This window comes from Lissotriton helveticus, chromosome 4_1 (genome assembly GCF_964261635.1).
Source record: "Lissotriton helveticus chromosome 4_1, aLisHel1.1, whole genome shotgun sequence".
Lineage (NCBI taxonomy): Eukaryota > Metazoa > Chordata > Amphibia > Caudata > Salamandridae > Lissotriton > Lissotriton helveticus.
The window spans coordinates 2031351767-2031495945 of record NC_136063.1 but is presented as its reverse complement, the minus strand read 5'-3'; positions in this window follow the sequence as shown (position 1 = coordinate 2031495945).

The following is a 144179-nucleotide window of genomic DNA, read 5'->3' as shown; positions in this document are numbered from 1 at the left end:
TGGTACATTGACTGTAAATATCATACCCAATAATAATTCAGGTGTATTTAGCCATGAGGATAGCTTTTACTTCTTTCTTAAAAAGTATGGTGGAGGAGATGAGCCTGGTTTCGGGGGGGAGTGAGTTCCAGATCCTGGGTACCATTCCTGAGAAGGAGCGTTTATAGGTTTTTTCCTTGCGAAATCTTTGGGGCTTTAGCAAGAGATTGTTAGTGCCTCTGGTGTTCCTGGAACCTCCAGAAATCATCAGCTTCTGAGCGAGGTATCCAGGTGAGCTCAGGTGGACAGCCTTGTGCGTCATGCAGGCGATTTTCAGATGTATTCTGGCTTCAAAAGGCAGCCAGTTCAGGGATTTCAGATCAGGGGAGATGTGTGAATGTTTTTTTGATCCAGTGATGAGTCTCGCTGCGGCGTTTAGAGAAGCTCTTATGGGTGCCGTAGTAGTTAGGGGGAGACCGCAGAGGGCGATGCTGCCGTAGTCTATTCGAGGGATGACTAGTGCTTGTACCGCAGTATGGAAATCTTTGGCTGGGAGGAAGGGTTTGAGTTTCCTTAAGGTATTGATCTGGTAGTTCACACCCTTAGTTGCTTTGTTGATGTGTTCCTGCATGTTGAGGTTGGTGTCGAGTGTTATGCCTAAAGATTTTGCTGAGTCCACGATGGTAGGATGAACATTGAGTGCCATTAGGTGTTTAAGCCAAATTTGAGCGGTAGTGATTTTCGCGGGAGGTGAGATCAGGAGGAACTCTGTTTTAAGGGCATTGAGTTTGAGATGATTAGCGGCCAGCCATGATTGGGTGCTTCTGATCGTTGAAATTCAAGAGCATAATGTCTTTGGGTGATTGTAGTTTGAGATAAAGTTGGGTGTCATCGGCGTACATGTGGAAGTGAACATTGGATGCTTGTAGCAAGGTGGTGAGCGGCTCCATAACTAGGTTAAACAAAGTAGGGGATAGTGAGGATCCTTGTGGGATGCCTAGCGATACAGGTATTGGCGAAGACATCAGGTTGTTACTCTTGAATTTCTGCAATCTGTTGTGTAGAAAGGACGTGAACCACTTGAGCACAGTTCCAGATAGACCCATTCTTGTGTTTAATAGATCGAGTAGATTCTCATGTTTGACGGTGTCGAATGCAGAAGAGAGATCAAGAAGGATGAGGAGGCAGGTATCGTTTTGATCTAGGATTTGGAGGGCGTCGTCAATTATGTGAGTCATAGCAGTTTCTGTACTGTGGTCTGCTCTAAAGCCTGATTGATGAGGGTTGAGTAGATCAAACTGATTGATGTGTTTAGTCAATTGTATTTGTGCGCATTTTTCCAACAGTTTGGCAAGAGTCGGAATATTGGTAATGGGACGGTAATTATTTAGATCAGAGGGGTCGGCTGAAAGTTTCTTTAGTAGAGGTGTGACTTGTCCAACTTTGAGGGAGTCGGGGATGGTCCCTTGTTGGAGTGAACTGTTGATGATTTTAGTCCAGAGTGGGAGGAGCGACGGGATAAGGTCTTTGACAGCGTTGGCAGGAAGGGGGTCCGAGAGGTGATTGGCTGGTTTCACAGTGCTGAGCAGTCTACCAATTTCTTCTTCCGAATAGGTGACAAAGGATGACCATGTAGCATTGTTTTTTGGTTCAGTGGGAGCTGTGCAGTGGAGTTTGGGGTAAAGACTTACGTCAATGAGGAGATCGTTCTTTATGTTGTTGGTTTTTTGAGTAAAGAAAGAGGCGAAGTCTTCACAGGTGGGTGCTTCGCCCAAAGTGCTGATTTCGTGGAGGGCCTTGTGAGCGTGGGTTAGCATCTTGAAGGTGACTCTAGCTTTGATGGGGAGCCAGTGGAGTGTGTGCAGGTGCTGGCAGATGTGGCAGTGTCTTGGCAGGATGAGGACCAGTCTTGCAGCGGCGTTTTGGATGTTCTGTAGCTTGCGGGTGAGGTTTTTGTTTATTCCAGCACTGATTGCATTGCCGCAGTCGAGCTTGCCGGTGACCAGGGCATGAGTGACGGTCCTTCTGTGTTCAAGGGGGATCCATTTGAAGGTCTTACGTAGGAGGCAGAGGGTGTGGAAGCAGGAGGACGAGACAGTGTAGATCTGGTGGTCCATTTTAAGGCTCTGAGTCCAGTATAATTCCCAGGTTGGTCCTTGGAGTGTGCGAGCTTCAGAGGGCAAGGGGCCACCAGGTGTCGTTCCAGGCATCTGGGCCCATGATGAGTACTTTCGTTTTGTTGGTGTTTAGTTGTAGGCAGCTGTTTTTCAACCATTTGGCGATGCAGTGCACACTACGAAATTCGTTTTATGAATTAAATTGTTTACTTACCTGCAATTATCCATATGCCGGTTTTTAGCACCCTCCACCCTGCCCCTCCCTGCCCCACCGTAACTCCCTCCACGGGCCGTGGCTGCCCAGGAGCATCCTCCTCGTACCCATCCTGAAACACTGGGGGTTACGTCAATGCCGTCCTGCTTTCCTGGCTCTCCAATGTCTGGAGAATGAGCATAGTGTTTTTCAGAATAACAATTGTCTTGAAAAATGTTTTGAGCTTAGGGAAACAAAGGTGCACTTAATTGTTTTAATCACTTACTGATTTTTTAAACACATTGTATGAAGGCAGTGTAAATGTAATATCTTTTTAACCTTATGCATATAATTAATAATGAAATTATGTTTGTATGAATTGTAAGAATGTTTTTAACTTTGAGCTTTTATGATTGTTGGTTTATTCAATCTAATAAAGACTTCTTTGACTTGACTACGCTTCTTTGATTCTCAATTTTCAGTTATGTTATCGTATTGTTTCTGTCCTGGAACTCGAAGATAACCAAAACAATATTTTAAGATTAACTAAATGATTTTTTTGCAAATTCATTTCATATTTAGTAATGCTATTTTGCTTTACAAAATGTGCAGTTACTTTGGTGAAGATAATTTTTTCTTTTCCCTGCTAGAGGAACAGACTTCTGTCTTCCTTGGTAGGAGTGCCGAAACATTGAATGTTTTCCCACTTGCTCCACTTATAACTTGTGCTACTTTTTAAATTGTTACTACTTCTTTCCTATTGGGTAGCCCGTGGTACTTAGGACCACATTTCCATAGGAAATAGATTTTTTTAGTTTCCTAATAACTTTGGGGCCATTTGATGAATACTCCCAATCCTCCCCCACCCTCAAAAAAACTGATCATCCTCTTAGGCCCCTTCCTGGAAAGTTTCAGGGTTAACCGTCAAGTGGGGCCTGAGAAGTGGGTGAGGGGAGGATCCCAAAGCACGTTTTCTCCATGAAATTTTTGAATAGGAAAAATAAACAACAATACAGAAAAAATTGATTAATCTTAATCTTTTTGAGAAATTAGGGTTCAAAATGTATGCATATATAGAGACCCAGGGGATCTGTGGACCTAACAGATCTAAAGATAAGATCTGATTGGCTGCCACAACATCAACAAAGAAGTTATGGCAGCCATTTTATGACTCTGGGACTCGATCCCCTGTCTTCAAACAATAATGTAAAAAAAACATATGGGAGAGCTCTCTCCCCATTACCACAGTCCATCAACCCTGAACGGAGCCCCTCCTTAGCCCCCCAAGGATTTACTACCTTGCTCTGTGACACCCCCGGACACTACCATCAACCTTGCGGAGCCCACTAACTCATACTGCAGACTAATGCCCTCAAGAATGACTTCTCATGTCCCCATCTATCCAGCAATCTCATCATTACAAACACAGTCGATACTCACACCAAACCTATGGAAGTGGTCCCCATCCTTAGTCCTTCAGATCTTGCTGCAGTTGCTCCCCTTCCTTCTAATGAGAATCTGTAGGAGAGTAGGGTCTGCTATCCTATGGTCACCCCAAATTTTTGCTTTTTGCTTCACTGGTTTTCGACTACTGAGGCTGTGGGCCTGCTGATCAGACCCCCAGCCTGCTGTTCTCTCACTAAATTAATGACACATGTGCTATAGGCACATACCAATTGGAAATGGACTCCTTGTCAGCCCCTGTAGAATGCACTATAGGTGCACAGGGCACAGGAGCCACTAAGGCCTACCAGGGGCTGCAGCATATCTTTTGCCACCCCTGGCTGGTTCTTAAATTGACACAACTGGCTGATCACTCAGCTGGGGTAAGGTGGTGTACACACCCCTTGCTTAGATATAGTATACCTATGTCTAAACCTATATCTGGACACATGTAAACCTGTGAGCCACTCCTATAGTCAGGCCTCACCAATCCTGGAGGCTGGGTGCATGGTTTTATGTGAGATGGAGCTCTAGCATGAGCTGAGCCTGTCTGCAGCCGTCGGGAACAAATCCCTAAGCTGTTTCAGGATAATGCCATACCATATACTATTAAGTGCCTTATAATCCTCGCGGTTATTTAGCAACTCTGGTTTGGCTTTATCAAAACATGTCGTGTAAGGTGTCATACGCTTTGGAATACCATCCCCTCGCCAGTTCTGGCGACGGGGATGGCATTCCACCCCTCTAGAGGGGTAAGACATGTTACTTCACTTTAATGCGGTTGATTTCTCCAAAGGCCTTAAGATCCACAAAATGGATGCCTCTGCCACAGACAAATGTCTGGACCCCTGGAGCTGACCGAAACTCAGTCAAGGGGGTCCTGGACAAAGGGTTTCCTGTCACAGGAGGGTGTCACCGCCCTCCAGACAGGAGATAGTGTATTGTAGCAGGGAGGTTTGAAAGAAACCAGACACTGCCTGGGGCGCACAAGGCTGCCCCTTGCATAATCCGGCCAAACCGGTTCTGGGGCACTCCAGCCCTCGTGCCAGGGCGGCCTGGATCAAAGGAAGGGGGTGTATCCACCCACTTCCTGGGTCCCACCCATAGGAGGGGACCTAGCAGGTAATCACGCCCACCAGATTCGAATAAGAGTGGGAGCAGTGCCAATGCACATCAGATTTTCCTGGAAGAAACATTTGAAACGATATTCTGGACCCTTCGCCCTCCATCTCAATGTGGAAGCCCGAAGAATCTCCCTTGTGGTCAAGGAGTGACCACCCTGCAGCAGCAGGCACCATCCAGCCCTCGACGTCTACTTAGTTGCAGTTCCCGCCGGAACTCGAGCGACTGAGATCGACGAGATCAAGCCTGCCCAGCTTCTAACAGCCCGATCCACAGTCCCTGCAAAGCTGAGACCCGTGGAGGCGACCGGAAGCGTGGGGCACGCCATCTTGAAGTGACCACGAGACGCTGACCGTGCAGCCCACGAGTGACCCTCGAAGCTGTACACCGGGGTTTGAGAAGCCCCCACCCTGAGCTACTCCTGAGCCGAAGTTCAGCCCTCCACACTCGACGAGTGCTGCGTGGGGCCCTTTGGCACGATTTGGCTCAACGCGTTGGCCCGGTCACTTGCCAGCTGGCTTGTGGTCCCTGTGCCGACGAACTACCTAAAAAGACTTGTGATTCTGGTTGCTCCAGATCCACACCAGCTCCCCTGAAAAGGAGCCCCAACTCTGACCTTCCTGGTCCGAGTGAGAAGCAATCTTCCGATCCTGCGTGGATTGCTCTTACCAAGGCTTGTTTGCTCCAAACTTGAAGCCGACTGCACCGACGGTGAGAGCCTGCGTGGGACAGATCGTGACCTGCTCCTGGACGTCGCAGATGCCCCAGAGCCCACGTGACAGCGGAGAGAAGCTCCTCGACGACCACCTGATTGCGCCCGACATTGCCTGGTTCCGTCCTGGTTCCACCCTGGTCACTGCTGAGTGACCCAGACTCTGTCCCCTCTGCTTTCAGGTACTCTACAACTTGAGTCCACCCTTGGACTCCACCGGACACTTCGTCTTCACCCTGCCTGCAGCCCTTTCAGCTCCAAGCACCAAGAGCCTGCGTGTCAAAACCCGACGCCACTTCGACCCTGTGCACCCACTTCCTGTGGGTGAGGTAACTTTGCTCCGCCGGTGTTCCCACACTGGTGCACACCTCTAGGGTCTGTGTGTTAAGTTTTGTTCCTCTAGGTTCAGCGGAAGTGTCCTTAAACTTTAACTCTCTGACTTTTACGCACCATTGGTTAACATTGGTGCATGCGTGCGCTTTCCGCACATCTCCCGAATCCCGAGGGCCATTCCCGACTTCAGCATTGCTTGTCCTGACTGCTCCCAGCGATTCCCTAGGCCCTAGGCCTAACCACTGCTCGAGTGGCCTTTCTTATACCACTTGTTTAGTATATGGTTCGAGTGGCCACCCGCCCTCATCCATAATTGTGCAACTTGTATGTTTAAACAGTGCTTTTTGATTTAACGCTTGTGCCCCTTTATTCATAAAGAATACTGGGGATTGTTTTTAGTAATAAACACATATATTTTTATAATATATACTTGTGTGGTGTCCTTTCATTTGGTATTACAGGATTGTATGTGGTAAAACAGCTCGCTTAACACGACCTCTTAAGTTAAGCCTTTAGGCTGATTAGTCCATGCTACCCCTAGGATAGCTTGTCTAATAAGGTTGACTTACAACCAGACACCATAAGGGGATTGTTTGGTCAGGTAGTAGGTGGTTCCAGAATTGGAAACATCCCCTACCAGGCCAACTTCTCACATTGGTGAGCAGCGGTGCGGATTTGAGCTTGCTGTTGTTTTACCATTGCAATCTTTATATCAAATTGAAAGATCACATCAAGTACCTCTAGGTACATATAAAATCAAAAGCTTAGCATATTAAGTTCTACTGAACTTAGTAGTTGTAGGTTGAAGGGAGTAGCACACCCCTGACTACAACTCACTAGCAAGGTCCAGTAGGAAAACACTTAGTGTAGGTAAGTGCACCACTTACACCTCACTAGTAACCATGTCTGACACAGGAAAGGCCTCAGGGTCTAGTCCTGTGACAGTTGACCCTACCCAGGCAACTTTTGGATATGACAAACTAACCCGCAGAGACTTGATTGCCTTGTGCAAAGCAAGAGGGTTAAAAAGGGGCAGAAGCCCCACCTGCCTAATCCTGGTAGAAATCCTAGAACAGGATGACTTAGAGAAGGCAAAAGCAGCTTCCCTAGATACAGGAACTGGAGGGAACCCCCCTGCAGTTGATCCCCTTGAAGAGGAGGATGATGATGACTTGGATGAGGACTCAGATGTTGAGGACTTAGGAGTACAGGATCAGGGTAGCCAGGTTCCAGTTGGTAGGCTTAGCCAGGCCAACTTGGACCTACTGGGGAATGGAGAGGGCCAGCACCTCCCCAGAACCCAACATATGATTCCCCCAGGCAACAGAAGAGTGAGATCTCCCTCAGGGGACTCTCATCTTTCTAGTGCCTCCAGAGAATCACAGAGAGGCATGAATGCTTCTCAAAAGTTAGAGCATAGGGCCAGAATGAGGGCTGTCAAACTCCAGATAGAGAGGGAGGAGGTAGCCTTGGCTCAAGCTAGACTTGCCTTGGCAAGAGAGCAGAAATTAAGTGGCTTAGATGTCACTGGTGGCAGCAATTTTCCAAGAGAAAAAGACAGGGCCTATGATAATAGAAACCTGACCAAAATTGTGCCCCCCTTTAAAGAAGGGGATGACATCCACAAATGGATGACTGCTCTTGAGAGAGCCTGCATGGTACAGCAGGTTCCTGAGAATCAGTGGGCTGCAATTTTGTGGTACTCCTTTTCTGAGAAAGGGAGGGACAGGCTCCTCACAGTTAGACCTGAGGATGCCAAAAACTACTCTGTTTTGAAGAGTGCTCTCATTGAAGGGTATGGCCTAACCACTGAGCAATACAGGTTGTTGTTCAGAGACACCCAGAAAGCACAGACTCAAGACTGGACTGATTTTGTGGAGTGTGCCACTAAGGCTTTGGAGGGTTGGTTGCAGGGAAGTAAAGTTTCAGACTATACAGGATTATACAATCTTATGATGAGAGAACAGATCCTTAATAACTGTACAAACCAGCTGTTGCATCAATACCTTATTGACTCTGATCTGACCTCTCCCCAAGAATTGGGAAAGAAGGCAGACAAATGGGTCAGAACAAGGATTAAGCAGAAACCCCAGAACCAAGGTGGTGACCAGAAGAAAACAGACCAGAAGGGTGGTAATCAGAATCAGAAAGATAAAGAAAAAGACCAGAAGTCTTCAGGCCCCCAAACTAATAGTAAGGAGGGTGGTTCCCAAACTGGTAACAAGAAGAAGAAGAACAAAGGTCCAAAGACACCTTGGTGTAATACACCTGCAAATCAGTTTCACACTGGGGCAGTGAGTGCACCAAGGCAAATCCAGTTCCCACCACTACAGCTCCTAAAGCAACTGCAACCCCAAGTACAGTAAGCAGTGGTGGAACACAGTCCAAGGGTGTAGCTGGGTTGACCCTGGGTATTGAAGTAGGATCTGGCCTAGTCAGAGTCCCTACACAGGCAGTTCTCCTGTATGATGTGGACATTGAGTTGCCCACTGCAGTAAGCCCCACTAACCTGGGCAAATACAGGCAGACTCCCTTAATTAATGAGAAACTGGCTCAAGCATACAGGGACACATGTGCCAGTGTCACCATGGTGACACCTGACTTTGTGGACCCTGGACAGATTGTACTAGGAGAGAGCTACCTAGTAACCAACGCCAGCAACTCCACTACCTCCCATAGTGTGGCAGTTGTGAACTTCTCCTGGGGAGGGGTTGATGGCCTAAAGAAAGTTGTGGTGAGTGCAGACCTACCAGTAGACTGTCTGTTAGGCAATGACCTTGAAAGCTCAGCATGGTCAGAAGTGGAGTACAGGACTCATGCAGAAATGCTAGGGATTTCAGAGCATGTCCTTGCCATGACAAGGGCTCAGGCTAAGAAGTGCCTTCCTGAACCAGTGGTGGATCTTGAGACAATAGACCAGCCACAACCCAAGAGAAGGAGCAAGAGAGGAAAGGCCCAGCCTTCCACCTTGCCCCAGGTTGAGGATCAAGTTTCAGAGGAAACTGATTCTGCAGTCCAAGAGGAGACTGTCTCAGAGGAGCTTGAACCTGACCAGGTTGAGTTTCTGGGGACAGGGGGACCCTCAAGGGCAGACCTGAGGCAGGCTCAATTAGATTGCCCTTCCCTTGAACCCCTCAGACAGCAGGCTGCTGCTGAGGCTGCTGGGGATGCTAAAGGTACCCATACTGTGTATTGGGATGAGGGACTCCTTTACTCAGAGGCTAGAGACCCCAAGCCTGGCATGACCAGGAGGTTGGTCATACCTCTGCAGTTTAGGGGGTTCCTTCTTACCTTGGCCCATGATATTCCCCTTGCAGGACACTTAGGCCAGAACAAGACGTGGGACAGGCTTGTTCCACACTTTCACTGGCCTCACATGTCAGAGGATGTCAAGGAGTTTTGTCGCTCCTGTGTCACTTGCCAAGCCAGTGGTAAGTCAGGTGGCACAACAAAGGCCCCCCTAATACCACTACCTGTGGTGGGGGTCCCCTTTGAGAGAGTTGGAATTGATATTGTGGGTCCAATGGACCCCCAAACAGCATCTGGGAACAGATTCATACTGGTGGTAGTGGATCATGCCACCAGGTACCCAGAGGCTATTCCCCTAAGGACCACCACAGCACCTGTGGTGGCAAAAGCCCTCATTGCAGTTTTCTCAAGAGTGGGCTTTCCTAAGGAGGTACTATCAGATAGAGGGACAAATTTTATGTCCAGCTATCTAAAAGCAATGTGGAAGGAATGTGGAGTAAACTATAAGTTTACCACCCCATATCATCCACAATGCAATGGGCTTGTGGAGAGATTTAACAAGACCCTTAAAGGCATGATAAAAGGATTACCAGAGAAGCTCAGGCGGAAATGGGACATTCTTTTACCCTGCCTGCTCTTTGCTTACAGAGAGGTCCCACAGAAGGGGGTTGGCTACAGCCCTTTTGAACTTTTGTTTGGCCACCCTGTGAGAGGTCCATTGTGTTTGGTGAAGGAAGGATGGGAGTTACCTCTCAAAAAGCCCAAACTAGACATAGTGGACTATGTACTTGGTCTCCGCTCCAGGATGGCTGAGTACATGGAAAGAGCATCCAAAAACCTGGAGGCCAGCCAAGAATTGCAGAAAGCTTGGCATGACCAAAAGGCTGTGCTGGTAGAGTTCCAACCAGGACAGAAGGTATGGGTACTGGAGCCAGTGGCTCCAGCAGCACTCCAAGACAAATGGAGTGGACCCTATCCTATTATTGAGAAGAAAGGGGAAGTCACCTACTTGGTAGACTTTGGAACACCCAGGAGCCCTCACAGGGTAATCCATGTGAACCGCTTGAAAGCATTTGTAGACAGGGAGGACATGAGCTTGCTCATGGCCACAGATGGGGAACAGGAGGAAGAGAGTGACCCTCTCCCAGACCTGCTTTCTCAGAACCCTGATGATGGTTCAGTTGATGGAGTAGCCTTGGCAGGCAGCCTCACTGACCAGCAACAGAGGGACTGCAGACAAGTTTTGCAGGCTCACAGGCAAATGTTTTCACTCACACCCAGCCAAACTGACTGGTGTACCCATGTTGTGGACACTGGTGACAGTCTGCCTGTCAAGAATAAGATCTACAGGCAACCTGATCATGTCAGGGATTGCATCAAGGCTGAGGTGCAAAAGATGTTGGAGCTTGGAGTGATTGAGCCATCAGAGAGCCCATGGGCCAGCCCAGTAGTCCTGGTGCTAAAACCTCATACCCAAGATGGTAAGAGAGAAATGAGGTTTTGCGTGGATTACAGGGGTCTCAATGCTGTCACTAGGACAGATGCTCACCCCATTCCAAGAGCAGATGAGCTCATTGACAGATTGGCTTCTGCCAAGTTTCTGAGCACATTTGATCTGACAGCTGGCTACTGGCAAATCAGACTAGCTGAGGAGTCAAAAGCCAAAACAGCATTCTCTACCCCTAGTGGACATTATCAGTTTGTGGTAATGCCCTTTGGTTTGAAGAATGCACCTGCCACTTTCCAAAGGTTGGTGAACCAAGTCCTTACTGGGTTGGATGACATTTGTGCAGCTTATCTAGATGATATTGCTGTCTTTAGCTCCACCTGGGAGGATCACCTGATCCACCTGAAGAAAGTTTTGGAGGCCCTGCAAAAGGCAGGCCTAACTATCAAGGCCACAAAGTGCCAGATAGGGCAGAGTAAGGTTGTATACCTGGGCCACCTAGTAGGTGGAGGCCAGGTTCAGCCACTGGAAAGCAAAATCCAGGCCATACAGGACTGGGCTCCTCCAGTTACCCAGACACAAGTCAGAGCCTTCTTGGGCCTGACTGGGTATTACAGAAAGTTTGTGAAAAACTATGGGTCTATAGTGACACCATTAAATGACTTGACATCCAAGAAGATGCCAAAAAAGGTTCAGTGGACAGTTAGCTGTCAGAAGGCATTTGAAGACCTGAAGAAGGCCATGTGCTCTGCACCTATCCTAAAGAGTCCTGACTACTCCAAACAGTTCATTGTTCAGACAGATGCTTCTGAGTTGGGGGTGGGAGCTGTACTCTCACCACTTAATCAAGATGGTCAAGACCAGCCAATTGCTTTCATTAGCAGGAGGCTAACCCCAAGAGAAAAACGTTGGTCAGCCATTGAGAGGGAGGCCTTTGCTGTGGTTTGGGCATTAAAGAAGTTGAGGTCCTACTTGTTTGGAACTCACTTCCTGGTGCAAACAGACCATAAGCCCCTCTTATGGCTTAATCAGATGAAGGGTGAAAATCCCAAACTGCTCAGGTGGTCCATTTCCCTACAGGGGATGGACTTTACAGTGGAGCACCGCCCAGGGACTGACCATGGTAATGCAGATGGTCTCTCCAGGTACTTCCACTTAGAACATGAAGACTTATCTGGTCAAGGTTAGTTTAATGTCCCTGCGTTTGGGGGGGGGTTGTGTAGGAGAGTAGGGTCTGCTATCCTATGGTCACCCCAAATTTTTGCTTTTTGCTTCACTGGTTTTCGACTACTGAGGCTGTGGGCCTGCTGATCAGACCCCCAGCCTGCTGTTCTCTCACTAAATTAATGACACATGTGCTATAGGCACATACCAATTGGAAATGGACTCCTTGTCAGCCCCTGTAGAATGCACTATAGGTGCACAGGGCACAGGAGCCACTAAGGCCTACCAGGGGCTGCAGCATATCTTTTGCCACCCCTGGCTGGTTCTTAAATTGACACAACTGGCTGATCACTCAGCTGGGGTAAGGTGGTGTACACACCCCTTGCTTAGATATAGTATACCTATGTCTAAACCTATATCTGGACACATGTAAACCTGTGAGCCACTCCTATAGTCAGGCCTCACCAATCCTGGAGGCTGGGTGCATGGTTTTATGTGAGATGGAGCTCTAGCATGAGCTGAGCCTGTCTGCAGCCGTCGGGAACAAATCCCTAAGCTGTTTCAGGATAATGCCATACCATATACTATTAAGTGCCTTATAATCCTCGCGGTTATTTAGCAACTCTGGTTTGGCTTTATCAAAACATGTCGTGTAAGGTGTCATACGCTTTGGAATACCATCCCCTCGCCAGTTCTGGCGACGGGGATGGCATTCCACCCCTCTAGAGGGGTAAGACATGTTACTTCACTTTAATGCGGTTGATTTCTCCAAAGGCCTTAAGATCCACAAAATGGATGCCTCTGCCACAGACAAATGTCTGGACCCCTGGAGCTGACCGAAACTCAGTCAAGGGGGTCCTGGACAAAGGGTTTCCTGTCACAGGAGGGTGTCACCGCCCTCCAGACAGGAGATAGTGTATTGTAGCAGGGAGGTTTGAAAGAAACCAGACACTGCCTGGGGCGCACAAGGCTGCCCCTTGCATAATCCGGCCAAACCGGTTCTGGGGCACTCCAGCCCTCGTGCCAGGGCGGCCTGGATCAAAGGAAGGGGGTGTATCCACCCACTTCCTGGGTCCCACCCATAGGAGGGGACCTAGCAGGTAATCACGCCCACCAGATTCGAATAAGAGTGGGAGCAGTGCCAATGCACATCAGATTTTCCTGGAAGAAACATTTGAAACGATATTCTGGACCCTTCGCCCTCCATCTCAACGTGGAAGCCCGAAGAATCTCCCTTGTGGTCAAGGAGTGACCACCCTGCAGCAGCAGGCACCATCCAGCCCTCGACGTCTACTTAGTTGCAGTTCCCGCCGGAACTCGAGCGACTGAGATCGACGAGATCAAGCCTGCCCAGCTTCTAACAGCCCGATCCACAGTCCCTGCAAAGCTGAGACCCGTGGAGGCGACCGGAAGCGTGGGGCACGCCATCTTGAAGTGACCACGAGACGCTGACCGTGCAGCCCACGAGTGACCCTCGAAGCTGTACACCGGGGTTTGAGAAGCCCCCACCCTGAGCTACTCCTGAGCCGAAGTTCAGCCCTCCACACTCGACGAGTGCTGCGTGGGGCCCTTTGGCACGATTTGGCTCAACGCGTTGGCCCGGTCACTTGCCAGCTGGCTTGTGGTCCCTGTGCCAACGAACTACCTAAAAAGACTTGTGATTCTGGTTGCTCCAGATCCACACCAGCTCCCCTGAAAAGGAGCCCCGACTCTGACCTTCCTGGTCCGAGTGAGAAGCAATCTTCCGATCCTGCGTGGATTGCTCTTACCAAGGCTTGTTTGCTCCAAACTTGAAGCCGACTGCACCGACGGTGAGAGCCTGCGTGGGACAGATCGTGACCTGCTCCTGGACGTCGCAGATGCCCCAGAGCCCACGTGACAGCGGAGAGAAGCTCCTCGACGACCACCTGATTGCGCCCGACATTGCCTGGTTCCGTCCTGGTTCCACCCTGGTCACTGCTGAGTGACCCAGACTCTGTCCCCTCTGCTTTCAGGTACTCTACAACTTGAGTCCACCCTTGGACTCCACCGGACACTTCGTCTTCACCCTGCCTGCAGCCCTTTCAGCTCCAAGCACCAAGAGCCTGCGTGTCAAAACCCGACGCCACTTCGACCCTGTGCACCCACTTCCTGTGGGTGAGGTAACTTTGCTCCGCCGGTGTTCCCACACTGGTGCACACCTCTAGGGTCTGTGTGTTAAGTTTTGTTCCTCTAGGTTCAGCGGAAGTGTCCTTAAACTTTAACTCTCTGACTTTTACGCACCATTGGTTAACATTGGTGCATGCGTGCGCTTTCCGCACATCTCCCGAATCCCGAGGGCCATTCCCGACTTCAGCATTGCTTGTCCTGACTGCTCCCAGCGATTCCCTAGGCCCTAGGCCTAACCACTGCTCGAGTGGCCTTTCTTATACCACTTGTTTAGTATATGGTTCGAGTGGCCACCCGCCCTCATCCATAATTGTGCAACTTGTATGTTTAAACAGTGCTTTTTGATTTAACGCTTGTGCCCCTTTATTCATAAAGAATACTGGGGATTGTTTTTAGTAATAAACACATATATTTTTATAATATATACTTGTGTGGTGTCCTTTCATTTGGTATTACAGGATTGTATGTGGTAAAACAGCTCGCTTAACACGACCTCTTAAGTTAAGCCTTTAGGCTGCTTAGTCCATGCTACCCCTAGGATAGCTTGTCTAATAAGGTTGACTTACAACCAGACACCATAAGGGGATTGTTTGGTCAGGTAGTAGGTGGTTCCAGAATTGGAAACATCCCCTACCAGGCCAACTTCTCACAGAATCCTACTCTGCTTACACAGACAATCGAGTATTCTAGGGCCAGTGACACAGACCACCTCTATAGCTTAGAGCTCTCTGCTCCCCTATACACAGGACTGGCCACGTATCCTCCCACTCTAAATGTATCCAAATCTGGGATACCCCGGGCCTCAACCAGCAACCTTGATACCCCTCCAACACTCATCGCAAACAATTGCCCACCAGAAGGTCCTCACCTGCTCCCAACCTTACCTACAAGCTCATTGTAACAAATCCAGTTAATGTCCACTGCAAGACTAGTAATGCGGGCCCCAATCTTAGATCATCATCGACTAATTTCTCAACTGACACACCCTTCTGGACCAAGGCAGACCATACACATCCCACCCAGACTGTCTATAATCCTTGACCCAATGGCACAGTTCACCCCATAGCATTGCAATCTCTTTTTCCGCATATGCAGGACTTGCTGTGTTTTCTCCCACCCTCAATGCGGGATGCACCAATAGCACACTCACTCAGATTCTGAACCGAATGGAGCATAAAGTCAGCTCTCTTGCAACTGATTTAGTGCATAGACAGGATCTCTCAAACCAGGCCATCCTTGCCTGGTCTCACACTTACAAGTGTATGAAATTGCCTCCACACACAGGTTTGCCGACGACTTACAATGCATCCCCGGGCCCTCCACTCCCCTGCGCCTGCTGGCCCACAGGCCCCATCATTCTCACTGACCCTTATCCACACTGGAACAAGATGCTTTCAGTGAATCGTACCTCGCCAAGACCCAGATCATGTTTCACAATCCTCCCTCCACAATCCCAGTAATAGTGGGGACAAATAGAACCACTGTAATTGCAGACTAACCCAGACCTCCTGCTCGAGTCACCACCATTCCAACTCTACAATCTGCTAAAGACAATCCCTTCCCTCTATCTTGCATGCTCATCAACTATATATCAACAGACAAGACCCAGACCATGGTTCACAATTCTCCTTTCACAATCCCAGTAATAGTGGGCATAAACAGAACCTCTGTAATTGCAGACTCGCCCAGGCCTCCTCCTCAGTTCACCACAATTCAGACTCTAAAATATGCTAATGACAATCACTGCCCTCTATCTCGCATGCTCATCAAGTGTAGATTGGCAGCTCAACATGCTACAGATATCGCTAAAACCTTACACAGTGAGTGAATTGATATTGCTTTCCTCATGGAATCTTGGCTCAATGACCACTCTACTGTCATACTTGACCTGCTCACGCCTCCTGGCTACTCCATCATTAGAGATGACAGACTTGAAAGAATAGGTGTAGGTCTAGCCATAATCCACAAAGTTGAAATTCATATTTCCATATTAAATAACGCAGAATACTCGACTTTAGTATAGCTCAGCATTGAACTTAAAGGTATAGGCTCCCCGCCTATCAAACTTCACACTATCTACCGCCCTCCTGGTGATCGCACCTTCTTTGCAGAAGAGTTATCTGACCTAACTGACACGAAGAACGTGTTCTTGGGAGACTTTCACATTCATTGGAACAATGCAGAAGACTCCACAGTTGGGCGCCTCATGAACCTTCTGGAATTAAACTACCTAAAACAACTCTGCAATGAACCAACCCAGGATATATGACGTTAAAACGCATATTTTTACAACGCATACCGTTACAACGGGACTTTTACAACGCCAATACTATTACCACGCATGTATTTACAACGCATTTTTTTACAACGCAGGTACCTTTACAACGCATACCATTACAACGTAAGTATTGGTAAGTATATATATTTTTTTTAATTGTATATTATTTAAAATTAATATAATGTAATGTAATTGTATTTAATTTAATTTAATTTCATTTCATTTAATTAATTTAATTTAAATTTAATTTTATTTTATTTTTACCCTGTACCCCTTTACCCAAAAACCCAAAACTGACCCTGAACCCTAAAAATACCCCTTTACCCAAAAACCCAAAACTGACCCTGAACCCTAAAAATACCCCTTTACCCAAAAACCCAAAACTGACCCTAAACCCTAAAAATACCCCTTTACCCAAAAACTGAAAACTGACCCTAAACCCTAAAAATACCCCTTTACCCAAAAACTGAAAACTGACCCTGAACCCTAAAAATACCCCTTTACCCAAAAACTGAAAACTGACCCTGAACCCTAAAAATACCCCTTTACCCAAAAACTGAAAACTGACCCTGAACCCTAAAAATACCCCTTTACCCAAAAACCCAAAACTGACCCTGAACCCTAAAAATACCCCTTTACCCAAAAACCCAAAACTGACCCTGAACCCTAAAAATACCCCTTCACCCAAAAACCCAAAACTGACCCTAAACCCTAAAAATACCCCTTTACCCAAAAACTGAAAACTTACCCTGAACCCTAAAAATACCCCTTTACCAAAAAACTGAAAACTGACCCTGAACCCTAAAAATACCCCTTTACCCAAAAACTGAAAACTGACCCTGAACCCTAAAAATACCCCTTTACCCAAAAACTGAAAACTGACCCTGAACCCTAAAAATACCCCTTTACCCAAAAACCCAAAACTGACCCTGAACCCTAAAAATACCCCTTTACCCAAAAACCCAAAACTGACCCTGAACCCTAAAAATACCCCTTTACCCAAAAACCTAAAACTGACCCTGAACCCTAAAAATACCCCTTTACCCAAAAACCCAAAACTGACCCTAAACCCTAAAAATACCCCTTTAAAAAAAACCTAACATATAACATTTTAAATATAATTATATACTTACCAATACTTACGTTGTAATTGTATGCGTTGTAAAAGTACCTGCGTTGTAAAAACATGCGTTGTAAATAAATGCGTTGTAATGGTATTTGCGTTGTAAAAGTTCCGTTGTAATGGTAGTGCGTTGTAAAAAATGCGTTGTAATGTGTGTTTACCACCAACCCACATCAAAGGTGCTACTCTAGATGCAATTATCACTAATAATGAACTGGTCTCCCTCGGTGCAATCTTACCCATTGGTCAGACAACCATCTCATACTGTTCAAGATCGATACCATCGTCAAACCTCACTCAGACTTAAAAAATAAACCCAGAAACCTCAAACAAGTCCCGATTATGGATCTAGAAGCAAAGATTATTGAACAACTACAACGCCACCCTCCCACTCATAATGTAAATGATCTCACTACCTACTTCAACACCGCTATAATGTAAGTTCTCGTCCAAGTCGCACCACTAAGATCAATCCAATCAAAATCTTGGTTAAACTCGGATCTCAATAACAAAAGAAGACAGCTCAGACAAGCTGAAAGGACATGGAAACAAAACCCCTTATCATTACATCTAACTCTACTCAGAACTGCAAGGTTGACATACAAGAAGCACATCTTCAGAGATAAAGCCTCCATCTTCCGCATCCAACTTGATCTTGTAGAGGATTGGTGCAGGGAGCTCTTTAACCCTATCAGTGCTGCCGTCGGCCGCTGAACGTTCAGAGCACTACCTGGCTGGTGCTGCGAACGTTCAATGGACGACGCGGACCTGCCCACTCTATAGAACGCCCGCACTTCGCAGAAAAAACAGCCACAGTAAACGGGTTAACTTGTCAAACGACAAACCATATCTTCCTCCCACACCAAACAATAGCCTCTAATGAATGATGTGAATAAATTGCCAGCTTCTTAAAGGACAAAATCGCTAAAACTGAGCAATCTTTCCTTCAAGTCACAACCCTACCCCCAAAACAGCAACCTGTTAAACACCCAATTGAAAAACAACGCCAATTGATCGGACTTTAAACCCATGACAGAACTTGAAGTCTTCAAAATTATTGCGAAATTATAACCTACTTCTCCGACCAAACATCCCCTCCCTGCTAAAATAATACATAACCTAAACCACATCATCGCCCGTCTATGACAAAAATCATCAATACTTCTTTGGCCTTGGGTTGAGTACCGGATTCCCTCTAACAAGGTCAAATCACACCCATTCTCAAAAATCCCAGGGCAGACCCAAATGATCTCAACAACCTCAGACCTATCTTCAACGTCCTGTTCCTAGTAAAACTCCCTTAAGATCAGTACTAAACATGGCAGCCTGGCTCCTAATAGATATTAAATGTTATGAACCCATCACTCCTGCAATAAAAAGACCCTTAACTGGCTTTCCATCGAAGGAAGATACACATACAAGACTCCGTGTATCACCCACAAAGCCATACACTCAAATCAAATCAAATTCAGCTTTATTTGGTTTAAAAAATATAACCATAAAAGAATTCTAAAAACAATTATCATGTGTAGAAGTCAAATAGTCAATTCCATTACACATATACATACACATATATATGAAAGAAGGTTATCTTACAAAGCTATTCATAATTTGATTAGCATAATATTTAATTATACAATACACACTATAAATTACAGTCCAATATCTCATTGGAGTCTTGAAGAAGATCAGTGAGAATTACTAAGATGATTTGCAAATGTTAGTATATAACCAGTTGTTCAAATAATTGTGATTAGCCTGTCGATAATTTATTATAGAGTGCATCGGTCTCTACTAAAACCTATATTTTTTCGTACACTAAAGCCTCAAGGTGTGAATTATCGTTTCTTCTTTTAATCGGCATTTGTATAAAAACAACTAATGCATTGCAAACTTTTTCATTTTCTAGACTACCGATGTAATTAAAAGCAGGTTTATAAAAATACAATTTACTGTCAATAAATAAAGATCGTAAAACACACTTTCTAATAGCTCTATAAAAATTACAAAAGAGAATAAAGTGCAATGTCGACTGTGGTGACTTACCGTCACAAGGGCAATTTGAAAACGTTCGGTTCCATTTGCCCATAGTAGGAAATGCAATCAGATAATGAAAGATACCCAAACGCAACCTTGTGAGATAAAACCTTTGTTGTAAGTTTGTTACCTGCAGTAAGTATTGTTGTTTACCCAACACAAAAGGTCCTTCACAATATGACCTAATCACCTGTTTTGAGTTTTCTGCTATATCTCTTAGGGATTCTCCTGTTTCTGCAAGCCCCAATTTTAGGTCCCTTTTACTATAGTGTTGGATGTTCATAGGGTCTTTAAAATCAACATTCACCTCGCACTCATTTAAACGTTCATGGATATACTGCAACCAAGGGATTTTTTTACAATGATAAAGGACAAGGCAGTCTATTTTGATTTCCTGGGTAAATTTAGTACCATCCTTGCTCCAGATCCTGGGTCTGTTGTACTGAATGATTTGCCATCCCCCAAAGTGCTACACCGTAGCAAGTACCTATAAGGCACTTACTCTTACACAGGGTCAGAATTTCCCTAATTGGTTTGCTCCCCATTTTGTTAGAGAATCTGAAGATGGCTTCAATTAACTGTATACATTTCAATTTGCAAAGATCAATATGTGCTTCCCAGTGTCCTTCCGATGTAAAAAGAAGGCCAACGTACGAAAAAGAAAGTGTTTTGGCAATTGAAACACCTTCAACATGGTGATTTCTGTTTTTTGGTTTACCTTTTCCACATGTCATCGTAAAGGTTTTTTTAAGATTACGTTTTAAAACCTTTTCGTTCATAAATTGAGCAAAATTTTCTATTAGATATTGGAGCCCATTTGCTGTTCTGGATTTCAGGACTGCAAAATCCGCATACAAACGGACTGGGGTGACGTGATTACCAACTCTAGGGGCATCATCTTTCAGCTTTTGCAAGCTTTTACTAACATCATTAATATAAAGAGAGAATAATAATGGTGCAAGGACTCAGTCTTGCCTTGTGCCACGGGTAACTCTAAAACAGCCTTCACCTTTAGAATCATAACAAACTCTCGAAGTTAATAAAGCATACATTTTGGCTTGGTTGATAATTTTATCATTTGGGGCACCCATCCCAATTAGGGTCTGATATACCTTTGCATGATTAACTAAATCAAATGCGTTTGTTAAGTCTACAAAACAGAGGTATAGCTGGCCAGCTTTAGAACATGTATATTTCCCAATCAACAATTCGAGGTTGACGCACTGCTCGATGGTCCCTATAACCCTTCTGAATCCATATTGGGTCTGTGAGAACTTTATTGTCCTTACCCAAGTTTCTAGTTTCTCTAGGAGGATTCTTCCCATCAGTTTTGATGTTGAATCAAGTAGGGATATAGGGCGGTAGCATTTTGCGTCCTCTCTATCTCACTTTTTGAATATTGGGACTATATATATATATATATCTCCATCCAGGTTGTAGGCAGTACTCCTCCTACCGTTGCATTGCAGACTCTTAATTAGATTGGAGACCAGAAATTTGATTCAGCCTTAAAGGTGTCAATGGGTACCCATTGGGACCGGGCACCTTCCCATTCGCACTTCTATCTAGGGCAGTTTTAATTTAATCTGGGAAATTGGGCCCAAATTGGGAGTATCAATGACTATGCAATTTCTGTTATCAGAGATTGGTGGTTCCTCCTTGTTAGGTCTACAAATCAGAGGTATAGCTGGCCAGCTTTAGAACGTGTATATTTCCCAATCAACAATTCGAGGTTGAGGCACTGCTCGATGGTCCCTATATCCCCTTTGAATCCATATTGGGTTTCTGTGAGGACTTTATTGTCCTTACCCATTTTTCTAGGCTCTCTAGGAGGATTCTTCCCATCAGTTTTGATGTTGAATCAAGTAGGGATATAGGGCGGTAGCATTTTAAGTCCCCTCTATCTCCCTTTTTGAATATTGGGACTAAATATATATATATAAATATATATATATCTCCATCCAGGTTGTAGGTAGTACTCCTCCTACCGTTGCATTGCAGACTCTTAATAATATTGGAGACCAGAAATCTGATTTGGCAATAAAGATGTTAATGGGTACCCCATTGGAACTGGGCGCCTTCCCGTTCGCACTTCTATCTAGGGAAGTTTTAATTTAATCTAGGGAAATTGGGCCCAAATTGGGAGTATCAATCACTATAAAATTTCTGTTATCAGAGATTGGGGGTTCCTCTTTGTTAGGGTTAAAAATTTCTTCAAAATGTATTAGCCGATCTGAGGGCTGTACTAAGGTGTCAATCTTACAGAAGACTGTTCCTTAAAAAAGGGATAATTTAATGTCTTCCAAAATAAAGTTGTATCCTGTGTGTCAACCGCCTGGACCAACTTTTACCATGCTACTTCCTGTATTTTTGCTTTCCTTTTTTAAATGTTTGCTTGTAGGATTTCCGTAGGATTATCACCCTTTCCCTATCTCTAGGTGTGGCTTTTAGTGCTTCCTTTAAGGCCTAATTTAATTTGGAACATTGTTGATTGAACCATCTGGGTTTTTGGTGTACATACTTCTTGTTTTTGATTTTGAAATATCCTGAAACAGCAGACGCAAAATTACAGAATGCCATAATGATATGTAAGTTTGAGGAAGCTCCCTCCAAGAAAATGTTAATATCTTCTTGTCCGTTTTGTACTATATTTTCTATACGAATAGGGAGGGGTTAACACCTAACCATTTTATGGAAATTTCCTGTTCTTCATGTGTTTTTATGTCAGCAGTTGGTACATCGAACTTAGTCTCAGTGTCAGGGATAGCGGATAGTGGTCACTAAAGGGGCTTACATTTACTTCAAAGTTTTCACTTAAGCCACTACCAGATCCTAATATTAAAACATGATCAATGGTCGAGGAGTATCCAGCTCCTTCATACGTTTGTACAATCGCTTGACCTTCTTTTTCTGTTTGCTCTATAAATTCAAGGTTATGTTTATACATTACACTGTTGAGTGTGTCGCCCTATAAATTATGAGGAAATGGGACTAATGGGACTAAGGATCACCGTATTCATCCCCATGACCACAGTTTTCCCTTTCAAAACTTTACATTTCTCACTATTGAAGTCGCCGGCCCAGATAAGAAGATAGTCTCCCCTTGTGTCCTTCACAAATGTATCTAGTTTCTCCTCCAAGGACATAATTACCCTATGTCTAGAATTATCGAATATATTGTAATAACAGTTAATCATTAATATACATTGTTTTCCTGTAGTGCAGAAATATAAAAACTAGAATAACTGTGAGTTGGTGTAGGCCTTCTTTAAAATCGTGTTATGGGGAGCGCTGCAATCGCGCTCCACTCCCAGCTGCACTGCTACGTGGGGTACTCAACCCATGTCCATTTACCATTTCGAGGTATGTGAATGCAAAAAAAGCTTATTTCCATTTTAAACAAAATTTTTTCTTTTCTTTTTCTTTCCTTTGTTTAATCCTGTTCGTCTCATTCCAAGTCCACATATTGCACAAGTTGCATTCTTATCAAACTTCTCATTCTCACGTGTGCCCATCCGAGCCTCTTTGCCGGAAAACGATAATAAAGAAGCAAATAATAGTTCCAAGGAGCAGTTCTTTTATTCAGACCCAATGCATTTCGGGCAAGACATTAGCCCTTCGTCAGGGGAAACTGCGAATCAATAAATTACAAAACATCCATTAACCTTACATAAAACTCTGATTTATACATGCTTAATACATTTCTGAATAACGGTAAATTTATCATGTGCACTAAATGAAAAAGTCAAAATCTCGAAGTAAACCCTCTATGTTACAACTCGCTTTTGTTAAACAAAACCAAAATACTTCATGCCCCATAAATCACCACAAACCATTTAGTAACCCCCTTCATTCTGCCTCTCTCAGCTGACTATCTCGCTCGTTAAATAAATGGTTGGGCATTTTCTCAACGTTCGCCTTGGGTCGGGTGTGCTCAGTAATGAACTCAGGATCCTTCTTGTATCCGGCTATTTCCCAATAACGCTTCCGTTTTTTAACATTTACTCCCCTCCCAATTGCTTACTCAAATTCATATTACTATCTTTGCTCTGCCCGAGCCAGCTTACTAATGCATCGCTAAGCCTCTTAATTTCCCGTACCTGCTCTCCGCCGATTCTGCCATCACTCTCACTGCGCAGTGCGCACCGGAAACAGTTGTTAAACTCACGTCAGCCGCTTACGGGTTTTAAATGATTGTGCTCCGCCCCCTGCTGTATGCATAAATTAATCACCTAGCTGCCTCCAACTCCCTACAACTACAGCTCCCATAGTGCTCTTGTAACTCATTAAACGTGCATAGAGACACATCAAAAAATCAAGGAAAAATTCTTATAGCTATACAATTGCATCAATATTATCAACTTTACATAAATCCATGTTTATCACAACTTAAATTCACAGTATGTCCGCTTCTGCTGCTAGGAACTTGATGTTCTCGGTATGTGGGTACTTAGATATTTCAAAAGTTATACATTTTCATCAATTAAATTGGGTGCAAAAACCAACGTGGGGCGAATTTAAATTTAAACATGAAAGAGGGTGGTCTGCACACCATATTAGTCCCAATATAATCCATTTTACACTTCAGAAAGTTGCGTGCGAGACTGGGATTGTGCATCGCCCTAACTGCAACGTAATAACAACGTGTTATGGGGAGCGCTGCAATCGCGCTCCACTCCCAGCTGCACTGCTACGTGGGGTACTCAACCCATGTCCATTTACCATTTCGAGGTATGTGAATGCAAAAAAAGCTTATTTCCATTTTAAACAACATTTTTTCTTTTCTTTTTCTTTCCTTTGTTTAATCCTGTTCGTCTCATTCCAAGTCCACATATTGCACAAGTTGCATTCTTATCAAACTTCTCATTCTCACGTGTGCCCATCCGAGCCTCTTTGCCGGAAAACGATAATAAAGAAGCAAATAATAGTTCCAAGGAGCAGTTCTTTTATTCAGACCCAATGCATTTCGGGCAAGACATTAGCCCTTCGTCAGGGGAAACTGCGAATCAATAAATTACAAAACATCCATTAACCTTACATAAAACTCTGATTTATACATGCTTAATACATTTCTGAATAACGGTAAATTTATCATGTGCACTAAATGAAAAAGTCAAAATCTCGAAGTAAACCCTCTATGTTACAACTCGCTTTTGTTAAACAAAACCAAAATACTTCATGCCCCATAAATCACCACAAACCATTTAGTAACCCCCTTCATTCTGCCTCTCTCAGCTGACTATCTCGCTCGTTAAATAAATGGTTGGGCATTTTCTCAACGTTCGCCTTGGGTCGGGTGTGCTCAGTAATGAACTCAGGATCCTTCTTGTATCCGGCTATTTCCCAATAACGCTTCCGTTTTTTAACATTTACTCCCCTCCCAATTGCTTACTCAAATTCATATTACTATCTTTGCTCTGCCCGAGCCAGCTTACTAATGCATCGCTAAGCCTCTTAATTTCCCGTACCTGCTCTCCGCCGATTCTGCCATCACTCTCACTGCGCAGTGCGCACCGGAAACAGTTGTTAAACTCACGTCAGCCGCTTACGGGTTTTAAATGATTGTGCTCCGCCCCCTGCTGTATGCATAAATTAATCACCTAGCTGCCTCCAACTCCCTACAACTACAGCTCCCATAGTGCTCTTGTAACTCATTAAACGTGCATAGAGACACATCAAAAAATCAAGGAAAAATTCTTATAGCTATACAATTGCATCAATATTATCAACTTTACATAAATCCATGTTTATCACAACTTAAATTCACAGTATGTCCGCTTCTGCTGCTAGGAACTTGATGTTCTCGGTATGTGGGTACTTAGATATTTCAAAAGTTATAAATTTTCATCAATTAAATTGGGTGCAAAAACCAACGTGGGGCGAATTTAAATTTAAACATGAAAGAGGGTGGTCTGCACACCATATTAGTCCCAATATAATCCATTTTACACTTCAGAAAGTTGCGTGCGAGACTGGGATTGTGCATCGCCCTAACTGCAACGTAATAACAACGTGTTATGGGGAGCGCTGCAATCGCGCTCCACTCCCAGCTGCACTGCTACGTGGGGTACTCAACCCATGTCCATTTACCATTTCGAGGTATGTGAATGCAAAAAAAGCTTATTTCCATTTTAAACAACATTTTTTCTTTTCTTTTTCTTTCCTTTGTTTAATCCTGTTCGTCTCATTCCAAGTCCACATATTGCACAAGTTGCATTCTTATCAAACTTCTCATTCTCACGTGTGCCCATCCGAGCCTCTTTGCCGGAAAACGATAATAAAGAAGCAAATAATAGTTCCAAGGAGCAGTTCTTTTATTCAGACCCAATGCATTTCGGGCAAGACATTAGCCCTTCGTCAGGGGAAACTGCGAATCAATAAATTACAAAACATCCATTAACCTTACATAAAACTCTGATTTATACATGCTTAATACATTTCTGAATAACGGTAAATTTATCATGTGCACTAAATGAAAAAGTCAAAATCTCGAAGTAAACCCTCTATGTTACAACTCGCTTTTGTTAAACAAAACCAAAATACTTCATGCCCCATAAATCACCACAAACCATTTAGTAACCCCCTTCATTCTGCCTCTCTCAGCTGACTATCTCGCTCGTTAAATAAATGGTTGGGCATTTTCTCAACGTTCGCCTTGGGTCGGGTGTGCTCAGTAATGAACTCAGGATCCTTCTTGTATCCGGCTATTTCCCAATAACGCTTCCGTTTTTTAACATTTACTCCCCTCCCAATTGCTTACTCAAATTCATATTACTATCTTTGCTCTGCCCGAGCCAGCTTACTAATGCATCGCTAAGCCTCTTAATTTCCCGTACCTGCTCTCCGCCGATTCTGCCATCACTCTCACTGCGCAGTGCGCACCGGAAACAGTTGTTAAACTCACGTCAGCCGCTTACGGGTTTTAAATGATTGTGCTCCGCCCCCTGCTGTATGCATAAATTAATCACCTAGCTGCCTCCAACTCCCTACAACTACAGCTCCCATAGTGCTCTTGTAACTCATTAAACGTGCATAGAGACACATCAAAAAATCAAGGAAAAATTCTTATAGCTATACAATTGCATCAATATTATCAACTTTACATAAATCCATGTTTATCACAACTTAAATTCACAGTATGTCCGCTTCTGCTGCTAGGAACTTGATGTTCTCGGTATGTGGGTACTTAGATATTTCAAAAGTTATAAATTTTCATCAATTAAATTGGGTGCAAAAACCAACGTGGGGCGAATTTAAATTTAAACATGAAAGAGGGTGGTCTGCACACCATATTAGTCCCAATATAATCCATTTTACACTTCAGAAAGTTGCGTGCGAGACTGGGATTGTGCATCGCCCTAACTGCAACGTAATAACAACGTGTTATGGGGAGCGCTGCAATCGCGCTCCACTCCCAGCTGCACTGCTACGTGGGGTACTCAACCCATGTCCATTTACCATTTCGAGGTATGTGAATGCAAAAAAAGCTTATTTCCATTTTAAACAACATTTTTTCTTTTCTTTTTCTTTCCTTTGTTTAATCCTGTTCGTCTCATTCCAAGTCCACATATTGCACAAGTTGCATTCTTATCAAACTTCTCATTCTCACGTGTGCCCATCCGAGCCTCTTTGCCGGAAAACGATAATAAAGAAGCAAATAATAGTTCCAAGGAGCAGTTCTTTTATTCAGACCCAATGCATTTCGGGCAAGACATTAGCCCTTCGTCAGGGGAAACTGCGAATCAATAAATTACAAAACATCCATTAACCTTACATAAAACTCTGATTTATACATGCTTAATACATTTCTGAATAACGGTAAATTTATCATGTGCACTAAATGAAAAAGTCAAAATCTCGAAGTAAACCCTCTATGTTACAACTCGCTTTTGTTAAACAAAACCAAAATACTTCATGCCCCATAAATCACCACAAACCATTTAGTAACCCCCTTCATTCTGCCTCTCTCAGCTGACTATCTCGCTCGTTAAATAAATGGTTGGGCATTTTCTCAACGTTCGCCTTGGGTCGGGTGTGCTCAGTAATGAACTCAGGATCCTTCTTGTATCCGGCTATTTCCCAATAACGCTTCCGTTTTTTAACATTTACTCCCCTCCCAATTGCTTACTCAAATTCATATTACTATCTTTGCTCTGCCCGAGCCAGCTTACTAATGCATCGCTAAGCCTCTTAATTTCCCGTACCTGCTCTCCGCCGATTCTGCCATCACTCTCACTGCGCAGTGCGCACCGGAAACAGTTGTTAAACTCACGTCAGCCGCTTACGGGTTTTAAATGATTGTGCTCCGCCCCCTGCTGTATGCATAAATTAATCACCTAGCTGCCTCCAACTCCCTACAACTACAGCTCCCATAGTGCTCTTGTAACTCATTAAACGTGCATAGAGACACATCAAAAAATCAAGGAAAAATTCTTATAGCTATACAATTGCATCAATATTATCAACTTTACATAAATCCATGTTTATCACAACTTAAATTCACAGTATGTCCGCTTCTGCTGCTAGGAACTTGATGTTCTCGGTATGTGGGTACTTAGATATTTCAAAAGTTATAAATTTTCATCAATTAAATTGGGTGCAAAAACCAACGTGGGGCGAATTTAAATTTAAACATGAAAGAGGGTGGTCTGCACACCATATTAGTCCCAATATAATCCATTTTACACTTCAGAAAGTTGCGTGCGAGACTGGGATTGTGCATCGCCCTAACTGCAACGTAATAACAACGTGTTATGGGGAGCGCTGCAATCGCGCTCCACTCCCAGCTGCACTGCTACGTGGGGTACTCAACCCATGTCCATTTACCATTTCGAGGTATGTGAATGCAAAAAAAGCTTATTTCCATTTTAAACAACATTTTTTCTTTTCTTTTTCTTTCCTTTGTTTAATCCTGTTCGTCTCATTCCAAGTCCACATATTGCACAAGTTGCATTCTTATCAAACTTCTCATTCTCACGTGTGCCCATCCGAGCCTCTTTGCCGGAAAACGATAATAAAGAAGCAAATAATAGTTCCAAGGAGCAGTTCTTTTATTCAGACCCAATGCATTTCGGGCAAGACATTAGCCCTTCGTCAGGGGAAACTGCGAATCAATAAATTACAAAACATCCATTAACCTTACATAAAACTCTGATTTATACATGCTTAATACATTTCTGAATAACGGTAAATTTATCATGTGCATGAAATGAAAGTTGCGTGCGAGAAGCAAATAATAGTTCCAAGGAGCAGTTCTTTTATTCAGACCCAATGCATTTAACGAGCGAGATAGTCAGCTGAGAGAGGCAGAATGAAGGGGGTTACTAAATGGTTTGTGGTGATTTATGGGGCATGAAGTATTTTGGTTTTGTTTAACAAAAGCGAGTTGTAACATAGAGGGTTTACTTCGAGATTTTGACTTTTTCATTTAGTGCACATGATAAATTTACCGTTATTCAGAAATGTATTAAGCATGTATAAATCAGAGTTTTATGTAAGGTTAATGGATGTTTTGTAATTTATTGATTCGCAGTTTCCCCTGACGAAGGGCTAATGTCTTGCCCGAAATGCATTGGGTCTGAATAAAAGAACTGCTCCTTGGAACTATTATTTGCTTCTTTATTATCGTTTTCCGGCAAAGAGGCTCGGATGGGCACACGTGAGAATGAGAAGTTTGATAAGAATGCAACTTGTGCAATATGTGGACTTGGAATGAGACGAACAGGATTAAACAAAGGAAAGAAAAAGAAAAGAAAAAATGTTGTTTAAAATGGAAATAAGCTTTTTTTGCATTCACATACCTCGAAATGGTAAATGGACATGGGTTGAGTACCCCACGTAGCAGTGCAGCTGGGAGTGGAGCGCGATTGCAGCGCTCCCCATAACACGTTGTTATTACGTTGCAGTTAGGGCGATGCACAATCCCAGTCTCGCACGCAACTTTCTGAAGTGTAAAATGGATTATATTGGGACTAATATGGTGTGCAGACCACCCTCTTTCATCTTCTTTAAAATCAGCTATTTAGTAACTGAGACCAGTGCGACCAGGCCTCTTTTGGCTCTCCCTGTCTGGGAGGGGAAAACTAAGGTAGAGATCGTTTTAAAAATATCAATATAAAAAGGTTCAGTATGCCAGGTTTCTTGTAACAGAATTAATGAACAGTTTCTAATTGAGTTAAGCCATTCTTTGTCATTGAGCTTATTTCTTACCTCGGTCCCATTCCATGATGTGATAGTCAAGATTTCATATGACAAGGGTCGACTTGGGTTACAATTGTAAGCAATTGGCTTGCTGGAAGATAGAGTACCTTGGTTAGTACCAGCTGATTGCTCTACACCCTCTGGCAATCAGTCAAGCTCACTACAACTTCTTAGGGGAAGGAATCTGTTAGTCAAGGGTAGAGTTGTTCACCAATTAGTGCCCTTGCCACCTCAGGACAACGGAAGGTTACAACAATACAATCCCCTTGACAACACTTTGTCATGTGACCAACCCAGTTTACATGTCTCATCATAATTATATTTTGGAAGAGAAAAATAGTACTACAATTGGTGGTTTTAGTGAACCAGTGTACAACCTTATTCTTCAAGACCCCTCAGGACTCTGTAGCGTTGTCTGCCAACTTCGGAACATTTTTTAAGACAATTTTATAGGGAGTAACCAGAGGAGGCTGATGTAAAGAGTCCTTGCAGATCATTGTTGGACTGCGATTTGTAATAAGTTCAGACCCACGGTTCTTGCCATTGGTTGTCATTCCAACTGTATCCATATTAGGCAGATATGGGTGACTGGGTTGTGTGGCAGGATCCTCTTCCGCATGATATAGAATCGTTGATTGGATGTTGTTAGTTGTCACCCGTGAACAATACCCTGCAGTGATCTTGCTGGCCGGGTCTTTACTAGGGGTTACACTGTGAATTTGTTCAGAAGGCGATAAGTCTGTAATCAATTTTACTAGCTGAGTCACAACACATTTAACTGATTTAGTTTTGGTCATTAGTTTCCTTTCGACTGTGTCAATTTTTCCACGTAATTTTTTAAAAAGTGTTTCAAGGTTTTGTGTATAGTTCATTGTTGGTGCCTCCCCTGCCCCAGAAGAAAGTTTTTTCTGTTTTGTTTGCTTCGTTTTAGATAGCTGTGCACAAAATATAACTGCTGTTGTTATGACCTGTTGCTTACTCTTCTTTGCAGGGGAGATACCAATTAATTACTGTTTGACAAAACGCATATCTCCAGTGGTAGAGTCGAGACACATGGGCCTTTTTTAGTAAGTGGTCTACTCAGGCCGGCCTCTATGGACAATAGATCCATCCTAGATCTTTTAATGCTGCGTTTAGTAAGTTTGAAACTCAATGGGCTGTTCCCTCTTCTCTTGTCAATGACTGATCTACTCAGGCCGGCCTCTATGGACAATAGATCCATCCTAGATCTTTTAATGCTACGTTTAATGCTGTTTTGGTAGCGGCAAGACGCTCCTCTGCATGGGCAATTTCATTGTTAAATAAGCCCATTGCATTTTTCAAATAATTTACGTTGGACTTGGATATTTAGTTAGGGTAATCATCTGAACCTTTTGCCTTCCAACTGTGCTGATCATTGCTAAAGTGTATATGCTCTCCCTATGGTAAATTGATGTATGGATTAATGATTCCATGATTGGCTGGTTTGGTTTACTTGTCAGACCCTAGTACAGTGCACTGAGCGTGCCCAGGGCTTGTAAACCAAATGCTGCTGGTGGGCTTGCAGCACTGGTTGTGCTACCCACAGAAGCAGCCTGAAAAATGTGTCTCAAGTCGCCCATTGCAGAGACTATGTGCAGTCTGGTACTGCCATGTTGACTGGGCAGGTGCACCCACTTGTCAGTCCCTAAACCTTCCCCTTTCTGCATATACGTCACCCCTATGGTAGGCCCAAGGGCAGGGTGCATTGCAGGGGTAAAAGGTAGGACATGCCCTGGAGTGTGTGGCACTTATCTCATAATCCTAACTTACTCAGGGAATTAGGTAGAAATTCGAGTTTAGTATGCCTGAACTCAGAAGGATAAAAAACATCTTTTAGTGAAGTTGGTTTTAACATTCTGTGTTTGAAAATACAACTTTTAGAAAGTAGGTCTTTTCTTACCTAACTGTCCAAGCCTGCCTCTGCTAGGATGTGAATTCCCTATCTGGAGTTTGAGTGACAGGGGCTGTGGGATTCCTGGAGACAGGGTGAGTCAGAACAGGGCTGAATAGAGCTATCTGCATATAGATGGGTGGGCGGAGTTGCACCTGGGACCTGAATGGGGCTGTGCCTGCCTTCCACAACGTTGGCTCCAGCTCCTGGTGTGTGTTTGATGTCCCTGGCACACACTGTAAAAGGAAAGAAGACATTTTGTCAACAAAGTGTTCCAGGACTGCACAGAACTGGTTTGGACAGAGTACAGGACCTGTTGCCTTCAGAGGACAAAGAATTGGTTAGAGACCCAGACCCCAGAACTTTATATCACTTTACGAAAACAAGAAGAACCTCTGCTGAGGAGACGAACCAGAGAAACTGAGGAGGAGACTAACCCTACGCTGAGTGCTGTTTGGGGGATTGGCCTGCAGTAGTTGCCTGACTGCCAAAGAAAGGAGAAAGGACTTTGGGCTACTTTCAAATCAACTTGTAATGGATCTCCAAGGGCTTGAGATAGAGCTTGCCTCCTGCTGAAGTCTCAGGGACAACAGACTTCACCAACCAGCTCTCCTGCCTTCCCTTGCTGGGAATTAAAGTGCCTGCTGTTGAGCTGGGTCTTCTGAGACACTGCGTGTCGCTGGGAGCTGGAAGCGTGACTCAAGACAAAGAAGCGTGTCGCCGCCGCAGCTGTTGTTGTCGCATCACCGGAGAAGCGTGCCGCCGCTGTCTCCAGAGCATCACCCGAAGCACCTCGCATCACCCGAAGTGCCTCGCATCACCGGAGAAGAGTGTTGCTGTTGCAGCAGATGCCGTCGCAACATCGGAGAAGCGTGTCACAGGGCCTGCCATGGCTCAGAAGAATTGTTGAGTCGCCACACAGCCATCTTGCGTGCAACCATTGTTGTCGCATCAAGAAGAAGACGCCATTTTTTTCTTCATCGCATCACGGCGCTGCTGGTCGCATCGCCACGGAAGTGCAGTAAGAAACCGACGCATCACCTCCCCACGTGGAGAAGAACCGACGCATCCCCTACGCAGCAGTAGGGACTGGGCACATCACTGTTCTTGCGTGTAAGGAACCAACGCATCACCTTCCCTGCAACACTTTAATGTTACGCATCCAAAGGTACATTGAACTTAAAGTGTCGCTGTTAGATCTGGGGGTCTCTAGTTGGCAATGGTTAGCACCTTTGTCCAAATAGGGACCCTTACTTCTAAGTCAGGATAAGGGGATTACATTCCTTAATAACCCCTGCTCACCCCCTTGGTAGCTTGGCACGAGCAGACAGGCTTTTTTTAGAGGCAGTGTGTTAAGCATTTGTGAATATACACAGTAATACAGTGAAAACACTAAAGATGGACACAACACAGGTTTTATAAAAATAAGTATATAGACTTAAACACAAGACCACAAATGACAAAAATCCACAATACTACACTTAAGATTACTTAAAAGATGATCAAAGTCTCTTAGTTCAAGTTGATGGTAAATGCGACAAAGTTCTCAACAAAGTACCTGGATGTGTACCGCAAAGTGAACAAAAGGTTCGCAAAAGGGGAGATGCGTCGGTTCCATGAACCGGGGGAACGGTTGCGTCCTTCCTCAATGCTTGCGCAGAGTAGGGGACTTGTTGTGAGCCTTACCGGTGCGGAGGTGATGCTTAGATTCTCGGCCTGCGGGCCTGTTGCGGTGCGCAAGATGACGCCTTGATGTGATGCGATGATCAAGTTGCGATGCGAGAAGATGGCGCCCTTGATGTAGCAATGCAATGACAATGCGATGACGCCCTGGCAGCCTTGCAACGACTCTGTACTTTGGAGCCACGACAGGTCCTGCGACACGCTTCTCCGGTGATGCAATGCCAACTCTCTAGATGTTGTCACGCTTCTCCGGTGATGCGACAGCAGGCAGCTTCGAAGAACACAGGCTCCCAAGGAGATGTGACGAAGGCTCGCTTCTCTGGCGATGCGATGATTTGAGATGCGGCTGCGACACGCTTCTCGATGCGTCGCGCTTCCAGCTCCCAGCGGCACACAAGTGACTGGAGCCAGAATTCCCAGCAAGGAAATTCAGGAGGGAGCTGGAGGTGAAGTCCTTTGGCCCTAGGACTTCAGCAGGAGGCGAGCACAGTTCAAACCCTTGGAGAATATTCTGTAGATAAAAGTCCTTACAAAGTTCCTTCTCCTTTCCCTTGGCAATGAAGCAACCATTCCAGGCCAACCCAGCAAACAGCACACTGGCAGAGGGGCAGTACAACTCTTGCAGCTTCCTTGGTTCTTCTCCTTGGCAGAAAGGTTTCTTGTTCCAGAAGTGATCTAATTTCTTGGGATCAGGGTCCCAATATTTATACCCCAAAATCCTTTGTTCTCTGAAGGCAGAGAGGCCTCTGCCTAGTTCAAACCAGTTCCTGAGCACTTTGTTTACATGACTCTCTTCTTCCTTTCACTGTGCAGGGCAGAGATATCTGCTGCCCCACGGGAGGTGGAGCCCGCACAGGGGAGGGAAGATACAGCTCTGGAGGACTCTGTTGAGGTGATTCCTCCTCTCCTTTCACAGTACAGGGCAGAAACATCAGACAAGCCACAGGGGGTGGAGCCAGCATTGTAGAGGGAAGGCCCAGCCCTATTCAGGTCCCAGGTGCAACTCCTCCCTCCCATCTAGATTCAGATCTCTCTATTCACCACTGGGCTGCCCCAGCCTGTCTCCTGGGATCCCCAGCCCTGTCACTCACAAACCCAGACAAGGAATACACAACCCAGCAGAGGCAGGCTCAAATGGTTAGGCAAGCAAATACCTACTTTCTAAAAGTGGTATTTGCAAACACAGAATATTAAAACAAACTTTACTAAAAGAGGTCTTTTATTATTCAGGCATACTAAATTCGAATTTCTACCATGTTCCCTCAGTCAGTTAGGATTATAAGAATGTAATAATTTAACTGCCCATTCTGGCCAATGAGAACAGGTAGCCTTCCATAGTGAAAAACGAAAATGGATGTAATTCACTATTAGAACATGCTACACACATCAAAGCATGTCCTACATTATACTTACAACGCACTCTGCCCTTGGGCCTACCATAGGGGTGTCTAATATAAAGCATAGGGAAGGGTTAGGGACTGGCAAGTGGGTGCACTTGGCCAAGTCGACATGGCAGTGCTAGACTGCACACATGCCTTGCAATGGCAGACAGGAGACACACTTTACAAGCTGCTTCTGTGGGTGACACAACCAGTGCTGCAAGCCCACCAGCTGCATTTGATTTACAAGCCCTGGGCACACATGGTGCACTGTATTAGGGGCTGGCAGATAAATCAAATAACCCAATCATGGAATAACCAATTAGTACATTACTTTAACATAGGGAGCACTTGCACTGTTGCACTGATTAGCAGGGGCACAGTGCCCAAAGCATTAATCCAGCAACAACATATCAAAACAGAGGAGGCAATCCGTCAAAATGGAAGGGAGACTCACGCCAATGATGCCAGGTCTAACAGTCGCATTTTACATCTAAAGAGAACTAAGCTATTTCTACCATTTTAAGTACAGTATTGTGGATTTTTGTTGTTTATGTTCTTGTGTTAAGTCTATATAAAAATACTTATTTTTATACTACTACTTGTGTGGTGTCCATCTATAGTGTTGTCACTGCGTTACTGTATGTGTTCACAAATGCTTTACACACTGCCTCTGAGATAAGCCTGTCTGCTCGTGCCAAGCTACCTATGGGGTGAGCAGGGGTGATTTTGGGAGTGTACCCCCTTACCCTGACTAGACTCAAGGGTCCCTATTTGGTCAAAGGTCGCTATCTCTGTCAACTAGAGACCCCCAAATCTAACATTGGTGGTCAGCGGTGAGGATTTTGGACTTGCATTTGTGTCTCATATAAAGTGATAGGTGAGCACCACTAGTGAGTGCAGACCAAACACAACCACATACATTTTGGTAGATTGTTTTTCCTAGGATTTTCTATTTTTCCAAGAACTGCCAAGTTTAACCACCATGGATAAAGCAGCATCCATCGCATCGGTTGATTTTGATTGTGAAGAGGAGAAACTAGAATGTTACAATGTGAAACACCTGAAGCACTTCTGTAGGAGATTTAAAGTTGCTATGACCGGTCTCTCCAAGAAGGAGTAGTTTCAAAACGCGCTGAGGGCCTGGGTCGAAGCAAGGACCACCCCTGAGAATGAGGCGGGAGCTGACAATACAGAGGAGCAGCTGGAAGGGCCATTGGGTCCAGAACCTTCCCCAGCAGGTAGCAGTGTTTCTGCCAACGGCCTGTCCCCAGAAGAGCTGGAGGACAGGGAGAAGAGTAGGATGCATGAGATGGAGCTGACCAAACTCAAGTTGAGTGGGCAGTTAGAATTGGAGTTACAAACTAGGACAATTTCCCTTGAGGAAAAGAGGATGCAGTTTGAGCATGACTTGAAAATGAGGGAGCTTAGTTTGGAGCTCGAGAGGCTTGAGGCCATGAGTGTCTCAGCCCAAAAAAAAGAACTGTGTGTAGCTCAGGTAGTGAGCTTTGCTGAGTTGGAGGTGGAATCCAGCTCAGATGGTGGCAGCAACATTGAATTCTCTAGTGCTGAGGAAGTAGTACACATACCCAGAGATTTGGTGCCTGACTTGAAGGAGGGTCTTTTTTAATTGTATTTATTTATTTATTTATAAAGGGCTACACTCATCCCGAGGGATATCAAGGAGCTAGTAGTGAATATCCTGGTGAGGCTGCGAGAGTGTGTATTTGTACTTGGGAAACAGATGTGTTTTTAGTTTTTTACGGAACGGTACCTAGTTGGATGTCAGCCGAAGGTCCAGAGGTAGCTCATTCCACTTCCTAGCTACCAGATAAGAGAATGATCGCCCTCCGGTCCTCGCTTTCTTAATGCGCTTTGTTTTGGCCAAAGCTAGATGTAGTGACTGCAGGCTCCTTGCAGGGACATAAAACTCGATTTTCTCCTGGAGTATTATAGGGCCAATTCGGTACATTGCCTTATGTGGGTGACTAAGTAGCTTAAATGCTGCTCTTTGGCGCATGGGTAGCAAGTGCAAGTTCTTCATGCAAGTTGAGGCCAAACTTAGCTTGCCCTTGTTGCAGACAAGTTTGGTGGCAGCGTTCTGAAGCACCTGTCGTCGCGTGAACAGGAGCTTGTTCATGCCTACAAATAGTGCGTTCCCATAATGCATTTTACTAATCAGCAATGCTTGCGTGACAGATCTTCTGCAGTCCATTGGTATCCAGGGGAAGAGCCTGGCCAAGAGTTTCAGGGTAGCAAAACCTTTGCCACAAAGGGACCGTACATGGTCCTTCATGGACAAGGAGTCATCAATAATGATTCCCAGGTTTTTTGCGCAATGTTTTGGAATTGGGGCGGCGCCAAGTGTGTGTGGCCTCCATATGGCATCCCAAACTAATTTGGCACCCCCGAAAAGTAAGATCTCGGATTTCCCTGCGTTTAACTTTAAACAGTGCTCTTGTATCCATTGAGCCATCTCCGTAAGGCAGTTATATAGCTTTGATTTAGTGAACTCTGGCCTTTCATCCAGGGCCACCATCAGCTGTGTGTCATCTGCATAGGAGCATATACCGATGTCCCACTTCCTGCTGATTAACATACACCAGGAGGTTCCAGTAGTGCGCAGTGTCCCTGACGAAAATGGGAAAACTGATGCAGGGGTTCATGGTCCTACTGATGGGATGGACACTCTACTGACTCTACATGAGAGGTGCAAGGAGAGGGGTTCCCCCAAGGTTGAAGTCCTGGTGTGTGAGTGTGGAGACCGCCCAGAAGAGTGTGGGTTGAGTGACAGAGACAGTCAGATACTGTCTTGCCAATCTCTGGAGAGTGGTGTGGAGTATGTGTGCCAGGCACTGGATGGAGAGGTGAAGGATAATTTGGTTCACCCTTGTAGTCTCTGACTCCAGGGAGCTCACATTGGAGGCAGACCTTTTGGTGGATTCCAAAGGGTCTGGAGAGGCATTAGGAAGTGACCCTGAGGGGAGTGGCTCAGGTATCTTGCAACCCAGAATGGTGGAAGAGGTTCAGAGTAGCCCAGCTAGGTCCTGGTGTAGTGGGAGGGGTGTAGGGGCTCACGTTCTGTCTCAGTGGAGATGGAGTGAGTGTCAGGCTGCGTGTCCCAAGGTGCCCCAAACCCAGTCTCAGGGCCTGAATGGATCTTTAAGGGAACACCAGGTGGGCAGCCTAGTCTGTCCTAATGGGCCGCCCGTTTAGGAGGATCCCCTAGTGTCTGGTGAACTGGGAGTGTCTGTAAGCAGTCCTCCATCAGTTCTGGTGTCTGGAAGTGCCACTCCTAAGTGGAGGGTGCAGAAGTCTGGATTGAGGGGCGAGAGGGGGAGAAAGTCCCCAGTGGAAGAACTAGTGGGCCAGGGGCCAGCCAGAAGGGCTGAGTCACCAGTGAATGACCATGGTGACCCCACTTCTGTCCTGGGCAGTGGTTGAAGTGGGCGGATCGGCAGGGCACGGCGTGCCCCTACTTCTTTTATTCTATAGATCCCATTCCCCAACTTTTCTATTTTGAACATGCGTCCTTGGACATCAGAAATATCTAAGGCCTGCAGAGAAGACTCTGCATTAGTGGCTGTTCAAGGACGGGTGGGGAAAAGGTCTCTGTCTCTTGCTTCCTGCCCAGACAAGACAAGAACAGTGCCTGCTTCTACTCTGCCACTGGCAGCTGCCCCCCTCTCTTTCTTACTCTGATTCCCTCTCTTTATGTCTAGTTCCTTCTCACTTACCGAAAACCATGACTCAAGAAATGGTTCTCACCCTCTCTTTCTTCCTGTCATTCATTTGTTCCCCTGTGAAATGGATGCAAAAAAGAAAAACACTTTTTCTGGAAATGCAGTTTTTGAAATTTTTCTATTCCAGCATGCAGCCTCGGTAATAAAAGGTTCAAAATATGAAAAATAAATAACTAAATAAAGCAAGACAGAGTGTTCTTAAAGTGTCCAGATTTGTTTTATTCAAATCCAAACACATTTATTTATTTATGTATTTATATAGTGCACATCTATCCGAGGGCGTCAATGGCGCTTGAAGAATCAGCATATAGTGTACGCTGAATGTTACATTTCCAGTCCTACGCGGGGTTACAGAGTAAAGAGTCATGTCTTTAGGCCCTTCCTAATGGATAGCACATCAGGGGTAAGTCTTAAATAAAATGGTAGTTTATTCCTCTATCTTGTAGTAAGGCTGAAGAAACATTTACCACCCCATCTCTGAAGATGGAACGTGGGCTCGGCAATTAACTTCAGTGAGGTTGACTGAAGTGTTCGTCCAGGGATATGCCATTTAAAGCACTTTATCAGATAGCTAGGACCTGAATTTTGTAATGCTTTAAAGGCAATGCATAAGGCTTAAACCTTATGCACTTCTCCATAGGTAGCCAGTGAAGAGTGTTGAGGGCATGTTTGGCTGATGTATATTTGGCTAATCCAAAGAGCAGTCTTGCGACGGAGTTCTGAAATACCTGTAACTTAGCTACAACCAATTTGTTTACTCCGACCAAAAGCCCATTACAATAATCGAGTTTTCATAACACCAAACTTGACACCACGGTTTTCTGCAGGTTTGTTAAAATAAAAGGGAGCACTTTCCTTAGGATTTTCAAGGTGTAGTAAATAGATGTGATAAGCATTTTTACAAGCTGGGAAAAGGAGAGGGCAGGGTCCATAATAACTCCAAGATTTTTTGCCTTGGCGGTTGGGATGGGGACAGCTCCCAATTCTAAGGGCCACCAGTCTGAGAACCAGAATGTTGTACCCTTGCCAAAAAGAAAAACCTCTGTTTTATTTGAGTTTAGCTTAAGACAATTTTCGGCCATCCATTCGCTAACAATTCTCATGCAGTCCTTGAACTTTATTGCAATATCCTGTTTTTTGCTTGAGATTGATATAATAATCTGCGTATCGTCTGCGCATGATACCAGTTCAAAACCATAAGTTTTAGTCATACGAGCCAGGGGAGCAACATAAATGTTGAAAAGGCTGAAGGATGAACCCTGGGGAATCCCACATGGGAGCCTAAAGCATTTTGATTTAAGATCTCCTGTTTCAACAAATTGTTCCCTCCCATGCAGAAATGTGTAAGAGCTGAGCCACCAACTCCCGCCTCATGAATACTATCAATTAAAATGCTGTGGTGTACCGTGTCAAAGATAGCTGACAGATCAAGCAGTATCAAAGCTGTTGCTCCTCCTTTGTCAACTGCCAGTCTGATTTTCTCGATGGCGGTAAGCAAGGAAAGTTCAGTACTATGTTAGCTTCTAAAACCATACTGGGTAGTATCTAGGACTTGATTTTTCTCAATAAAGGCACCTAAGTTCCAGATTCATATGTTTTTCAAGAATCTTAGCCGGTAGAGGTAGGCGGGAGATGTGATGATAGTCTCCTACATCGGTTTTATCCAATTTTGACTTTTTTAATAGAGGTAAGATAGATGTCTTTTTCCACAGCAAGGGGAAAGTTGCAGTTTTAATGACGGTATTTACAACCTCCATGAGAGGGCAGTCGAGTGTCTCAACTAACATGTGGCTTATTTCGGTGGGAATCCTGACCTAGTTGCTACCAGAATCTTTGCGGATTGTTCTTGAGACATTAGTGTAAAATTTAAAAGACAGAGTGAAGTGCGATCAGGGGCCGAGGTGGACATGCCTAAAGATGAATTTTCAATATCAGTTTGTGGGGCCTGAACAGGTACTGTGTTGACCGTATGGGCTGTAAATGTGTTATAAATAGTAGAGACTTTATCATAAAAATATGAGGCTAAATTGTCATAGAACGCTTGATCTGCTGCGCTTTGACTAGTCTCCTGCATATGGCTAAGTTTCAAAACTGTAGCGAATAGCTCCTTAGAATTGTTCTGTACCCTTTCTATTTTTTCTAAGCAATATCTAATTTTAGTGTTTTTAATCAATTCTTTATATTGTGCCAACCTAGACTTGTATTTTTCCCTAAGATCATAATGTTTGCGCCAGCATCTTTCCTGGCTACGGCAGAGTCTCCTTAATGATTTTAGTTCTTCAGAGAACCATAGTTCAGTAGGTGCAGTCCTGCTAGATTTTCCAGCTCTCTGTGGGATAGTTATGTAAGCGTCACTTTACAGAGTTTGCCAGTGAAGCGCTACTTGTCTTCTTGTCTTTTTTTTGAATAGCATTATTTTCCCCCGGTGGGGAAGTGCGCCAAACCTGGAGGTACTGCAATAACTGGTTGATGGGTGGATTGGAAATCAACATGTGTACGGCAGCTTTGTGATCATGAATGTGGTCTTTTTTAAACCATACTGTTTAGGTTTTGTAAGTATATAAGCAGTAGAAATTGAAATGGGTAATTTCTGGGCCCTGTAGTTATGTCCTTAACTTTTCAGGCAAAAATACTCTTTGATTTCTGAATAATGACTGTAAAACCGTTAATTCACCATGTAGTTCCTGCTTACATTTCACATGCTTTATTCAATCTTTCATTCCCTGTGAGTGTTTGGTTTTTCCAGGATGTTGTTACTTTTTCTGTCAGGCAGCATATTGCTCTTGCCTAGTGCGTAATTACAATTAAGTTGCATCCAGTTGTTTAAAGCAGGTCAAATTGGATTGTAGTTGAAGGCAGTGTGAATTTCTCTTAGTAGGGGCAGTATGGTGTTCAGTGAGGGAGCAGATGTAGGACTGTGGTCAGAGCTGCCGAATTTAGAACTGGGGAACCAGGTTCAGCCCTCATGACCAGTCCCCCAGACCACTCTCCTGATGGAGCACATTCCCATGCTAGATCTTAGAATGCCCGCAAAACCGAAGAAGCACAGGTGCCTTAACACCAGCTGGTGGACCCTAGCAGTGGCAAGTGTGGGTTCACCTTGAAGGCTTGCCTACCACAATCTGTACTGAAGTTCACCTCCAGTCTTGCGGGCAGGCCTACCAAGTAGCAGACCCTACAGCAGCAGTGACTCTGTCACTGAGGTCACAGGGCACCTGAGAAGAGCTGGCTCTAGGGTGGTGCGGCCGGTGTGACCGCAAGGGGCGCTGACTTTGAGTGGGGGCGTCATATAATATGGTTTTAAAAGCACTTGCTTCCTCCTTCCTGGCTTCCAGCAATTTTCGACAATAATAAAAATGTCTTTATAACTCCGGTGCATAAACTTCTTCCTAGAGCGAAATCAGAGTTTTGTCTAGTGAAAGTTTTGACTCATGGAAAGATAGCGCAGAGGGTTAATGTGCCGGCTACACAGAAAATGTACTATGCCCATCACAAAGTGCTCATAATGTAAATAGGTCAGTGGGTTACCTCTTTTGTCAGTGAGATCCTTTTGTTACTTGCAGTTTATAAGTTAAAATCCTAGCAAAGGACAGTGAGCTATCAACTTTCATCTAAGAGCTGCATACAAACTGCAAGGTATAAACTAGAGCCTTATGTGCTTTTTCCTAAGCCTTTGATTATCCTAATGTTGAATAAAGTGGTAATTTGGATAGAAATCAATTATGATTATTAAAGAGAACCCCCAATCATGGTATTAACTTTTAAATTCTGAGTTTGTGTTTCTCCAGATCAATCACTATTAAACTATACTGCCTACTAGTTTGGTTGTCATGTGACTCCTACACCTTGAAGTCCTTTGTCTTATGTCACATTTCCTATAAAGTGATTTACACACGTAAAATTGATTGTCTCTGTGTATATTGCTGACAACAGACCATCCATGGCTCGGAAACAAATGGCTTGTGCTTCCACTTTTAAGCATATTTGGGACATTCTGTGATTGGAAACATATCCCACTTTGTGAATTTATTTTAATGTTAATAATTCATATTAATCTTTATATAATCAAGTGTATCCATTGGTTGAATTAAATAACATAATAAGCTGTAACTGGTCAGTGAAATGCCAAACAAATACTAAAGGTTGGGATGTGTTGCGCATCCTGGCCACACCTCTAACTCCACCCACTGATTCTCTGCCCACAGTTCCCCTACTTTTTTCCCAATTCGACCACTGGTCCTGGGGGATCTTCACGCGCTGTCAGATGGACAGGGGTCGGGAGATCTGCGCCAGGTAGACTGTCACACAACACATGAGTTATGTGTTACCCTCGAGGACATATGTGCTCCCAATGAAGTCCTGGTGCGCTGGGTAAGTGTTTAACCGCAGGGGTTGGTCCCTGGGTAATGAAGCCAGGTTCAGGTGTTGCCTGACCTGGAGGGTAGGTCAACTGTATACAGTATCCTGACCGGTTGGTCTTCTAGGGGTATCACCCGGGATGGGAGGGTGTAGTCCTTTTGAAGGGGGTACAGAGGGTGCGACCCTTGACCCCACCAGGTAGGTCGCTCCCCCTCCGCACAGCACCGCCTGTGTCTCCCTGTCCCAGCTGCCGCTGCTGAGGAAGTTCGAGGCCCTCCACTACCACCTGCGCCTCATCCTGGAGTGTAGTTCCCATCTGCCCATTGGAATAATTTATCCTATAGATTAGACGTAGGACTGAGGTCGACTAGGTCTCTATTGAATATACTAAACTTAATAGTGAGTGCCAGCTAGCTCAGAGGTCACGAGAAACTTTCTTGAATTCACAAGAAGGGATTAGTTTCTGACAACCGCCTACACATGCCAAATTTGTTTCCCAAGAATAAGAAATATATCTCTAGAGTCGATGAAACAATAGATAAGTATTTCACTCAGTCAATCATGCATGCTTCGTTTCAACAGAGTTGCAGAGAAATAGAGAGACAGGCGTTTTCAATAAAAAGGTCTTCTTTCTCATGTAAGAGAAGTGAACTGCTACAATCATTAAGCAGACTGCAAAGTATAATGCGTACAGCGAGAAAGTAGTATAAAATAATACTGTAAAAGCATTGTATGGTTTCTAAGCGATATAAAAATCCATACATAAATAACATTGACTAAAATACTCAACTGGTGCTTCTAAATACGCCTACCCTAATGTACCTAACCTAAGTCTAGTACTCGGGAAGAAGTAAGTATTGTGTAGCATAGGTTTAGTTGTTTTTGCCAAGAATCTACCAAAGGTTTCTCTAGGTTCTAATCAGCTACATACCTTGGTTTAGAATGAAGGAGGTCTGGTATCTCTGCCCCGGGACTCGATTTCCCAACACCCTGCAAGGGGAGCTTAGAAACACTGGAGCTGAGAGAAAGGCAGTCTCTTGATCACTGCGTCAACTGGAGGTTCGACTTCCTTCGGCACTTGCTGTAGTGAGCTGCGTCAGGCAAGTAGATAGTCAAACTACTCCGAGCCACCGTAGTTTGCCATAGCAAGTGAAGGTATATTTATACCTTGAAGGTGTTTAGGAATGCCATAGATTGACGTAAAGTCAGGCATAATAACGTCGGGAAAGAAAGCCTAGGGAATAGTTATTCTTTGCAAAGTACATGAGTTCTTGGACAAATCAATATTCAAGCAAGAGAAGTTCCCTAACTGCTTAAGCCGATTTTCCAAGAAATCGTTGTGACGTTTGGTATGGGTAGAAGTGACCATGCCTGTATTTGGTCTGCATGGGCTATGTCTAAATAAGGGATTGATTTCTATGCCAATATAAGGGAAATGTGAATTTTACCTATAGAAGGGCATGAATTGGGAGAATTCACTCGGAGCCTAAAATGCCACACAACACCCACTCCACTTTATTATGTACGACATTACTAAGTTATAAACACATTAAACATATCTAAACGATGTGTTAAAACCCACCCAAAATACATAAAGATGTTTCATTCAAAGCATATAGATTTTCATTTGAAAATGCTATCTGAATGAATCATGAAAATTTTATGAAATGGCTCTTAATTACAGAAGAAAAAGTTGAGACCATTCCATGGCAGATTATATAAACTGGTTAAATGTAGACAAGGCCAAATATTGTCTCTTGGAAGTTTTTCAAAGAATTCTAGTTCTCTATGAATAGTTCTACTATGAGCAGATTACTTTGTGCCATGAAGGTCGAATTCAGAGTCTCTCAGAACACTGTGTGCCAATTCAAAAGTGAGTGTTATTGTTTGGAGAAAACATAAAATCTTCTAAGTCTGAAAATAATTTGGCTACCATTGTAGGTGAAAGTTGGATTACCTTGTTAGGAAGATTAATTGCACAAAGATGCGAAGCTTCGCCGTCAGCGTTGGTCGCGTTAGCAAGGTTCGAATTGGATGGTACCTGTGTGCTGCTTTCCTCTCGTACCTTACCGTCAGCATTTTGCGCCTGTGAGATCTCAATGAATGCCGTCATCAGAATTGGTAGCCGCTCGGGACAACACTGCGCATGGGCCTTTACCTGGTCCAGCAAAGCATCAACATCCGTTGGCATGACTGATGGAAGTGTGGGACAGATGTCTAACACGCATTCTTCTCCACATAGCAGGCATCATAGAACAGGTAAGATGCAATTCTGACAGATTGGTCTGAATGACATAAACCATGTGGTATTTCATTCTCTTAAACAAGTTAATCCCAAAATTTGGACTATGCGCTCACAACACTTCATCGCCAGAAGAGTGTTCTCCATGGTGAACTGGGTATCGCTTGTGATTTGGCTTGCCGTATCGGAGCAAAAGGAGCAAAAAGAGTATCCCTGCTGCGAGTCCCAAAACGAAAGGCAGTCCGCCAAACAGAGTGCACGAAGTTTGGAAAAATTCCTAGGACTGCTTCAAAAGGTGCTAACAGTCCCGAAAAAATCGTGTTAAATACATGTACAATACCACTCGTATCAGACATGTTTAAGATACGATCTAACATTTCTGAGAAATGTATAGGGCAGTTTGTAGTTAATAGGGTGTGTATCTCTGCAGAAGTCCTTGCGACTTGCAGATCTTAGGTTTCTTTGGCCGAAGTCAATGTCACAGTTTTTTGTAAAAGAATGGCTTTCATTCTGCTCAAAGTATCAATTTGATGTTCAGTGAAGGCCATAACGGCAACTCCCAGTCTGTCTTGAATTTTGGAAACAATACTTGCATACAGCAAGTGTCCCTGGCTGACACAGTTACGAGATAGGCTAAACCTGGCAACATTCCACAGCAGCTGTGATCATTCAACATGATGTCACTTCCATTAGAAAGTTGCCTAAAAATGTGATCAATCACTGCAGCTGGTGAACCTTGCAGGTGGCAGGATAAATTGTTAGAGGAACCATAGCAGGCCCCGTGTAAGTTTATACCCTGACATAGGAGAGAACCGCTTAGTGCGTTTTCACAATTATTGCCACTAAGAAACACTTCTTTCCCCCCACTCCAACATCTGTGTAAGGTAATTCCCATTAAGTCCTGATGTATTCTTTACCCAATCTTTCATATAGGTCTGCTGGTATACGTTTTAAGCAATACTGAAAATGGAAAATTGTAACAGGCAGAGTAATTGTACCGTGTATTATCCATTCAATGGCTGGTTTTTTAGCAACAGTAAATGGCAATCTTTCCAGTTTTTCAATGCTCAGCACTGTATAGTCTGCTCCCCTCTGTGCCAATTTGATTTGTTTATTTGTGAGATTAAATTCAGAAAACAGTGATGTTGTGTTGATTAAATGCCAAGGCACATAGCCTGAACAAAGGTTTTGTAATGTCCAGCCTAATAGCATGATAGAACGTAATTGCGACTGACCATGTTGCAACATGACCAGGTCCTGTTTCATTATGTCTATTGCAGAGGATACTATGCTGTCCAAAGAATATATCCTGGATGACAGAGTCGTTAACCCATTGTCAACTACAGAGAGAGATTTCCCAAAATTAATACGATCAGTTTCTCGTATTCGTTCTGCAGTCTCTGCTTGCGTAATCTTCCATGCTTCATTATACATGGCATAGATACCGGCGTATATAAAACGTTTATGATGCGTTTTTTTAGGTCCATGTAAGAAGGTCCTCAGGTCAGCGCCATCTTTATGTAAAGATAAGTGTTGTTTTACTTCTTTAGAGTAGACTTGTGTAGCCACTCAAGGAGTTTCCCTACACTGTATGCTTTCTTTGAACATATCCCTGGATGCTGTCTTTGAACATATCTTGGATCTGGCCTAGTGTATGTGAACCCTTGTGTCTTATTCAGGAATCTATCTTGACAGTTGTTTGTGTCTGTGGGCCAGATTAACCATTTTTTCCAATCAGGATCTGTTCTGCTGTGAAGCAAAATAGTATGTATGTTGACCTCTCCCTCTGAAGTGTTACTGCTATCAGATGTTGGTGTAGGTATGAACGGTTTGTTTAAATCTTTTATCTTGGCTAACCCAAGACAAGATGTCTGCTGAACAGTGTCATTCAAAAACATTATTTGCTCTGGGATGATGCAGGCTCTAAATAAAGCTTCTAATCCCTGCATTTGCCAGTATTTTGTGCCCCATACAGTTTTTGTCTCAATGGTGTCTCTCCAAAAGTCGAAACCTAATGTGGACAGCTGAGCATAAAAGGCCACAGAATAAATTTGCTTTGTATTTGTCAACATACTTTTCATTCCTGTCATATTAAAATTTTTAAAGTAAAATGATTCCGGATTTGAAACATTATACTCTGAAAAGTATGGAAATTTGCCCAAAAATGCTTTTGAGCTACCCTTTGGTGGCGTAGGACAATGTTCCCATTGGTTATAAGTAAATACATTTCTAGGATTTGCAGATTTGTGCAAGAAATGATGACCATAGTGATTATAACAATACATTTGTTCATAATCCGATGTACCTTCTAAGTATTCATGATTTGTAAACTTTGCAGACATTTCTAAGTCTGACATCATATTATTAACCTTCTCAAAGTCCCAATCATCAGAAAAGGTAATGGATGAAACAAAGTCACTCAAGGAAATCTTGAATTGGTGTGGAATCTTCAACAGCTCCGACCAAGAATGTCATATTCAGTTCTGTCCCAAAGTATACTACCAGGAATAGGAACGGCTGTGATGTTCACTGATGACAAGTCTCTTTGTTCACGATGAGATGATTTGTGTGGCTTGAGGAGTAAGTTGATGTTCTGTTAGCATTCCCAAAATAAATACAAGAGTCAACCAAAGTAGAAGAAAAAATACACCCAACACAATCCAAAGTTCAATCCATGGTGAAACCAGATAAGTCTTTTCCAGTTGATGAAAAAGTTCTATTGCTTGTTCTTTGAAAGTTCTTTTTACTGGCATTGTTTCAGGTTCACTTGGATCCTCGGAAAACGTATCAAAGTTAATGAAATAGCCAGAGGCAGTTTTGTCAATTGTAGGGATTGCTTCAGGATTCATTTGAATCTCTGGAACCACTTGATCACTTGTTACATTTGTATAGTCAGATGCTATTTCATTGAAGACAGGCGTTTCTTGACAAACTGTTATTTGGGTATCAAGAGGTACAAGTTACATGGCTTTGTTGCATAGTCCTTCTTTTCGCATTGCAGATTCTTCAAAGGTGATGAGTCTCTCAGTTTGAACCTCTTGGATAATAGCCAGATTCGGGCATCTGCTAGGTCTTTGGAGTCCACTTGGCCTACTACTTATGATCAGCCACATGATGTGGTTTGACCAGGTCAATGGACACAAACTGTTCTTCTTTTTACCAGCAAGGGGCAGCAGTAATACTGTTGTTGATCCGTGTATGGCTAGGACGGGTACTGGTTGTCTGTAAGAAGGCCCAAATTCCTTCTTGTCCGCGATCTTTCCTCTGACTAGATCCCCAATCTTTGGAATCCAGAATGGTCTTGCTGGGACGGATGGTTTCTCTTCAGTGGTTGTTGGCATCAGTAGTACGCTACTTTGTCTGGATCTTATTTCATTTAAGTCCTGCAAAACATCCAAACGATCTTTGATATCAAAGGGATTTTGTTCTACCACTGAATTGTGACAATCGAGGTCCTGCACAATCATTCTAGTTCCAAAAAGGATTTCATATAGAGTGATACCCCCTATAGAACTTCTTGGCAGATTGTTAATACTGCGTTGGACACTTATTAAATGTTTGACCCACCCGTCACCCGAGCCTAGTACCCTAGCTGTTATAGAATGCTTTATGTCCCGTTTTTTTCTCTCCACTACCAAATTTCCCTTTGGACTAGAATACCGCAATGCAACGCCCATATTGGCCATGGCTTCTTTGTAAGCTCGAGAGCTAAACGCAGGACCCTGGTCAGAATGTAGCGTGCCGACTGCGTATGTGCCGATAAAGACTCACAAATCTTTTGTAACAGTTCGAGCATCAGCCGAGCGCTGAGGCCACATCCAAATGAATCTTGTCTTAATATTTATGGGATGGCATCTGTCGATAGGGACGTCTGCGTGTAGACAGTCGAATACTGTCTAACAATGGTGTCTGTACTGGGCTGGCTACACTGTAGTCAGGTATCTGGCGGCGTTCTCTGCTGCGATCTCTGTTGCAGTTATGGCAGTTTATTGGAAATGTGTGAATGTGACCATTCATCCCTGGCCACCAGTACGTCTCTTTTAATTCAAATATAGATTTAGAGATCCCCTGATGTATCAGACCCTCTCCCTAATATACTTTGTGTATCAAAGCTATTCTACGTTTCCTGTTTGGAATCACTCTATCCCCCACTCTAGGAATTCGAGCGAAAGGAACAGAGTTTGCGCCAATTATGTATGAGTATTTGAGTGGATAGTTTTGAGGTAACGCTGCACCGCTGCCTTTGCTTGCGGCATTGACAGCTAGCATTATTTCGCCGTCTATTTTTGTTTTTGAACGGGTGATTGCAGCTACGGAAGCCGTTTTCACAGCCGTCTTCGCGGCTTCATCAGCCAATGAATTCCCTGCAACGTGAACGCCATCACGTTGATGACTTACAGGCAGATGCATCAAAGAAAATACCGGGAGCAAACGGCCAGATTCTGAGAATCTGGCCGTTTGCTCCCGGTATTTTTGCATTTGGGATGCATCATCCCAAATGCAGAAATCTCAATTTAAGGAATCTCTAAATAGCGATGCCTTAAATTGCTCTTGCATTTAAGGAATCCCAAAATGAGATTCCTTAAATGCAATGCATGAAACCCAAAAAAATAGCGAATTCGCTAATAGGGGGAGCAAATTACCATGAAGTTGAACTTCGTGGTAATTTGCTAAAACTTTGAAAAATGCCCTTTTGTGCATTTTTCAAAGTTACATGTTGCGCACGCACATGCCCTTAGGGCATGCGTGTGTGTAACATTTGTGCACAGGTCCATTTCAGGGGTGCAACAGGGTGTCCTTTGGATACCCTGGCACCCTTGAAATAGCGGAACATTAGCGATTCGGTAATAGCTAATCGCTAATAAGGAATGGCATTCCCATTCATTCCTATGGGGCCCAAATAAGGAATTTTTAGGAATCGCTAATAACATTGCAATTCCTACATGCATACCGTTTTGCGAGTCTTTAATAGCGATTCCTTAAAATTCGCTATTAAGGACTCGCAAAACATAACTTTGATGCATCTGCCAGTTAGTGTGTGTATCATGTGAGCCTTTTGTAGTTCTTGTCGTAACTGAACTACTTGTTCCCAAAGCAACTTATGCTTGATTGTGCTACCTTTTACATCTTGGAACCCGTTGCAATCCAGTTCTGCAAGTATTCATTGTAAGATTAAACACAGTAATACGAATCGCACACTATGAGTGTGGGGAATTCGCGATCAGTATTTTCAAGCGCCATCTTGAATGCTTGTTGTTCAGCTCGCTGAGCTGTACAATCTCCTAGAGATTGAGTTTTAGTGACCATTGGTCGTAATTTGCCATCTCGCCAGCGACCTTTAACGATCGCGAACGCAGCACTATAAGCTTGTTTACCCCCAAGAGCCGGCTGTGCTGATCTGTCTGTATAAATTATACATTCATACTGCTCTATAGGCAGAATGTCTGTAGGCAGAGGACATTCTTGTTCATATTGTAGAAATTCTTGTGTTTTCAAATAAGGGTCGAAAACTTATACAACGTCTGTTGCAGCAAGATAATTAACCCATTGTATCCATATCGGATGTAAAGCTTTTGCATTCTGAATGCTCACTTTCGTCACTGCCTCTAAGGCAGGTACAGGAGTAACAACCATAATGCGCATATTACAAGCGACGATAGCTGAGGATTAGCAATAACGTGCACAGGGTAGCGTTTTTTTCGCCGGGAGACGGGTCAACGGAATACAGGTACAGAGAACAGAGAGTTAGATCTTGAAGTACTGTTGAGGTGGTCCGGGAAAGTATAGTACTGACACGGTAATCTCTTTGTTGTTTTTTTAGATGAGACAGAACACAAGAAGATAAGGTATGGTTTGGAGTAATGAGAGGTTATGTAGTTTCTATGATGGTGAATGAAGAGCTAAATTAGTTCATTCATTTTTTGTTGTTTCAGAGGTTGATTTGCGACAATTTGGAAAGAGGTATGTTAGAGATTTAGGCACAGCAATTACCATTATTCATGTAGCAACATCTATAGACTGGTTTTTTTCGTTTTGCTTGACAGAAGAATAGTGGTCATTGTGGAGATTTGCACGGTTATATCAACACAGCAAGGTTGTTTGAATCAGGTATGAATTAAAACAGAATACATTCACATCAGCCCCCATGTTCGATACACACAAATACTTACAACATGTATATATTTTTGTTTTTCATAGGCCCCTGATGAAGGCACCAAACAGGTGCCGAAATGCATTGGGCTCAACAGAAGATTTGTGATCAAACATGTTATGTAAATGTTGAGATGATATAAATAAGAAATGAATATGATTTATTTGCAATGAAGTGGTTCAAAAAGAACATTGTTTGAAAAGAGTAAATGACATGAGAAAAATGTTTAAAATGCAAATGTGATTAAAAGAATTTGTAGCAAAAGATTCAAAAAGGTGTCTAAGTTGAACAAGTAAGAGTAACATTACGTAAGGTGCGGAGCACCAAGTGAACAGTGCGCGATTAGGTGGGCGGATTCACCCAGCATTACTGACTACACCAGTGAAGCATTTTCATGAATAAATATGCACTCAAGATAGAGGTTATTGTAAGGTTTATTCTTTAGAGGATCCCATCCATCATTCAGTAGGTCAGGACAGCAACTGCTTTATCTTTACTTTGTATCCTAACACAGAATCTAGTGACATCTCTATAATTTCTATGTGACATGGCTATTATTCTATGAATGACATATTACTATTCTTATATGGTCATAGTCATCAGTTTACCAGTAATGCAGAACTCCACACTAGTGCCTCCTAAAAAGTAAAAGCAGATGCTGGTGACAGATCCTGGGCTTAAGTTTGATAGCTGTGGCTCAAGCAACAGGCCTCCCGCAGAGAAAATGTAATTGAGGTCAAGTATTTTAGCAGTACCAAAAAACATTACAGGGAATAAATATATTTGAGAAAATCCCTAAATCCCTTTAGTAACGTTCAATGATAAACAAAACACCAAAAATACATTTAGAGCATCAGGAGGAGTGTTTTTTTCCCCTTCAAAAAAGTGTCCACAATTATCCATAGAAAGTAACTGGGGCCAAAATACAATACCTGAGGCTCCCTTTATAGCCAACTAGCAATACAATTATGTCCCGTTAAAAGCTGCAAGTTTGCCCTGGTCAGCTACTCCAGAAGTGGGGGGCACATTTGTGGTGGTGCTACGAGGGTCGAATATGGATGAGTAGTTTGTCCCAGTTAACTGCTTTATCTTTAAACTTGGAAACTTTTTCATTACTTAAAATTCTTCCACTGAGCATGGCTGGTTTAGCCCAAACAGGATTCAACAATTCTGGATATCTTCTATTCTCAGGTTCACAGAAGCCTCAAACTTTGCACTCAACCCTCCAACCAGGATGACCCTTACAAAGTTATTGCCAAGGACACATCTTTTTCAGGTAAACTTGCCCCCTTTTCCTCATACTCCTTAAAGCCTCAAGTTTATGAAAATCTGAATAGGCTCTTCTTGAATATTTCAATTTCTCCAAAATATTTATGAGCATCTTTGGACATCCAGACAAAAATTAAGACAAGCTTCACAATCCCTATGATGAAGTGATAAATGATATATATGAATACTAAGGGCCTGATTCTGATGCGGGTTGGAAAGCTTCCCGATCTAATCGGCTTGGAAATGGTTTCCGACCCACTCTGATCCGGAGAGTCTGACCGACAGAGTACAATGCATCCGGCTGCTTCCAGATACGATTTGGTTGGACGCCCATTTACTTCAATGGGAGCATATGTTCCTAACCGCATCATGATTGGGCCCTGAGTTGGGAAGGCACGTTCCCGATCCTATTTGGAAGGAGCAAAGGCGATTAGGAGGCCTCCTAACCGCATCAGAATCAGGCCCTAGGTGGGAATGCTTTCCTAACCGCATCAGAATCAGGCCCTTAGTGTTTTTAAATTGTAAGACCATCATTTAAATTTATCAATCTGTTGTGAACAAGATTTTAATCTAAAAACACATTGACGCTATCGGTCTCTGAGTACCTTTGAGACTAAAAACACGTTTGCATAGCTTTGCATTGCCGGTTCTTTCTTTATTGATTAAAAGAATGACAGAGATTGAGCGCTGAAACAACAGCAGATTGCTTAGCACCGCCGATGGTAGGGAGCCTGTTTGACACCTTCTGGATGTGTGGAATGAATTCCTATTAGTATGTTTTAAATTCTAAGACCATATTTTAAATGTATCAAAATATTATAACAAAAATTTAGAATATGTAACAAAATGACTATTTTTAGAATACTAAAAGCTATGTAAAATAATAAAAAAATTAAAATGTGATAGAAAAATGATACAACTAAAAGGTATATTCTTTTAAATACAATGTGCTTCAAATACCTTTGAAAAACTTCCAAAATAAACTAAAATAGGGTAGCCAAACACAATGTAAAAGCATTAAAACAATAAACAAAACAGAATTCAAATGCAGCATTCAAAATATCATTCTATGAACACTAGGAAACATGCAAATATTGCTGCAGGAGACACATTTACTAATCAAACTGCAGCCTAACAAAGATTTACTATTCTAACTTCAGTCTAATAAACATTGAGGAAAGTGCATACATTTGACAGTGTCAGGTACACTAATTCGAACATATTTTGAGGGATGTTCATACACTGGTGGGAGTCATATTTACTATTCAAATTCCAGTCAAATAAGCATTTGGAAATGTGCATACATTAGACAGGGTCTGTTGTGCTATTCTAACTCCAGTCCAGCAACTATTTGGAAAAGAGCATACATAGAGGAGGTAGAGGGGAGGGTTTCGTGCACAATTTCAACTCCGATCTGACCAATAATAGGGAAACTGTATACTTTGGGGAATGGGAGGCAGAGGCATCAGATTTACTATTCTAACTCCAATTTAACAAGCATTTAGGAAAGTGCATACGTTTGAAGAACCCAATTTACTCCTATTACTTCAGTCTAAATACCATTGGAGAATGCACTTTCATTGGAGGTTTAGTATTCAGATCTCAGTCTAACAAACATTGAGGAAAATGCATACATTTGTTGAGAGTTAAATTCACTACACCCAAATATATAAATATCCTTGAAAAGGTATTTAAATATGTTTAAAACAACTTTTAGTAACCCTACATTTAAATGAAATATCACACTTGAAAAAATCATTACAGCAGTTTATAGAAATGTACAAATACACAGAATCATCAAAAGATGATCAAGTTATTCTAAAATAGTTTTACAATATACATTTCCCTCAAACCTCAATAAAACAAACAAACCTAAAAGAGAAATTTGTTGCAAAAAACTATTTTCATCTAAAACCAAAGGACATTTTCAATTTTTAAATTCATCATACTTTGTGTTTAGGTAATTAAAATGTGATAGTATACATCTTAAACATACTTACCACTTCCAATATCTCTCACAAACACAATAAAAATGTATTACCATTCTTAAAATTAAGCATTTAACTACATAATTCAATCATTTAAAAAAAACATGCAAAATAAATGTCTTACAGTTGAAAATTAACATAAATAATATATTGACCAATGAACAGCCATTATTATACATTTTAATTAAAAGACTACCCACCCAATCCCCCAATAAACATCCAAAAAAATGAATAAATAATTGATAAATTATGAAACATGTAAACAAATAATTGGTAGTGGAGCCTTCATATTAATAATTCTCCATATTTTACAGACGTGTCCCTATATTTCTGTCTCATGAGACAAAAATCCAATTCATGGCTTGAGAACTAGTTCAGTTGCTGTCATATAAGAGTGTCACACAGGATAATGACTTATAATGCAACCAGTTAAAGTACAGTTGACTTAAGCAAAGGACAAATACAGGCTCTGACACTCCTTGACAACCTGAACCACTGTACAATACTAGATAAAGAATAAAGTGCCCAGTAAAATTACTCTTGAAGTGTCTTGGAACAGTTTCTCCACAATATCTCTGGATATCAGTGCCTTTAACAGATATTTTGATCCTTATTCTGTAAGACCTTTCCACACCTACTATTTGCCATCCTTAAATTAGAAACCGTGGCTGAAGACTGTCTGAACATAAGCACATATGTCAGAGCCATTTGGCTTCCTTGCTTGCATTGAGAATTCAGATATTGTCTCTTCTTGCCCTGTCCTCCAAGTCTTCATATTTTAATTGCAGTGAATCCAGGGGTGCTTCCAAGGCTGTTCTACTGCTTGTGTTGAATTTTCTGGCTGGAATTCCTTTTTGTCAGTCTTCCACTTCAGCAGCACTTGTGCCTACTTGATCAACATCCTGCTTTATAGCTGTGAATTTCTCAATGAGGCTTCCTTTGACCCCTTCCAGCTCTTGTTAGAAAATCTTCCTTCCATTTTCTGTTTAGATTCCTGAGATAGGTTTTTAGGTCGTTGTTTGTTAGACCCTGATCTTACCGTATAACTGCCATTTCAGTCTGTTTATAAATAACTTCTGTCAAAGTCATAAAAAACACATTTTTTTAACAATGGACATGATATGATTAAAATTCCAGAAGTTACTGAAAGGGAATTACCATGTAGACAAGAAAGAATTAAAGATATTTACATAAATATGCAAAAAGCTATAGGTATATATGTATTGAAAAAATATATATGTGCTCAGTGAGACATGAACACAAGCTTCTGGAGATAAAAAAAAGGCAGTCAGAAGTATGCACAAACAAGGAGACAGTGACAGAGAATATATTCTACAGTTGAAGGGAATGCCATCTTTTAGAGTCCACTTATATCTTCAGTACATGTGCTGTGCGTTAACAATAATTCCAAAACATGTCTTTGGGGGCGTATATGTTGATGGTATTTTTGACCTAAACAAGGTCAGTGATATAAAAAACCTTCAGTGAAGGTATGAAACAGTGGAGTGCAATAGTTCCAGGAATAAAAAAAAAGTATAGGTATGTACTTTAACCACAATGAGATAAAGAAAATCTTGGACTCAATGGTCGAAGGCCTCGGGCCATATTACAGAAGTGCCTCTGAGGTGAAATGGGTGTTTGCGCCCTCTTTGCGCACCTACATGGCACTTTGGTATTACAAAATGGGCCGCAGATGCTTCTGCGTCCCGTTCAGTAATACCAATAGTGCTGGTGCACATAAAGCGAAGGCATTTTCATCAAAGGGCGTTCTTTCATTTGCATTTGGGCATGGCCTCATGCAAAGAAGGGAATCCCTTTTCTTCTGCGGCCTCACCATATTACAGACTCAGGCGCAGAGACAAAGAAGCTGCCAGGATGCACACTGACAGTGCGCCCCCTGATGGCAGCCATCTGGAAGGGAGGTCCTATGGACCCCCCAGACATCCCCTTGTAGGTGGGTGCAGTCACTCTCTTCACCCACCTGCCAGGTTACCTCTAACACCCCCCCTTAAAGTAAAATACGCCAGTGTAAGTCTGATATCAACAGAGAAAAGCCTGAAAATGTATCAGTGGGGAATCCACATGTACAAACAAGTGGGTTAAGATTACTGTACAGAGGCAGTAAATAAAAAATAGACGTCAAAGTTCCTCAATTGAAAAGGCTCTTGGGTCGTAATGGCACCAAAGGAATTAAAGTGGGTGAAAATGGACCCACAATGACAGAAGAAGGTCAGGTCTAGTGGTATAAAATATACTTCAAACACTGGGCCAAAGGGGACTGAGGAGTGCAGAATGGACACATGGTAACTCGGGTGTGTCCAGGTTACGTCGGACAGTGACACCTTGATCAATCAATGCAGCATTGTAAAGCTCTGCTAATCACCAGTAAGGGTTTCCAGGCGATGGGAGTTTTTGCTGCTGGAGGAGTCAGTCGAGCAGCCATGTCTTAAGCTCCTTCCTGAAGTCCTGAAGGGAGGGAGAAATCTGGAGGTGTAGTGGGAGGCTGCTCCACGTTTTGGGAGCCAGGTAGGAGAAAAACCATCCACCACTCTTACTTCGGTGTATGCAGGGGGTGTAGGCGAAAGATAGGTAGGTGACTCGCAGGTGTCTGGAGGGCTGGTGGAAGTTTGATTGATTGATTGACCTTGAGATTTATATGGCGCTTGAATGCCCAAGGGCGTCTAGGTGCTGCAACAGAGGAATCTGCCAATAATGAAAGAAGGAAAGGATTTAGTTTGAAAAAAGCCATTTTTTCTACCCTTTTCCGAAGGAAAGCAAAGTTGGACAGTTTTTAATGGCTTGAGGGAGCAAGTTCCACAATTTTGCAGTGTTCAAGATAAAACTGCTACCTCCGCAGCAAGCTTTCCTAAATTTGGGTATCTGAAGAAGTTTACTGCGCGCTGAGCGTAGTGTTCTACAAAGATGGTACCATGAAAATTGCTGTTTCAGGTACACAGGTCCTGTTCCATGAACAGCTTTATACGCCAAGCATTGAGATTTAAACTCCGGTCTTCTCTTTACCGGGAGCCAATGAAGAGCTTTTAGGCCTTGAGAATCGGACTGGTGCTATGGAATGTTCAGTAGCAGTCTGGTAGCAGCATTTTGCACCCACTGAAGTTTCAGGAAGTGCTGTTTCTGAATACCCAAATAAAGGGCATTTCCATAGTCCAGTCTGGACATTGCTAAGCTTGTCAATAGTGTTTTACTGCATCTGGGAGAATAAATGGTCTCACTTTCCGGATTAAGGCAACTTTATTAATTTGGTGCAAGGTAAGTCTGTCGTCAAAGATGATACCCAGGTTCTTAACCTTGTGCACTGGAGTAGGAAGAGTTTGCATGTCCAGAGGCCACCAGTTCTGTGACCAGAAGGCGGTATTGGATCCCATCAACAGAACCTCAGTTTTACTTCCATTGAGCTTTAGGCAGTTTGAGCTCATCCAGTGGTCAACGGGGGACATACATTGATTAAAAAGAGCAGCGGTATCCTCCAGATTGCCTGAGATGGATACCACAATCTGGGTATCGTCTGCGTAGGAGACCAATGAGTAGCCAAACTGCCTGATGACATCAGCTAAGGAGGTCACATACAGATTGAACAAAGTAGGACTCAATGATGAGCCCTGCAGCACCCCCACATGAAAGTGTAAATTGTTCTGAGCAGGAGTCTCCAATTTGAACAGATTGTAGCCTGTTATTTAAAGAAGATTCAGGCAGAGTTCTTGACTCGCACTTTTTGTAGCCTTTTGATAAAAATATTGTGGTTCACTCTGTCAAAGGCCACCGATAGATGCAATAGGATCAAGGTGGTCCTTGCACCTCATTCCAGCGTGGTACGAAGCTCCTCTGCTGCCATTACCAGGGCAGTCTCCGTACCATGTCCTTGATGGAAACCGTATTGTGTGTGATCCAGAAGGTCTTCGGAGGACACATATGCGGTGAGTTGGGAATTTATGATCCTCTCCAGAACCTTAGCTGGAAAAGGAATCCTCGCAATAGATCTAATTGTTATGGTCACTAGGATCCAAATTAGTTTTTTTTATTAGAGGAAGACCTTTTTCCATGCCTCTGGAAAAATACCAGCACCGATCATCTCTTTAAACAGTAGGCTACGTTGCTCACTAATATCATCAGATGCAAGTTGGTATATTTTTGGGGGGCATGGATCTGATGGTGCTCCGGATTTAACTGCTCTAACTATGAGAGAAATCTGTTATGCATTGGGTGAAACTGATGGTGAGTGTTTGAAAAGTTTCAACACTTCAACCATCATCTTGTTGTGTTACTTATAGAAAGTTGCCATTTTACTACCTTAGCCCTTTGGGGCCTGCGGCCTATCTCTAGGTCACATGACTGGGTATAGTTGACAGATGGGCTTTGTGTATTCCTCCTAGACTGACACACACACTAGGGAGCTTAGGTGTGCCTGGTCAGGCCTTCACTGGCAAGAAGGAGATAGGTACTTCCCCATTTACACTTGAAAAAGTTGCGTCTTGCTTTTTGGCCGGAGATTAATCAACGTTCATTGTGCTTCCAACCTGGGTGTTACCAGGTCATGTTGTGTTGTGTTGTCACTGATTCGAGGGTTATTTCTAAGTCTGCTTTGTCAAGACATCCCCACTACGGGATTACCTTCCAGTGGTGGTGATTCACCTCACCAAATAATATACTGAGGATTGGCTATAACTTTCATTTTCTGCAGTGAGAATTTCTCATTACCATTTATTGTTTGTGTTTCTAACTCATCATAGAATGTTTGTTGTGAAACAGTCTTATTGTCCAATCCCACAGGATAATCATTTGTGAAACTGTTGAATTTAGGGGTGTTGTTTGAATGCTTGCTTGTATGAAATACTTTGTGCATTTTTGGATTGGTTGAGGATGTATGGACTGTAGCTTGAACCAATACCTGTTTATAATATCTGTAAACAATTCCACATTGATGACCCTTATGACGCCAACCCCATCACTCTCCTGGAGAACCAGAAGAGCACCTGCTGTGCACAATTTAAAGTACAGGACTTGTGAATTCGTGGAGAGCATATCGGAGTTAAGGTTGCTCCATAATTGTCGCTCGTTTCAGCAGTTCTCAGAAAAGGATTATTTTGCTGTGACAGAAATGTATTATACAAACTAGAGCTGTGGGAAATCGCTTCAAAAACTATTCTTGCTAAGGCAGGGAAATTTCCCGGAAAACATTTGAAGGAATCATTTGACTGCTCAGTGAGCAGGACATTAGTTATCCGGACTACTTGTTTTGTCACCTCTTTGAACTTGGTGAGAGGAACAACTTGGTTATTCACAGAAGAATATTGATGCCACTAGTTGGAACGAAAGTGGCTTGATCACAGTATCATTGTTATGCAATCCTGACATCAGTTTAAAGAAAGAAACAGAAGGAATTGTATTCTGTAAACTTTCAGATGAGAGACTGTTGGTTATGAGAATTATTAGTCGCTGATTATTCTGATCAATTCTTTACATTCAGTTAAGAAAACCTTTTTCATATGAGAGTGCCTATTTAATTTCCTTTCTTTTTGACATTCTTGACAGGGACCTGTTGAGTACTGTTAGTTCAATCCCTGTGAGGCTTATTTGGTAGGTAAATATTGCTATGGGAAGGGTGAAGGAAAATTAACATTACAAGCACAGGTAGATAACTTTCATTTGTATTGCAGTATTTCTCGGAATAATAAGGAACGGTGAACTACTTGGTCTCTCTTCCTGTGGTCCCAGGTCTATCCAGGTTTATTTCGTTTTACAGGTAATCTGATGGGAATGGACAAATTGGTTTTAAAACTTATGTTATGTTTACAGGTCTCCGTCACTGCGGGTTTCTGACCTTCCTTCCCTCACTTGATCACCTTAATATTCTGTGCTATTATACCCATCAGATTTAAGACTATCAAGAGGTGGACCAATTTGAGCAGTGAGCCGATCCTGAGGGACTTAATTATTGAGACGCTACACTGACTGTTTCCATTCATCTCTGCACTGTAACACACAATATGTGGCATTCCGCATGGATCTTCCTTCATCCCCACCCTGTTCAACATCTTGATGACCACCCTCGCAGATGTCAGCAGAGCCCACGGACTTAAAATAATCTCCTATGCAGACGTCCCTCAACTGATCCTTTCACTTACCAAGAAACCTGCCAGTGCAAAAACCAACTTCTGCAATGCCATGACCAACGTAGCCAAATAGATGAGATACAACTGCCTCCAACTCAACTCAGACAAAACTGAAGTGTTGATGTTCGTGAAAAACACTTCTGCATGGTACCACAGTTGGTGGCCTGCAGAACTCGACCCACACCGACCGACCACACACGCAACCTTAGCATTATCATCGACAGCCACCTGACCATGAAAAAGCAAGTTAACACAATCGCCACTTCTGCTTCCACACATTTTGCATGCTCCGCAGAATCTTCAGATGGATCCTAACCAACACCAGGAAGACCATCATTAAGGCCCTCATCACCAGCCTCCTCAACTACAGCAAAACCTTCAATAACGGTATCTCCATCCAGCTCCTCAGAAGGCTCCAGACTATACAGAATGCCACAGCCAGACTCATCCTGGACCTCCACAAATGAACCCACATAGCCACCCACCTGAGAGACCTCCAGTGGTTCATCATCCGGAAAAGAGGCCGGTTCAAGATCCTCACACATTTCTACAAAGCCATCCATGACTTAGGACCTTCCTACCTCAACCATTGGTTGAACTTCCACCAACATGCTAGACACCTATGCCCCTCTTCAGTTGCCCTCAGACACCCCGCATCCGCTGCTACCCACAACAGTGGCTGCTCCTTCTCCTATATCGAAGCCAAGACCTGGAACGATCTTCCCCTCCAGCTCTGTACGGCCTCCTCTCTGGCAGACTTCATAAAGAGACTCAAGACCTGGCTCTTGGACTGAGATACTGCTCCCAGATACTCCTAGGGGTGCCAGAGCTGTGCTTTACAAATGTAAATTGATAATTAGGGGCTACCTCCATGCATTTTAGCTGCCTTGAATGTGACTCTAAGCCACCCAAATTGCCTCCCTGTACTCCCCCTCACTGTGCTCATACTCACCAATATAGAGTTTTATTGTATTTGCAGAGTGTGCTGTGCTTTTCCTGTAGATTCTTCTGGCCTCGTTTTTTGAGGAAGTCATGCAGGGCAGCGCAGCAAGTCAGCTTGCTACGCTGCACTGCACAGCAGGGTAAGGGCAGGAAATTTCTGTATTTATGGCTATATGGGGCATTCCTGTCCTTTCCCTTACGACAAATAAGTCCTTTTGGCAGCCTAGCATCAATGCCCGCTCCCTTGCACCATGGAGTAAGAGTGCCTGTGTTGCATGCAGGATTGTTTTTATGCAGGAAGAGGTGCCTTCCTTCAACAAAAACAATCCTGGGAGGCATATTCCTCTTTCTATGAGTCCCGCACAAAGCAGCACACATAGAAAGAGGAAGAAACAAGGAGAAGTAGAGATATTTCTCCTCGTTATTCCTCCCCTGGGAAGGTGTAAGATTTTGATGCATCCCCAGGTTTACAAGTTCTTGTAAATCTGGGAATGCATCAACATCCATGGTAGTTGCCTTGGAACACCCACACAACGCCCATGGAAAGCCTTCCCAGGGCAGAGTAACAAAATGCAGTGAATTGTTCTGCGTTGTGGTACTCCAGATTTGTGAAGCCACTCAGAACCACTCAAAGTGGTTTTCCGTAGCTTCAAAAATCTGACTTATAGGTTTATGTCAAACATGTACCATGAAGCGTGGTGGAAACATGACACAACCCTCTCATGAATAAGCCCATTAGTGATTCTTTCCCTTCAGATTTTCTTCTCATTTTGTGTTGCTCTTTTGAAGCCTTGTTCTAACCTTTGTCTGTCATATTGTCGCTTCAACTTCCCTTGCTCCCGCAGCCAATTTTAATAGCAAGTTCAAAAACAAGTCTATAGATAAAAAAAGGGGTTTCAGAGGTAAAATGCGCAATGGTTGTTCAACATTGTTCAGATCATTCCTCTTTTTTGCTCTTCTCACTTTTTGCTTTTACTCTTGCTTTTGCTGTTCTTACTTTAGACTTTGCGATTGACATCTTGTGCACCACTTGGGGCACCAGCCTAACTACTTTTCTACTGAACCTTCTGCTTGTCAGTCTACAGTTAACAGCAATTGTCTGTTACAGTTTTTCACTTGTGACACTAGTTATGCTATTTGTTACTGTTTAGTCTTGTTTGAGCATACGAGTGTTATGCTTATTATATTCACAAACAGCACCTTTGAGAAGAAGTCAGAATATAATCCCTGAGCCCTCTTAATTTTGTGCCTTACTTGATTACTACAGTCTGTTCCTCCCCATCACCCACCCCACCATTTTCCAGTAGAAACCAGACTTGGTCTGGGGCTACTCCTAGTTCTATTAAGAACATTTTTGTACAGTTGTTGCTTCAACTCATGACCAAGGGTTTCCAGATTCATCTACAGAATTCAGGGATTATGTTCAAACACGCTTCAAGTGGACATTATTTCAGATACCTTTAGGTGTTGCTGAACCTGGCCCTTTCTACAGGTTCATCACTAAACTTTTTCCGTCTTCTGACCTCGTTTTTGCTGGCCTTAGGATTCTGGGCACTGTACCACTGCTAACCAGTGCTAAAGAGCATATTTTCTATACTCTAAACATGGTAACACTGGTTTATTCACAATTGGCATATTTAATTTACCTAGAGTAAATTGCACTACATGCTCCCATTGCTCTACCCATTCAGAAGTCCTTTAAACATGGCTCAGGCCATCCACTGCAGAGCCTGTGTGTGCAGTTTTAAACTGCCCTTTCAACCTGACGAGTGAAACTACTTGCCAGGCCTAAATCTTCCCCTTTATTCCATGTAAGTCACCGCTAAAATAGGCCCTAGGCAGACCCAATGGTAGGGTGCAGTGTATTTAAAAGTTAGGACATGTACGTTTGAGTTTTACTTGTCCTGGTAGTGAAAAACTGCCAAATTCATTTTTCACTGCTGCAAGGTCTATATTTCCCATAGGTTACCATGAGGATCGCCTTAAAAATATTTGAGGTGTTATTTCCCATTGGGAGTTTGGTGTCTCTGAACTCACAATTTAAAACGACATCCTTTAGTGAAGTTGGTTTTTAAACTGCATGTCTGGAAATGCCACTTTTAGAAATTTGCCATTTTCCTACTTTAACCATCATGTGCCTCTACCTGTCTCTGAATACACCCCTGGGTTAAGGTGACGGTTGGAATGTGCACATTCACTCCAGACAGTCACACAAAGGATGCTGGGGTGTGACATTTGCATCCTGATGGCCCATCAATAGGCTGATGGGCCTTCCTGAGGTAGATGAAGAGAGAGGAGCTGATACTTGCAACTGAATAGGGCTGGGCCTGTCCCCACACAAAGAGCTTCATTCTACCCTGTAGTGCATCTGGAGCCATGGAAGGAAGGGAAGGGACCTTGTGAGATTCAAAGGCCTCTTTGATATTTTCCCAACTTCAAAGGCACATTTGGGTATAAGTACTCAACCCCTGACTCCCCTAATTAGGTAAGTAAAGAAGAAGAGAAAGGTGTTCACATTCAAAGTCTTCAGTAGAAGTACTTCAACAATGGTTCTAATGCCATAAAGCCACTCAAACAGAAGTATGGGTCTGTTCTTCTTGAAAACCTAAACTGGACTTCCTCTACCTCACTAAGTACCGCACATAATATCAGCTGCAGTCGAGTTGCCACTCCCACATAACTTCTTCTTTGGTAATTTTCCATAGCTCTTGCATGACTGAATACTTTTACCACTTTTCCCACATCTATAAGTTGTAATCTTTGGTTGTCCTCGGTCATTCCTCTCCTCTCTCATGAGAACTCCTCTCCTCATTCGGTATTGCGATTCCCTCGGCTGACTCCTTCTTCCCGTACCTTGCTATCTAAAAAGCCAAAACTCCTTTATTCTAACAAATGAAGCTTATCCACACCTGCCGTGGAAACAAAATGAGACAAAACATTCCATAGCAAAGGCTAAACACTGACAAACGTGAGATTGCAAGACCTGCTTGCATTGAAACATAGCGTTAGGCTAGAAATAAATTGCACATGAAGTTAAAACAAAATCCAAGTTAGGCCTCAAATTAATAGCTTACTTTGGTATGGGCACTACGTTACAACTACGTGCACAAAATGCGAATGCACCATAAATAAATTCTCATGACACCTGAATAATGTGAAAACTATTAAGAATTATTAATAAAATACTCTCAAATGAACATAAGATTGTGTTACACCTGAATCTCCTAAACATTAGTTGCCACATTTTGTTTAAATCATTTCACAGTAAATCATCTATAGACTTATCTGTCTCATTAATAAAAGAGTACATTCAATTCATCTAATAATCACAATTTGAGCATACATTTTATAAGTTGCATCTGTTATATGTGGAGCACTCTATATATGTGATTGTCCATCTTTACCGTTTAGTATATTAACCACACAAAACACGTTTGACTACTTATAGATATGTCTAGTCTGGATATTTGTACTGTGCAACATATCACATCCCAAGGGAGTCTCATGGCGCATGCGGGCAGTCCTGGAAGGAAAAGATGAGTCTGAATGGGATTTTAACTAAAGAGCCATGTTTTCAATTTTTTGCAAAAACTCATGAGTTCAGTAGTTGTGCGTATGTTTCGGGGGAGTTTGTTCCATAGGGATGGCGCCATAAAGGAAAAGGCGTGTCCGCCATTTCTAGCAGTTAGAACTCTCAGAGGCGTGAGTTGTGACTTGGAACTTGATCTCAGTTGTCGACCAGGCTGGTACATGTCAGTTTTTGATTCCAATATTTTGGTCCTGGACCGTACATGTGTTTATGAACCAAACACATGGTTTTAAAAATGGCTCTTTTTTTAACAGGGAGCCAGTGTAGGCTTTTTAGGCATGGCAAAGAGGGGGATCGTCTGGGTAAACCAAGAATCAGACCAGCCGCCGTATTTTGCACAACTTGCAATTTCCTAATATGGCACTCATTTATGGCAAGAAGAAGAGAGTTACCATAGTCTAGCCTATTTACTATAAGGCCCTGAACCAAGGTTCTGCGTGCTTCAGTTGGTAACCATTTGAAGACCTTACGTAGACTCCGCATGATTCCGAAGCAGGTGCCTACAGTATGATTTACATGGTCCTTCATGGATAATTTGTTGTCCATGCGGAATCCTAGGTTACGGACTGATTCTTTTGGGACGGGGCACTCCCCCAATTCTGGGGGCCACCAGTCATGGGTCCAATGTTCGCTTGCTCGCCCAAATGTCATAATTTCAGATTTGGTGCCATTCAGCTGGAGATGATTTAGACTCATACAGTTATTTACCTCTGTCAAGCACATTTTAAAACGCTTTTTGGTATCATTTACATCAGGGCCGAGGGTGACCAGTATTTGCGTGTCATCTGCATATGATAACACGTCAAATCCGTATGCCCTAATCAATTTGGCCAGGGGGGCCATATAAACATTAAAAAGCGAGGGGCTGAGAATAGAACCTTGGGGCACACCTCTTGTGACAGGCCGAGTACTGGCCAGGGTCTCGCCTATTTGCAGTGTAGTTGTTCGATTTGACAGATAACTGATGAACCATTTTAAAACCTGCCCTTTGACACCACACTCCCACAGTCTTCTGATCAAGATCTGGTGGGAGATGGTGTCAAAGGCAGCCAACAGATCTAAAAGCACCAGAATGCAAGATTGACGTCTGTCAAGAGCAAGTCTGATGTTGTCGGCAACCTCGATCAGGGCTGTTTCCGTGCTGTGGGCAGCACAGAAACCCGACTGTGAGGAGTCGAGTAGGTTATTCCTCTCAAGATAGCTTACCAGTTGTTCATTTACAAATGCCTCCAGTACTTTCCCTGGATAGGGCAGCAGGGAGATGGGGCGGTAATTTGAGAAAGTGTTTGCATAAGCACCGAGTTTTTTTAATATAGGTTTAACTCTTGCTGCCTTCCAAATTTTAGGAAATTCCGCTTCTGTCAGGGATGTGTTTAAGAGGCAGGAAAGAGGGTCTACTAACACTGGGGCAAGAATGGCAAATAGTTTTGAGGTTAGCTGATCACTAGGGAAGCCTGATTTGATTTTACGTCCTAATAGCATAGTTTTTTCGTTATCCAGCAGATCGAAAGTGGACCAGCTCGGGGATGAATCTTTTAAGTGTACAGCTTGATTCGCGTGTAGCTCCAGTTCCAGGTATTGGAGGGATGTATTCTCTGTTTCGAAGGATTTACATATTTTTATAATTTTGTCGTCTAGAAACGTAGAAAGGTCTTCCGTCCATTCATTTGTTTTTGACGTTTCTTGCGGACTTTTAAAGGAAGTGAATTCCTTTAGGATGTGGTGGAGCTCCTTAGACGAATTCTCGGCTTTGTTTATTCGTTCAGCTATGTGTGTTCTTTTTTCTGTTTATATTTCCCTCATATATTTAGTATGTAGGGTTTGATAGATTTTACGATTATTAGAGTCTTTATGTTTACGCCAGGTTTTTTCAGCATTCCTTGTTAAGGTTTTGAGATGTTTTAGTTGGTCAGTAAACCAAGGCGAGATTTTCTCCCTACAGTACACCTTTCGAAAAGGGGCTATCTTGTCCAGTGTCTTGTGGACAGCGACTCCAGATACATAGCTCCAAGATTGACATTTTCATTTACATTTTTTTGGTCTGTCGCAAAATTCTCAGAAAAGGCAGCTAAAGTTATTTTTTTCATATTTCTGCATGATTTTTGATTTTTATTCCTTGCGATTTCTGGTCTATAGCTATTTATGAAAAATTTCACAAGAAAATGGTCAGTCCATAATAATGGAGTAGGGGTGGTTAGTGAGACATTAGAGGAGTTAGTAAATAGGAGATCAAGCGTATGACCAGCTTGATGGGTAGGGCCAGTAATCTTTTGTGTCAAATTGAGGGTGTTCATAGCAGAGATTAATTTTTCTGTATCGGTGTTGGACGGGTCGTCGGCGTGATAGTTAAAATCACCTAATAGTAAAAAATAGTCTGATGTCAGTGCGTGAGGGGCTATGGTTTCTAAGAGGATGTTGGCAAAATCTCCTTTATTCCCAGGTGGACGGTATAATAATGCCCCTTTCCATATTTCTTCTTTTCCTAGCATATCCGCTTTGAAAATTATGATTTCGGAATCATTTACCACAGGGCTTTCTATGATTTGAACATTCATATTCTCCTTGGCTGCTATGAGTACTCCACCACCTTTTCCCCCTGTTCTATCACGTCTAATCATGGAATACTGCTGGGGAAAGGCTGTATGAAGATCAGGGATGGCGTGCTCGTGTAGCCATGTTTCAGATATAAAACATAGATCTGGTTCTTCAGAGTTAAGGAGACTCCATATCTCAAGAGCATGTCTTGGGATGGATCTGGCGTTTAAATATATGGCTGTGTATTTTCCCAGTGGGGGGCTAGTGAGTTTGGTTTGGGCATTATCTATCTTAATGCAGGCGCAGGGAGCTTTCCCAAGATCAGTTAGTAGTTCTTCTGATACTTTAAAAGGGAGGCGATTTAAATCTAATAGATCTTTTCGTTCATACCTGATATGGAGTGGAGTAGTTGTAACCATTCCCAGAGATGGGGGTACAGTAGAAGGACCAGATTGAACAGAGGATGGTGGCAAGGCAGCTGGCGGTGTTCTGGCATGGACGGGCGCAGACGGGCTTGCCTTTGGCGCGCCACTGCGCGCGTCCGCGCCTCTCTCGATGTTAAATAGGGAGAGGAGGCCAGATCGACTAGTGCGCTACCTTTGCTTCCGTCTGGGTAAGCGGAAGTGAGTGTGCTGCCGAGATGACCCTCCGCAACAAACGGCATACGCCGCGGCGGACCGGGGTCGGGCAGGGTTACAGGTGAATCACTAGTAAGGTCAGTGACTATTGTGGGCAGTGCAGTTTTTAAAAAGAAATCATACAATCAATTGTTATGGCGGAAAGTACAAACAATGATCAATGATATTTTAAAATGATTCTACAATCAGTTGATATCTAAAAAATAGCCTCCGACAGTTTTAGATATACATTATATGCTCGCTATTCCCATAAGCGACTCACCCTCTTAGTCAGGGTGCCGCTGCGCGCGTCTGCGCCTCCCTCGATGTCAAATAGGGAGAGGAGGCCAGATCGACCAGTGCGCTACCTTTGCTTCCGTCTGGGTAAGCGGGAGGGAGTGTGCTGCCAAGATGACCCTCCGCAACTAACGGCATACGCCGCGGCGGACCGGGGTCGGGCAGGGTTACAGGTGAATCACTAGTAAGGTCAGTGACTATTGTGGGCAGTGCAGTTTCTAAAAAGAAATCATACAATCAATTGTTACAGTGGAAAGTACAAACAATGATCAATGATATTTTAAAATGATTCTACAATCAGTTGATATCTAAAAAATAGCCTCCGACAGTTTTAGATATACATTAGATGCTCGCTATTCCCAAAAGCGGCTCACCCTCTTAGTCAGGGTGCCGCTGCACGCGTCCGCGCCTCCCTCGATGTTAAATAGGGAGAGGAGGCCAGATCGACTAGTGCGCTACCTTTGCTTCCGTCTGGGTAAGCGGAAGTGAGTGTGCTGCCAAGATGACCCTCCGCAACAAATGGCATACGCCGCGGCGGACCGGGGTCGGGCAGGTTTACAGGTGAATCACTAGTAAGGTCAGTGACTATTGTGGGCAGTGCAGTTTTTAAAAAGAAATCATACAATCAATTGTTACGGCGAAAAGTACAAAAAATTATCAATGATATTTTAAAATGATGCTACAATCAGTTGATATCTAAAAAATAGCCTCTGACAGTTTTAGATATACATTAGATGCTCGCTATTCCCAAAAGCGACTCACCCTCTTAGTCAGGGTGCCGCTGCCCTCCTATTTTTATCTCAGATGGAAACAAGATTACACTTCCCCAGTTTCAGGGGAATAGAAAGCCATATTTCTGTCTACATGGTCACACATCTGTTGCAATCCCCTGTGGAATAAAATGTTGCAAAGATGGAGGGGCATATTTAACGCGAAACCTAAAAATGTGATTAACCGAGCTACGCAAGGCCACCCAGCTTGGCTTAGTAAATCTAGTGTAAGACAAGGCAGCGCAAGTAGCTGCCTTGCATTACACTCGGTGGTGAGTGTGTTACATGGGTGAAGCTAGGGTGTTCTCAAACATCCACCCATGTATTCTGATGAAGTCCCATTTTGTGTAGTTCCTACTCATCCTTAGGATCTGTGCATTGTTTGGGCAACATACACTAAGGCCTTGGTGCCTAGACTGGTTCCGGACACCCCTGCAGGTTATGTTGGCCTACAGACCAGCTAGCTCACAATGCTGCTGCAAGCCCCCCTAAATTACCAAGTAGCGAACAGTTTCTGGAAACCACTGAACATGACAACCCTAATTCTTCAGGATTGGTGGAAGCAGTTCAGAACCTTTCGCAGAGTCACTCGTGCTCACTTTTACTCAGAGGAATATATACAGAGAAGTATATTGGTACGTTCTCAATAATATTTATTGAACCAACGTTATTTTTGCATAAAATACTTGTGCAGCAATGATTAGGATACAGAAGCAAATAAAGGAGATTACAAGAACCAAGAAAGTAAACAGTAGATACATTTCTACCATGGTGCTGAAGTAATGAATATATGCAGGCCTATATGCAAAAATGGAAATCTACCATACTTCTATGATGCGAACTCTACGCTAAGTGTACCTAGCGTGTATGTAGGTGTAGAGTCAAGAACCCCCCTAGGGACGATCCAAACCCATTACCTGATGGGAGGGAGTGAAGGAACCCGTCTTGGTCTCGAGTTGGACACTCCTCACGGAATGTCAGACCGGTGCGTGGTGATTTTTCAGCCTGCAGGGACCTTCGATGTCAGCAGAAGTTCCTTCTCTACCAATCTATTGGGATGCCTTAATAATGTTTGTGTATTCATAGTTTGTATGTCTTTTCTAGATAACTGCGACAACATTAACATCTCTAGTTTTAGTATTTAAACACAATAACAAAACAACTACAACGTGAATCATGGTTTGCATCAGACGAGACACATCCACTTCTCACTTTTAATTCAACTTACAGTCTTGTATATACTATACAGAATTCAGAGACACTCCTCCCAGAGTTCTCTCGTCTCCCTTTAAACACTCTCGTCCCGTTGTGGAAACATAGATACATTCACACTAAGGAGGTACGTTTTGTGGAACAGCAAATTTATGAATCAGAAGAAGAGGAGGTCCCATCCTGAGGTGTAGTGGTTCAAAGATCATCTGTCTATCTAAGCCCCTTCCTCTTACCCTTGTTTTCATCATGTCCGGGGCCCATACTTCAGGAGAAGTTTCTGGATTGAGGAGCCGAGGGGTGAGATGGATCTTAGTCACTTCTGCACTCTGGATTCACAGGTTAGTGAGCCAATGAGACCCTGAAACTTGGAGCTTTGGGTGCCACTTTCCCTGCAGGTGGCATATCTGATGTTGGAGAAGGCTTCTGAGAGGTTACAACTGGTTAGTCTGACTTATCAGCACTCAGGAGCTCTGTTCGTCAGTCCTATGGTAACGATTTAAATATTCCTCATGCAGGGCGTGTAATACCATCATAAAAAAAAAAAACTTTATTACGATCACCAGGAAATAGAAGAGGAACAGAGTCACATCGAGGCCCCTTCAGAGGAGACTAGACCTGATATCAAGACAGTCTACCCTCATGAACTGGCGACAGGAAGTCACTTGCCTACAAGTACCTGCTCCTCGATATTAAACCAGCCACCCAAGATTCCTGAGCACGCACGCAATGAAAAGCCCACATTAGACCCATTAAAACTTAGCCCTAACCGGGCATTATCGCAAAATCCGAATCCAAACCACCAAGAGTTCCTCTCTGCGCCGCAACAACATAAAAAAATATTATTGTACACGGAATACGAATCCCAGGGAAAATGGGATATTCTAAATAGAGGCAATATCCTAAAACTATGCCTGCACCTTCCCGGCTTAGAAAGCGTCAACTCAGCGGACATCGAAACAGTGGCCTTCATAGACCCCGCACAGGGACAGAAAAATGAATCAACTCTGGTAACCTTTTCTAACCCAGATCGGGTAGTAACATTAATGAAGAACACAAAACAATTGAGTGACTGGGGCATCCAGGCTAGCCTTTTCACCACTACCAATTATCCGACCTTTCTAAAAAGTACTTCGGAATTCTTAATGAGCGACAATAATAGATCAGACCTAAATCAGGACAAGAAGAATCAGCAGTCCCAACCGATTCTACGTGGCCTCCGACAGGAACCAAAAACAGCACCCTGGATTGAGAAACCGCTCCAAATAGTAGCTACAACAGCAGGAGGTCAGCGTAAGTGCCTACTTAAGCGGCATAAATCACAAGATTGGTCATGGCTTTCCCAGGCCTTAGGGTAGTGCCCAGACAACCTTGCATGATGGCAAATCCAACTACGACATAGCCCACTACCTAAATATTTGCTCTTGGAATATCCGGGGTCTAACAAAAGAGAAAACCGGACGACTGACTACGGATCTCCGGAAGACGCACAACATCTTTGCTATTCAAGAGACCTGGGCCCTGGAGGATACCACCTGGGAAGATTTCACTGTCATTGAATCTCTCGCTATCCCATCTGCTGTAGGTGGGCATGCATCCGGGGGCGTGCTGATTGCCGTGAAGAACACACTGGTCGCAAAATTGGAACCACTCTATAATGGTGAGGGCGACTACATCTTCATCAGCATCAAGGCTAAGCGCCATGAAAAGGGAAAATTAAAACAAAAAATCATCCTCGGCTGTGTTTACTTGCATCCCACAAAAACCAGACGAGAGGCTACTCTGAAAAACATGCTACCTATAACAGACAACCTTGAAGCTCTATTCCCAAACGATCCGTGGCTGATAATGGGCAACTTCAACTCCAATCTAATGGAGACTGACTCCACCCTTCTTTCTCATCTATCATCAGCAAACGAAATGTGGGCTATTCCGGAGATAAAAGCTCAATATCAACGGAAGGAAGTTAGTGGAATAAAACTAGCAACAAAATTAAATCTACTAGGCTTACGCATCCTGAATGGAAGGATTACTTCTGACCAGCCTGCCGCATACACTCATGTATCTTTCTCTCGAATGGCAACCTTGGATTATATATGGATATCACTAACCGCCTTTCAGCTGGTACGACAGTTCCTGGTAACACCATCCTCAGATAGCGACCATGCAATTTTGACGTGCAAGATAGCCCTCAGGCAGCAACACCACCCGAACATTCCCCTGATCAGAATGGAATCGAACCTACACTCTATAAGAAACCTGAGATGGTCCGAGGGAAACCGGGAAGTAATAGAAGCAGAAGTGGACAATCTGATGATCAAATGGGCTCCAGCAGGCTCTGGCCGCTTGACGGCACCCTCTTGGGAAATTACACTGACCAACTTCAGAGACCGACTAGCTTTAAAACCAACAAACAGCTCTCCAAAGGTGCTCCCGGCCTCAACCGATCTGCTAGAGCAAAAACAACACACAAGCACTCTAAAAAGTAAACTAAATAAGTTGCAACAAACCAACGCGAATAACGAAAGTGAATATAATGCTCTGAAGAGTGACATATCAGCCACTAGAAAAGACTATAGGAAGGCAAGGTTCACCTTAAAGAAACTGGAAGAAGAGCACCACTGGGCAATAGCCTTCGACATCATAAAATCCAAAGATCATAGAAAATTCTGGAACTGGGTAAATAAGGCCACAAAAGCGACTAAACCTCCCACCGCAACTAATATCTCTTCTGCCTCAATGGGAGGCCTACATCAAAACTCTCTACACTGCACCGCTGGCTTCCACCAGCAGCAGCCTCCCCATCCTCGACCAATTAATCCCTCAGGATGACACAAGCCTCCCTGTCAAGATAACTACAGAAGAAATAACGGGAATAATAAAGAAAATGCGCTCAGGTGGGGCCCCCGGACCTAATGGAATCCCCACTCAAATATTTAAAGTCTCTGCCCAGAAATGGGCTTCGATGCTGACTCCCCTTTTCAAGGCCGCAACATTGGGTGGCCCTATCCCGGTTTCCTGGCAAGGATCACTACTCGTTCCCTTCCATGAAAAAGGCTCGCGCTCCAATCCTGACAATTACCGGTTGATAGCCCTCCTTGACGTGAACGGGAAGGCATACGCCAGCGTCCTTTTAACAGCACTTACAAAGTGGGTGGAAAATAACAACTTAATCCCCTTCACCCAAACCGGATTCCAAAGAGGCTGTCACATCGAAGATAATTTGATCTGTTTAGCCCACTTGATGGAAACCACCCTAGCCGCAAAAGCCAAATCACTATACTTGGGATTTATAGACTTTCGTAAAGCCTTCGACAGTGTGATCCGAGCAAAACTCTGGGAAAAACTGGCAAGATGGGGCATCCCTTGGAAGCTATTGAAAGTATTAATATCCCTATATTCAGACACTTGGGTAAAAGTGAGAGTTACATCGAAATGGTCTACTTCTAACAAAATCTACACTAGCAGAGGTCTAAAACAGGGTTGCACCCTGGCACCTTTACTTTTCAATCTGTAGTTCGCAGGCCTCCCTGAATGGTTGTCCCGCTCTCGTGCCTTCCCGCCAGGTATCGACCAAAGAAAAATCCAAACCCTGCAATACGCAGACGATACCATTCTCTTAGACCAAACACCGGTGGGCCTCCAAAGACTGTTTGACTCCCTTGCCCAGTACTGTAATACCAACATGTTAGAGATAAATGCCATTAAGACCAAAGTAATGGCAATTTCCTCCGTGAAACCCAAAAAGACCACGTGGTTTATTGAAGGGAAGCCATTGGAAACAGTCACAGCATACAAGTATCTGGGCGTCTGGATCGATCATAAAGGGAGACCTTCTGTGCACACAACAGAAATGCAGGCAGTTGCACGCAGCCTGGAGGGGGCTTTTATAAGAACGAAGAGAGTTCTCCACTCCCAGGACTTTGTCCCGCTAATAAAATTGATTGCTGCTAAATTCCTTCCTACAATTTCCTTTGGTGCAATATTCTTCAGAGACAAAATGAACAATTGGCTAGACAGAGCGCAATCATCGTGCTACCGTAGGGTTTTCCAACTGCCAAATTCGACCTCTCATGCCCAAATTCGAAAGGAATTTTCTTTATCTTCCCAGCGATGGACCATGAGCGCAAGATACACCGCCTACTGCCTAAAAACAAAGGAAGCCAGACCTCAGACTCTAAAGAGCTGTATATGGTCTTTGCTCAGCAACCCCAAAACATCATGGAACAAATACTTGATCTTCTGCCTCGAATGCCTCCAAGCACAGGACATTTGGTCTACCTCGCTGCCTATTGAGGCGAAATCGAAACTTCTTTCTAAACAGGCAAAAATCCTATCAAATGACCATGATACGCAACAAGTAGTACAGCTCTTCCATGGCTCCTGGGCCTCCAAGCTATACGCCCCGCAAACGTTACCGCCCTACCTCGCATCCTCTATGAAATCTCATGTAAAACTCCAACTAATGAGATTTCGTTTTGGCTTAATTCCGCTGAAGGCATACAAGTTTGGCCAAGGATACAAGAAAGAAGCTTCCTCCCAATGTCGCTTCCGTAACCAGGAAGAGGAAAACCTCACTCACATTTTGTGTATTTGTCAACGTTTATATGCCCAAAGAATCTTCTGGCTTCGCCCAATTTGGGTTTCTCTTAACATCAGGACATGCCAAGAAGCACTTGATGCATGCATGAGGGGCGACTCACCTCAGATGGCGACGCGCTTTGTCAAATTCATTACAGAAATTAATTCCTTGATTTTACCATCCGACCAAGAATGAGTTTAGCCCCCAAAAGTGACATTTCTCTTTACCTTTTCATTTCACAAACTTTCAGATTTTTTTTCGATTCTGAAAATCGTCTTTTTAATGGTCAACCATGAGTGTGTAGATTGCAATGATTTTAATTAATTGTGCAAATAAATTTTACTTACTTACGATCACCAGGATTCAAAAAGTACACACAGCAGAGGTATAAAAACAAAATGCAAAATTTGGGAATAAAAACCACAATACCACACTGCATCCCATTTTGGGCACATGACTTTTAACTCACAAATGTTGCCCACTTAGACTGTTAGAACCACAAAAAATAAGCATTTTCACATGAGGATGAGTGTCTTTATTATATAACATTCAAGGTAGCAAAAGACATCGAGAGGAACATATCTAGGCCAGATTCTGAACAAACAGGTAGTGTAATAACCTAGGTTTGCCTTTAAAATAACCATCTATTGGCAGAGCTTCATATTAGTTCCGATCCCTAGGTTAGAAATGGACTTGAAATACCACGTTTGTCATAGCTTGTACCTAGACTAACTCATGTAAGGCCTTCTCACCAATCTTCCTTGTAACACAGGTTTATCTAGAGGTCGGATACATCAAGCTCCTTAACGTTTGAGTACAGATAAAATTTCAATAGAGGAATGCAACCATGTATTAAATATATCCAACTCCATGACAGTGTCATGGGAGCGCTAGTGATCACAGATTACCTACTTTATTCCAGAAGATGCAAACAAATGTATCTACCGCAATAGTCATTTAATTCCGTCCCAAATTATTATCCAATAGCAATGCTGCAAATTTGGACCTAGAAACTACCCATAAAGACTTTTTCATTACATTAATATATATTCCAGCTTCAAGATTGTATGGCTCAATATCTAGAGGGGGTAGAAGTACCAAAAACCATCACATTAGCAGACTTACTATTTTCTTGTATTACTTCATCAGCTTTCCAAAAGTCTATATGGTATGCAGTTATAGGTCTATTTTTTCTCAGTTTCTCTGTTCCAACATTTTTAAGAAAATATTATAGGCTCAATAAATAAGAACGTGTGTAAAAACCTCTCCTGCATAGATAGGGAAATTATTTGAAAGCCCCTTACGCCACTGGTGTGTCACTTTTAATATGGGAAAAAGAGACGCATCTGCGGCACAAGGGGTTTGTAAGTTAGTTCCGTGGTGTTCTCAATCACTGTTGTATAAAATTAGTGTAGGAATGTTTTCAACAAAATTCTTGCCTCTTTTTAGTAGTTTATATTTTTTATGTTTTGGTCATGGTCCATCGAATTTAACAATTATGTTTTCCTTCCTGGTTAGGTGTTCCTTTCTTCTTCTTATCACATTTCCCAGCAACTGTCCCTCTCTTATATACCACCAAGGCTGCCCATCTTATGCAGTTTATTATCCTTACCCAGATAATGTTCTCATATGCCTTTCCTGTGGGCATTTATTTCTTGTGATTTCCATGCCTCATTTCCCTTACAGTGTCCCCTCCCTTTACGCCGCTTCCTTGTCATTTTCACTCTGCAGTTACCATGGTGCCAGCTATCTTTTGTTGCTTTTTAATACCATGTTTTTTGTTCCCTGCTGTTTTCTTACTTTCCTTGGCTGTTTCGTTTCCTAAGCATGTAAAGCGCCTTCCCCCAAAACCTCCACTTTGAACCTAGTGACCATTTCCAAATCCCATGTATTTGAAACAATTATGTTAGTGTGCACTTTTTGAAAAATGTTTTTTTTTTTTTTAAACCAATGGTTTTTTTGGCTATGACTTTTCTTCTCTACTATGTGTTTATTTTAACTTTTTATAGAATAGTTATTTTGTACTACATCTTTCTCTGCCGGCCTATGTAACCGAGATGTATCCAGATAAACCTATGGACTTTCCGATTGGCAACTGGATTCAAATTAATTAACCTAATTTCAGTACAATATACTCATGGTTGCAATGCTGACTCTTGTGCACTCCCACTCCATGCAACTTTTAGTGTGTCTTCAGCTCTCCTTTTCCCTACTTAAAGGAGATACTGTCTTCAATTATACACATCTAAAATATTCTGTCTCTTTTTTCATATAAAACAAATTAATTTTTATAGGCGTTGTAATCTCTTGACAGGAGTACTGCAACACGCTATACAATGCTCTTTATTCTGGTTTTAAAGACACACTCTTCAAATCTTTCCTATGAATCTAAAATGCATAATTAGTCTAGCTTGTGCCTCTAGGTGAAAGATGACATTGCTCATACCTGTTGTAACTTGTACTGGCATTGTCTTTAAAGTGACTTGCATAGCTACAAATTACTTAATTTCTTCATCTGTCATACTTCATGGAGAAATCATTTTCTCACTTTACCAATCTATGTTTTAGATCATCAGAAAAATGTTGCCTCCTGGCCAGCTGATATGTCATCTATCTTCCAGCAGTGGCCTCCGCTGCAAGATATCTTGAAATGCATCATCTGAGCCTTAGGCCTTCCAACCTGCCAATAAAATGTGAACCCAAAAATTGTCTGGCAGTAAAAAACCGGTGCCATGTTATTCACTGACTGACTATCCCTTACTTTGCTATAAAGAAATGCCTCTTTTTGCATGTTCACCCCAAGTTTTTGCACTAATACAGCTGGCTATTCAATTATGAAAATGCACTGAGTCCTACCAAACTGGTCCCAGTGCTAGTGCTCTGACCCTTAAAAGGTATATGTCTAAATGGAATTCCCACAATTGGCACAAATCAACTTACTAATAAGGCCCACATTACGGGGAAACTCAGAAAGGCTTTCCGAGTCTCATCGCAGGTTTCAGTTACAACCACCGCATTACCATGCAGGCAGTCGAAAGTGAAACCAGATGGTCATTCTGGCTGGATTCTGACGAGCTCAAGGAGCCCATCAGCCAGTTGGAGGCCTGACTGTAATCCCTATGGATAGCGTTTCCGCCATAGGGATTACGATGATGGTTTCTGACAGACTGTCAGAAAACAACTTTGTAGGCCCCTATCAGGGCCTGTCTCACCCTGTGGCCTATGGTTAGTGGCCTAGGGGGCACCAATGGTGCCCCTCTGTTATTCCCTGCACCATGTGGCAGACACCTTGACGTACCTGCCACGCGGTACAGGGATGAACAGATTCTCCCATTTCTCTATGGGAGCTTGTGCTACAGCCGGTTTACTGCCACAGCAAAAGCTACCATAGATAAATGGGAGTTTGCAACTGCACTATGTGGGGTCTCATTCTAATGCTGCAGTCAGAACTACCAACCAGAGGTCGTCAGTCCCAATTTCGCAATGATGTCGGGTGGACGTGAGTCTGCCCGACATCGTAATAAGGCCCTAAGGGCCCGATGTAGGTAATTCTTATTTACCACTTCTTAAATACCGAATTTTACCGATTCGGTATTTAAGAAGTGGTAAATATGAAGGGGGGAGATGTAGGTATTTCCAGATGTGTAAATACCGAATCTTTAAGATTCGGTATTTACCGAATCTGGAAATACCGAATCGGTATTTCCTATTGATTCCTATGGGCTGTGAAGCCCATAGGAATCAATGGGCAATACCGATTCTGTAATTACAGAATCGGTAAATACCGATTTGCACAAGGGTGCAGGGGGTGTCACTTTGACACCCTCTGGCATCCCCAAAACATGGCTCGGGTGCCATGTGGCAGGCATACATGCCCTAAGGGCAGGTCTGCCTGTCACATGGTATAGGTGTGCATGCACACATGTGCATGCACACCGGAATCGGTATTTTACCATCAAATTGGATTTGATGGTAAAATACCGATTCTGTAAGGCCTCTGGGACTCTGAAGAGTCCCACCTACATCTCGGTGCCTCAGAATCGGTTAATTTACCGATTTTTTATTTTACCGAATCAGTAAAATTACCGATTCGGTAATTTTACCGATTCGTTAAAATATTGCCCCCTACATACCTGTCACCCATATACCGGTCGGTAACGGCCGAAAATACCGATTTTCGGCCGTTACCGACCGACCTACATCTGGCCCTAAGTCTATATTGTATGGTATCAGCGCAAAGCAAAGCGTGACTTCAAGCATGCTATTGCTGACTGTCAGAGTGCTTTTTAAACTGCAAACTCAACTCTGTAATTGAATCCAATTGCAAGCCTGACCATCCTTTTTAATATTTATAAGTCATCTCTAATGCAGGCTTACCGAGCCCTCAAAGGACATGTTTGTTCTTAACTTTATATGCCCTGACAGTAAAAAAAAAAAAACATGTTAGTTTTTACTGTGGAATGGCACCTATCCCCTTTGGTGAGTATTGAGTTACACACCGATAACCCAGCTGTGCTAAGTTCAAAATGGAAAACTAAATATGATACTTCAAAGTATCAAACAAATCATTGCATTGCATCCGAGGTGTTGCTCAATTCAAATTTAATGTGGGGGTGTGTCAGGGAAGGCAGGTTGCATTTTAGCGAGCTCTGCTCAAATCACTCATTCACCATCATCCTGACTCCAAATATGGCACTGTAAACAACCCCCATGAGAGCAGGAGGCTATCCGCTGCTGACTGCCAAGGAGAGGGCTGCTTCCTGAGATTCTGACATGTGTGCAGGGTGTGATTGTCTTGTGTGGCATGTGGCCATTCATATGACACGGGCCTCTATTACCTGAGGGTGCCGGTTGGCAACTTGGCACCTGGATTCACTGGGGATGTCTGATGGAGGGTGCAATGAAAAATCAAACATGTAACCTGCACCTGCATGGTGTGTGCTGCATAGGAACTTTTTTTGATCCACTACAACTGCCAAGAGGACTTGCACTCTTTCCTTTTTTTTATAAAGTTTTATATAGCACGAACTAGACCCGAACTGAATCGGGTATCAGAGCGCTTTACATAGCACCAGTTACGTTACATGAGGACACGCATTCATTTTAGGCACAGGGAGATTAAGTGATTTGCCCAGAATCACAGGAGGTTTTTGGCGTCGTTACCGAGACTCGAACCCAGATCCCCAGGTCCGAGGTCTGTTGTGACGGCATCAATCCTCCCCTGCCTTTCATACCAGAAAGGCCTTTGAGGGCCTCTACTGGCAGGCAGACTGACAATTACTCTTGCAATCGACTTAGCATTGGTATTTGCTAAGAGGCACATAGCAATGACATGGAAAGCAGTATCAGATCTGAATCTAGGGAAGTGGCTAAGAAAACTGCACAAATAGACCATGGTGAAAATTGATGCATTGTTATCCCCTCATGTAGCTGGAAGTTATGGATCCAGGTACACAGGATTAGATGCCTTCCTAGCGAGGAAAGTTGGCTACCTCACTGTGACAACCACAAGCCCAATAAAAGCTGAGAAGTCTGCACCTTTGAGAGCCCAGTGCCAAGAAGCCTGAATACCCTGAATGCTGAGGTGCAGCCTGGGAGACTGAGCCCTGGTGCTCAAAAATTGCACTAGAGTCAGCCTTGACTCAGGAGAGACGTCACAGAAGACTGCTCACTCAGCATGGACGTTACTGCCAGATAAAGGCAACCACCTAGTTTTTGCAATATTCAGAGACTTGTAGATCAGTGGCAACTGTTTTTTTGCTGGACTTCACCTGGACTTTGTGGGACATCAACTGCTGATTCCAAAATTGCCCCACCATGCTGGTGGATCAAGGTGTTGCCACAGGATAACCCTCGATGCTGACTCAGCATTCTCAGCATCCTTAAGTATTTTCTGCATCCTCCATCCCTTGCATCAGTCCCACTCCATTGACTTCTATGTGAATTGACATATAGTAACTAGAACTGGAGGTTTCTTAAAATAGAAGGTAACCATTCAACTGGACCTGAGACTGGTGCCTGTGACTGGCACCTTGTCAGAGTTTGTATCCCTTATAGCCATTTTCAAGTTACTACTTGTGGTTACTGTTATAGTAGCTTTTTGGAAAATGTGCAATTGTGCAAAATCGCGGAAAAAATATTTTTGAATATTAATGATTTAAACAAGGTCTGGAATCATAAACGATGAACTAATGATATTGCACTTGAAAGAAAATTTGCTAAAACACTATGAAGTGTATTATATAATGTAAGGACATTATGCCACATTTTCGTGTGAGACATTTAATTTAAAAGAATGCAGTTCTGATGTTTTCTCCTCATCTTGCTCCTGCTCATTGACCCCTCCCATTCAGTGTCCAGCTGCAAGTCACTTCTCCCATTAGTATCAAATTCATGGACTTCCATTGAAGGTTCCGCTGTAAGCATGCTAATTCGATTCGCTATTATTGGAGAAATGTTTCATTTTGTGTTGTACATATCTGGAGTGCATTTGCTGAGGAGAGTATGGAAGATTGCTTTTACATTAAGAAATGGGTTATTGTTAAGGATTTAAGATTTGGAAATGCTATTAACTGTATAATTAATTGAAATCTTTACAGTGGAAACAATCAGTATAAAAAAGCTCAAAACAGTGGTTTCAGACCTCAGTGCTAAATAAAATTTGACACCCCTCCCCAAGTCCCACTTAGTCTTTCCCAGGCATTTAGGGACGTGTTCTTGGAGCCCCCGTTTATGGCCTGCAGATTAACTGCTTTGCAGAGCTCTTGAACTGCCCTCTATGGCTCAATTGGTCACTCGAGAGGGGCGATGCTGTCTTTAGAGTGATGTACGTTGTTACCACGCGATGTATTACATCGCGGTACTTTACAACGTGTCTTTTACAACGCAAGTTGTTACCACGACTTGCATTGTAGGGGTGCTGGACTTAGGAATAGTTAAATTTACTATTCCAACACCAGCCTACGTACAGTAGGGAAGGTGTTCGAATAGTAAATCAACTATTCCTTATCCTAGAGCGCCCTCCAGCGCAAGTCGTGGTTACGACTTGCGTTATAAAAGACGCGTCGTAACTGCACCGCGGGGTAACATCCGCGTTGTAAAGGATGTTCCCCTCTTTAGAGACCATGTGAGAGGGGTACTGTTGGTGGATCTTTGGTGCATCATTAAAAAAAAACATCAGCTATCCTCCACAGAGATTACCGTGTTCTTCCCCGGGGTTTCGTTGGCGACTTTTAGGGCTATACTAATTTGATGGATGAGTTTTGCCAGTCTCGCTAGTGCCATGGTATTGGTGGTTGAAAAACACAGGGCTGATGCTTCACTGCACGACTTTATGCCTTTATTGAGACAGATCGGACGCAGAAGTCGCAGACGTTTGGTATTAAAATTAGGGCAGCAGCACAAGAGATGCAGCCAGAATTCCCTGTTATAGGGACACAGTCTACAGGTTATGGATTCCCCTCTTCGGGCCCATGCAGGGTTGAATTCCGAAATCCCTAGCATGGTCAGCCTCATGTATAAGATTTTGCATCGAACTTGTGTGGTGATGGACTCACTTGTTTTATTTATTTATTTTGACAGTTTTGTATACCGCGAACAAGACCCTTGCGGGTATCAAAGCGCTTTCCAAGGCACAAAAAGGCGATATGATAAATACATACGAATATAGTGACTTTATCAAATACATATCTGGTAAAAGTTAGCGACTAAACACATAACAACAAGTATACATCTCAAAAGTTCAGGTGAATCTTGCTAAGAGGATCGCTTTCACTTCTTTTTTGAAGAACGCAGCGGACGGAATCAGTCTAGTTTCAGCTGGTAAGGCGTTCCAAATCCTGGGGGCCATTCCTGAGAAGGTACGGTTGTAGGTTTTTTTTTTTGAGAAACATTGTGGTTTAGGTAGAAGGTTCTCAGAACTCTTAGTTGTTCTGCTACCACCAGATAGTACTAGTTTCTCCGCTAGGTATCTTTGTGTTTTTTGGTACAATGCTTTATGGGTCATACAGGCGATTTTCAGGTGGATTCTGGCCTCAAAAGGTAACCAGTTGAAGGAAGGAGTGATAGTTAGTGTGAGGCCATGAGCGTTTTTTTTAGTTGATGCAATAGAGAAAAAGACGAGAAAGGCTTTCCGCCATTGTGCCCTCCTTTTGGTGTAGAAGATGATGTCGTTAGTTATGTGTCCTGTGATATTTGAGAAGTAAGGGTCAGAAATTGGCGTTTCTGGGTGCAGTTTTAGTAGACGATGTTTGAAGCTTTTGGCCGCCTTCTTTGTGAGGTTGGGAGGGTATTTGATAGAATAGGTGTGTGGGCCCATAGGCTCCATAATCTGGTATGGGAGTTGTGGAAGGGCGAAGCTGAAGGTCTCCCTTTATGTAACGGGTTGAATAATGTCAATTAGTTTGTGGGTTAGAGTGTTGTGAGTTGAGAGCAGTGGATAAGCTCTGTGAACGTTGAATAATGAATCTATCGTTCCAAGATGGTTGCTATTTTAACTAGTGCTGAAAGGAACAGAGAATTAGTCCTATTACTCTTTCCATACTACGAAACTAGCCAAGGATGGTCCTTTGTCCATTTCTATGAGCATAATGGTCCTTTCTTTGTGTCTGAGGGTCCTGCTGAGTGCTTGTCCTTTTTTTATGTTTTGTTACCCCTACAACCAATTAGGTAGTTTGCGGTGCCATATTTGAATGATGCAGTGAAAATCAAAAGGAAAAATAGTGGGGGTTATCCCATCCCCTACTTCAATCTATCTCAAAACGATGCACTGGGTGCCAATCCACTGCCTGTTCACTCGTGAGGTTTATAGCGCCAAACAGATGATCAATCAATCACTGCATTAATGGATAAACCAAGTGTTCCACCGTCTCAGCTATTCAGCGGGTGATTGCAACAAGCTTTTTTCAGTACATGGGTTGACGTCAGCTTGTAATTATTGAGAAGGTTGTGCAGGGGAGCTGCCCTGCCTGCGCCCTGAGGGAGTAAATCAGTTTTGTCAAGGTCCTTCAGGTTAAAATCCCCGGTTAGGATGACCTGGTATGATTTATGTTTGTTTAGCAAGTCTTCGAGGTTCTGTGCCATTGCCTCAAGCTGATCTTTCATAAGGGTCTGTGCTGGGTTGATATAACAGTTTAGTGATAGGAGGTGCATTGGATGTTTATTCAAATTCAGACCTCTGATCTGTAGGGCTTGTAGTCCGTTAGAGTACGAGTTGATAGCTGTGGCTGCAAGGCATATTCATGTTTTATGAAAACCGATAAACCACCGGCTGGACAACCAAAGAGGTTCCGTTTAATGGCTGGGACCTGATGTTCGTAGTACCCAGCCAAGGCTGGACAAGGCCCATGTTTCCTGGAAACAGATTATGTCCCCGCTTTCCAGGAACTGCTTCAGATTTTCATTTTAGCAAATTTTGCTAATCCCTGCTATATTCCAGGAATTTATTGTTAATTGCTGTTTGTGGATTAGACCTGGCCCAGCATCTCTGCTGACCGGCTGGCTTTTGTCATAATTAGGAATACTGTGGCCTCCTTCTTGTGAGTCCCTTTTGGTCTGTATTAGGGGAGATGGTGCATATGACCCGATGGTTGTTTTGGCATGAGATCCTGATGTCCATTAGGTCCCTTTGGCCCGCCTGACTTCTATCCGAGGGTCCTAAGCTATTTGTCCCATCTAGGACAGACCGGGAGGTCTTGCCCCCTGAGTCTGGGATCAAGAAGTGTGGGTATTTTGGGAGCGATAACTTGTGAACTTCGATGCCCTACTCGGCGAATAGGGTGGAATTATTCACAACTTCTTGTTGTATTTCTTTGTTCTTCAGGCCCACCACTGATGAGTCGCCGTGCGTGTCTCCCTTCATGCTCACGAATTTCACCCATTCTAGGTCTCCTATTTGTATCTTTTCTAAAGTGTCTAGGTGTTTGAAGAGATGTAGAATGTTGCTCCGATTCAAGATGTCATGATGTCCCGTGCTAGGGAATCTTGGTGTTAGGGCCACCTCATATACCACTTCTGGTACACCCACTGTTAGGGTCCTTTCTTCCCTTTCTGTGGCTGTCTCTGCTGGGATTGATCATAAGCTAGAGCTTCCTTGGTGATTTGAGGTAGGTCCTGCTTGGGGCCGCTTGTTTTGGCCGTGATTACTCCTAGTAGCAGTCTGAAGCCCCAGACTTTAATGTGGAGGTTTTGGAATAACCGACTGCAGTGTCTGTGTTGCCGAAGCTGTCTGGATGAGGGATTCTGCAGTAGATGGACTTTTTCTTGTCGATGAATCGTTGTCTGTGGGGTGATTCACCCTTTCTGGAGACTTTTGGCCATTCGCATTAGAGATGCTTAGTGGTGGGGTTGGCTTGTGCTGAGTTTCCGAAGATGTAGACACTGGGGGGACATGTTTGCCCCAGTTTTTGACGGTGAAAATTGGGTAAAGCTGAATTACTTTTGTGTCCCCTTGTAAGGTTGGTTGGGTGATCTTTGATGGCTGCAATTGTATCACTTTGAGCTTTGATATTTTCCGTTGCTTCTTCAACTTCTTTTTTGCTCTCCTTGATAGTAAGGGTTTCGTTGAAAATGAAGTATGTTCCTGCTAGTTTATTCCAACTGCGTCCCTAGCCCTAAAGTTTGGACTTTGTACAACTTTAATTGTTTCGGGCTGCTAACAGGAGTGTTGATCGTGTGCACTGCGCTTTTGCCGTTGTCGTCTGTGATCTTCTGTTCTGATGAAACTCCTGCTGACTATGTTGCTTTTGGAATATGACTATTGGACCTTGCCCAATTGTCTGTGTTATTTAAAATCAGTGCCTCCATGCGACCTTTTACTATCTCGACTATGTTAACTAGAACCTCTGGAAGGGAGGCCCACTTCTCGATAAGATTTGAACAGCTACAGGAACATTTGCCCCGGTTGGAGGCTGCATATTGGGAGATCCTTTTGTCTAGGTCCTCCATCTCGGAGCTAATGTTGGCTAGGCGTCCTGCAATTGCTTGTAGGAGGTCTATTTGCACTTCCATCTCGGTCGATTGCCACAAGAGGGCTTTATTTGTGGCGCTATTTGTCACGGTCGAGAGTGATTTTTCCAAATCCTCTTCAGCGCTGATGTTGTGTGGAAGATATTCAGTGTTTGAGTTGGGGGCCCATGGGGACGCTGAAGGCCATTACAGATTAGGAGTTAGCTCGAGAGTTCTTTCGATCTTTTGTTCGAGGTTAAAGAGGAACGAAGGTGTGAGCTCCCCAGCCACTGGAGACACAGGCGCCAAGGGAGCTGATTGGGGCCGGACGTTTGTTGATTTTGGCGCTATAAAATCATTTTCGGGCTCACTGAGCTCCATGATCTGGAGTTTTAGACAGGGGGTGTTGGGCCGGTGGATTTGCACAGTCGTCGTTACTATGGGGCTGCCTTTATGCGGGACTTTGCCAAGAGTCTTGTTGGTTCTGGTGTCCTGCCCCACATCTTCTTTGAGAAGTGGCGGGGTTCCACACCTGGGTGGGTCTGAGTTCATCACAGGGGGGTCTTATCTTTCGGTGTGTAGGTGTAATAGGGCTGTCTTCGGCTGAGTGTGGGCCAAAGGGAATAGCGTCTTGTGTTGTACCATTGTCACTCTTCGGGAGATCGTTTTTCTTAATAAGGAAATTTCTAATCTAACCCCTTTGATCTGCCTCTTGGGGCATTTCTTTTAGGTGATCAGTTAGTGATTTGCTCCTCGTAATCCTTTTGGTCCCTTTATTGGGCGGGTTGCTTGTGAGCAATTCTTCGGAGGTTGTGTGCAATCGACCCTTCCTTTTGGGCCCCATGTGCCAGATGGTTTGCTGGAGTTGGCCACCGGCTGCTGGGCGGCTGCTCCGGGTCAAGCCTAAATCCTTATTGCCCATTCGACGCTTTTAACTTTTTTGGCTCCCACCACGCTCTCCACTCTTTCTTTGCGGAAATTGCAAGGGCTGCTGTTTCTCCTTTGGGTGCTCCTTTAAAAGGTACTTGAGCTGATACTTGAGTTAGAGGCGAAGGTGATATCATTGGGGTCTTTACTACTGCCTTAATGATGCCAGATTCCCCCTACCCCAATGCAGGGAAGGGCTCGGGAGGAAGTGAAGGGGGGGGCAGATGGATCTGTCTTTAAGGGGACAATTGAATATGAATCAGGTCACAGGGTCCCCCCTGGTCTAGTCAGGCCGCCTCCGAACCTGCCGAGCGCGCTCACTTACTGCAGCGGCTTGTGTGCAGCTACGCTCACCATTGCAGTTAGTCCTTTTCTGTACAGTCGGAGGTTGCTGAGAGTCGCTCCCCCGGTGCTCCCACTCTGATTCTTGTACTGGTGGGATTATAGAGGTCGTGGAAGTTGTGAGCTTAGTCACCCCAAACGCCGCTCCAGAAAGGCGTGCGGGGGGAGTCCCGGTTTACCACATGCTCGCCTTGGGCTGATCCAGGTGCGCTGAGGACGTCCGCAAGATGCCAGGGCTCTGCAGCGCCCACCGCGGCTCAAGGACCGAGCTCCACGGTGGCCAGAAACACCTTGTTTCACCCGCCAACCGCCCACAGCTCACTGGCACCTCCGTTGATAACCCCACGTGTAAAAATCAGCAGGTGCCTCAGGCAGGCAGGCTGAGGCTGCGGCGGCGTCTCCCACGTTCGCTCGTCGTTCTGCAAGACGGGCGAGCGTTGAGATCAGAGTAAACCACGGACTGAAATCAACTTGCTGACCGAATCGAATGTTCAGAGCTTTGAGGGGCTTGAGGCCTGGCGGTAGTAGTAGCAGGGTAAAAGCAGCGGGGAGCGGTGCGGCGTTCTCCACCTCCTCACGCTGCGCACCGTCTCACATGCAGCATCAAGCGGCAAAGTCTTAGGCTTTAAGGTATTAAGGATTTAAGGTATTACTTTGTCATTTCTAATTTGCCAATGCAACCCTAATCATGATCACGCCATGCTGAATTTGTAGAATCTTTTGATAGTTTATGTGAATTTTGTATAAAAGCTCATGGGAAATTATTGACTTGTTGGTTTGTTGGGTTGGCTTTTGCTTTTTGGGATTTCACGTTGGATTATTCTCTGTCCATTTGTTGTAAAATTCCCTATTTGAATGCTGTCAGTACTCTTTAGGAGTTTGACTTTCGGGGCTTCTTTTACAACAATTCTGTTTAACAAGGAGAATTACTAAATTCATTACTCTGCATTTCTATATTCAAGCCTTCAGGGCGATTCTTCATTGCGATTTTCTCTTTACCGTAAATCTCGTTGAGAACTTCTCTAAGGTGATTTTTCAGAGTTCCTGTGATGATGGCATTACCATAGTCAAGTTTCGAGAAGACTAGTGTTTGCACTGCCATCTTAAGATAAACAGGGGAATTAACAATTTGCTTTCCTTGAGATGTTTTAGTGTGTAGAGCAATCCTTTGGCTGAGTTGTTGATGTGCTCCTTTATTGGCATGTTTTTGTCCAAGGCAATGTCCAAGGACTTTACAGAGTTAGATAGGGTTGGATAACAGTTTACTGTGTTCAAATCCTTGGGCCATTCTTAGTTTGGTAAAGGACTGTTTTTTGAGGAGAGGAATAGCAGTTCAGTTTTGTTGCAGTTCAGCTTTAAGTGGTTGGTGCTAAGCCTTGTTTGAATCTTGGTTAGTGTGGGATTCAGATGCTGGCTGTAAATGGGTGATTTAATTTAAGACAGAATGGAGCCTTGGGGTACACCTTGTGGAATTAGTGTAGGTTTGAAGAGGCAGTTGTTGATTTTTATCTGTTGCAAGAGAGGTTGCAGGAAAGATGTGAACCATCTAAGGATTGTGCCATTGATACCAGTGCATTGTTTGAGTGTCTAGAGTAAGGCTGGATAATTTACTGTATTAAAAGCTGCATAGAAGTAGAGTAGGATTAGGACGCAGGAGTCGCCTTCATCTAAGGATCTGCGAATGTCATCCGAGATATTGAGATCAGCCGTTTCTGTGCTACAGCCTTTCCTGAATCTTGATTGGAAGGCATCATGAGTTTGAATTTATCTATGTGTTGGTTGAGTTGTAGTAGGACACACTTCTCCATCGTTTTGGCTAAGAACAGAGACTTGGTGATAGGTCTGAGGTTATTGAGGTCATTGAGGTCTGCTCCTGGATTTTTGAGTATGGGTGTGACTTTGCTTAGTTGGAGGGAGTCAGGCACATGGCCTTGGGAGAGAAAGGCACTGATGATTTTTTTCCAAAATGGAGCAATGATATGGTTGAGGTCTTGGATGAGGGATTGCTCAATTTTTGCAAGGTTGTCATTGAAGAAGTTGGCAATTTCTTCACAGCTTTTGTTGGAGGCTGTTGTTACATGTTGGGAGGTAAGTTTAGTTTGTTGTTTGACTATGTTGAAGACATCCCTTTTCTTTGTCTGGTCAAGTTGGTTGCAATAGCAAGTGGCTTTTTCCTTAAAGATTGTATTTCTTGTAGGAGACTGTGCAGATCCTAGTAGTTTGAGGTGTGCCAGAGAGGTGCTCTGTCTCCTTAGACTTTCGGTCTGTCTTAGTTGTCTCCTCTCTTTGTTAAGATCTAAGTTGATTGGATTTTTCTGGAACACTTTAGTTTGAGCGGTGCCACTTGGACAAGAACATCTGTCAATGCAGTACTATAGTGGGCGGCAAGGTGAGATCCTGTGTGAGGGAGAGGTGAAAATGTAGTTGAGCTCTGATTCTGTATTCCAGCTCCATTAATAGGATTTGTTTGATATTTCTAACCCAGTGTGAAGGTTTGTTGGATGGGACTGGGTAGAATACGAGGTGGGCCTTGAAGCTGAACAGTATTAGATGGTGGTTTGACCAGTCGATGGGTATAATGGATCGAAGGGAGACAAGCTCACTTCTAGTAATTATTGCATCTAGTGTGGAGCCTTTATTAGGGGTCTATTTATTGCACAGTTGTTTAAGGCCATTTGTTTTAAGATAGTTTGTTAGGGTATTGGCTGTTGTGTCTTCTGTGTCAATTCCGTGAAGGTTGAAGTTGCTTAGGAACACTTACTTAGTGTCAGTTAGGGAGAACAGTGTTATTAGGTCAGTTAGTTCTTCTGTGAAGAGAGTGTGATCAACGGGGGGTAGATGGTGTGGAGTGTGGTAGGAGAGGTCAGGGTCATTGTGGTGAACGATGCGCAGATTGCTTCTGCTTCTAAAGAGGATCTGTGGTTGACAGCTTGCAGAGTCTGTGGGACAAGCGGCACAAGGGAATGGAGGTCCAAAAGGTGTGCTGGCTCACAGTTGGATATCCTTTATGTGGAGACCGTTTATCTATTCTTTGAGAGGGGCTGTGAGTTAACTTGGCCTGGTTTGCGAGGTCGCTTTTTATGTGCAACATGTCTTTTGTTAGAGAATCAAGTTTATCTTCAGCTTGGTGCAGGTGCTCTGTAAGCATGTTGCAGAGGCTTCCTGTTCTGTAAGTGGGTGGACATGCGGAGGGTCTAGTGTTTATAGAAAGCAAGTGAACTTCACTAGAAGTGAGGATGGTGTCTTCGAGCTTGGAAAAGTACAGAGTTTGTGTGGACTGGATAGATTCTACATTGGGAAACAGGGTTGTGTTTGTGGACGTTTCTATGGTGAACAATCTTGAGTTAGGCCGATGCCATTGAGCCTAAAGTGTGCATGAGGGGGCTTTTTTCAGTGTGGTTGTTGGCTTAGGTGGGCACATTGGAAGTTATTATTTATTTATTTATTTTCAACATATATAAAGCGCTCTGTTACCAAATGGTGTCCTGGCGCTGGTTGACCACTCCCGAAAAGCTAGCCTGCTTATTGCCTGAATAGCCAAGTTTTCAGGACCTTCTGAAAGGACATCAGATCTGATATCTGTCTGATGTCCGCTGGCAGGGCGTTCCAGGCTTTTGCTGCTCCCAAGGAGAAACTTCTGCCTCCCCAGTGGGCTTTTTTAATTCTTGGGATCATTATCAGCCCTTGATTGGTTGATCTCAGTGATCTTACAGGTTTGTACCATTGGAAGTACTGGGTCATGCACTGCGGACCCAGCTCTTTCAGGGCCTTAAAGACCAGACATAGTGCCTTAAATGCAATAAGTTTGCGCACAGGCAGCCAGTGCAGTTTCACCAGCTCGTGGGCGACCGAAGCGAATTTGGGAGTGCCCGTGATCAAGCGAGCTGCTGCATTTTGAAGCGTTTATAATTTATTTAAAAGACCCTGTTGAGCATTAAGCAGTAATCCGTTGCAGTAATCCAGTCGAGACAGGATTAATCCTGATACTGCCATTTTCCTATGCTCGCCTGGAAGAAAGGGCAGGATCTTGCAAAGAGTCTTTAGAACAAAGTAAGTAGCTGAGGACAGTGCATTTACTTGAGGCCTAAAGGATAGTTCTTCATCCATTAGGACCCCGAGGTTTTTAACCTTGGCGGCTGGTGCGGGAGGGGTGCCCAGTTCTTCCGGCCACCAACTCGGAGACCAAAAATTCTCCTTGGCCCCAAAAAGGAGAACTTCGGTCTTAGCCGAGTTCAGTTTTAGGCAATTCCCTGCCATCCAATCGCTGACCGCAGGCATGCAGTCTTTAAATCTGCTAGCCGTGCTTTCCTCACCTCCTGGTAGCAGCGACACCACAATCTGTGTGTCGTCTGCGTATGAGGTTAGGTTAAAACCAAAGGCTCTGATCACGGGTGCTAAGGTGGAGACATAAACGTTAAAAAGCGTTGGACTCAGTGAAGAGCCCTGGGGCACCCCACAAGGAAGTATGAACGGGCAGGATTCTTGGTCATCCAGTGTCACTACCTGAGTTCTGTTGGAGAGGAAGGCCTACAAGATCTTAAGTGCTTTGCCCTAAATCCCTGCAGCCCTCAACCGGTCCACCAATATCTCATGGTGGACCGTATCAAAGGCCACAGACAGGTCCAGGAGAATCAGCGCGGCTCTTCCTCCAGCGTCCATCACTTTCCTAATGTCTTCTACAGATTTAATTAAGGCCGACTCAGTGCTGTGCCCCGCTCTGAATCCATGCTGAGATGGATCCAGAGCCTGGGCAGTGGCCAGATATGTACTTCACTGAGAGTTCAGTATTCCCTCTATAATCTTAGCCGGTAGTGGCAGCCTGGCAATAGGTCGATAGCTGGCTAAATCGTCAGTGTCCAGGTTTGGTTTTTTTAGGAGTGGAAGGATGGATGCCTGTTTCCAGCGGGATGGAAATTCCCCGCTTTCCAGCATTTTAATAAATAATGATGTAAGTACAGAGGCTATAGGTGTAGCAGCTAACTTTATTATGGTAGGCGGGCAGGGATCATGAGGTGATCCTGATTTAAGCCTCAGCATCCGCTTTCTTACCTCCTCCTCATCAGCAGGGGCGAAGAACAGAAGTTTACCTTCCTGGGACTTGTTCTCTATTTGTTCGGGGTTGTTTTCTGTGGGGTTGCTCTTTGTTTGACCACCCAGAGAGTTGAAGATAGTCTCCACTTTGTTTTGGAAAAATTTTGCCAGGGCTTCACATAGTTCCTGACTAGCGGGGACAGCTGCTGGTTTAGGGGCTGCAAGAGTAAGGATGGTTTGGTAGAGTTCTTTTGGGGAGTTGCTTGCCTCCCTGATACGTTTAGAGAAAAAGATCCTCTTTGCTTTCCCTATTAGGTCTTTGTAGATGGCTAATTCCAATTTGTATCTTTTTTTGTCGGCCTCACAGTAGTTTTTCCTCCAAGTTATACTAGTGATTACTTGGTTAAGGTGTGTGTCAGGGCAGCAAATGTGCTCAATGCATCAGTGGGTGCAGCAAAGGTGCATAGTGAGGTAGTGAAGTCTTGGAGGCAAATAAGTTCTGGGTTAATGATCTGGGGTGGGGGGCTGGTTGGGACCAATGGCCATGTTGTGTTAGTAAAGTGAGAAGCAAGTATGTTCCCCGTCCTGAAGATAGATATGAAGATTTCCCCTCTAAAGGTTAGGGAGTGGGCAGTGGTTAGTTCCAAAGGGAATTGTGATTGTTTTAGTAACTTGTAGCTGGAGAAGAAAGATTGTCTACATCTTGCAGGGCGTTTAGAGTAGAAGGCAAAGTCAGTTTTCCTATTGCCGGTGATCCAGCTGCAGCAGGTATCGGCTAGTAGTTCTTAAGGACATTGTTTGAGTAGGTTTCGTTTGAAGTTCTTTGTTGTATTCTTGGATTATCACGATGATTGATGTTCCATGAGCTGCAGCCGTATCTCTTGAGTACACTTTTGAGGCTTTCAAGGTAGGGGTGGGTTATTGTGTTTTTTTCCTTGCAATCAAGTCCCTATCTAGAAGTGGCGGAATACAGTGTATTACATGCAAATAACTGGGGCTTAGGGATCAGTGATTCGAAGGCGGGTGTAATTGAATTTAGTGAAACGAGTATTTAGTCAGATATAATGAATTTAATTCTAAGATGTAGTGTTGAGTGTTCTTGTAAGTATAAGTAGGGAGAACCTGTGTTTGTCAATGAGTCTTGAAAGATGAATCGATTTTGGTTTCTTTTTTGGACTTCTTGGATACATAATTGTTAGACCTGTCATCCTTAGGGTGAACGTCCCCCAAAACATTGAGTCCTCACCCTCCTATTATTCTAAATTTGTTTTTGAAGCTCTTAGTGCTAAAGTGCTTATTCTTACTCCCTAAAACATGGTAAAAGTGGCTTACACCTAACTGCCATATTTAACTTACTTAGATGTTGTTAGTAGAAAGGTATTCCATATACCCAGGATCTGTAAATTAAATGCTGCCACTGGGCCTGCAGTGCTTATTGTACTACCCACTTAAGTAGCCTCTTTAATCATGTCCCAGGCCTGCCATTGCAGTCTGGATGCAGTTTAAAACTGACAATTTGACTGGGCAATATAACCCCCTTCCTAAGCCTTAAACTCCCCTTTTACTGCATATAGGTCAGCCCTAAGGTAGGCCCTGTATAGACCATAGGACAGGGTGCATTGTAATCAAAAGGTTGGGCATGTACTTTTAGGGGCATATTTACCAATATGTCACGCAATGCAGCAAGTCACCTTGCTGCTCGGCGTGACAGGAAAAGAGCAGGAATGCACCATATTTAACATATTATGGCACATTTCTGCCATTTCCCAGCGCTGGAGCACAATGGGCTGCCAGCGCTAATGCAAGAACTCTTGCACCATGGTTTAATGGTGCCTGCATTGTAAGCAGGAATGTTTTGGGGCAGGAAGGGACACCTTCCTACACAAAAACAATTCCCTGAGGCATTTCCTCTTTGTATGTGTGCAGCAGAATGCAGGACCAAGGCAATCCTTGGGACTGCTTTGCTGCACCTGGAAGGACTGCTTTGCTGCCTGAAGCCTGCCTTGACCCTCAGAGGCTTGCCCAGCTGTTTGAGTCCTTTTCCACTTATGGAATCCAGGATGACAAGAGTGACTCTAAGGACTAGTTGACTGGCCTCCTGACCAGAGCCTCAGGGACAGAAAAGACTCCAACCATCTTGACCCGGCACCTGGACATAGCCTGAGTGAGTCATAACATCCCCAGTAGTGCCAATCAGCTCTGGACCCTTGGTGTTGGGGCTAAAAGAGCATTGCTGGTCGGCCATACTTTACGTCAACTCCCGCGATGTTCTTCTCCCCAGCAGCAAATCCTGTCCAGCGTTCCTTTGCCAAAGATATATTCAGCCTCATGGAACTCTTGCTGGCTGCAGCCTCAAGCTTTAACCCACTGTAGATTTTCAATTTCCAAAAAAGTATTTACTTCTACCCGCAACTCGGTGATTGTCCAATGCTGCTAGATAACAACAGGGAGAGGTGTACGTTATCAGAGGGGTTTCACTTCAAGCATTCCAAGGAACGCAGGAGTTGGGTGAGACCTTAGCCACCCATAACTTGATGTGTGCCTTGGGAAAACTGATTAGCTTATCTAATCCTAGTGTGGGGCCTACGTTTAAGAGGAGGGGCTGTACTTCCATCATAGATCTTTATTTCGGCCCCCTTATTTTTGCATATTGCTAAGTTTGACATTGTTCACATCCCCTTTAGTAACCATTATTCCCTCGTCTTGGAACTTGAATGTCACAGGGATATGATGCGCCCTGCAGAGGGACCATTAGAGGACTCTATCCTGTGGATCAAGGCAGGCATTAAAATTGGTCTCAGGTTGACCCGGCTCATTTAAGCCATCTTTTTTCTCCCCAGAGTCCCACGAGATAGTCACCTATTTAGATGAAGCCACACCAGGCATGGATATTTTGGAAGCCTTTTTAGGTATTGCGAATAGGGCAAAGAATCTACCGACTACTCCCCTAACTCAAGCAAGTAGGCAAGACCCGAAATGGCTTGACTGGGAATGCTCCAAGTGCTTGCCCCAATTAAAGATAGCTTTGAAACAGGGCACTAGAGACAGGAGACAGGTGGTGGCCAGTAGCAGACCTACAACCAGTCAGTAAGCAAATGCAAGGATACCATCCAGGCCCTAACCCGGGATGAGTTAATACAAAGCAAACACAAGGAGATAATGGACGGAGCGCTGAAAATGTTCAGATACTCACCTCTAGTGACAGATCTGGGTTGAATCCATCATCGCTCTTTAGCTCACTTCACCACCCCGGTTCAGACACAGCTATACGCTAATCAGTCTTGACCCTGTGCCTCATGGGAACAGTCCAGCCCGAACTGCCAAGCCATGTCTTCCCTGGACCGTAAACAAGCATCCTGGGACTGGTTTCGGGCTAACAGCCCCCATCAGCCAGACTAGCTTTCAAAGTGAGCAAGGGATCCATGTCTGGGAATACCCTGCCAGTTTAAGGCGAACAAAGCAAACACAAGGAGATGATGGATGGAGCGCTGAAACTGGTCCCAAGGTGGATTCAACCCAGATCTGTGACTGGGGGTGAGTGTCTGAAAAGGTTCAGTGCTCCATCCGTCATCTCCTGGTGTTTGCTTTGCTTGCCCTAAGTTGGCAGGGTATTGCCAGACGCGGGTCCCTTGCTCACTTTACCACTGGCTAGCCTGGCTGATGAGTTACCTCAATATTTTCCATCATCGATATTCTTGACTCGATATTCATGCAATTCGATATTTTGACATTGATATTCTGTCTCTTCACCCCTGCCATGCATACTCGTCCACATCATTCTACATTGCCACACATTCAAGTGCCATGTCACAGGCCCACAACTCACACCAGATAAAAGGAAACCAACCTCTGTGTCAATCCCGGGTAAAAACATTGAAACCAATCCCAATCCCTCTACCGCCCCAGGTCAAAATGGCCATGACTCTCTGTCGAAAACTGTAAACATCAAACAGTGGTTCATAGCCAACTCCCAACTCCCAACTCCTAAGTGATAAGAGAGGGGTCAGGATGAGGGGTGGTTGCTGCCATAGCTGCAGAAGTGTCCTCTCCTGCCTCCAAATCTACAGGGTCCCATCGCTGAAGGATTCAGATCGGCAGGACATTATTCGCTGCCAGGTGAATGGATGAATGAATGTGGGATTTGTAAAGTGCATGGCTACTATGGGGAGTGTCCCGGTGCTGAGTGAGGCAAATCTCTCAATGTCGCACAACCACTGCCAAACTCTACTGACTCACCAGGATTTGAGTTTACTATGGAACACAGTCTCCATCAAAATCAGATGCAGTTCCTGAGGAAGTTCATTCCAAGTTTTAGCTGCTAGATAGGAAAATGCTTTGCCTCACCATGGATGAACTAAAAACCGCAAATTGAAAAGAGAGCAGCTGAGGAGGATGGCAGTGTTGTGGAGGGACAATACTGTATAAATCTCTTTGCCAGCAACTCGGGATGGACAGAAACACCGCCCTATAAAACTGGACCAAGACTTAGAGTACTATCCGTTTCCTGATCTGCAGTCATTGGAGAGCCATCAGATCCAAAGAAATGGACGAACACCTAAAAAGATACAAGAGTAGCCTGGCTGCCCCACTTTGAACCACCTGCAGGCAGTTCACCAAAGCCTCTGCATATCCTAAATAAAGGGTGGTAGCTTAATCAAGGCGTGAGGTGATCAACGCATGCACCGCCACACTGCTTACTTCTAAAAGGAGTATGGGAAGGAATTTCATCAGAGTGCGGAGCATGGTGAAGCACTGGCTCACCGCTGCCAAAATCTGTGGCAGATGGAAAGGACGATGTCCAACTTCACCCCTAGATTTTTTACCAAAGTGGCTGGAGGTGGGGCGGTGGGGCGGTGGGGCAGCACTGCAGGGGCCCAAACATCTTCCCACTAATTAGACAGATGAGATCCAAACAGGACAATCTCTATTTTTTCTGAATTGCATTTAAGTTGGCTGCCCTGCATCCAGTCAAACACAATATGCATACAATCTGTGAAGGAGGTTGCAATAGCTGCATGGGACCCATCAAATGCAAAAGTTAATTGGGTATCATCGACATATGAGATGATTTGACACCCAAAAGACTCTATCACATCAGTCATTGGGGACAGGAAACTAATAAATATGGTAGGGTCTGAGCAAAGATTCCTTCTGCACCCCTTGCTTGACTGCCTTAAGTTCAGAGGAAAAAGGAGTGAGCCAGACTGACTGGACTCTGGAGTCCAAAAAAGACTTACACCAGTCCCGCACAGTATCCCCCACATCTAAGACAGACAGTTGATGCAGGAGGATGGAGTGTGAACAGTGTTGAAGGCAGTAGATGAATAAAGAATGATCAGAATTGCATGTGTTCCCTCATCCAATGCCCATTTAACACAATCCAATATCTGCCTTCCCCATGCTGTTGCAGGGGAGAAAGCCGGATTGACTGGGATGAAGCAGATTGTCTTGCCTGATATATTCTGAAAGCTAGAAGCCAAAGTGGAAGGTGCACTCAAAATGAAGTCAATAGAACAAGAGATGTAAGGTGAATATTTCTTCTTTATTCAAATTGTTATTTTTCAATAAGCATAGGCACAGCCAACGCGTTTCGTTCCCATTAGTGCCGTGGGAACTTCATCAGGGTTGCAAAAATAGTAACATATATATACATAAATATACATAAATATATACAAAACCATAAGTATAATCACAACAATAATATCACTAATTCATAAACAAACCAATTATAGCACAAAAATACAATACAAAAGACCCAAAGCAAAAACACACATTTGAGACACAAATCAATCGTGAAAGGTATAAAACACACTATAGACAAATTGTTTTAAAATTCACTGACTAGTCGTGTGGAGAAACCACAGGATACTCTGCAGTAAGCAAATTTAAAAATGAACAAATTATCAGACAGAAGGTCTTACCAACTGTATCTATCATTTGGTTCATTGCATATAATCTCTCAGTAGTTGGAAAAAGGAGCAAACAGAGAAGAGAAAAGAGAAAGGAAAAATATTCATCCCCCTTACAACCTAAAAATGTGATCATATAGTAAATAATGTGAACAGTGATCAAGATAAAAGATATACCGTGTATGGGAAACCAGTAAGGTCGAGTGAAACATAGACTGAGAGCCACAAATAACGTAGACCGAGAGCCCCAAATAGCACACAACCTCAAGAATCCATACACAGGGGCTTGCCATAGATATGGAAATCACGTAATGCAAAAAATAGGAATAACAATTTCCGGACGGAACTTCTGGAATATGTAGTCCTTACTCAAAGGATTCTAATAGGAATAAATTATATATATAGCAGTTAAATGAAATATCCTCTCTGTACTATATCAACAGGTTATACTAGTTGCTAAAAACGTTTGCATCTCTGTGAAAGTCTTTTTTTTTAATATTAAAAAAAATGTATTATTAATACATTTTGCACCTATTTATAGTAGTCATCCTAAAATAGAGGAAAACAAGGAAAATATTAATATCTACCTAGGAAGAATCCTATATCTACCATACGTCCTGGTTCCCCGGATATTCCAAGTTGAGATGTGGCTTCATAAGTGCCCGAAGAACTATAATAGACGACGAACAGTTGTCAAATGAAAGTAGCTAAAGGACACAATTATAAGAGCTACACTAATTAATCTTACCTATTGCGAACTTTAGAATAAGTAAGGAAAGTATAGCACGTGGATTTTGGTATCCTAATTAGACTATAACAAACAAAGAGAGAGGGATATGAACACACTTATAAAACTATCCCATAAGGGTTAACGTAATCACACGTTGATTGTAATAGGATAGTATTATGATATTCATACTAGGGAAAAGAACGCACAACCCCTATAGTGACTTCTCAAAAAATTATTATAATTAAAATTTTGAAGTTATATATGTAAAGAGAAATAGGGGGTCTTTTGTATTGTATTTTTGTGCTATATTGGTTTGTTTATGATTTAGTGATATTATTTTTGTGATTATACTTATGGTTTTGTATATATTTATGTATATTTATGTATATATATGTTACTATTTTTGCAGCCCTGATGAAGTTCCCACGGCACTAATGGGAACGAAATGCGTTGGCTGTGCCTATGCTTATGGAAAAATAACAATTTGAATAAAGAAGAAATATTCACCTTACATCTCTTGTTCTATTGACTTCATTTTGAGTGCACCTTCCACTTTGGCTTCTTCATTTGTAATTTTCACATCTCTAAACAGCGGGTGTAGGAAGCGGTTTCACCACCCGATATCAAGAACTTACAGAACCATTGTGCTCGACCCTGGTCTGCTGTTTATGTGCTTTTGTGATATACTCTAAAAGCTGTGCATTGGCCAGTTTGTCTAACATTTTAGTGAAAGCTGGAAAAAGGGAAACTGGCCTGTAATTACAAAAATTTTTAGGGTCTGAAGCCACCTTTTTAAGTAATGGGACCACTATGTCCAATTTCCAGGCAGCAGGCAGAACCCCCTGAGTAAAAGACTGATTAAAAATAGAATTAATCAGTGGGTTAATGACATTTAATGCTGGGGCATGCATCGAAGGAGGGCAGCCATCAAGAGGGGATCCTGATTTACATTCAAGATGGCTTCTCTTGATTGTACTAAAGAAATCCCCTTAAACTGAGTCAGCCTGCTGCGTTGGCTTTTCGGAGTCAGGGTACCAACAGGAGGGGATTCTCCAGGAGAGCAGGCAATTAACTCTGAATATCTGAGATTTCAGTCTCAAACTAAGTTGCTAACCCATTGCACAACTCTTGAAATGGCGCAATTGCCCTGTGGCAGAGCTCTGGAGAGAAAACGTTTTTCACGATTTTAAAGATTGACCAGGGATTGTGCTCAGCCGGGTTGATTTTATCCTCAAATAACACACCTTGAGCTTGTTTAAGGTACCAGATTTGCTAAAGCTAGTAGTCATACTCAGCCTCATAGTTCTAGTGTACCATGACAGTATAGCATTCGCCTTGATGAAGTCTGCCAGAGTAATGTGACATCCAAGCCTTATTGATCGTCCAACCGCCTGATGAAAGACCCTCAAAAACCTTATCCAAGCTTGCACTGTCTGAGGATGTCGCAGTGCATCCCATCTGCAAGCTCCAAAGGAACCCTTCATGTTGATCACTGCAGCTCTATCCCAGTCCGCCTGTGCCTTGGTGGATCGTACCCCTCTGGTGGCCGCTGTCTTGGCAGTGGTCCTGTATGCACTCCACCATCTTGCCTCATCTTGTGCTGCTCAAGCCAATCCCATTACTTAGTTGCGCTGTTGAAAAACAGGGCTCAGGCTCCTGCAATGACTTTGAGGGATGCTGTGAAGAGGAATGCATAATGTATTCCAGCCTCCCGGAGCTTTGAAGGAGGTCCTTTGCTGCTGCACCGCCAGAGTATAGTCAAGGGAGATAGCAATGGATCTGTTTTCCTGGTTGAAGGGCTTCGTCTCTCAGGCTTGTTGAGTCCCTGTCTCTATAGTGCAGCAGTTGGGCCACAACCTGGTGCGGGGGCACCCCAGAGGATGGCGGCCTTGCAGGCATCCACTGCACCCTTTACAAGGTAAAGAATGGTGAAGGCCCATGTGGGTTGACCTCCTTAGACAGCCAGTTCTTCAGAAAGGCTACCATATCTGTCCCTTCCAACTTTTCAAGAGGACGGACAATCCTAATGTTGTTACACCTACTGCGTCCAAAGGTGTCCTCCGCCTATCTGTCCAGGATCTCCAACCTCTTAGTCAGGTTGGATACTGTTAGAAATGGGGGTCTCTAGTTGGCAAGATTTGTACCTTTGTCCAAGTAGGGACCCTTCTTCCTAGTGAGGGTAAGGGGGATACACTTCTAAAATAATTCCTGCTCACCTCCTTGGTTGCTTGGGGTGAGCAGACAGGCCTATCTCAGTGGCAGTGTGTAAAGCATTTGTGCATGCATACAGTAAAACAAAACAGTGAAAACACTACAAATGGACACCACACCAGTTTAGTAAAATAAGCAAAACGTTATCTAAGCCAACAAGACTAAATAGGGCAAAAATCCACATTACAATACTGTAAAAATAGTTATTTTGCAAGTTAACCTTTCAATTGCAGAAGTAGCTGAAAAGCAGAGTTCTCACGAGTCGGTAGCTCCGTCCGGGGCTACCTCGATGCTGAGAAGGACAGAGTCTCACAATTCCAGCTTACAGCATAGGAGCAGGGTCAGCTAAAGCAAACTCAGCCTCAAAAACAGTATGTCTACTCGTTGTGACCGACACAATGGTACGAGCCAGTCAGGGGCAACCGTCGCAGTTGCATTGCAAACCAATAGAAGCAGTGCAGGGTGCTGTGCCCTCACGATGCAGTGCAGGCAGCGGCTCGGTGACGATCGTCCAGACGGCTTTGGTGAGCCCAAGGCTTACGGTGCAGAGTGAGGCAGTGCTCGATGAGGTGCTGGTAGGATGCTGTGCAGGTGACGGAGCCAGTCGATGTACCGGTTGAGCAGCAACGGTGTTGGGGACGTCCAGGTAGGGTGAAGCAAGACGGTGTGGAATGCGCTGCCCACAGGAAGCACTGTGAGCAACAGCTCAGTGATGATCGTCAAGACGGCATCAGTGTGACCAAGGACGTAATGCGAAGTGCGGCTGTGCCTTCTGCGAGTCCTTCGGGGCACTAAATCTTACGACAGATCGGTGACAGGTTAACCTTGTCTTCTGCGGCGACTGAAACCAGCGGTTCCAGAGACAGGGCCCAGAAGGATGGTGAGGTCTTTGCTTTTTCTGAGAACTCTTGAACAGGGAGAAAGCTCCACTTCAAGCCAGTGGAGACATTTTGAAAGCAGGATACACACACAGTTCCTCTCCTTGGCAGAAACAGCCACTGCAGGCCAACCCAGGCAGCACACAGCAAAGGGGCAGTACTCCTCCTCCTGTTTATTTCAGCTCTTTTCCTCCGTAGAGGTTCCTCTTTATTTCCAGAAGTAGTCTAAAGTTCTGGGGTCTGGGCACCAATACTCATACAGCAAAATCCTTTGTTCTCTGGTGGCAGAGAAGCCCTGTGCCCAGTCAAAACCAGTTCTATCCTCTCTGGTGCAGCTTCCTGGCAGGAGGTGGAAACAGCATTGTCCTTGGCAGACCATGCTCATTCAGGTGTAAAAGGAATCTCCTCCCCCTACTCTAAATACAGCCCAGCCCTGATTCCCCCTAGAAAGGCATGACACACCCCAACCCCTAAGTGGCTGTCTGAACAGAATGAACATCCCCGGTCCCTGTCACTCTAAAGCCAGACAGTCAATATACAACCTAACAGAGGCACACTGGATGGTTAGGCAAGAAAGCACATACTTTCTAAAAGTGATATTTTCCAACCCAGAATGTACAAATCACCCTCACTAAGATATGCATTTTAACATGCTGAGTTCAGGCATATCAAACTTTATTTTCCCATCTTGTTCCCATGGGCAGTAATACTCAAAATATGTTATGAGCAAACTCCCCATTATATCCTATGGGGGCAGATAGCCTTACAATAGTGAAAAAACTAAAGTGACAGTATTTCACTATCAGGACATACCACACACATAAGGGCATGTCCTACCTTTCACATACAGTGTACCCTGCCCACAGGGGTACTTTGGGCCTACCTTAGGGGTGAATAATATGTATGAAATGTGAAGGGTAGGGCCTGGCAAGTGGGTGCACTTGCCAAGTCGACATGACAGTACCAAACCGCGCACAGATACTGCAGTGGCAGATCTGGGTTACATTTACAGGCTGCCTAGGTGGGTGGCACAACCAGTGCAGCAGGCCCACTAGCAGCATTTGATTTACAGGCCCTGGGCACACACAGTGCACTGTACTAACGACTGACTAGTAAATCAAATAAGCCAATTATGGCGACACCAATCCATAACAATAATTTACAAAGGGAGCACTTGCACTTTGGCACCGAACAGCAGTGGCAAAATGCCAAAGCATCTAGACCAGCAAAAAGAAGTCAACACACAGCAAAAACACAGGAGGCATAGGCAAACAATACAGGGGAAACCCACCCCAATGATGCCTGGTAGAACAACCCTTGCACATTGGAGTGCAGCTCTTCTATGACCACCTCAGCTCGTTTCTCTCTGTAGGTTTGCGCTGATCAATACAGAGAATCCCCAAGTCCACCAAGTCTTTATCAATCTTTGCTGTGGCATTCACTGCATTGAGGATAAGATCTTATTCATCCTGTGGGGTCGAAGGTCGAGGCGGCATACCGAGCAGCTCTGCTTTCATTACAGCACCGGTCTTAGCAAAAAGGGTCCACGTGGCTCGCCTCTCTTACACCCAAGAGTGTCCTTGTCCAACCCATGCTGTTCCAGAGATGTCACCAAAGAGCCAGCTGACTTGAGAGGGCCACCAGCAACCTTAGCCCATGGGGTCATCTACGGTTGCAGCTCATGTACCACTACGGGGGAACCGACGGAGAGAGCGGGCCTCCTTCCCTGTGTTGTTAACAGGTTGAGGTGGGACTACTTATCCTACAATTTGGATAAGTTCCAGTAATACCGAACTTTACATAGGATTACTGGTTTTGTATCACTTTATTTATTTAATTCGTCTTTCACACGAACAGCAGCAGCTTTGTTTATTGGTTCTGGTCCTGATGAAAGCCTGGATACTAATATAGATCACATAGGCTGAAACATGTCGACTGTTTTTTACATCTAAGCAGTTTGAATCTATACTGCACTGCTTTCTAACCCTGCCAGTTCAGACAAGTCAATAAAGAGTTTTTTGTCCCACTAGGTAGTTTTAAACTCACTTTTACATTTTCACTCACATTTTGCGCTGCACCCTCACGACACCTATCCCTCACTTATGGGATTTTAGCATCCTCAACAGCTTAGCACAATCTAAAAACATCTCAGAGCTCCTACCTCACAGTGAGGGAGTTGAAGCCCTCAGTGGGACTAGGTTTTCCCATTAGGAAGAGACGCCCATATGATGAAGCATGCCACCTATGGTGGGTGAGGGCATTCGTCCTAAAAGGGATTGCTCCCTTTTGGAGCTTTATTGAGAGACACAGGTTCACTCTTTCTCTTTCTCTAAACTGGTTTCATGCTAGCATAGACCCGGGAAGTTTTGTGTTATGAGTATAGTGTAAGGGGAATCTCTTCTCGCAGGCCTTTAAATTGTCTGCCTCGGACCCTCTCTTCATGTTCCATGTGTTTTGTCATCTACCCTACCCCACTTGTCCTTGGATATGGGCCGTGGAGGAGCACCCACCAGTCCTTAACCTCCAGGAGGCTCTACGTCACCTCCTCTCTGCTATCTCAGCGTCTTCCCCCCAGCAGGCCGTGGCACCCCAGCTCATCAGTGCTTCTCCATGTGGTGTAGGCTTCCACTCCAGCCACCTCCAGGCTCCAGGCAGCACTCCCGACCATCCTCTTCACTAAGCCATTGTTCATTGAGGCCACTAATCTTCCAGGTGCAAACTCAGTAGCCCACACCGGAGTGGTAGGGCAGCTCCAAACCCCCTCATTCACATGGCTCCTCTTCTTAGACCAAGACAAGGGTACCTGCAGTGCTTATGTTGTTAACCCTGGAAGGCAATAATCATCAAGGAGCATGTTATCTCACAATATGCCAATCTAGTGAGGAGGCCCAGCCTCTGAAGGCCTCCACTTCACTTCACCTCATCAGCTTATTGCTCTCTTCTCTGCATCACACACTTCTCCCGGTGCTTCTCCTAGGGTGGGACCAAGGCCTCTTCAGTGCGGCCTCCTCTGTTCGGGGTTCCTCTCTCCTATCAGTTCTCGCCAATTCCGCAGGTCTCCGGCACGTTCCCCAGAGGCACCTTCCTCTCCTGCCACAGATGCCACGTTATTGGCGGATTCCAGCAGCTCCCAATGCCGCCATCTGTCAAGAATCGGAGGCAGAGTTAGGGGCTCTGCTGCTGCATGGCCATCTCGGCGTGCGGTCAGCCTCACACCCTTGCTTGAGGAGGATTGACACCCCACTCAAACAACAACCCAGTTTCTCACAATATTGATAATTGTGAGTTCCATTAGTGAATTTATAACTGTTTGGATGATATATTATCCATATTTGCAAACCCATTTGAAGTTGTTTTGTTGAATAAGAACAAATTGAGTTGGTTATTGGGTTAGTCAAAATCCAAGATCCTGAGATATCGTAGTATCTGGTATGTATTGTATTGCGTAGAGTCAGGCACTACTTACACATCAATAGGTATTCTGAACTAATGAATTTTCCTTTTGTTTTTGAGAGTCTAATTTTTGTTATTCTGCTTGCCCTGAGTGCACGGGGAAAAGTACCCTGAGTTGGAGGTTGAATTCTGCTGGTCAGTGTTTTGCTTAGAAAGAACGTTGCAGACTGTTCTTCTTTATTATTATTTCAGTTTTTTTTCATTTTGCATTTTACTACTGAGAAAGAGTTGACTATTAGTTAATGCCTTTCTATTTCCTATCTAAGGTAAAAAGACAATGATTTATTGATTTAACACAACCTAAAAATGTTTTATGAAAGTTTTTCTATTCATGAAGAAATTGCACTGTGATTTGTTTCTCAGCCAGGGAGCCACACTGGAATTGCTGTGACGTCATTACTAGCTGAACTGTGATTGGTTGTTTACTGTGGTAGGTTGACCTTTGACAAAGCCTTGCTATTATAAGCAGTTCTTTGCTAAGTCTGTTTATGGTGATATTTTGGACTTGTCAGGTTGTGTGGAGTTTGTTTTACAGTGCGACATGGGTGGATTATTTATGAAACCTAAGCCTAAGAAAGAAAAACACATAGACCAAGAGAGGGTGAAAAGTTACAGAGAGAGGTCAGACCAGCATATCAAACGATGGAAGAGATTGGGTATTACAAGTGCGTCTGGATTTCTGAATGAAATAAATATACAGAACATGATGAGGTTTTACAGTTTCCAATAGACCGTACCTTTAATATTTAAGAAAATATTTTTTGAGCCAAACAATGTACAATATGGACCTGTTCAATTTGGCATCCTTGGCGTGGTTTTGCCTGTCATTTTGCTTCTACCTCCTGCATTTTTGTCTGGGCTTTGTTTTTGCTGGTTTAGATGCTTTGGACACTTTGCAACTGCTGATAAATGTCAAAGTGAAAGTGCTCCCTTTGGATATTGTGATTATGATTGGTTATCAATGATTGGGATATTCGATTTACTGGTAAGTCCCGAGTAAAGTGCACTGAGGGTGCCTGGGTCTGTAACGAAAATGCTACTACTGGACCTGCAGCACTGGTTGTGCCACCCACACAAGTGGCCTTTTTCAAATGTGACCCAGACGTGCTGCTTCAGTGCCCCACTTTGCCAGGCCTAAACCTTCCCTTTTATTACATGTTAGTCATCCATAAGGTAGGCCCAAGGTACCCCTCTGGGCAGGATGTGCAGTGTGTGTGAAAGGTATGACATTTACTAGTGTGTTTCACATGTCCTGACAGTGAAATATTGCTAATTTCTTTTTTTCACTATTGCAAGGACTAGGCTCTCCCATAGGCTATCATTGGTACTGCACTGTAATATTTTACATGTGTAACTTTCACTTGGGAACAGCTAGAGATTTGGAGTTTAGGCTCTCTGAACTCAGAATTTCATAACTCACCTTTTAGTCAAAGTGTTTTTCAAATAGCATGTTTAGAAATGCCACTTTTAGAAAGTGGAAATTTTCTTGTTTAACCATCTCTGCCTGTTTGTGTATTCTGGTTTCGGAGTGACAGGAGCTAGGGATGTGCATGCACTCTAGACAGTCACAAAGGAGGATTGAGGTGTTGCTTCCTTTTCCTGGGTCCCTCATAGCCAGGCTGAATAGACCTTTCTGCATTTAGAGTGGTAGGATGAGTTTTCACTAGCACCTGAATAGGCTAATTCTGCTCTGCACAATGCTGTCTCCACGTCCTGTAGTGAAGCTGGGCCAGGGAGGACAGAACTGTTTTTGAATGAGCTCAGAGACTCTTGAAACAAATACTGCAAAAATAACTTGGGGTATTCGTATTGGACCTAAAACCCCAGAACTTTAGATCACTTCTGGAACTAAGATTACCCTGCCAAGAAGAAGAGTTGCCAGGAGGAATACCGCCCCTTTGTTGTATGTTGCTTTGTTGAGTCGGCCTGCTTCTGTCTGGGGGCAGAGAAAAGGACGGACACTTTTCCCTGTAGTGGTATCCTGCTTTGAGAAAATCTCCAAGGGCTTGATGCATAGCTTGCCACCTGGTCTGAAGTCTCAGGGACACAAAGACTTCACCTGCAGCATACTTGAACTCCATTGCTGGGAGTTCTGACTTGCCTTGAGGTGCAAAATCAAGTTCCAAGCCCTTGGAGGTTTTTACTGCTGCAAAGAACTACAAATAACTAAAAAGAATTGAAAATCCATGTATTGCCCTGCCAGCGCCTGTTTTTACGATGCCGCACTGCCGTGCAGGAAGAATTTCCATGCACCACGGCCATAGAATTGATGCAGAGCCTGCCAGCGTCTGAAAAATCTGCCGCACATCGAATCCAGTGCACCGACCTCCGAAGTCCGAGATCACCTCACCAACTCCTGCAAAGGCCCTGTTGTGCGGCTGAAGTATCGTGGGAACTTGGCTGAAGATTTCGATGCAGCCCCTGTTTTGCCACTGCCCCATCGACCTCCAGTGCGTCCAGATTTTCATGTATCGCACCTGTGTGGCAATGTTTCCGACACATAACACGTAGACCAGAATCATCTTGGAATCAACGCTTCACTTCCCCTTACAGTCTGGTTTTGAAGCAACACTTTTCCTGCGTGCAGCAGAACTGATGCATCACCTCCCTGAGGAATCTGGAACTGATGTATTACTGTGTTTTTCAATGCTTCCCTTCTCACATCTGCAGGTACATTGTTTAAAATCACGCATCCATAGATGTCCAGAGACAGAATTGCTTGAAACATTTTAGAAGTGATATTTTGATATATGTATGTTGGATTTTTGTCGTTTTGGTTTTGTTTGGGCTAGATAAAGGTAGTTTATTTTTCTAAGCTGGTGCAATGTCCCTACTTGGACAGGGTGCAAACCACCTCCAACTAGAGACCCCCAATTCTAACAGGAGCCAATAACGAGAACTACATTTTTCAATCTATTTTATTTAGCACGACTGAAGAGATCAGAGCACTTTACATGAGCACCAGTTGTGTTACAGATGGACACATTCATTTTTTTTGTTAGGAACAGGGAGATTACGTTATTTTCCCAGAATCACAGGATGTTGAGCGTCCCTGCTGAGACTTGAACCTGTTTCCCCAGCTCCGAGGTTGAAGATATAAGAGAATGAGGACTCAGATGATGACAATGATACATTTTTAAATGAGTTGTTTATTTGTTGTTTATTTCGAAACGTCCTTCTTATACAGATAGATTAATAGAACATACTTAGTCGGCTTCAGCTGCTGAAATTGATAGAGTTGAAGCGGGAGACACAGCACTGGTAAAAGCTCTTACAGCATTTGTACCAATTGCACCTTTGGACGTTTCAGTTATAGTAGTAATGCCTAGCACAGTAAACATGGTGCACCATGGACAAGTGCAGGGAATCCATGAAAAAGACAGAGGTGGTAGAATCACCAGTACAGAAAATTTGTATCAGATTTTTTTAAGTAGAATTTGAAGATCAAGAAATTGGAGGGTCCTATTACTTCCAGAGCCCATATTAAAGGTTTTATTGAACACATTTGAGATTGGAGGGATTTGCGGAAATATAGAGCAACATGGAAAAAAGGGACAGTTGTTAAAAGGAAAATGATGAGCAGTGAAGGAGAGGGAGCAAGAAACAAAGCAAGTGATCGAGAGGTAGGAATAGATGTGATATAATTTTCTGTGTGAGAAGTACTCAAAGGGAATTTGGTGCATGGACAAGAGAAGACTTTTATTGTTTTACACATTATTTCTCAAGATCCAGCAAAGTGGTGTGAAGAGATTGATAAGTTGGCACACATTTCCCCAGTGCTGTGGACTGGATGGAATACCTTATTTGAGATAGTTGTGCCTGGAGATTTAAGACTGGAATGTTAGGTGGCTATTGGATGGCCAGCACAGGAACTACCCAGTCTTGCGCCTAATAGTGCACCATCAGCAGATGGGATAAATAAATGTAAGATAGAAGTATTCAAAAAAGAAATGCCGGAGAGAGATATAAATTGGGAACGAATATTGAGAATGACACAGGGACCTAATGAGTCTGTGCATTCTTATCATGAGAGATTGATGCATATGTTCAAGAAGCAAAGCAGAGTCGAATATAGAGAGAAAGATGCTGTTGGGGGTTTTGTTTCTGCTTCCATTAATGGATTGAGGTCAGAGATTTGCAAACATATTCCTTTTACCATTTCCAAGCTTTATTTCGGTCATTATAGACCATAAAAGCAGAAAGTAAAATACATACATCACTGGATTTTGGTAATAAAAACATCAATAAACATTATAAAATATAACCAGAATGCAAATGATTTGATCAAGTTTCATGACAGTTATAAAGATGTTAAAATTTAAAAAGAAGTTTAAACAGCGATTTTTTGAATTATTAGTGTTAAAGCAGTAGAAAAGAGGGCATTTAAAAAAAACTACAGCGCCTATGCCACATAGAATTGAGGAAACGGGACACAGCAAAAACAATCAGAGGATGGTTGTCAGTTCTCAAAACTCCAAAGGCCTCCAGACACTGCCTATACCCCAAGTTCCTGCAAAGTGATAAGAGTTAATGCCTCCTGGCTACATTATAGCCAGGACAGAAGAAGAAAACATGAATGACAAACTCTTCTTGGCTGTTCCAAGCAGGACATCCAATGGGAGAAGCTTTTGACCATTTGTTTGTAAATGCATGAACCGGCAGGGAACCCAATCTGAACTGTATATATAGCTTCCTTGCCATGGATGGTTGGTTGAACAACATCAAGGAAAGACTCAAATAGATCCTGGTCTTTAAAATTAAGAAAGTCTGAAGTTAGGCTGGCTACTTTTGGCTCCCCTGAGTTTCAGCCAGTCTAAGCAGTCTATAAACTTTAACTAGTTTTATCTGCAATATTGTCGGGGACACTTCCTCAGGGTGGGTCCATAGGTTTGGCCGGCCTAATCTGAAGCACATATCTCTTATGTGTACAAACCAGGATAGTTTTCCCACCCCTGGGAGTCCCAGAATCACCTTAAGTTCAGACTGGTAGACTGTTAATTTGGGGGTCTCCCATAGTCTACGCCAGAAAGTCAAGGGTCGCAGTCCAATCTCCTCTCTTACCCCCAGATGCATCAACAACCCATTTTGCGATTCCTTGATAGCGAAAAATACTGATTCGCTATTAAGGAATAGCAAAATGGAATGCATCAAGAAATCACAAAAAAAATGCGATTTCTTAGAATTCCTTAATTGCGACTCGCAAAATGCGAGTCGCAAATAAGGAATATCTCCCCATTCATTCCTATGGGCCTAGAGGCCCATAGGAATGAATGGGATGACAATCTCAATGTGCGAATCGCAATTAGCGATTCGCAAATTGAGATTGCGATTTCAAGGTTGCAGGGGTATCCAAAGGACACCCTGTTGCACCCCTGAAATTGATCTGTGCACATATGTTGCGCACACACACGCCCTCAGGTGAAGAACCGGGCCTTATGGGCCTAGCGGCGCAGGGCACGCCTTAAATCTCCGAGTTCACCTGCCTTGTCGGACAGAGACACGAGACACTCTGTTAGGCGTAGAAAACCAAGTTTATTAGCTGCAGCTAAGCACAGTTGTCCCAGAAGTACAGAGTAGGTTCTCAGGAGGCTGCCACTTTTACTCCGTGGCGCACAATCTTTTATAGCACACATATTTACGACGCATACTCCCAATACATACAAGGCTAGTCAGGGGAACAACCATTTCAACGCAACTTTTACCACGAACTACCTTTACAACGCAATTTTTACAACGCAGGATCCTTTACAACGAATGTCTTTACAACGCATGATATTACATCGCAGATGCCTTCACAACGCATGCCATTACAACGTAAGTATAGGTAAGTATATAATTATAATAAAAAATGTATCTAAATATTATTTTTTCAATATATAATTAAATATTAAATATTTAATAAATTAAAAAAATATCATTTATTTAAAAAAATGTATTTAAGTAATTTTATTATTAATTAACATTTTTTCCCCTACACTATCCAGCACTTACCCTACTATTTCACCCCCCTGGAGTTAGAACAGTAATTTTTACCCCTACACTATCCAGCACTTACCCTACTTTTACACCCCCCTGGAGTTAGAATAGTAATTTTTACCCCTACACTATCCAGCACTTACCCTACTATTTCATCCCCCTGGAGTTAGAATAGTAATTTTTACCCCTACCCTATCCAGCACTTACCCTACTATTACACCCCCCTGGAGTTAGAATAGTAATTTTTACCCCTACACTATCCAGCACTTACCCTACTATTACACCCCCCTGGAGTTAGAATAGTAATTTTTACCCCTACACTATCCAGCACTTACCCTACTATTACACCCCCCTGGAGTAAGAATAGTAATTTCTACCCCCACACTATCCAGCACTTACCCTAGTATTACTCCCCAAAGAAGTTAGAATATTATTTTAAAACACCTACATTATTTACAAAAAATATATATATATATATTTAAAAAAAAAGAAAATTAAAGTAAAATAAAAATTAATTTAAATTAAATTAAATTAATTTTAATTAATGACATTTATTAATAATATTATATACTTACCTATACTTACGTTGTAATGGCATGCGTTGTAAAGGCATCTGCGATGTAATATCATGCGTTGTAAAGACATTCGTTGTAAAGGATCCTGCATTGTAAAAATTGCGTTGTAAAGGTAGGCTTTGTAAAAGTATGCGTCGTAACGTCATACATCCGGCTAGTCAATAAGAAAAGTTGGAAAACAAGCTATCAAGTGTCCCAAATATGCCCTTCTTTCAGACTCTGTGTGTCACCCCTCCCCACAAGTTAATCAGTGCTAGTGCCTACAATCCAATTTTCAGGTGGCAGGACGTACCTGTATGCCTCAAAGGATAGTTGTGTAACAAGAGAATACAAAAGAGAATACCGAAAGCCAGTCGGATAAGATAAAGTCAGGAAAGAATAGGGAGAGCTGAGCAGTCGGTCGAGACAGGGATCAATCAGCCTAGACATGGATTAGTGGACTCGGCCAGACCCTGACATCGGTTTCGTAAACAAGGGCAGGGGGTTACTTTTTAACAGAAGAGACACGTAGCAGCTGGAGAAGGCAAAAACACTCAGTTCGCCGCGCTGCCTGAGTAAAGGCAACATAAAATGGCGACGGGACAGAAAATGGCGGGCGAATACGGGATGAAGTCGAAAACCGAAGAACCTCAGCCCCTCCTTTTGCCATTACTCAGGCAAAACACAAAGGACTCAAGTTAGTCTGAGTCGATGTCAATGGCCATGAGGTCGTCGAGCTGTTGCTGCAACATCATTTTAATGTTCTCTCTTTTCTGTGACACAGGCCTTGGGACACACATGGTGGCAAAAAGACCGCAGATGGCAGGGCCACACTGTAAACAAAGACAACAAGAGAAAATGATGGCCAAAACCATTCCAAGGAAGGTTAATACCTTCCATCCCCATGTGGACAGTAGTCCCCAAAACCATCCCAACACAGACCAATCTCCTGTGTCCTGGTGAATCGACTCGGAAATTAAGTGTGTCAGGTTGCTTCTTCCTCAGGGTCTGGAGTGATGATATAAGGGGCCCATCTCTCAATACCTCCAACTCTGATTGTAATAATTACACAGAGTATTGAAGTGATTAAGCGGGGGGAAAGGAAATTAGGAAGGGAACAGCTGGGAAGGAGATCTGAAAAGGAAAAGTTACTCACAAACAAAAATACACGCACTTTCCTTTGCACAAAGACGTAAATTAGGACATCAGATTCTGTCCTTCAATCAGAAACTAGCTTAAGAGCTTTGTGGCTTGCGTTTATTCAGACAATCAGACTCTTAGTTGACCTTTCTTAGATCCGCTATATTGTGGCGATAATACTTCACTTCAGTATCAACTACTCAAAGGCATAAGCGGCAGAATTTGGTTTAGTCTTTCTATGACGAGGTTTTCACCTAACAATTAGTGTCTTATATTTCCTTATTTAATGTGACTTTAAAAGTATTCCTAAAAACATTCATGGAACTACTATAGAACAAGAACCACACTCGTGAATATGGTAATGAGTTAGAGAAAACATGCATAGAATTTCTACTGAACAAGAATCACACTTGTGAATAAGGTAATGAGCTAGAGAAAACATGCATTGAATTTCTACTGAACAAGAATCACACTCTTGAATTAGGTAATGATCTTGAGAATCAAAACGAATGTTCCTAATAATTCACTGAAATGGTTTTAACAAGATTCGCAATCTTACCTGTAGAGTACGACCTACTCTACTTCTGAACCTGGGTTAGTGACTGGTAATCCCCCAAAAGCTAGCCTCACCGGGAGTCTTTTAAGAAGAGAAACCTCTGCAGATTCCAAACTCCTCCTGCAGCTCAGCGAGCATTGCAACAGTCTTAAGGCACCCAGAACTCTCCACCGATCAAAAAGAAGAAAGCTGGCCTTGCCTAGAATCGGAGCCCCAAGATTCTCTTCCTCCTTCACCAAAAGATGCTGAATAGTGAGCATGGGGAACTGGGCGCGGCCGCTGACGTCATCGTAGGCATGCCCATGCCAAATCTCACGCATCTTGCGTAAGATGCCAAATCTCACGCATCCTGAGTGGGAAAAAAGTTAGTAAAGAGAACAAACATACTAGGACACAAGAACATGCATTTTTTCACATTTTCGCCACCACAATCCTCCAGGGGCTACTCTATGACTTTTACCACATAAGGGTTGATCGCACCGGAACAGGCTTATGTGCCTACAGGATGGGGCGGGCCCTAGACCGCAAGCCGCCCTAGTCCTGACAACGTGCAATTTAGAGATGGCTTGGTATACCGTAGGGGCATTATCAGGAATATAAATGCAGCAACTAGACCTGATCAATTTACAGACTCCTCCACGATCTGCAAGGACAATATCTAGAACCATCCAGTTCTGCAAAGTCATAAGGCGGTCCGCCTGAAGTTCGGCTGTTAGATTACTCAAGGCTCCAGGAGTCACATTTATGGTAGCCTCAACAACACAAACTAACTGTTTAATGTTTCTACTATTGACCATTGGGCCCCAGAAAGGAAGGAACCCTTTGAAAAAGTCCCCTCCCTCTTGTCCTGCTGTGTCTTTGGAATCGATAACCCCTCTGTCATATCTATTTCTGTGATGACCTGAAGGAGCAGTGTATGTCGGAGGGAGAAGAAAAGCCACATAACACGTTCCTGAAATGTTGGTGGGGAGCCACGTGTAGGCTCTGTCGTGGCAAACAAAGTATGTACCCTTAGATGGTACTAATGGTGAAGAAATCTGGGATGAATAGATGTATGTACGGGAACAAACACTCTTTTCCTGTTGGTTTTTGGTATTTTGACCATTTATCTGTAAACACAAATTGCCTCGATGAGGTATGGTCCAAATTGGTGGGGATCTTCTTAGTCTAGCCTTATCTGTGAGGCTAGCAACATAACAAGTCACGTTCCAACCATCATACGCTCGTTTCTCATCAAAAGGGATCTTACCACTTTCGGCAACTTTAGCTATAGCCACTATTCCCTTTATCAAAGAACTATGACTAAAATCTGCTCCACCACCATATGGATCAACGAGAGGATGTCGAAGTGGATTCTGGTATGCATTAGAAAACATGGCCAAATAGGTCCAAGCGGAACCTTCATAAGAAAACGGAAGGACTAAATATGGCATCCCTTTCTCTGTGTTATGGGGCATGAGTCCACAAACCCAACAGTCAGTAGTATTGACTGTCAGTTGATGCTGATGCAACAGCTGGATGAATGAATCGTTAAAGTATTCTGTTCTCCTAATTTGTTCGTGTTCTGGGAGTGTATGGAACCGATGCGGGGAAGCAGTAGTGGAAAAAGGCAAAGAAACAGAAGTAGGAGCAGGTGCTTGCTGCATAGTGTGAACAACCCAACCCACACAAGCCAATAAAATACATGAACACATTAAAATGCACAAAGCTATGCCACATCGACTAAACAACAGTTTCTTATATTTACTTTTCATTTCTTGCTTTTTATCATTCTTTTCCAATTTAATATCCATCCTCTAAAGCGTTGGTCACGGTAATCTTCCTAGATCACTTAGTTGTGGTTATCAGCCGTCCTATGACACTGCAGTCCTGCAGACCTACTGTCACTACTCAGGTCACAACCTAAGACTCCTACCGTGACCCTGCAACTTGACGGATGGAAAAGAAAAAAATGTCTCTTAAGAGTGTAACTAGAAAAAGGGAAAGTTTAATTGTTCTTAATCAGTCTAGGTCTCAAGTTGTACCGGGTCTTGTCAGGTACCGTTTGTTCTCGAAACAAAGTCTCTGGATTTGTTGTGTTCAATCGCAGATGTGATGGTACAGCTTCTTGCAACACATCGTCGTCTTCTTTTTCAGACCTTGTCCAATCCAGACGTGCACTACTAAAAGGTACCAACCGAGGGACCCTATCGCCTTCACTATCACCTATACCCTTGCGGACCCACTGGTCAAAAGGCAAAGGTACCCTTTTGCAGTGCACGCCATGGATCCAGTTCTTCTTTCCGGCGACCTTTACTGCTGTACATGTCACCAGAAGAACTTGCCGAGGCGGCCCCCAACGAGGTTCCAGATTCTTCTTTTGCTGAAAATTCTTCAAACACACCCAGTCCCCGGGTTGGATGGAGTGACCTGGGTCTGCGGAGGCCTCCGGCAAAGCGTTTTGAACCTGCTGATGAAGAACACGCAATTTAGTGGCGAGGTCATGCAAGTAGTCAATCAACATAGAATACGGAATATCGGAGTACTTTTTAGGTCGAGGGACTCCCCAGACGTTTGTTGGGCGCCCAAAAACAACCTCGTACGGGCTGAGTCCCAAGCGAGAGTGTACAACTGTTCTCGTAGATAGGAGTGCCAAAGGTAAGGCATCGGCCCAAGCAAGACCCGTGCTGGCCTGAATCTTTGCCAGCTTGAGAGTGCCATTATAGCACTCCACCAAGCCTGCTGACTGAGGGTGGTTTGCCGCATGGAATTTCTGCCTAATACCAAGACCCGCACACACACCTTCTGCATAATTTGGCCTACAAATTCACTTCCATTGTCACTCCAGACAATTCGCGGCAAACCAAACCTCGGGAAGAATTCCTTCAAGAGGACTTTGGCAGTGGACAAAGCAGTATTATCCTTTAGGGGGTAGGCCTCTATCCATCTGGAAAAGGCACACACCACCACCAGAACATACTTAAGGTTGTTTCAACGTTCCATATGAATGTAATCGATTTGTAATACCTCAAAAGGATGAGTAGGGGGAGCAAAATGACCTGCCGGAGTTGGGGTTCCCTTTCCTGGATTATGCATCAAACAAACGATACAATGCTTCACCACATTTTCCGCACATTAAGGGATACCTTCATTCTGCCATACTGGAGCCAGAAGTTTGCATATCCCTTTCGCACTGATGTGGGCTGGACCATGCGCCATAGTAACTACAGGTAATACATAGGCGTCTGGTAACAGCCAACGCTGGTGTTCTGACAATTCCGTACAACACCCTGTCGCGTCCATCATTCCCGCACTTTCTCTCCACTTACTCAATTCCTTCTCTGTAGCCTCTTCTTGAATCATTCTCACACTTTCTAATGTGTCCTCACACATTCCTCCCTCTCTGACCTATCTTGCAGGGCCTGCAACATACATGCGACTTGTAGCATCTCTCGCTGTTTCTTTCGCTACCTCGTCTGCAACAGCATTCCCCCGACCCACATCATCAATGATCCTTCTATGTGCGCTACACTTCACAATTGCTATCTGGGTAGGCAAAGCAAGTGATTCGAGAAGGTCAGTTACCAACTGACCATGCTGTATCTTAGTCCCATGGGAAGTAAAGAATCCTCTTTCCTTCCAGAGACGGCCAAAACTATGAGCCACGCCAAAGGCGTACTGGCTATCACTGTAAACATTCACTCTTTTACCCTTAGCCAACACACACGCTCTCGTCAGGGCAATCAGCTCAGCTGCTTGGGCTGAATTCTGTCTAATGCGTGCTGTCTCCACTACTGTATACAAGGTGGTAACAGCATAGGCTGAAGTCATCTCACCATTGGGAAGTTTGAAACAAGACCCATCCACCCATAGGATCCCATCCGGGTCCACGAGCGGTGTATCTTTTAAGTCTATTCTGCCTTTCGTTTCCTCCTCTGTACGGAGAAAACAATCATGTTGTTCTTGGGTGTCTTTCTCTTCTGGAATGGGTAACAATGTTGCTGGATTCAGAGTATTACATCGCTTGATGTGTATATGACTAGCCAAGAGTGTCAGCTCGTACCCAGACAAGCGGGCACTCGTAAAATGCTGTGTTTTCGTTCTGTTCAAAAGAGTATCCACTGCATAGGGTACCATAACAACGAGAGTATTATCCAGTACCAATCCAGCAGATTGACGAATAGAGATCGCTGCTGCTGCTGTAGCTCTGAGACAACTAGGCAATGCCTTGGCTACTGGATCCAATGTAGCCGAGAAATAGGCACATGGCCGCTGTTTGTCTCCGAATTGTTGCATTAAAACTGACAACGCACAACCTTCTCTTTCATGAACGTAGAGTGTAAAAGGCTTACTGTAATCCGGAGTACCTAACACAGGGGCATAACACAAGGCAGTACGTAGGTTAGAAAAACTTTTCTGACATTCATCAGTCCAAGGAAGAGGTTGGGGTGTGTCTTTCAGAGTAAGTGCCAGCAGAGGTTTAGCCAACAAAGAAAAATTTTGAATCCACTGTCTACAATAAGAGGTAATGCCCAAAAAGGCATGCACCTCCATTTGTGTGGATGGTACAGACATTTGTGCAATTGCTTGAATACGTTCTGGGGTCAATCGCCTTCCCTCCTTTGACAAGAGATGACCTAAACAGGCAATCTCTTGGCGGCAATATTGTAGTTTAGAGGGTGACACCTTGTGATGTAGGTCAGACAAATGACGTAACAGTGAAACAGTCACATTTTTACAAACATCCTCTGAATCAGCAGCAACCAACAAATCATCCACATACTGAATAAGAGTGGCACCTGGGGGCAAAGTGAAAGCATCAAGCTGAGATTTCAAAGCCTGACTATAAATGGAGGGACTCTCACAATAGCCTTGGGGTGCACGTTTGAATCGGAAACTTCGGCCTCCGAAAGAGAAGCCAAAAATATCCCTACTCTCCTCAGCAATAGGAATGCTGAAGAAAGCGTTTTTGAGATCAATAACCGAGAACCAAGCAGCCGAAGCAGGTATCATTGTGAGCAAGGCAGTGATATCTTGGACGACAGGAAACTGGGGTATAACAATCTTGTTAACCTCCCGAAGATCAATCACAAAACTATATACAGGGGTCTGAGAAGAATCAGTGTGTTTAAGAACAGGTAGAACAGGACTATTACAAACATTTCCTCTTGTTTCTTCAACCACACCCTTCCGAACCAAATCATAGATGATAGCCAACAGAGCTCTTTCACCATCGCTGGAAATCTTATATTGAGGAATGCGTGGTAATTTAATATTTGGCTTGACAGTAACCACATAAGGTGGAATTTGGAGCAGACCAACATCATTCGGACCAGTAGCCCAAAGCGTAGCAGGAAGGGAATGCAATTCGGGTGGGAGTTAGTCCTTATACAAATACATAGGAGAAACCAATTTCTTGCCTAAAGTAAGATGTACACCAGAGGGGGAATAGTACAATGTTGCATGAAGACGTTTCAATAAGTCTAAACCCAGCAAATTCTCGCCGCAACCAGTCGTTAAAATGAGCGGGGCCTCCAAATCATAAGGACCAATTGAGAGAGGCAAAGGGCAAGAAACCAGGTTACGAACTGGGGCGCCAGAGAATCCTACAGAAAGGTTTGTTAAGCCAGACAAAGGTGCCCCGGGGAGTTTGGAGTGAATGATAGAACTTCTCATTGCACCAGTATCCAAAAGAAATGGCTCTGAAACACCCAATGCAACAACATAAGGCCCATTCTGATCCACTGGAACTGATACGACTCCCTTGCTTTGTCCATGGCTGTTCTAACTAGTGTGAAAATCCTGATTCTCACTTTCAACACAATAGTCGTCATTGTAATATTGTGCAGACTGAGTATTCTGCTGGTCAAAATATTTCGTAGAATTCTGAGGGGGAAAGGAACGCTGTGTCTGAGACAACGCACCTCGCCCTCTACCCCTGGGTGCTGACTAAAAAACCACCACGGCCTCGTGGCCCTGACAATCCACCATTACGTTGCAATAAAACCAGACAGCTTTTCTTAAAATGACCTTCCTCTTTACAATAGGCACATTGATTAGGACCTAGCAAAGGTCGCGGAACAAAGTGATCAGGTTTCTGTAACAACCTCTGAAACTGGGGAGGCTGTTGAAATTGGCGCTGAGCAGAACGAAGGGGATAAACCTGTTGCAAAAGAACCTTCGTTTTTAATTCTTTAGTCTTTTCTCGAGTTTATCCTTTTCCTCCTTATCCCTGTTCTCGTAATACTGAGCAGTGGCTAATATCTGGACAGATGAAGAAACAGCCCACGAACTTTCGGAGTCTTTCAATTTATGCGATAATTCTGGAAATAAATTAAATACAAAGTTATCCACAAATAATCGCTGTCCACCCTCTCAGTACTCATATCTCGACCACTATGGTCGATGAACGTCTCCTCGAAACGGGTAAAGAAATCAGAGACACTTTCATCTTTTTTCTGTTTACACGCAGCTAACTTATCCCAGTTAACACGTAAGGCAGGCATCATCGTTTTCATTAAAGTGATGATCCTACCGGGCAATTCTGAAATCAAAGCATCGGGTTTAGCACCTCCTACGTGTGCTGCATCCGCGGCAGTTATAGCAGCCCAATTACCACCTAAAGCTTGGTCGTGGTCCTCCCTACGAATCCGAACCCATAACGCTTGTGGGACTACATTTCCCATTAACATATCAATATCGGCCAAATTCATGATACACGCATCAACAGTCTGGGACACTCTTTATAATACCCAGCGGGATTTTTACGAGGGTCCGGTAAAGACTGTTTAAGCGCCAAAACTTCAGATCGTTTCCAGGGGACATGTACCCATATACGCTGGAAATGAGCTGGTATAGGCTGATTACCACCCTGGGCTGGAAGCGCATCTCTCCATACAGGGGGAACCTCTCGCATAGGGTAGTGTTTCACTTTCTGTTTAACTGCAGGATCAGGTTCAAGAAAAGCCTGAGAAGAAAATAAAGACCTGAATGTGACAAGTGTCCTTACGGCGTCCTCGACCTCAGAACCCACAATAAGTCCTTTATTAAATTTAGCCTGTACGTCTAACAGACCCTGGGGAGCTAAACCCACATTCATATCCTCCCATCCTTTGACAAGAGTGTCACACATAACATTAAAAACATATCTCTGCCTGGGCTCATCCCACTGGCGAAAGGTGCTCATGATATCAGACACGCTATACCGTGGACCACTCATGATCCATTTGTGAGCAAGATTGTCCAACACAATTCGCTCGTCAGGACCTGGGAGTTGACTACGGGATTGCCTTCGAGAAAGAGCAGGAGTCAGATTAAAAGACCCAAAGAGGAGGGAGAAAAGGCCAGAAACAGTATCAACCAATCGTCTACGAGCTGTGGGAGAATCTGACAGTAGAACGGTAGACAAGGCATTAGGCAAAGCAGGAGAGGGGCTGACAGTTACAAGAGGAACCGGGAGTAAAGGAGACTGAGGTACAGGAGTCCGAGGGACAGGAGTCAGTGGCAAAGGAGGCGGGGTGGCAATACTGGAAGAGGCAATTGTGGAAGAGCCGGGACCAATGGCGGAATGACAGGTGGCTGGACAAGTGGTAACAATGGGGGTGCATTGGCACCTTGTACATAGGGCGGAGGCAGTCTCAACAAATGGGACAGTAAGGGATCTTCGTCAAGATCCTTACTTTGTGGAGAAGTGGGCAACACAGGGTAACATCTATCTATTGCCATACGATGCTGTCTTTCTGAGACTTCAATCGCCTGATCAGTTTTATTATCTTTAAACTGCTGGGCAGCCTGTATAATCGTCATACCTTTCTCTTTCTTATCTCTTTTTGCCTGTTTAATTTCTCTCTGTTTGGCTTCCTTACGCCAGACGCGGAAAGAGTCAAACATTGCAGTCCGGACTTTTCTTTTGAACAAAATTGTTTCTAGATTGTCTAATATGTCAGGCTCAAAGCTACCATTTCGTGGCCACTGTAGAACACCATCTTTCTTTGTGTATCGGATCCATGCCTCGTTAAAGGCAATGGGGCCAACACCATGTTTCGAATAGAGCTCATAAGTGGGAGTTCCAACCGGAGGAATTGGACAAGAGTCCTCCAGCCGGGAATCCCTATTGCAATCAAGACAACAAAACTTCCTAAACTTGCTAAGACCAGGTATCTTTAATTCACTGGTCTACTTACAAACTTCAAGGGGTTAGCGCAAATAACACAGACTCACCCCTTGGCTTCGGCTATTGCAATGGTCGAATAATAAACCCCAAAAACAAAACAAAGAAGTGGGCGCTACCCACGAATACTTAACTAAGTGTTCTCTTACGCCAACAGAGGTCCGTCTAACATCTCGCAATACCAGTCATCACCAAAGGGGGGCCAAGGCAGGGCGGCAGTCAGGGCAGCAGTCGTCAGCAGCCGTCGGAAAGGAGTAGCCGCGCTGCAAAAGACCTTCGGTCCACTTCGACATGCAGGGGTCGCTTGACGTGGTTCGCGAATCCTCTGGAATTTTCTTGCGAGGCTCCTCACGACCCTCTGGCTGAACCGCTACCACTGAAGCCGCCCCACGTTGGGCGCCAGTTGAAGAACCGGGCCTTATGGGCCTGGCGGCGCAGGGCACGCCTTAAATCTCCGAGTTCACCTGCCTTGTCGGACAGAGACACAAGACACTCTGTTAGGCGTAGAAAACCAAGTTTATTAGCTGCAGCTAAGCACAGTTGTCCCAGAAGTACAGAGTAGGTTCTCAGGAGACTGCCACTTTTACTCCGTGGCGCACAATCTTTTATAGCACACATATTTACAATGCATACTCCCAAAACATACAAGGCTAGCCAATAAGAAAAGTTGGAAAACAAGCTATCAAGTGTCCCAAATACGCCCTTCTTTCAGACTCTGTGTGTCACCCCTCCCCACAAGTTAATCAGTGCTAGTGCCTACAATCCAATTTGCAGGTGGCAGGACGTACTTGTATGCCTCAAAGGATAGTTGTGTAACAAGAGAATACAAAGAGAGAATAGCGAAAGCCAGTCGAATAAGATAAAGTCAGGAAAGAATAGGGAGAGCCAAGCAGTCGGTCGAGACAGGGATCAATCAGCCTAGACATGGATTAGTGGACTCGGCCAGACCCTGACATCGGTTTCGTAAACAAGGGGAGGGGGTTACTTTTTAACAGAAGAGACACGTAGCAGCTGGAGAAGGCAAAAACACTTCGTTCGTCGCGCTGCCTGAGTAAAGGCAACACAAAATGGTGACGGGTCACATAATGGCGGCCGAATACGGGATGAAGTCGAAAACCGAAGAACCTCACAGGGCATGTGTGTGCGCAACATGAAACTTTGAAAAATGCACTTTAGTGCATTTTTCAAAGTTGTTGCAAATTATCATGAAGTTGTACTTCATGGTAATTTGCGTGCCCTATTAGCGAATTCGCTATTTTCAAAACTTTCATGCATTGCATTTAAGGAATCTAAATTTGAGATTCCTTAAATGCAAATAAACGCAATTTAGCGATTTCTAAAATTGCGATTTTTGCATTTGGGATGATGCATCCCAAATGCAAATATACCAGTCGCAAAGGGGCAGATTCTGAGAATCTGCCCCTTTGCAAGCGGATTTTTGTTTGATGCATCTAGCTGTATGAGTCTAATCCCAAGATCCATACGTAGGGGGATGAGAGGAGCACTTAGCGGTAGATCCAAAAGCTGCCTCATAAACTTAGTCTCAGATTTGCCCTGTCCACCTGTAGGGAGATGACCCCAAAGTTCTGCCCCATACATTATAGCACTCCTGATTTGGACTTTATAGATCTCGGCCAGCGGGCCCAGCAGTCTATATGATGAGTTCTTGAATGATTTTACTATTCCCCCAGCCATATGTGCTAGACTTAAGCCTGCTGGCCCCATTCAAATGTTTCTGATAGCGTAACACCAAGGTAATCAAAGACAGTTACCCTCTCCAGCTGGGTGCCATTTAGAGAGTGATTTGGGCGAGATGTTTTGCTTGGGCTAAAAACCATGTACTTGGTTTTTGATATGTTGATCTCCAACCCCCTGTCTTTACAAAATAAAGAAAGCTGTCAAGGATCCTTTGGATGACCATGGGAGACTTGCTGGCACATGCATCAAGGCTTTTTGCGATCGCAAGCAGTGCGAGTAGCAAAAATCATCCGTTTGCAATCACAAAATTAGCTTTTGCGATGCATCAAGGGTCAAAGCCCTCGAAATTTGAGAATTCACGACTATTTGCGAGTTCTCAAATTGCGATTGCATTTAAGGAATCGTAAATTGAGATTCCTTTGATGCAATGCATTTGAGATTTTGCAACTAGGAGTAGCAAATTACCATGAAGTTGAACTTCATGGTAATTTGCAAAAACTTTGAAAAATGCACTTTTGTGCATTTTTCAAAGTTTCATGTTGCGCACACACATGCCTTTTGGGCATGTGTGTGCACAACATTTGTGCACAGATCAATTTCAGGGGTGCAGCAGGATGTCCTTTTGACACTCTTGCACCCTGAAATTGCATGTGCAATTTGCGAGGACCTATTGGTACTCGCAAATTGCTCATGCAATTTCCCATTCATTTCTATTGGCCTGTAGGCCCATAGGAATGAATGGGAAGCCATTCCTTATTTGTGACTCGCATTTTGCGAGTCGCAAATAAGGAATGTGTAGGAATCGCTATTTTTATAGCGATTCCTACATGCATAGGATTTTGCGAGTCCTTAATTGCAAGTCCTTAATTATCCCAATTAAGGACTCGCAGAATCCTACCTTGATGAATGTGCCTGTTGGATAGTAACAAAGTGTCATCCGCAAACATCATTGCTGGCACCTTGTCACGGACCAGCTTTGGAGCATCATTGTTAGCAACCTCATTTAATTGGTCACCAGAGCGTTAATAAAAAGACTGAACAGTGTAGGGGCCAGAACACACCCCTGCCTTACACCTCTATTTACTGGGAAACGGGGGGTTAATTCCCCATATTTCCCATATCTCACCTTGGCAAAATTTCCAGTATGCAGGTGCTTAATCAAAGACAGCAAGTAGGGCAGAATGCCCATTTGTTCATGAACCACCCACAGTTTATCTTGAGGTACCAAATCAAAGGCTGATTTAAGATCAACTAAAATCAAATAGAGGCTCCCGCCCTCTATTGACACCGTCTTCAAATATAATAATTGGAGCCTGAAAAGTTGATCAATAGTGGAAATGTTTTTACGAAAACTAGCCTGGTACGCACTCAGAATTTCGCACTCGTTCACCCAGGACTGGCAACGCTCCAGGACAATCCTGGCAAACAACTTCTGAGTGACGTCAATCAGGCTGATCGGCCTGTAATTAGTGGGCAGGAGGGGTGAGCCCTTCTTATATACTGGAAAAATTTCAGCCACTAACCAGGTATCCGGGATTTTCATGCCATTTAAAATGGTGTTAAATATTACCCAAAGCTATGGGCCCCCAGATATTGGGTTGTTCCTGAAATCAATCCATAGGGATCTTATCTAAACCGGGGGTCTTTCCAAGGGGAAGCTTCTCAATTGCACTCAACACTTCAGTCAGGGTGAACCCTTCAACATCTTCAAGGGTATTCCCTTCTGAGGTTGAAAAGTTCCCTCAATAAGCTCTAAGGTTTCCTGTGTGGAATACAGCGATTGGAAATGAAATTTTCAGGTGTCTGCAGCGATTTGTGGCTCAATAGGTGAGTTCTCTGTGGAGCTATCTGTACAACTTGTATCCAAAACGCCTTCATATCCCTGCTAGTAAGTGATCTGTCTTTGGTTTTTATAGCGTCGATATGGGCGCCCTTTACTATTTGGCAAGAATTATTAAAACAAGTAGATTTAGGGCTCCTCTTACCCTTGGAGTGCATCAGGGGATTGAAGATGTTGGTCAGGCTAGTGGTCAGATCCACATGTAAAGCCGTGAGTTGAGCGATGGTATCAGGAGAATTGAGTGTTTGGGCGGCCTCCTCCATCGCCATTAAGGGTGAAATAATTAAAGAATAAAGGGCATTAGCCTTGCCTGGTGACTGCTTCAGGGTTTCCCATCTAGTTCTCCTTCTATTGTTGGTTAGTGTTAGAATGCTGCCAGAGGGGGAGGTAGTAGTTGAGGAACTATAAAGATCCGGGAGCTTGAGGTCGAGTACCAGAGCATTATGATCACTGTCGTGTCTTAGCAAGACAGCAAAGTCGACAACCCAGTGCCATATGCTTGCTTCCACTAGGATATAATCCAATAAGAATGATTGCTCTGGTCTATTAAAAGCAGGCGTCCCTGGTTGGTCTGACTTAGTACGACCATTACATGCCCTCAGTGCATGAGTTAGTGTTACTGCTCTGATCTGGAGAACCAAGGGAGTCCAGGCCTTTACCCGAGGAATTTGCGGTTCGGGGATTAACCAAAAGGAATCCTCGTCAGTAAGGGAAGAGTCAGTAGGAATGGCTAGAGGCTCAAATTGACAAATGAAATCTCCCCCTATAACCATCTTAGTATTCAAGGGAATTAGTTAGATAAATGTGGTTAGCATATCTATGGTCAGGGTTTCCTGTACAAAAGGTACTGGCGTGAATAGATGTTAATAAAGGTAATGTTGGTCCTGGTAGAAAAAGTAAGGAGTGTACACTTGATGTCATCGGATGAGGTATTCAACTGTTCAACAGTACAGTCCAGATGTGTAGCAACCCACGTGCCTTGGCCCCCGATGGTCTGCCTCTACCCCCCATAGTGGCTAGCACATTAAAAGTTAAATAACCCCTCATAACACTGTCCTCTCTTGCCCAAGTCTCCTGGATCATACACACGTCATAATCTTGTACAAATTGCCTCCAGTCAGGATTTTGGAGTTTACTTTTAATACCAGAGATCTTCCAAGACAAGACCCTCAGTTTGTGGCCTTAGTTCAAAGTCGCATCATATACTTTATGGCCAGAGGGGTTGGGGGTTTGTGTAATCTCTGGCTCAGACCCGAAGTCTGATACACCCACTTCCGCTAGGGAGCTATTCCTAACCACACTTGGAGGTATAAAGTCAGGGGAAAGAAGGGCTAAATTGTTTGACACATCTATACTAACACCATCAAAAACTTGAGGTCCCTGATGAGGTTCATGTTGAGACTCCCCTGGTGCATCTTTAAACATGCCCAGAATACTCTGTTACTGGGTCCCAATGTTTTTTGGTTTAAACTCTCCATTGCCCCCCCGAGACCCATGGCTAGGAGTAAGATCAGGTGGTAACCTAAATCAATCCACCTCTTCAAGGGCCCCAAATCTATATGCTACTGCAACATTGTACAGGATTCTAGGTGTTTGGCCTATTGTTGGATGGGGTTGAAGCCAGCGTGTTGGAACTCTAGTACAAGGGGTGCAGGATGGTGGATAATTACAAGAATAGAAGAAGTCCATGGTGTGTGGTTGAATCCCTATAAGTTGTGCATAAGAACGGGAGAACTGGTCTGCCAGGATTTAGATTGTCTGGAGATTACTAAAATTAATAACTATACAGTCTCCTTTAATTGATTTGGGTTTCTTACCAACCCAACCCAATCTTCGAACTAGTGATATCTCATCTGCCCTAATATGGGGACAATGCCCATGCCCGGTGAGCCAAAAAAGTCCCTTATTCCTCAATTCCAACTGAGTTTCTCTCCGGCCTGGTTTAATTTCAGGTATAAATATATTGTATGTCAATGCCTGCAGCCCCAGTAATGCAACATAACATGAGTAATAAAATGTTGTGTAATGCATGTTATCAACAGAATTCCATGATTCTCACTCATGAGTTAGCAAGTAGCAGTTCCCGGGGGGGAGGAGGATTGCTTACTTGAAGCATTCCTGGAGTTAGGCAAAAGTGGTCCATCCATTGATGGAGAAGTCAATGGCCATACCATTTCATTTCAGATTGATATGGGGCTACCTATTCTACAGTGCATTCTGTGAAGTTCCAAACCTACCCCTCTTGGGATGAGAAGTCCAAGTTAAAGGGATCAGTAATAAGCAAACTATTGATCAGGTTTCGGCAAATGTACCATTCAAAATAGGACAAATGTTTATTCTGTGTGATTCAAGCCCAGCGAACTTGCTTGGAAGAGATCTACTTTGCAAGATAAAATGTGTCATTTATTGCACACCGAATGGTGTTGCAGTGGAAACACAGAATAAGGATTCTGTTTTTAAATTAAGTTCAGAAGGTACAGAATTCAGATTTTTACCCAGTATTGACAAAACAAGACTTAACTCCAGATTTAAGACATTCTGGGGTATATTATCAAGGGGTTTATCTCCGCTTTTTTGGCTTTAAAAGCCAAGAAAGCGGAGATAAAATTATCTCCCTATTACCAAGCTGTCGCTAACACCAGTTAGTGACAGCTAATAGGAGATAGCGACCATCTTGGGCCCCGCTTTGCATGTCAGTGATATTTATCACTAATGACATGCAAAGTGGGCGTGCCAAGATGTTAACGACTGGAAACAGTCGCTAACATCGCTATCTCCTATTACCAACTTTTGGAGATATTCGCGCTAAGCGCGAATATCTCCAAAAGCTAACACCTGCCCTGAGCAGTTCTTCACCATGTTATCCAATGGGAGGTGGATAACATGGCTAAGAGCATTTGCTCGATAATGCATGAATATCGCTGACTTTTCAGCGATATTCATGCATTGCGGCCGTTTTTTATCGCATTTGCGATAAACCTTGCTAATAGCAAGGTTTATCTGCGATAAAAATCGCCGATGTGCGGCGATAATTTTTGTCTCTAAACAAGTTAGAGACAAAAATTATCGCTAGTTGTTGGTAATATACCCCTCTGTTAGCGAAAAGGTCTGAGATTTCACTGGAAATTACATTGGATTAATTAAAGTGACAGAACTAGTAAAAACGTAAATAAAACTAGATGCAATGTTTCCCAGAATCAGACAGTACCGAATAACTAAAGGGGCTGAAGAGGGAATGAAACAAGTGATTGTAAAAATGTTTTAATGGGGAATTCTTCGAGAAGTGTTTGGCAGTTCTTGCAATTCTCTGGTGATGGTAATAAAAAAGTCAAATGGCAAATGGAAAATCATTCAAGATCTCCGTAAAATAAATACAAGTGTTGTTCTTTGTTGTCCTTTCGTACCCCATCCAGCAATAAATTTGCTCCAGATTCCATCAGACGCAGAATGATACACAGTTATCAACATGTGCCCATCATTTTTTTCAATATCATTGCATGAAGACTCGCCATTCCTTTTTGCATTCCAATTTTTTAATAAAGGTATTGTGTAGTATAGGATCCCACAAGTGTATACAGAGAGTTGTTTGATTTTCTCACTAGTTCTAAAGAACGATCTGGAAAGTTTAATAATTGCCATGTAACTCAATCTTAGTCAAATGTATAAACAATCGTTTGATTGCATCCAAAACAAAAGAAGATTGCAAACTTGATACCATTGCACTGTTAAATTATTTGGCCGAGAATTCACATGAAGTCTCTCCAATTAAAATGTAGCACGGTGAGAAGGAAGTTGTTTATCTCGAGTACCACACTGAAAAAGGGGTTTGCAAAGGTTTGAAAGAACATGTTTCTGCAATTTTGAAACTGAATCCCCATACCACCCAGAAGAAGGTTTGGATCTTTCTTGAAATTATTTGGTATTGTCGACAGTAGATCTCAAACATTTCCCTGATTGCAAAGCATTTAGTAAGGCTATCATGTAATGATGTAAAAGATCCGGTACACTTTGATGGTGAGTGACTTGATGCATTTAACATTTTTAAATGCATCACCCCCAGACTCAACCAACAGCAAGGTTACCCCCACACCCTCCAACTCTCATAACAGTAATGTGCCCACCATCAAGTCCTCCCCTGCGTCTACACCTATACACAACCACAATATAACTAAACCTGTTGAGGCCCATAGCAGATCTTTTAATGCCTGCCCCAACAGCATAGATCAGCCTAATAGTTTAACGACCTCAGCACACGCAGGCGCCAAACTTGCTGTGTCTTCCCCCACCTACTACATGGATGTTTTTCTAACACACTTTATTGATGACCGCAGTGTAACATGTATATCACAAACATGTTCTTCTAAATACAGTCTTTTTTGGGGTTTTCCTCCCCATGTCAGCAATCACATTACAAGCATACATAACTATTTGGTTTCCATTATCCTGCATGGTATAAAAGGCTTATAGGTCATATTTGAGCTGGAATTATAACCAATCTAACAGTAGGTATGTTGTATCCTCAGCTGCATTTCAAAGTTGTGTATATTTATATCCAACTAGTAAGAATTTATACAAATCCCGTTACCCTCCCCCCATCCCACCCTATCCCTCCCCGGGTCAGTCTTACTTTAGCTTGCACAGTGGTTGCAGGGAGTCAGCATACAGTCACCCTCCTAAAGGATACAACGGACAGGGGCAGATCACAATGCCTCCGGTCGACGGGGCCGGATGACAGACAATAGCCAGGCGCACCGCTGATTACTGAGACACGGTGGCATTTCCCCTACATCTCGCTCCCAGTTCCTTCGAAGTTTTACTAATCCATCTGGTATGTTATTCATCACGGTTCTGTATGTCAGGGAGACGGCCCTACCTGGGATCTGTTCCTGGAGCAGACGTCCCTCCAGCGGTGTATACTCTGGGAGCGTTCCCGTCAAAGTCCCTTCTGCCTGCCAGGCATGGCGCAGCTGTGCATACTTGAAATATTGTGTGTGATGCAGCCCATATTCCACCCTCAATGGTTGGAATGCATTCAGTTCCCCTCTTTTCATCAAGTCGCCTAGTGCCAATATACCTATGTCATCCCATCTCTGGAAACCCTGCAGTTTACCTAGTTCCTTCAGCCAGGCGCACCGCCATATCGGTGTCTGTCTCGTCGGCTTTCGCGCCCATCCTATAGTCCTTGTCGCCCGATCCCAGATCCCCAGGGTAACTCTGGTGGCAGGAAGCAATCGGCCTCTCCCCTTGCCCCCATAATGGTATTTAATGCATGTGCGCTTCACCATGCCGCGCCTTTCCAGTGCGTAAGTGGGGTACGTGGCAGGGGTGTGTATCCAATCATTGATAGGCACCAGGTGTTCTGCCCAGTAATATGCTTCTATGTTAGGCAGTGAGATTCCACCATTGTATTGGTGTCTTTGTATGGTCGCCAGTGCAGCCCGGGGCTGTTTCCCCAACCACAAGAAGGCCCTCAGTTCCGCATTTATGTCCAGGAATACCCTGCGTGAGAGGGGGAAGTACTCGTTCTGGAAGGCTTACAGAAACCTTGGGAGCGTCATCATTTTAAACATAGCGGCGCGGCCCAGGATCGTGAGGGGGAGCATCCTCCACCTAGCCGCATCCTCAATAAAGTTATTTAACATTCGCCTGATGTTCCTTTCATAGGAGAGGTTGCTGTCCAGTGTCACAAATATCCCTAGGTACACAAACCCCTCACCTGTCGTCTTTAGCCTCCCCAACAGATCTATCCAGTCCTCCCTCCCCTGGGGATCATAGAGGATCGACTTGTGCCAATTAATCTGATAGCCTGCGCGGGCTCCATATCGGTCCAGTTCCAAGAACAGTGCTGTGAGCATGGTGGCAGGGTGTGTAATGTACAGGAGGACATTGTCAGCATACAACGATATTTTTTCCTCCGGGGTATCTGTCTGCTCTATTGTAAAACCCCTAATGTCTTCATTCTGCTGGACTGCACATGCCAACACTTCAACAGTAAGAGCGAAGAGCAGAGGAGACAGAGGGCACCCCTGTCAGGTCCCCCGTTGTACTGGGAAGTCTCCGGACATCACCCCATTGACTTTAACTCTAGCTCTGGGATCTGTATATAGTAACTGCACCCACTTCCTAAACTTAGGTCCGAAGCCAAACCGAACCAGCACCCCTGCAAGGAAGGGCCAGTAGACTGCATCAAACGCTGGTGGCCCTATCAGGGAGGAAACCTGTTTGGTCTAGGTGAACCAGACCCAGTATCACCCGCCTCAGCCTGAGAGCTAGTATCATCGCGATGAGCTTTACCTCTACATTTAAAAGGGAAATGGGGCGATACAAAGCACAGTCGTCCGCGGGCTTACCCTCTTTATATATTGGGATTATTGTGGCCAGACGGCGGTCCGGCGGCAACTCTCCCTCCTGCTCAGCCTCTTCGAAGAGTCCCAATAAGTGGCGTGCCAGCAAGTCCGCTGTTTATAAAAATTAATCTGCAGGGAATCCATTGGGGCCAGGGAACTTCCCCGCCCGAAGTTTGGTCAGGGCTCCCTTAATTTCAACTAGTGTAATGCTGTCCTCTAGGTCTCGTTGGTCCTCTTCCGCGAGCACTGGGAGCTCAATGTGTGCCATATACTGCATCGCGTCCTCCTGTGACCCTAGGTCCCTAGCTTCATAAAATACTCTGTAACATTCAGCAAAGGTCCCGGCTATCTGTTCACCTGTACGCCACAATCTCCCCTGGTCGTCCCTGACCTTCTCCACCCGTCTCGCATCTCTCTCCTTCCTGCTGAGCCATGCCAGAAGCCTCCCCGATTTATCCCCTACGTCGTACAAGCGGTGCAGCGTCGCCAGCGCCTGTGTCCTAGCCTCCCCCGTCACCAAGTCCCTATATTGGTGCTGTACATCTGACAGACGTCTGAGGGTCCCCGACGCTTTAATGCGCTGGTGATCACGCTCCAGGGCCAGAATCTTGAATTCCATGGATCCCACCTCCACCTTCACTTTCCTCTTCTCCCATGCCAGTCTGTTCTGTGCCCTATCTCGCAGAACCGCCTTAAGGGATTTTCAGAAAACCACCCGTGACGAGACCGATCCCTCATTCTCAGCGATGTAGACTTTCACATCTGCCCGTAGGTCTTTTAGTATGTCTGCATTCTGGAGGTCTCAGGCGTCAGTCTCCACGTCTTACGCCTCCCTCCCCTTCTCCCCCCACCATAGCTAAAAGGGGTGAGTGGTCCGATATGCCTCTCGCCTGGTACACTGCTGTATCATCTACACATAGAGCGTGCCTGGCCATGAAGATGTAATCTAACCTGGAATATACCTTGTGTGCACCGGAGAAGAACAAGTATGCACTGCCCTCGGGATGTAGCCATCTCCACACATCCACCAATCCCAACGTATTGATCGTCTTGGAAAGCAGGGTGGGGGGTCGAGACCTATCACCAGTCCTATCTTGTGCCGGGACCATCACATCATTAAAGTCGCCCCCTCACACCTGTAGGGTATCTGACGTGCTAAGTAGAATGTTGGTGACTCCCTTGAGTGTTCCTGCCTGCAGTTTTGGTGGTGCATAGGCCGAAATGATTGTGTACTCCTGCCTACCCCAGTGTCCCTGCACCCCTACATAAGTCCCCTGAGGATCTATCCAGGTCTGTGTTGTCACAAAAGGTGGGTTCTTTTTAATCAGTATGGCTACTCCGTTAGAGCCCGTGGTGAACCCCGCATTCGCAAGTACTTTATACTGCCCTCTAGCCAGAAAGCCGCATTTGGTGCCCTGTAGGTGCATTTCCTACAGCAGGACTACATCAGGGCCCACCCGCTTCATGTAGGTGTGGACTAACCCTTGTTTAATCTTACTGCCTAGGCCGGTAACATTCCACGTTAGTATCTTAGTCCCTTTCTGAACCGGGGCTGCCTCCATATGATTATCCGGCATCTTGCCCTGCATCATAGTGCGGGTTGCTCAAATACCGTGGAAGTAGGGTGTCTTGCTCCCGAGTGTGTACGTCATACCTGACATGCTGTATCAATCCCCACTCCCCCAACTCCCACCCCAAGCAAGATTCCGGTGCTCACACTCTCATCCCCCCCTTGAATCCCCCAACAAGGAACAACTGTACACTCCCCCAACTGCCCCCTCCCCACTTACCCCCGCCAGTCCCATCGTCACAAAGAGCTATGTATAGGACTTCCGGGTAAAGAAGGTCTGTCGCCCTCCCCAAGAGTACCCCCTACAAACTGGCTCTGGAACTTCTATCTGGAAAACATAGAGAACTACCTTCTCCTGCAATTACATACATGGAGCTAAATGTACCAATAAACAATAGAGCAATAATTATAGGGGGTGGAACAACTTGCGTGCTACCCGGCTATGAGCCTGCATCTTGACCGTCCAGCCTGTCCCAATTTCATGAATGTGAGTCCTGAATGTCCTCTTATGAGGCTCCCGCCTCCTTGGCCGATTCTTGCTCCATATCATTGATTGCCACCACTAGCGGGTGCATTGACTGTTCCTCCAATTCCTCGCTGTCGGATGAATTACCACCAGTTCCTTCCTCCCCTTCCGAACGAGCGTTCCCGGCCAGGCAGTGAAATCTGGATCCCGCTTGACCACCCAGGTCTGGGGTTGCCGAGCTCCGCCTCCGTCGACTGATCGATCCCTGCGTGGGGTATGGCGTTATCTGCACCTTCCTGTTGCCTCGCGTTCTTCTCCGTCTCTGCGTCTTCGGTGGTTCCCATAAGGCCCCGGTGCTGGTCTCCTCCCCCGCCGTCCTGCGCATCCCTATCTCTGGTCTCCTCAAGGGGGGGCGCTCCTCCAGCCACTGCCACGCATCCTCTGGGTGTGTGAAGAAGTACGTCTTTTCCTTATACATAACTTTCAATTTCGCCGGGAAGAGCAGCATATACGGAATATCCCGGTCCCTCAACTTGGCCTTCACCATGTCGAATGGGCGTCTCTGCTTCTGCTCCTCCTGGCTGTAGTCCGGGAATATCATGATCTGCGTTCTCTCTATATGAATGTCCCAGAGTTTCCTCGCTTCTCTTAAAATCATATCCCGGTCTGCAAACTTGAGGAAGCGGGCAATGACCGGCCTTGGTCTCGCCCCCACCGGTGGCTTCGCCAGCAGAGCCCGATGCGCTCTTTCTATCACAAAGCAATTTGAGAATTTCGCTTTCGGGAAGGTCTTCACCAGGAGTGCAGGAACTCCGCCATGTTGGTCCCTTCGATTCCCTCTCTAAAACCCACAAAGCGGAGGTTATTGCGGCGGGCCCTATTTTCTGCGTCATCAACTATCCACTGGAGTTGCTTATGTGAGGCCTGAAGCTCCGCCACGTCTTTCTTCAGGCTATGAATGGTATCCTCGGCCTCTCCCAGCCTAGTATCTGCCGTGGTCACCCGCTCTGTCAAGTTTCGAAAGTCTTGCCGCAACAGTGTGACCTCTGAGCCCACCTCTCCGATCTTGACCTCCAGGGCCGCACGAGACGCCTGTATATCTTCCCGGGATGCCTGTATAGCCCCCATCAATAGGGCTGTATCCGAGTGCACTCCCGGTAGTTCTGTCTCTGAGGTGGGGGGGCCGTGGCATAACGATCCAGGGTCCCCTGGCGTGGGGTCCTGGTGGTCGTCTCTTTTTTCCCCATCGCTCACTCACCAGTGGCCCGGGGACAGCCAGTGACCCCCCTGATCCGATCCACTCCTCCCTACGTCTCTCCCCCGGGTCCCCTCGGGCACAGAGAGCCGCGGGGCAGAACTCAGTCCACCAATCCGTATCAAATGCGGACGGACTGGTATGTCTCCCCAGGATGTTGCTGCTCAGCGTCGTCTCCACATCAGTCGCAGCATATGGGATACAGGCCTTCTGCGTGCTCCAGGCCCTTTCACTCCCCAGACCCCGGGGTTGTTCCAGTAGATCGGTTCTCCCAACGTTCCTCTCCTCTTCCAACCCCGGGAGATACCCTCCCTATCACTGTAGGGCCATCAGGAGGGTGGGGTGCGCTCACCAGCGTCCTCTTCTCATACATCCTCAGGCCCAGTTGGCCTCGCGTCTCTCCTCCGGCCCTACTCAGCTCCCCTTGGCCGTACGTTCCAGCGCCGCACAGCCTCTATCCTCCGCTCAGTCAGCGCCGCCACCGGGCTCCAAATTCACCTGCACCCTGGCCCGGGCCCAACCGCTGCACCTCTCCTCACTTCGAGTTGCGGGGAGATCAAAGACACTCCTCCGCGCCGCCAGACAGGCTCTCCCGGCAGAGGCTACATTCCGGCCATTAGGCCTGCGCTGCTGCGGCTCCTCCCCCACTCGGCTCCGTACCTCCGAGTGCTGTACGAGCTCCGGGGCTATGCTGCTCAATACCGGGTGTCCGCAGGGGGGGGCCAGGGGCACCCACCCAGGTTCTTCCCACTGCACACTGGCGCCGGTGTTCTCGGCTCCGCCCGCTCCTCTCGTAGTGCTAGCGTGTCACCATGTTGGGACAATCTTCGCGTCTCCCCGTGTCACCCCGGGCTCCACCAGAAAGCCGGTATTTCCGTGTCGCTTTGTTCGCTTCTGGTTGTGCCCAAGCCTTGAGAGGACCTTTAAAGTACATTTAGCGTCAATGACGGGACCCTGGTCACCAGTTTTCACGTCGGATCAGGTTGGCTCGCCAGAGCTGCGAAGGCTCACTTCTTACTCGGCCATGTTGTTGGCCACACCCCATGTATGTTTATTTTTTATGGCGGTGATATTTTTTATTTTGTAGTGTTTGTGTATTCATTTGAATTCGATTTTGTAAGTATATTTGCTTGTGTTTTAGTTTTAGTGATATTGTATTAATTTTTGTTAGTGTTTGTTTTAATGTTTGAAATATGTTATTTGTTTATAGTATTCAAAATAATTTTTTTATGTTTAAATGTTATTTTTTTGTATAGTTAAAATGTATTTTATCGTTTGTGTTGTCGATATCATGCATATCGATATTTCTCATGTATTATGTTATTTAGTTTTTATCAATATTTTTGCATTCTCTTTTTCCCTCAAAATTTTTGGAGTCGATAGTTTTTTTGACAGTATTTTTTAATCAATATTTCTGTTATTTTAGTTTTGTGTATTGAGTGTTGATATTTTTGTATGTGATATTATTGACTTGATAATTTTGAATGTCGATATTATAGTCGATGTTTTATCAGTGATCCCATTGGTGGAGAGCATCAAAGGTGTGAATGACAATCCGGAATTAAATTGGTGGATCTAATTTTAAGCAATCCAACACCCTTGTGCTCTCATATAGAAAGCATCTTAAACAACTTTTGGAACGTGTTGTTCCTGGCCCTCTCTGGAGGGTCATCCCAGATTTTTGCTTTCATGTGCTGAACCCGTTTTTGTTTACCTTTAAGACTCTCTGCACTGTTTCCCTGCTAAACAGTGGCACAATGCTTGTGCTCTCTCTCTCTCAAACAGCTGATTTACACATTTTATTTACTTATAAGTTCCTAGTGAATAGTGTGGCATATTCCCAGGGTTGGTAAATTAAACACTACTAGTGGGCTGAAACACTCATTGTGACACCCACAAAAGTAGCACTGTAGAACATGTCTCACTGCAGCCTGTGGTGCAATTTTAAGCTCTCATTGTGACCTGGAAAAATAAGCCTTTTGCTAGGCCTAAATCTTTCTATTTATTATGTATAAGTAACCTGTATGTGTAATAATGTCTTACATAACCTGGTAGTGAAAAACTCCTAAAGTTATTTTACACTGTTGTAAGGCTAACTCTCTCATAGACCACCACTGGGTTACCCTATTACACTTCATAAATGATCAACTCAGCTTGAGAACAGATAGAGAAATGCTTCTTCCCCTCAAATGAATTGTAAATTAAAATTACCTTTTATGGTGAAGTCAGATTTTAAGCTACTATTCTGAAAATGCCACTTTTAAGAAAGTAGAAAACACCATGAGATTTGTCAATGCTGATATCAATTCACTATATTCTTTCCAAAGGGTACAAGACATCCATTCAATGTAACCCAAATTTGTTATTTGTTATTTCTTTATTTTTTGATAGAAACACTTTTTTCTTTATTTTTTATCCTAAATTTGTATGAAATTTCAAATTTATCAAACGTCACAGCCTAACAAAGGAAAAATAATAATATTTACATCTTTTTGCAATCAACAATAAGATAGGAACAATAATTGACATGTCATTACAGACAGACAAAAAACATTTAAGGCAAGACAAAGGAACAGGCTCAGACAGGTAAGTAACTATTTACAACTTTTCGACCTTCTATTTAGAGCAAGATACAAACAGTGTAATGTATAGAAAACAAACTCAAACTGTTTCATATTACATAGAATTTTCCAAACAATGAGATTGTTAAAAGAAACAGTTGCAGGTGATAAGTTTTTTGAACTTTAAGAAAGTAGGCATTTTTCTACCTAAACCAAGTGTGCCTTTCTGTCAGTGTACAGGGTCACATCACTGTGACTGGCTCTCCTGTGGTGTTTTGAATATTCCTTTCAGGGATAATAGGGTCTCGGTGCGGAGCAGGGAGTAGCTCCCCTGATCAGGGTGTGCTGAGGGGTTGTACTCAGGCTTTCGGTGCTTGAAAGAGTAGCCTCAGGGCTTGCCAACTCCCTTCCTGATTTCTAAGGATTGCCTACTCAGCCACTGACAAATGCAACTCACACCTAGGCCTGCCTGTCTTTAGATACCAAGGAAAGTTTGGAGCCAACCCAGGAAAGGAGAAAGGTTAGACAAAGGGGACATCTCCACTCAACTGGGGATAAAAGTGGCACCTTTAGAACCTATCATCCGAACACTCTTGGACCAGTGGAAGATTCAGAGGAAGGACTACCCTCCTGTGTGAAGAAGGAAGATTGGACCTGCTGGCCGTGAACCCAGACTCCCCAAAAGTGACTCCATGGTTCAGTTGGCTGAGCCCCTGTTTAAGCTACAGGGATACAACCAGCTTCCAGAGGCCTGCCCTGCACCTGCACAGCTGACCACCACCAACTGGACCTACCTGCACCTACCCGATCCCTTCTGTGGGCCTCCACTAGAGTGAGTCCTGATCCCCTAGAGGTGCTCCCGGGTACTGCATCTTTGGTTTGCATCACAGAGCACTCCTCCTTCCAAAAAATCTCAAGCCCTAAGTTCCAGGCGAAGAGCTCGAGGTTTTTGGGCTTTTCACAATTGTAAAAAGACTCCTTCCATCACTCAACGACTACCCACAATGCCTGCCAATGCAAATCTCCAGCGATGACCTGCTCCTCGCATCACCCATGAGATCCAGCACCAACAGCTACAGTCCTTGTAGACCACCAACACAAAGCTCCAGCGACATCGAACTTTTCGCACTAAACAGAGAAGGTAAAATCTTTAGCGGGACAAACATGGCCCTTGTATCCTACTCAAACTCTATTGCAGTCGGCCTGAACTTGTAAATTAGATCCTGTCCAGCATGACCAGATAACCACACCTAGCACCTTGTGCTATTTGACGCTATTTTATGTATAACTCTGGTTCTACTTATTTGTATTTTGTCATTGTGTTGTCATTTTAGTTACTATATTTTAACCTATTTTTCCAAATTGGTCTGGGATTTTTCTTTTGGTGCATTTTCACTTTTTTACTGTTTATGAACTTTACACATTGCCTCTAAGTTAAGCCTGACTGCTTTTGTAATAAGCTACCAGAGAGTTAAGCACTGGTTTATTTTCAGACTTTTGTTGTTCCTCCTGAAAAGCATTGTGTTTATTATTTGAATAAGGCTTCACCTCCTCCCAACTAATAGCACAAATTATAATAGAATGAAATAGGGCTAAGGGTGGAATAGGCACTATTGAATGATTTCCCAGTATTTTGGCAGGCAGAGGTGGTGAAATGGATGGTGAAGTTAGAAAGTGCTTCTGTTGCATCAGGATGTCGATCAAAATGACTGAAGCTCAGGTGTGGGTGAGAAGCATAACTCCAGTGAGAGATAGGTTGGGGAGGGATCTCAGCACCACTTCCCCTGCCTCCGATGGGTAGAATGGTACTGCTGAAGATGGTGGCACTGTTGTGACTCCTCTAAATTATGCAGAATGTTCCTTATAATCTGCCCCATTGTTTCTTCCAGGGGATAAATTCTACGTTCTTGGAGCTCCTCCGAGAAACCAGATGCCCAAGATGTCTATCTATGGTTATGTGTTGCAAGTTGGCAATTGATGGTGTTCTTGGCATGGCAGAAGCAATTGCATGTTTTGGTCTCTCAATTGACTGTAATTAATGACTGGGTATTTAAACCAATGTCAGACCCTATGCAGACCCTTCACAGGGCAGCAAGCTGTGGGCTTGACACTCCACTTTCTCTGAAGAGGTGTGCTTCCTCTGAGCCTTCCTCCAGCGGTGAGGGTGGTTTTCTCAGACTAGACGTCACCCCATGTGCAAAGGGGCGAATGACAAATTGACAGGGCCAACTTCTTTATGGGTGGGTATTGGACTCCCCAACATGGCTGACGTTTGAGGGATGGAACATGTCGGAAATCTTCATGCTGAAATACCTTCTCAAAGTTGACCACTTGAAGTCCTTAGCTGTCTTGCAAGTAGAGTTTGGACTCATCCCTTACTAGAGTCGGCCTAACGGCTAGGGCAGTTGACCTTGAAGCTGGGGAACCGGGTTGGACTCTCGACAAGGACTCTCAACATCCTGTGATTCTGGGTGAATCACTTAATCACCCTGTGCTTAACAAAAATGAATGTGTCCTCATGTAACACAACTAGTGCTTGTGTAAAGCGTTCTGATACCCTCGGGTCAAGTTTGCGCTATATAAAACTCTTAAAAAAAAAATCCTTAGATAACTGAGCCTGTGACATACATTGTTGCCAAGCCTCACCAAAATAATACTCTTGTCAGAATTCAATCATTTAGAGACTAATCTCACATCTGCAAGATTACCAGACAAAATGTGTCCAGAATGTGTAAGAGCACTTACCAGTGAGACGCCGCCACCGCCAGGAGTCACAAAGGGGCCGCCATTATCATGCCGCCACCGCCAGAAGTCAAACGAACGCTGACACACCGCGCCGCCGCTCCGGGACCCCAATTCCCGGCAGTCTTTGCGGCGGCGCGCTCCGTGACACCGCGCCAGCGCCAGGAAGCGCCAGAGGGCATAAGAACAGGCTACGCCCGGCGGAGTGGGGGAGAGCACTTACCAGTGAGACGCCGCCACCGCCAGGAGTCACAAAGGGGCCGCCATTATCACGCCGCCACCGCCAGGAGTCAAACGAACGCTGACATACCGCACCGCCGCTCCGGGACCTCAATTCCCGGCAGTTTTTGCGGCGGCGCGCTCCGTGACACCGCGCCAGCGCCAGGAGGCACCAGTGGGCATAAGAACAGGCTACGCGAAGCCCGGGCAAAGGGCGGGCCCTCTACGGCCCTCATCGGCAGGAAGAGTCAGGGACAGGGCTCTGACCCCTGACCAAATTGTACAAGTAAGTCGTCTCATCCCTATTATTCTCGTAAGAGGTTGTGATTCCTCCCAACGTATTACATTACACGGATTTACATAGACGCTGCTCGACAAAACTGTCCTCCAACATGTCTAAAGCAAAACTGACTGCCCATCTTAATACCATAGATAACTATATGGTCCAGAAAGTTGCCAAGATTAATAACGACAGGAGATCATCCTTGGGGCTGAGTTCTTCCCCTGATTTGCCCTTGACAATATGTCCTTATCTACTCCGGCTCTTGACATTAGTAATGAGGTGTTTCAGACTCTGGAGAACAATCCATTGACCCAGCTTCTAATGGCCATTGTTGATCCTGATCCTGTCCCCGAGAGTATACCTGATGAAGAAATAATCCTCCTAGAAGAGGAGGCCCCTGCACCGGTCCCAGCACCAAGAGCAGTGAAGGGAGGGGGGAAGTGCATATCTAAAAGGGGCGGGCTCCGATCAAGTAAAAAACGTCCCGATGCATCCCCCCTGGAAAATGGTGAAGAAGATATAAGGGGAATCACTGGAGGGAAGGTTCACTTGGACGAAGACCAATTCAAGAAGCTGTTAAATGCCCTAGATAATAAGATTAAAACTATAATCAAGCCGCTCCTAAGCAAAATAGACCAGCTTACGGAAGAGGTGTACAGATTGGGGGGTCTCCTGCAAAAATCAATAGAAGAGAAAGTGAATATTCCAAAGCCGAAATCACTCATGGTTGAAACAAAAAATACCCAAACAGCCCCCAGATTAGAATTACTTGAAAACACCCCTCTGATCTCCATAGAGAGTAGTGACCTAGGGAGTGGGGGCCCCAGGGATCCAGAAACCAACAAGGGTGATTTTGAAGGGCTGAGCCAAAGGGACAGTAGGGTAGATTGTAACCCAGAGAAGGGGCCTGTAGAATTAATAGTAGAGGCATCTCCTTTAATACTGGTACTGGCAAATGTCCCCCATTTGGAACCAGGGCAAGTGGAGAACATCCCTTCCTTGATAAATAAATCTCTCCATTGGTTATCAAGGAATATAGCTTTTACCCCGGGAGGCATGGACCAGTTGGCGCAAGAAGTAGTTAAAGCTAGAAGAGTCGATTGGATCGGGGGTGGCACTAAAAAATTTAAGGGGGTTTGTGTGGTGCTACACCTTTCAGATCCTGAAGTGCTGCCTAACATTCTAGCAAATATTTCCCCCCCCCCCCAGCGTAGATCAACTGAAATAGTGCCATTAACATTAGACTTTTTTTATACGAATAGAGGAGAGAACACTTTAAATCCAACAATGTTGAAAACTAAATGGATCCCTGTATCAAAAAAGCCAAAATCCTTGATATAAGAAATAATTGGGAAATTCCAATGGAAAATAGGTTCTCTGCACTTTCTGGTCTTAATGAGTGTGATTGACTGGAAGTTCGGATGAGCAGAGAAAAGAATAATGCTGCAGAGCCCCAAAAAAATGGAAACGATGACTCTATAAAGCCCTTAGAAACAAATTATAGTGATGGTAAGACATCTGGTCTTAGGGTAGATCCCCCTAATATAGTAGAGCATTTGCCATCAAATCCCCCCACCACTACAAACAATGGGGAAAGTAGTTCCACACTCCCCATGCTCCATCTTAAACAGGGTGTTTCTTTACAAGAGCGGATTACCCAGACGAAAGCTAGCCTCAAATTTATTTCCTGGAACTTGGCGGGAATCCACCATAAACTTGAAATCCCGGAATGGTGTTAATTTATTGACTCCCAGGATGTTAATATGTTACAGGAAACCTGGGCAGTGGCACCTGTTTTTCGGCAGGGCTTCTTAAATTTTTTTGTTCCCGCAAAAAAGAATACTAAAGGGCGGCCCTCAGGGGGACTAACCATCTGGGTACGTCAATCCCTACAATGTACCATCAAGCAGAGGTTTGTCTCCAATTGTGACCTTCTCTCAATTGTGATCGCCTGGGCCGATGGCCATAATATGGTCTTATATAATATCTATGCCAGGGGAACCCAAGGGGGCAAAGCCTCTGAAGTGTTAGGTGCATTGGATAATGATTTAGAGACCCTCCCCTCACATTATACTATCCTAGTGGGGGGAGACCTGAACACAACATTTGAACCACTAGGAGTCGAGGATAACGAACTGGCCCTAGAAGAAGATACCAAATGGGGAGTTCCCCAGCTGGATCTACCAATGGTAAAGAAATGGACAGAAGTGGCAATACAGGTGAAGAGCTTGTGCTTGGCCAGGGGGTTGAGGGCAGCAAATGGCCGCACCCCCTCAGACCTACAGGGCACGCATACCTTTGATAATTCAAGGTCAAGCAGTCGGATAGATTATATCCTCATCGATGTTAGAGCCTGGCACAAAGTAGAAGATATGAAAGTGACACCGAGATTGGAGAGTGATCGCAATCCGTTGTGCTTGCTCTTTAATCAGGATCAAGGTAAAAGCTCATCTAACAAGGAAAGGGGTGTCATGACACTAGAAGTAATCCCAACTAATAATCTCCGTCATATTAAATGGGCAAACTTGGTAGATAAACCTGGGGATATGCAGGACTTATTGGAGGTAGTTAGCAAAGAGATTAGCAGACTACAGATCCACTGTAATGAACCAAATTTTAACCAACTCATTGAAGAGTCACAGTTAATGTTTTTTACTAATTTACAGAGGTTTTTCCTAAAAAAAAACTAAGCAGGGGAAGGGTGCTGGTCCCCCGAGAAAAAGAGGGTGGTATGTCCACTCCTGCAGATTGGCGCGACAGAACCTCAGTTTAGCATTGAGGACTAAAGTGGGAGTATTAAAAGCCAGGGATGATTACAGGAAAGCCCAAACCAGGGCAAAAAGACTGTGGGATGAGAATTTATGGTCAGACATTAAGAAGGCATGTGTAGTCAAACAACAGACAGAGTTTTGGGCCATCTTAAAGTGGGGTAGTGGGGGAATAGCAGACTGCCCGAAAAACCATGTAGCAAACCATGCATGGGTGGACTTTTTTAAACCACAATATGCAGACAATCTGCTCCCACCAACCGAACCGCCGCCAGAAAGGGTATTCTATAGTCATGGAATATTCTCACTGAAAGATGTAAATGTGGCAATGGATGGGGTAACTAGAGGTAGGGCACCAGGAATTGATGGAATACCAGCGGATGTATTCTTAACTGACAGGGCCAATTGGTGCAAATATGTTGTATGGCTTGCGAATTCTATCGCACAAGGAGCAATGATCCCAGCAACATGGAAGGGAGCAGAGATTATACCGTCCTTTAAAAAAGGGGACAAGGCTTTACCAAGCAACTACAGGCCCATTAGCCTTATCGATTCGGCACAAACACTGATGGGCAGGATGATTCAAAATAAAATTCAAGCCTGGATAGACGATAAGGATATCTTGTCCCCGTACCAAGCTGGTTTCCGCCCATTAACTAGCTCTGTTGACCAGGTGTTCCATTTCTT